At 37.8% G+C, this 144,179-nt stretch overlaps 2 protein-coding genes and 1 pseudogene across 3 annotated transcripts; 2 read left to right on the forward strand and 1 right to left on the reverse strand.

Moving 5' to 3' along the window:
* The first annotated feature begins 6,581 nt into the window (after positions 1-6,581).
* FAP (fibroblast activation protein alpha) lies at positions 6,582-77,705 on the forward strand. Of its 2 annotated transcripts, XM_060152768.1 has the most exons (27): positions 6,582-6,715; positions 7,048-7,132; positions 22,648-22,746; positions 23,709-23,803; positions 24,725-24,799; positions 26,371-26,423; positions 29,745-29,817; positions 30,522-30,642; positions 31,541-31,695; positions 33,719-33,822; positions 35,606-35,741; positions 39,370-39,409; positions 41,750-41,853; positions 45,649-45,753; positions 45,852-45,922; positions 48,285-48,338; positions 49,974-50,098; positions 53,975-54,022; positions 59,374-59,472; positions 59,943-60,012; positions 60,757-60,951; positions 66,431-66,485; positions 73,784-73,883; positions 74,950-75,014; positions 75,516-75,588; positions 75,851-75,924; positions 77,306-77,705. In XM_060152768.1, exons 1-27 carry the CDS (start codon positions 6,710-6,712, stop codon positions 77,405-77,407), a joined length of 2,382 nt encoding a protein of 793 aa, XP_060008751.1. In that variant the 5' UTR covers positions 6,582-6,709; the 3' UTR covers positions 77,408-77,705. The 2 variants fall into 2 exon arrangements, with proteins under 2 accessions (XP_060008751.1, XP_060008752.1); XM_060152769.1 differs by lacking the exon at positions 41,750-41,853 and having other exon boundaries at positions 39,370-39,414.
* A 19,138-nt stretch (positions 77,706-96,843) lies between these two features.
* On the forward strand, positions 96,844-101,836 carry GCG (glucagon). The gene is made up of 4 exons (XM_060151480.1): positions 96,844-96,935; positions 98,383-98,544; positions 100,194-100,331; positions 101,689-101,836. The coding sequence occupies exons 1-4, from the start codon at positions 96,844-96,846 to the stop codon at positions 101,834-101,836; spliced, it is 540 nt and encodes a 179-aa protein (XP_060007463.1).
* A 2,918-nt stretch (positions 101,837-104,754) lies between these two features.
* LOC132521808 (securin-like) lies at positions 104,755-105,356 on the reverse strand (annotated as a pseudogene).
* Positions 105,357-144,179: the final 38,823 nt, after the last annotated feature.

Below are 144,179 nucleotides of genomic sequence, written 5' to 3' on the forward strand. Positions count from 1 at the left end.
TACAAATGACAGGATCCCTTCTTTCTCATGGTTGAATAATATTCCATTGTATATGTATACCAGAATTCCTTATCCACTCACCTGTTTATGGACACTTAGGTTGTTTCCATATTTTGGCTATTGTGAATAATGCTGCAATGAACATGGGAGTGCAGATATCTCTTTGATATCCCGTCTTCATTTCCTTTGGATATGAGCCAGAAGTGGGATTGCTAAATTCAAGCTTTTTTAAAGGTTGTCTTCTGTTCTCATAATTATCTTCCTGGTCATTTTTTTCTATTTTTCTTGAGTGTCTTTTTTTTTTTTCCTACTTGTCCTTCTTAGTGTCTTTACTTTTCTTTCATGTTTTAAGGTTTGGATTCTTCTTTTTTTTAAAAAAATATTATCCTTGTCTACTGATGCTTGGTTTTTGTAGCAGACATAAGAATGAGTGAAGAATGGAGAGACCCTGTTATGCAGGTGGGGCTTGTAAGCTGGTGGGTTTTGTTTAAGGATAAGAGGTCAGGAAGCCCTTGAGCTGGAGGACTGAATTTACTTCGTTGCACTGACTCCCAGCTGGCTCCTCTGGTACTCCACAACAGTAGTTTAATATCTCTTAATATTTAATCTTTTGTTTTTTGCCTGGGGTAAATGCTCAGCTGCAGACTGTTTTGCATCCAGAGATGAAGAGTCTGTATACGGATGTCTAACTAGCCTCCTTTTTTCCGGCACCATTTCTCTCTCTTGCCCTCAGTGGTAAATGCCATTTCAATTCTGGAACTGTTCCATGCAAGTTTCTTTCTAGATGTGTCCCAGGCAGTTGCTATTTCTGCTCTGCTTTATCCACTGGTGATACTCTCTCCATCTCTCCATTGTTACATGCCTTGTCCTTTTCTTCCTTTTGCAATCAGTTTAATGGTGTTTCAGAAGGCAAAGAAATTGATGTACATGTTCATTCTACCAGTTTGATCTGGGAATCTCTCCAAATCTTTTATAAAGAGCTTAGAATGTGAGTCAGTGTATTTCTTCCCCCTCCACAAGTATTGCCATAATTTGAGGTAAATTAAGTTCCCAGATATACATCTCAAATGATCCCTTGCCTCTCACTGTTTTGACAACTATTTATACCTCTAGGTACCTTCCCTTCTTTCCTCTTCCTCAGTCACTACTTCTGGATCCACACCTAGACCTTGTCAGCACTTTGAACTGAAATCTTAAACTGAAACCTGCTCCTTTCTGGTAACAACTTCTTTACTTCCTATTCTATCACTGGCCTCATCAAGATATCCAGCTTATTAGCCCATCTAATATCTTCCTTCTGCTTTACCTCCTCCTAGATCCAGTCTCGATTACACATCCCATCACTATACCTATATATACCCTCTTGGCAGTAACTTAAACATGGGCCAATCAAATCGTGTTATAGAATAAGACTGTTTGGGTTCATGTGTCATTGCTACTGCCCACATTGCTCATGAACACATAGTCATAAGCTATATGACTGTGAGGGAGTTACTTAAATTTTCTGTGCATCCATGTCCTTATGTTTCAGATGAAGATCATAATGGTACTAATGTTCTGAAGATGAAATGAGAGAGTACAGGTACCGTGCTTAGAAAAATGTCAGGATTAATAAAAGTGTTCAGTAAGCATTAGCTATTAGTAGTAATATTCTCTACTCTAAAATACTAGTGAAGTAGCAGTGTCTTTAATAAATTTTATCAAAGTATATAAAACGCTTACACGTTCAATTTAATATGATCAAGTCTATTGATTAACTACTTCTAAGGAAATGTAATATTTGCATTTTTTTAAAATTTATTTATTTTATTTTATTTATTTTTGGCTGTGTTGGGTCTTCATTGCTGCATGCAGACTTTCTCTAGTTGCGGCGAAGGGGGGCTACTCTTCGTTGTGGTGCACAGGCTTCTTATTGTGGTTGCTTCTCTTGTTGTGGAGCACAGGCTCTAGGCACGCAGGCTTCAGTAGTTGCAGCACACGGACTCAGTAGTTGCGGCTTGTGGGCTCTAGAGCGCAGGCTCAGTAGTTGTGGCACACGGGCTTAGTTGTTCCACGGCTTGTGGGATCTTCCTGGACCTGGTCTCGAACCCATGTCCCCTACATTGGCAGGCAGATTCTTAACAAGTGAGCCACCAGGGAAGTCCAATATTTGCATTTTTAAACTACATCAAAACACCCAAAGAAACAGGTTGTTTCCATACTGTTTCTTTTCTAATCCAACTTGACTGTTAACTCTCTGGGCCACTAAGGAGACCTTGCCCTAATTATTAGAGGATAATAAACCACTGGCATCTAATTATAACATCTATTAAGAAAGTAGGTATCAATTACAAACTAGGAGGCATGTTGCTTCATATTCTCCCTCTTGTAACAACTGGGGTTTTAGAAAATAAATCAGATTCAAAAGTAGTTTAAGCTGTATCATTTTTCATTGATGCTGTTATGTCACGTCTTCCAGATCAATAACTATGGGATAGTTACTATGAGCTTTGACAATCTTAGCTCTTCTTTTTATTATTATTAGTTATTTATTTATTTAGGTTGTGCCAGGTCTTAGTTGTGGGTTGTGCGGTCCTCAGTGTGGCATGCGAACTCTTAGTTGCAGCAGGCATGTGGGATCTTGTTCCCTGACCAGGGATCGAACCAGTATCCCCTGCATTGGGAGGCAGATTCTTAACCACTGTGCCACCAGGGAAGTCCCAATCTTAGCTTTTCTTGACTTAGGTCTCAAATATCTTTGATGTTGGGTATTCTGATGAATCCCTTAATTTAAACAAGTCCCTGGAGGAAGACCTTCTAACCCCAGGTACTATATAACTACTGCTCTGATTATCAGACCTCAATTCTAACAAAACTCTAACCAAGTTAACATTTTGGACACAGTCCCTGCAGAGTAAGACCGTGGTCTTTTGAGTCATGTGTAACAATGTCCTCTGAAGATGTGAGGATTATGCATATTTTAGCTGTAATTATTTTACCATCACCCCCTTAAGATGTGTTTCAAAAGAAAATCAATGAGATGTTAATTAAAAATTTTATTTATTTATTTTTAAAAACATATTTATTACTTTGGAATCAGCTTCAGGAATTATCATAAAGAAGCAATATAACATAGTAACATTGGTTCCTGTTGGAATCTTGGGCAAGTTACCTAATTTTTCAGGGCTCCGTTTCCTAATCATTAAAATGAGTTTTGGTATGAGTTAAATGAAATGTATTAAAACACTTTGTATAAAACAGTTGACAGGAAATTTTTACCAAATCTGAGGAACCAAATGGGCAGGCATGGCCTTCTTTGGAGCAAATTTTTATTTTAGAGTATCACTCAACCTTAATTGATCTATTTTAGCTTTTGGTTTATGAATGCATGTCTCTTTATCTCCCTACCCCAATTAAAAACACAACATCCTTATTTATGCTTTCAGCATCATCTTAACCTTCACACTGTAGGAATATATAGCTGAATGTGTTTTCTCGGAAAACATCTAAATCAAAATCATTTTTGGCAGACACACAGTGGCTATTACTAAATAGTTCTAGAAAGCTCTCTTAGCAAGCTAAGGATTTATGTTATAGTTAACTTATCCAGTGGGCTTACTAAAATGCAGTCATATTCTAAATTAAGCCTTATATGGTCCATCTCTGGAAAAAGCTCACTTGAGCCTCTACTATCCTAATTCTTTTTTTTTTTTTTTTTTTTTGCGGTACGCGAGCCTCTCACTGTTGTGGCCTCTCTCGTTGCGGAGCACAGGCTCCAGACGCGCAGGCTCAGCGGCCATGGCTTACGGGCCCAGCCGCTCCAGGGCACGTGGGATCTTCCGGACCAGGGCACGAACCCGTGTCCCCTGCATCGGCAGGCGGACTCTCAACCACTGTGCCACCAGGGAAGCCCACTACTATCCTAATTCTTGCTCTTAATTGTTTACAGGCCAAAGTCATACTTTCTATTTCTGGAGCAATGAATAGATCCAGAGTTGCTTTCTGAGAAAAGTCCCAGTCTTGGCAAAAATAGGACTTGAATTAAGAATCACAAACATGAGCCATGTTTACTTTCTGTCTCTCCTTCTGAGTCCGTGCAGCAGTCAACAAACCCAGAAAAGTAGGTTCTTTTCTACTAAGCACAAACTTAGATTCAGGCTCATTCTCAGCAAGAGCTCCAGAGAGGGAAAAGAAACAAATATGTAAGGACTTACTTGCCAAGCTTGTAGAAGAATGCAAGCTTCCTGAAGATGCACACTGTGGCTTATTCATATTTGCTTTCCCAACAAAAATGTTGACTAGATATTAACTAACTGTCTAAAATAAGAATAGTAGTCAGTTTCCTCAATGTTTAAAAAAATGTTAGTATAAGTATTTTCATTTTGACTCTAAAAGGAGAAAAAGTCAGTGAAGATGTTATAATATTAAAAGAATCTAAATTTTTTGTGGGAGTACTTGTTTGGATGAAAATTAGAGCATTTACACATTATCTCAAAGAGATGGACATTTACAGTTCTGTTATAAGCAATGTATCCCTAACTCATGGAATCAGATGGAAAAAATCTTGACATCTTTATTTCTGCAGTCAGTCTCATTTTTCTTGAAACCATTCAAACCTGTCAGAATTTTCCAGAAGTTGCAGTTTGAATCACCCAACCATCCAAGGAAAAAGCAAACAAAAGAAATGTGTTTTAGCCTATAATTTTCCTTCTCACTAACAGTTTCAATTTAAATTTCTCCCTCTTAAAGCACCCTGATTTCTCCTTAGATCCTGTCAAAATGATTTTCTTGCAGACACCCACACTTGACTGCAGTCCTAAGTGGTACTCAGACCAGTCACACACATCAGTGCATTTTTAATTGCTAAAGCCAAGAGTAACCATTTTAATCATGCCCTAATCATTTATTATAGTCAGTTTCTCTTCAGGATGTAAAGTCATGGGAATAACTCACTAAAAAGTACTTGCGGACTTTGAGGCTTTGGCAGGCTGGGACAGAACTTCTGAGAACACGTTGTATGAATTTTCCAAAGAAGGCAATCAGTCCCAGAGGACCCACATGGGAGCAGTCCATTTGGGACCTGGCTGGTGGATTTTATCTTGCATTTGAGGATCTCACAATCACACGGAGATGCCTACAAGCATATAGCATGACTTGGATGTTTATCTTAATGCTCGCTTCAGTTTGTAAAGAGCTGACCCCATCAACTGGAAAGGAAGGAGGGGCTCCTCTCTAACTCAGGGTGGTTACATCTCTCTGCCAGTAAGTGCTTAATGACTCATTTTCCTCAACAGAATTTTCATAAGGCTGGAATTCAGGGAGAGATGTCTGGAGAATGTCTAAGAGGAAGTTCATAAGCCACTGTCCTGCTCTTTGCTGGAGAAAGCCTCCCATGGTAATCAGAGCAGTTGAATAAAGCAAACAGCAAAAGATTTCAGGAACATTTCCTCGTTACTTTTCATGAAAAATCCATGAAAGCTCACCATGAAGTTTGTTTTAGTCAGGTTGAGACCATTACAAATGTCCGAAGAAGAAAACCATTAGTGGAAGAACTAAAAGACAGTAGGTTAACAACCGTATTTATGTGGAACAACAGAATCTATCCAAAGGAATTGCATTGAACCAGCCGATATACTCCAAGAAGCTGGTGTGTGTGTGTGTGTGTGTGTGTGTGTGTGTGTGTGTGTGTGTGTGTGTGTGTGTGTTTTAATTCAGACTACCATTTTACTGATGTCAAGTTGACCAATTGCCTTGGATTTATGTAAATTTATCCAAAATGAAATTGTACATACAACTTACTTCTCTTCTCAAATGCTTTTTTATTTATTTTAAAGGCTTTATAATTACTAACTGTTCTCCTCTCTCAGAAGCTATTCTGAGAGGGAAGCAAAAATATCACTTTTGCAAAGCCATTTTCATTCTTTCAAAGGTCTGCTGGTAAATTATTCTTACTGATCTTTCCATCTTTCTGGCCTGTGCATACACACCTAACCCATCCTAAATTTCACCAGATGGCATTTTATTTCTTTAAAGTAAAGCAGTCGTGGGTTTAGACAGTTGAATTTTTAAACTTCTGTATTTACTGAAAGTGCATATGGTGCTATATGGACAAAGAAATTGTGCTGAAAGAAAAACATTTCTGTCTGCAGTACCTCATAATCTCCCAGAGGAAGAAAAGAAATTGCAGTAATGTGGTGTCTTTCTCACAAAATCTTATGTGACTTTAATTTTCTCCCTCTGCTAAAAATGAGATATATGTGTACTGTACACACCTGGACTTTATATTATTTTAAATTCTTCTTTTGGTTGCAGATAGAAAGGTTATCCAAAACCCAATGACTTGCCAATGTGATCTGTAAGTGATTTCTAGAAGAAAATGAAACAGAAACCTAAACTTGTAAAAAATAATTAAAAAAAAAACTTCTGTGTGGCAACGTAAGCAGATGTTGGTGTAGAATTTACAAGGATGAGAATGCTATAAAACCTCCCTTGAGCCACTCACAGTTCATTTCAAGGCCAAGAACGCCCCCAAAATCTGTTTCTGATTTTACAGAAATCTTTTGAAATTTGGCACGGTATTCAAAAGTCTGTGGAAAGAAAAAAAAAACCCTTGCCCTAGCTTCGGCTTCCAACTACGAAGACAGACTTACTTCTTTCAACGGTTTTCACAGATCCGGTGACCCACGCTCTGAAGTCAGAATTAGCTAACTTTCAAAAACATCTGGAAAAAATGAAGGTTAGTATATGCAGCCTCAGATACTTGCTAAAGCATGGGGGCTGGCTGAATTGAGCGCAATCAGAGTTTTCTATCGTTTAGAAGGTGAGGATTTGTACATAAGTATGTACTTCCTGGAGTGGGTTGGGATTGGGAAATTTGTTCTAAATATACTGTAGAAACATTTCTCCTTGCAGAGCTGGAAGAATTCCAGCAATTATAGCCAGATCAGTGGAAGACAATCAAAAGCTTTATGGGGAGGGATAAAGAGGATTTAGGTGTAAACAAAAGCTTGCCAATTCTACTATTTAGCAGAAACCATTTATATGTCTAATTTTCTTTATTTTATGTAGACATGGTTAAAAATTGTACTTGGAGTTGCCACTTCTGCTGTGCTTGCCTTATTGGTGATGTGCATTGTCTTACGTCCTTCAAGAGGTAAGAATTTTCTCTAATTTGCTCTGTCTGCCTAGAATACTTCGGAAAATGCACTAGTGCTTGGTCACAAGCGAACATTTCCTAAGTGCTTATTTTCCAAAGTAAATCTGTTATTTCTAAGAAGACTTATAAGCTCCCAGATATGTTGTTGAGCAACCAGAAATACTGAGGAATTTAAGGCATGGGTAGGAAGAGGTTTCCAGCATTATTTCAGCAATAGAAAAACCTGAGTGCTCTTCTATATCACCCCTACATCTCTGCAAAGTATGTGCTAAATTCCAAGCTTTGACAGGCCTTTAGAGACAATATTTTTAACTAACATTGCTTTCGTTATTGGATTGCCTCATGGAAAGTAAAGATGAGTAAGAATGGAAAAGTTAAAACAGAACCTATGGAAATTTTTATTATGAGTCTTTCCAAAAATTTAGGGAGGCAGTCAAGAATAGAGATCTCGAGAATAGCTGCATAGAAAAAGTGAAATTGTTGTTCTAGATGCAGTAGCCAAGAAAATCAAGTTAGAAGACTAAATATTATTAAGCAAGCGTTATGTTTAGTTATAAATTTATCCTTTTTAGAAAAGCTTAGATTAAGATTGATCTCACTTTGCTAAAACTTGGGAGACTGATGTTGGGGGCTAGTTTGGATTTAAATTAAGACCCTGTCTGTAAATATTTCAGTGATATTAGAGAAATAGATTTTTATGAAACTCTGAAAAGAAGCTCAAGTTCTAAACAGGAAAAATGTACAATAATAACAGGTCTTCTGCCTTGGGGTCCAGGGAAAGGAAAAAAGTTTGTATCAGCAAATATTAAAATCTTATGATAGCTAAAGTGGAAAATATCTTTGGTTAAAAGCTAACTGACAGTAAAGGAAGATCAATGACAAGCCTTTAGCTAAAGAAAGTATGAGTCCTGAATGATTTGTTGCTTTAAAAAATGAAATATAGAAAAATATTTTGAAAAATTCAAAATGCTCATGGGATTTTCACAGAATTACAAAATGAAGAGGTTAACCAATAAAACGAAGGCAATGTTCCTGTATCTTCAGTGTTGATTTTCAGTCCTCATTCCTCTCTGCTAGCACAAGATTATTCTGAGGCTGTTGAGCTAGCCTGGGTTCACATTTTTTATATTTTTTCAAGTTAAAATTATTTTCAGACCGGTGTCTTTCCTCGTTTGGGGGCCATATTTTCCTCACACCAGCAATTGTCAGGTAGTAAATTAGTTCCCATTGGCCCTTTGGATGTTAATACATTCAAAATTAGTTCCTGAATTTTAAAGAAAACTCCCCAATCCTTGAAATGGACACTTTGCTCCATCAGAAACAAATGTTCTGAGAACAAAAGTGTGTGGATTTTATGGTAAGCCTGCACCTTGTCTACAGGCAAGGATGGGTTGCATTTGCACTTTGGAATTATAGAGTCATAATTTCTAATAAGAAATATACTACAGTTATAGTATATAACTATACACATTCATAGATATTTGTCTAATTATATATAATCCCAATCCTTACCCTCTCCCCAAGTTTAACATAGATATATGTTATAATCTACATATATTATAAAAGTCCTATGTTCTTTATAAGCTAATTTTCTGTTTCAACCAACAGGAGATTCTCAGAGCAAAGTAATTTTCAGATAGAGTGAAATAATCAGTTTAAGCTTCAGATGAAATTTTATTTATTTATTTATTATAAGTTTTTTGGAAGTAATTTAATATTTTATTTATTTATTTATTTTGGGCTGCATTATTTATTTTCTTCACTGCGCGTGGGCTTTCTCTAGTTTTGGTGAGCGGGGGCTACTCTTCGTTGCGGTGCACAGGCTTCTCATTGCGGTGGTTTCTCTTGTTGCAGAGCACGGGCTCTAGGCGCACAGGCTTCAGTAGTTTTGGCATGTGGGCTCGGTAGTTGTGGCATGCAGGCTCAGTAGTTGTGGTGCATGGGCTTAGTTGCTCCACGGTATGTGGGATCTTTCCGGACCAGGGCTCGAACCCGTGTCCCCTGAATTGGCAGGCGGATTCTTAACCACTGCACCGCCAGGGAAGTCCCAGATGAAATTTTAGTACTCTTTCAGCAACAGAAAATCATAAAAAAACTGAGAACTATTTTTTTCCATAATACCATTCTTTTTCTATTTTAAGTTTGCTGAAGAACTTATCAGAATGTCAGAACTTGTCAGAATGTTAAGTAAATTGTACAGGGGACAGTTCATTTATCTACTTTCCTGAGCAGGACCGGGGTTGAGACTCTTCTTGCCTTGAGTCAGTGGTCCAGGCAGCCCTGATGTGAAGTGTGCCCTGATGACTTCCCTCTTTTCTCCTCACACCCTGCTCCTCAGCCATCCCCAGTGTGGAACTTCAGGTCCAGTTCTCAGTCTCACATCTGCCCAGCGGCTGGTGAGGGAGGATCTGAGGTGGCAAGGCAGGAGAAGGGAAGGAGAAAGGGGAAGGAAGAATGGAAAATTCAGAGCCAAACAAGCTTCTCTTTAGCCTTCTTTTCACACTTCATCAGAAATCCGATTACCTCACATTTGCCTTAAGCGCCCTCGTATTCCTAACCCAGGATTTATGCACCAGCATTAAGAAGAGTCTTCCTTTAAGAAACTTAAGGACCCCATTATGAAACACTCATTCATTTATTTATATAATAACAAATGAAGTCCCACTAGTTAGTCCCGCTCAATGAATTGAGTTCCACCTGCCCATCATTGTGCTAGTTGGGGAAACAAAGATACTGCTATTTAGACTTTCCTCTGAAAGCACGGTAAGCACCCAGTCTGGATGCTCAGTTGTCACCACGAATATGAGATCAGGAGTTCACTTAGACCACTGGCTCACTTAAACCACTGAGTGTAAGTGAAAGAAGAAGAGAGAGGGGCTTTTCCAAGGAGGGAGCAGGTCCCAGGAACACCAATCTCAGGATTAAAAGAGCTTTGGAGGAATCAGGCAGGATTTTAGGAACAAATAGGGCAACGGAATGGTGAAATGAGAAAGATTCGTTTAGCTCACTCACATAATCATAAAAATAACAGACAACTTTTTTGGGGACTGCCAAGTTTTCCTTTTTTTATTTTCACTGAATGGGAAACACATATGAGTTTCCACCCCTTAGACCCAGGCCGTCCTCCTTGGCCTCAGCCTACTCCTTCAACCGATTCCCTTTCTTTTCTCCTGTCTCTATTTTTTCTCTTGAGATTCTTCTTCCCAAGCATCACTCCTCTTCCTGTGTAAAGATGCAACCAAACCAAGAGTGGAAACTAAGCTCCTCGCCTTTTCCTCGTTTTCGCCAACCCCAAGGATAAATACAGAACTTTTTGTTTCAAGAGATATACAGAGGTGACAAGACAAAAACCAAACACACAAAAAGCTAGAATTGGAAAGTAACAGAAGCTACAGAATTTTGCAAGTAAATTCTGTATGGCCTTGCTTCATGATTAATAGTTTCTGAATTCCTGGACCTTTGCGAAAGGAATTGTGGGAGCTATCTGCACTTTTCTTGATTTCTGTCAAGCATAGAGTTCCCTACATGGTGATAAGCAAACACTCAATAAACACTAAGTATTTTTTCTAAGATTTCTAACATTTTGTAGCAGCTTAATAAATGGTAGCTACCATTTTATTGTGTTCTCCATCATAGCACACAAAGATGGCAACTAGACCTTCTGTGTGATTTCAATAATGCTCTTCTTAAGTCTGAGAGTAGGGAGTACTTATCCCTGGGCAGCATCCCTGTTCCTATCCCCCACCTCCTTGGATCAAAAACAAATATTTTTTCAGAAATTTTGTGTGCAAGGCCCTCATAAAGGACATTGGCAGCTCTGAGGCAAAAGCAAGATTGAAAAAAGGAAGAGATATGATAAAGGAAGCTGAGGTGGGTGAGGATGCAGAATAAGACTGAGTGAGAGAGAAAGAAGAGGGAGATTATGTAGTGTGGAGAAATCCAGGTTCTCCTGGGCAGGGAGGACCTCTAGTATCTGCTGTGAAAGGAGAACCATCATTAGCCTAGCCTCAGACCTCCCTGAAGTCCTCCTGTCTACCTTTGCACACTTTTTCTTTTATTGTTGTTGTTGGTGGTGGTGGTGGTTTTGGCCTGCAGTGTTTTATACAAGTTTGTATTAGTTGTCAACTTTTTAAAATCAGAAGATTTCACATAGAAATGTACATTTTTGGCTTCTTTTTAAATATTAGATCTGGCAACATTGGGCCCAAGGTAATAGTTGACTGAGAAGCAGTTGTCTTTAGATTGACAGTGAATTCTCCAGTTTGCTACGTACCCCAATAGAAAATAGAAAATATTTTCTATTTTATTTACACAAGGTACCATATTCACTTACAACATCTGCTTGACTCCTATAAACACTTGGATTTTTAACCTTTGGACTGAAGAAGCTGCAGTATTCTTCCTGAGATTGAAAATAGCAATCTACTGAATAGGAAAAAACAGAGATTAGCATCCATAGTTATCCATTATCCACAATACCCAGTCCACTGTGCTCCTGGATACTTTGGTTATTTGTTCAACGAATTATTTATTGAGCACCTTCTAACTACTAAGCACAGGTGTAAGGCATGAATGACAAGGTCTCTGGCCTTAGGAAAGGACAATCTGATAATAAACAAGTAAATAAGTGAATTAATAGAGTATTTCAAATTCGTAAAAGTGCTACAGAAAGCAACTGGAGTGGAGGCTGTGTTAGACATCTAGGGCTGCCATGACAAAATATCACAGACTGGGTGGCTTAAACAACAGAAATTTATATTCTCACAGTTCTGGAGGCTGGAAGTCCATGATCAAGGTATAGTCAGGTTTAGTTTTTCTGGAGGCTTCTCTCCTTGGCTTGTAGATGGCTGCCTTCTTGTTTTGTCCTCATATGGCTTTTCCTCTGTGCATGTGCACTCCTGGTGTCTCTTCCTCTTCCAATAAGGGCACCACCAGTTCTATCAGATTAGGGCTCCACCATTATGGTCTTACATAATCTTAATTACCTTGTTAAAGGATTTATCTACAAATACAGTTCCATTGAGGGTTAGAGTTTCAATTTATGTATTTTGGGGGGACACAATTCAGTTCATAACAGAAGTGGTCAAGGAAGGCTTCTCTGAGATTATATTTGAGCCAAGACCTTAAGGACGGAAGGACGCAAGCTGGGGTCTAGACCCTCAATGCAGAGGGAAAAGCAGATACAAAGGCTCTGAAGCAGGAAAGTATATTTGGGAAGTTCAAGGAATCAAAAGGAAAGTGATAGCTGTGAGGCCAAAATTATGTAAACAAATGAACACAGGAAAATACATATATACATATGTACTTACGACTGTACACACATATGTAAAATTTATAGTGATTGCTTACTTAGGTAAGTAATACCTTATATAATTTATTTCAGAATATATCTGAAGTCACAGATGATTTAGACAGAATATAAATCAATATTTTATAAGAATAAATATCATTTAGAATGTCTATATTTTGGGCAGAAAACCATTGTTACTATTATCATTATTGTTACTATTACTACTATTATAACCTCAACAACCACTTTTTATAAAATAAGATATTTGTGAGACCAAATTATCATCAAAGGAGATGTGAATATGTTTTTAAGGCTTAAAAATTTCCCAGTATCAACATTCAGAACTGTGAAACAGATTCCCTCAAATATCTTAAGAGTTTTAAGCTTATTTATTCACTGTTCTTTTGGAGGAAATATGGGGAAGTCTAAAGTGCTGAGGAAAAGTTTCAGAAAGTTCATGGACATAACAGAGCTTTTGAGTTGAGTGTAAACACATCAACCTTGCAGATTATATTTCTCTACTTTGCACTTGGATTTTAAAATCACAGAAGACGAATCTTGGAAAATTCTTTGAGTTTTGTCAAATTCTAAATAATTTAGAAAATAATCCAAGTCTTTGGATGACTCCTATTATGCAGAGGAGTTTACCTGTCTCTGATTTCCAAAGCGAATTGTTACAACTTACACAAGAATATCTAGTCACATATAGTCCTTGAGAAAAACATGTTCTAAAGTTCAAATAGGGGAGGTGGAATCAAGGCTAAAGGTTCTTAAGAACCAGAGACAGTCAAACTGAGCCTTAAAATCTAGCAACATGTTAGGCATAAATTAAAATAATATTTCAATGGGATAATCAATACTAATCAGTCTTTTACTTACTTATTGGTTATTATATATAGAGCAAAGAATTTATTTTTCATTTTAGTATCCTTGTGAATTAACCAAAATTATGTAGTAAAAACAGAATCATTTACAATCTTTATTAACCTTTATTCCTGTTAATAATAAAAAAATAGGGTTGCTTAGTATCTAAATTAAATTTTTTCAAACTGATTATGGTTTTTATACTCGGTAGAAAAACTGATATGATAGGACTCCTTAAAGGAACAGGATAGAAAGACTGTCAAAAAGTCAGATAACTTAGAAGAAAAGAACAAATTTCTAGAAAGATACAAACTACCACAATTCACTCAAGAATAAATAGAAAACCTGAATAGAACTATAACAACTGAAGAAGTTGATTTAGTGATTTTTAACTTCCTGCAAAGAAAACCCCAAGCCCAGCTGGCTTCACTGGTAAACTCTACCGAACTTTTTAAGAATTATTACCGATCCTTCACAAACTCTTCCAAAAAATAAAGGAGAACACGTCTCAACTCACGCTGTAAGGCCAGTATTGCTGTGATACAAAAAATATTCAAAAACATTACAAGAAAAGAAGTTACAGACCAATAGTAGTTACAGACCAATATTTATTATGAATATAAATGGAAAAACACTAAACATAATACTAGCAAGTCAAATCCAGCAATGTATAAAAAGGACTATTCACCAAGACCAAGTGAGATTTATCCCAAGAATGCAAGGTTTAATATCCAAAAATCAATTACTATAATAAGCTATATTAATAGAAAAAAGGATAAAAATGACATGGTCATTTCAATAGACACAGCAAAAGTATTTAACAAAACACAGCAGCCTCTCATTGTAAAAACACTCAGCAGACTAGAAATAGGAGGAATTTCCTCTATCTGATAAAGGGCATCCACAAAAACCTCACAGCTAACAGCACACGGGTGAAAGATTCAGTGCTCTTCCCCTAAGATCAAGAGCAAGACAGCATGTCTGCTCTTACTTGTGTTTAATATTTTATTGGTGGTTGTAACCAGGGCAATTAGATAAGGAAAAGAAATAAAAAGTATCCAGACTGGAAAGGAAAAAGTAAAACTATCTCTATTTGCAGATGACATTGTTTATAGAAAATCCTAAGGAATTCACCAAAAAATATTGGGACTAATAAACAAGTTGAGAAAATTTGCAAAACACAAGACCAATATATAAAAAATCATTTGGATTTCTATATATTACCAATAAACAATACAAAAAATATGTAAATAAATGGAAAGAGATCCTATATTTATAGATCAGAAAACAATATGTTTAAGATGGCAATACTCCCCAAATTTATCTGCACATTAAATGCAATCCCTATCCAAATCCCAGATGACTTTTTCTTTTGCAGAAATTGACAAGCTGATTCCAAAATTCATATGGAAATGCAAGCGATCCATAATAGCTATATTGAAAATGAAGAACAAAGTTGGAGGAATCACACTTCCTTATTTCAAAACTTACTACAAAGCTTACATAATCAAGACCATGTGATACTGGCATAAGGATAGACATATAGGGACTTCCCTGGTGGCGCAGTGGTTAAGAATCCACCTGCCAGTGAAGGGAACACAGGTTTGAGCCCTGGTCTGGGAAGATCCCACATGCCATGGAGCAGCTAAGCCCGTGCGCCACAACTACTGAGCCTGAGCTCCAGAGCCCGCGAGCCACAACTACTGAGCTCACGTATCACAACTACTGAAACGCATGCGCCTAGAGCCTGTGCTCTGCAACAAGAGAAGCCCCCACTCACCGCAACTAGAGAAAGTCTGAGCGTAGCAACAAAAACCCAACGCAGCCAAAAATAAATAAATTAAAAAAAAAAGATAGACACATAGATCAATCAAATAGAACTGAGAGCCCAGAAATAAGTGTAAAAGCCTTACATTTATGGTTAATTGATTTTCAATAAGGATGCCATAGCAATTTAATGGAGAAAGTCTTTTCAACAATTGGACAACTGGATATCAACATGTAAAAAATGTTGGACCCACTTCCTCACACACACCATACATAAAAGTTAACTCAAAATGGATCAAAGACGTATATGTAAGAGCTAAAACTATAAAACACTTAAAAACAAAACCTAGGGATAAATCTTCTTGTCCTTGGATTAGGCAGTGGTTTCTTAGATACGACCCAATGCACAAGCAACAAAGGAAAAAGTACATAAATTGGACTTCTTTGAAATTTAACACTTTGGTTGCAAAAGCTATCATCAAGGAAGTGAAAAGACTACCCACAAAATGGGGGGGAAATGTTTGCACATACATACATCTGATATGCAACTTGCATCCAGAATATATTTTTTAAAAACTCTTACAAATCAATAATAAAAGGCAAATAACCAAATTCAAAAAATAGACAAAGGATAGACATTTACCTCCCAAAAGATATAAAAGTGACCAATAAGCTCATGAAAAGAGACTCAACATTATTAGTCATTAGGAAAATGTAAATCAAAACCACAATGAAATACTAGGAATGAAATTACAGGTGTAGCAAATAGGTATCCATTACAGCCTGCCTAGTGAGAAATGGCTTGGCCTTGGAGGTTCAGTAGAAGTGCAGGGAGTTGAGAGAGATTTTGGAGATAGAATTGTCAAACCTGGGTGCTGGACAAAAGCAGTAAAAGAAGAGTGAGCTTAAGAATAACTCCCAAGTATTTGAATTGAGGAACTACATGGACGACAGTTGCATTGACTTGCAGAAATCTGGAGGGACAGCATGGAATTCCTTTTTTCTTAGCTTTAGACATACTGATTTTTTAAAATTAATTTTTATCGGAGTACAGTTGCTTTACAATGTTGTGTTAGTTTTGCTGTTCAGCAAAGTGAATCAGTTATACATATACATCTATCCACTCTTTTTCAGATTTCCTTCCATTTAGGTCACCACAGAGCACTGAGTAGAATTCCCTGTGCTATACAGTAGGTTCTCATTAGTTACCTATTAGACATACTGATTTTGAAGTGCCTGTGAGATATGCAGGTGGAGGTGTTAAAGAGGAAGTTTAATATATCGTCTGGATCTCAGAGAAGGAATCCAGTGAGGGGTGAGGGGTGGCAGTGGGGGTGGGTGTGAGCCAGCTAAGAAGATGTGATAGAAACCCTGGGAGAATTAAATGGTTGAGGAAGGTGACTCTTTCTGAGGTCCCAAGTAAAACGAATATAAGCCACACCACAACTTAAAGCAGAGATTATAGGAAGATGAGCTGGCAAAGCAGACTGAGTGGGCCTTCAGATATAGACGAGGTTTATTTTCATCTTCAGGGTCACCAAAATATTTGGCATTTACCACCATGTTCTTGTGCATTATGTTGACCATACCCTATGACCTTTACTGCTTCAGAGATCACGAAAAAAATAGCCCTAATTAACATAGCACAACAATAACATAACACACAAAATGAACTTAAACCTGACAATAACTTTGAATAACATATGTTGATCAGTGCTACCTGTAGAAAGAACCATGGGAAATTCTTTCAGAAGTGAGAGCTACTACATTCTTCAGTGAGACATTGAAAGCTTATAGCGAACTCTTTGCTTTGACAAAACTCAAATGGTCTCATTTTCTCCTAATGTTCATTTTGAGGTATAATTATTCAACCCCCCTTGTGTGTTCCTTGGTTCTTGACCTTATTTTTGTGTTTGTTTTGTCTTGTTATATCACACGTATGCTTTCACTTTAAATCAAAAGGTAGTGGTAAAGTGTCCAGTCTCTAAAATTAGATGGAGCTGGATTTAAACCCCAGCTCTGTTATGTATTAGGCAAGTTACTTTAACTCTCTAATTTCCATTTCCTAATCTGTAAAATGGTGTTAATAATAATACTTAGAGAGTTGCTGTGAGTGTTTCACAGGACCACGCATGCAGAGTGCTTGGTACTTATTAGAACTTAGTAAATTATAACACTTATTACTGGTCTAAAGCTACCTCACTTCCATGTTTTTCAAAGTTGTCAGTCTTTGCCCAAATATAATATTAGTTTTAAATAGTTTATTTCCCAACCAAATATCTCCAACATTTGCCCCTGTGGTGCTCACTCCAAAAACAAACATGAGTTGATGCAATGGCTGGAGACATTGCCTATCTGAGGACAACATCTTTGCAGAGGCAGCAGAGAGACAGGTGCAGTGTGCCTGGGAGCCCACGTCACTTTCATTGGAGTGGCCTCATAAGCATCAGTTCCAAAACAAGTATGAAAGTGAGAACAAAAAGACCTACCAGCCATTCGTGTGCTAACTTAATAAACCATATTTTCTCATTTAATTTATGATGAATATTAGAGCTGACATCAGATGTCTCTGTTCTGATACTTATTTGTAATTTTTTAGCACTAGAAAATTAAATGGCAGAAATAGAAATAGAACCCTAATAAAGAATAAATACAAAGTTTTAAGAAAGAATTAGGAGAACAGTGAATCATTATTTACTTGGGAATCATTTCTGTGAATTGTCATTTCTTGGATTCATAATTGAAATAATTTCCAGCTGTGCTTTAAAAAGTTGAAAACGCAAATAATTAAACTATAGTAAATTGGAGTGTTTTGCAGTGTATAAATAACTGTGCTAAAGATGGGCCAAATTGACTATAGGGGCTCTATCAAGAATTAAGTGTTAAGTGGTGTCAGTTATGTATAGAAGAGAGATATGCTCTCAGAATTCTTTTCTACTTCTGCTCAGCTACTTAGAGTTTAAAAATTATAGATGCCAAAACTAAACTTCCAAAATAATCAAAAGATCATAATTCAACATTAAAACATTATTTGGAAAAAGGCATGAAAATTCACGTATTCATTCAGTAATTATTAGTGGAATATTTTTCAGGTGACTAGAACTTGTTTAGTGTGATTGATGCCATAGAGATGCATTTTATACTGACTTACACAGAAACACACACACACATACACACATTCAAAACACTAGAAAACAATGACCCCTTCCCCTACCAGTGCTTTCCCTGTTATCTTGTTTAAATCTAATCTGGGGCAGAATCACTCCCTTTGCCCTTTCTCCACTGCTCAAGGATCAGTGGAGGGAATGTACCTAAGGAAGAGTCCATCTGGACAATGAGCAAGAGGACTGAATAGGGACATAAACATTACAGGCGACCGTTAACATTCCTTGAAAGCCATGATTAGCATTAGCTGTGGGGAGTCTGTCCATGAAGTGTGATTTGCTACGCAGGCCAGACCCATCCACCTACCAGGGGTTTATAAGCAAGGAGCAATTCCACCGACAGGCACAGGAGAACATTGAACCAAGTACAATAGATTCAGTGAAATCACTAAATTTGGATTCTTTGCAGAAGAATCACCTGTGGGGCTTGGTAAAAACTGAAAATCAGGGCCTTATCCCCAGAGATTCTGAATCAGTAGATTTGAGATAAGGACTGGGAAACTTGCTTTTCAAACAAGCACTCCAGCTAACTCGAAGGACAAAATTTTGATACATATTTAAAGGATGGCATGTCCAGGTAGAATTATACATGAAATTTACAACATGGACAGGAGGATAAAGAGTAAGGGCAGGTGTATCTTCGGGGGAGAATTACTGAAAACAAACTAAAATAAAATCTGTCCAGTTGATTTATTTTTTCATTCAACAAATATTTATCATGCTTCCACTGTATGCCGAGCACTGTCCTAGCTGGTACAAAGAACCAGAACTTGGATTGGAAATTCTAAGTACATGTCTTATAACTCTTAATATGTGACCTAAAGCATTGTCTTAGAGCAGATACATTACTCTATTGCATTTATGAACATGTGGTCATTTTCAGCAGGAAGAAAAGAATGCCTAATTTAAATTCTCCCCATTTGATTTGGTATCACTCTGAGCCCAGCCTGATGCCAGGATAATCACACCTTCTGAGCCCATGTGAGGTTAGGAGTAATCACCTATCCCAAATCTGTGCCACAAGCCTATTTCCGCATAAACACAGCTGGCTCCTCTGGATGTGTTCTGTATATTCCCTTATCACTTCATTGGCGCTGGTGGGGCTTATTATCATGACAGTAATTAGTAGTACAATTAATATATATTTAAACTGCTTTATAGATATTGAGTTATAATATGACATATGTTAAGTTCTCTATATAGATCATTGGTATTTATAGCTACTATGCACCCATTTGAAATAAATGACTAACTGGGAAGTAATATGAAATATAATCTCATGTAACTTCTGAGGATAATCTAAATTAGAGGTTAAAAAGAGTAAATAACTAACCCTTGAAATCTTTTTGGGAAATCTGATAAGGATCAGCATGATCATTAATGTTGAAAAAGGAAAATGAGTAGGAATTTTTTAAATAATTTGAAACTCTTGTTTTTTTATAAATTTTATTTATTCATATGTGGGATATTAGTACTAACCCTATTTATGATCATAATTGGACTATTTCACTTATTGAACCCTAGGATGACCAAGATGTTCTAAGTATAACTGATGAATTCCATTATATTAGAATAAAAGTTAATCTTAATTACATATACTAATAGCTTAATCTGAAACTGCATTTCCCATACTGTGATTTTAGTAGATATTAAAAAAAAAAATCCCAGTGGTCAAATTAGTTTGAGAAACAATGATCAAAAATATTTGTTCAAAAAAATATATATTTATTTGAAGACTACTGATAAGCTATGACAATAACAAAAGCTAACATTTATTGACTGCCAAGCATAGAGCTAAACGTTTCATTTGAATTAGCTCACTTAATTTAACCTTCTATAAAAATGAAGATTAATTATAGCTAAGAATTTCTCAATTAAACATAATTGCAAGTAAGGAAAATTATATGCAAGGATACTTAAATAGGAAAATCTATTATATAAGTCATTATCCATAATCAAACCATTATTTATGCTAGACAAAAAAAGATATCACCAAGACTATATTCATTTATTGAATTAATATTGAAAAAAGTTTAAAGAAAAAAAATTACCTAGTTTTTTGGTATTCACAATACAGGAATTCTCTAAATTAAAATTTTTTTCATCTATTTTTTCATCAGGGTTGTGAGGACACAAATTAAATATATCTCAAAAGGAAAATAATTTCCATTGTAAATAGTGTTAGAATTTCCCCTTGACTATATTAGAAACAGATTACAATTTGCTCTTAAGAGAGTTAAATAAAATTGAATTAAAATACTTAGCAATTATACTAATGCTGTTGCAGTAAAATGGTAGTATTTTATTCATAGAATGGGAATTATAAAATCAGTGGTATGAATTTTGCACAAGACCATTTAACTAAATAGAAGCACTTTCATTATGAATAATTGTATGGCATGTACAACCTTACTTAGGATGCAAAGAACCTGTACAAAGATGATTATTAGAATAATCTAATGTTATTAAGTATTTAGTGCCTGGTTGCTTAGGGGTTCATCAGCCACTTATGTTCTTATAGCTACAGGATAAGTTTTAGTAAATTGAGAAAATAACTCATGGTCCTAATCAAAAGTATGGAGCATACATACATCAGTGTGAATCAGTTAAAACTGCAGAAGATGCTATTATCCAGTTGGTCAGTTTGACCTTGTCACATGGCAGTACATTTATGTGACTATAAGGTTAACAGAGCATGTTGTGTCTCAAATTTCAAAACCTAATGTGGTAAAATTGGAAGGTATTATCAGCATTTTCTAGTCCAGTCCTTTATATTATAGATGAGCAAGCTGTGATGCCAGAGATTAACTTACTTAAGTCATATAGGAAATTAGTAGTAGAACCATTCTGTAAAGAAGAGGGCACAAATCTCATCCATCCACCCATCAATCCTTCATTTCATGAATTCATTCATTCAACAAGTATTTATTAAATGCCTATTATGTGCTAGAAACTAGGGATGTGGCGGTGAGCAAAACTTAGACATGGTCTCTGGCCTATGGTGACTGTTTTGAGAATACAGTGGGAGGTGAAGAAATATGAATAAAATAATCACTCAAATACATACAAGATTACAAACGAAGACAAATGTTCTAAAATAGGGAACCTGGCCTATGGTAATATATAAGAAGGGAACCAGACCTAAACCAGGGGATCAGGAAGGGCTTTCCAGAGAAAGTGGCACTTACATTAAGCACTAAAGGCTGAAGAGAAGTTATAAGGAGAAGGGAGAGGGTGGGAAGAGGTTCAGTAGCCCTGGATAAAGAAATCAGTATTTGAGAAACAGAAAGCCCAGCATGTTTGGAGTCTACAAAGTAGTGAGAGTGGGACAAGAAGGGGCTGGAGAGGTAGACCATTCCAGACCAGCTAGGGCCTATAGTCCAGACTAACATTTTTGGTCTTTATCTTAAGAGTCATAGAAAGCTGTGGAAGAGTTTAGCAGGAAGATATAAATGTATAGCTCATCTTTGACAGTTTTATTTTTACATGAACAAATACCAGATTCATATATGCTATTCAAGGTATAGGACACTTTTCTAAGTTTTGATTCTGTAAGTGATGGCCTGGAGAAGGGGTAAGGTGGGAGGGATGGAGAACAGGAATATGGATTGAAGAAGGTTTGGAAGTTGGTTGCCACAGTTTCTGGTATATCTGACTGTTTCAGGGCTCTATAATGAATTTGTTCTGATAATGGAAATCACGTTTGAAACATAAATTTGTTTTGGAGGGCTCAAATACAGGAGAAATTGGTTTGTGAGCTACTTTAGGTTAGTTTTTATATGGAAAACCTCTACTCTTGGAATTTCCAAGATCATTTGTATAGATGATGTGGTTTTCTTTTCTTCTGGTCCATTTTCTCTTTATAAAAACCCCTAGCCAGGATAAGAAATTATCTACCTTCATTAATGCCTCTCTTGAGATGTCTGAAGGTAAGGATTCTGGATGATGTCATCTGATCAACTGGGATGCTAAAATATATCACTGATAAATCAGTAAAAATCCAAGGCAAGCATATGTGAGGAACTACAATGAACTGCTTAAAAGGCAAAGTTTTTAGTGAAACCTGCATGGTCTGCAATCCCAGCTTTGTAAGACCTAGAGTTATCGGAACCTCATCTCATCTTTCTTCTTAAAAACCTCTGAAAATTCTTCACTGTCTGAAGAATAATATCCCTGCTTCTCAGTGTGGTCCCCGTCACACTCCTCAAATTTTCCCACCAGTGTTCCTTTCCAGGCAGTCAGACTACTTCTCTAAGCCTCATTAGCTTGTCTATCAAAAAGGAAATACTACTCAGAGCTATTAAGACAAGAGTTAAACAAGGATTTAGCAATGGCAGATCTTTTCATTATATGAGGAATAACAGATGAGAGACATTTGATTTATTCATCTTCTTTTAAGTAATAATATGTTTCCTCCTCCCCCAAAGTTCATAACTCTGAAGGAAGGACAACAAGAGCACTCACACTGAAGGATATTTTAAATGGGACATTTTCTTATAAAACATTTTTTCCAAACTGGATTTCAGGTAAGTGAATTATTTCTTTACCTTTTGTTTTTCTTTAAATGTATGATTTTTGGTTTTTATTTTTATTGTCAACAATTCTCTATGGTAACATAAGCCATCTTAGTTGAAATGGATAAAAACAGCAATTATTTAGATAAGTCAAGTGGCCAACAAAACATTTTTTCACAGAACTATTTAGACAGGGTTTGTCCAATAGTAATGAGGCCAATACAGTAGTAGCTTTAGCAGAACAGTAAAATCTGAGAGTGCACTGTTAGAAAAAACTGATCATATGATAGAGCTTTTCAGAATGGGAAATAAGCACCTATTTAGAAGAGGTCATGAGAATTTTACCAAAAGAAAAATTCCATTGTTAACCTAGATAATCTGAGAAATGAACAAATCCTAACTTGAAGACAAATCCTTTAAGGTCCATAAAATTGATATTTACATATAGTTTTTCAAAATAGTATGTTGTCAAAAGAGTCTAATCAAACAAGCGGTAAGAGCAACTAAATTGTTTATATTATATATAATTTATATCTAAAGTGCCACTAAACACAATAGAATATTTTCATTTTCTCTTTAGAAAATAATAACCATATAAAATAGGTTTTTAACTAAGTCAAACACAGCCTAAATGGAATATATATTTTTTTATTGCAGAAGAAACATACAATTTTAAACTGGTTTATTCTCTTTGTAACACAGAAAAAGTCCAAATTTACTCCTAAGCACCCTGAACTGGTTAGAATAAGGCTCCTACTAGTAAATATGGCATTTTTGTGTAATGTAGAAAAACAACCCTTTCCTCCCTTCCACCATCAACTTACTATCATATTTTAAATTTGACAAGGCAATATGTACCAGACAGAGAGGAAAAAGAAAGTCAGTATGTGAAATAAGAGAGGTTTCTCTTTGTTATAAATGTATTTCCTGTTAAGGGAGATCATTTCAAGTTTTGTTTTCCTTCTTGTTTAAAGGACAAGAATATCTTCATCAATCTACAGATAATAATATAGTATTTTATAATATTGAAACAGGAGAATCATATACTATTTTGAGTAATACCACCATGGTATGTATCCTCCATTATCTTCCTCCTCAAAAACCTCTGTCAGCTCTTCACTGACCAAAGAACAGAGTCCAAACAACTGAGCACCTGATCTGGACCCAACCTGCCTTCTCAGCTCCATCCCCCACCACAGTTATCCTCCCATTCTCTCTTCTAGTCACACTAGATTATTGCCCTTGCCCGCTCAAATCACCTAGCATTTTCCTTCCTCTGTGGAACAGGTATCCTATGAGATAAAATGTACAAACTCAGTTCTTGTAGTCAGGCAAACTGAGGTTCAAATCCTGGCTCTGTCATTTACTAGTTATGGAGCCTTGGGTAAGATTCCACATTATTCCATCCTCATCATGCCTCAGGTTCTTCCTCTGTAAAGTAGGAATAATAATACCTCTTTGGGTTAGTATAAGAATTAAATGAAGTATCATTTGAAAGTGCTTAGGATAGTACCTAATAAAGGCTCAGTGACTGGTCCTATGATACATAGGAACATGTTATTCTGTCCTCCTGGACTCTCAGACCTCCTACTTTCTCTACCTCCAAGAGCCTAGTAATCTTTTAGAGTCAAGCTCAGCTATTTCTCCTCTGTGCAACAAACCATCTTATCATTTGCATTCAATCACTTCCTGTTTAACACTTTTGCAATGTTATATCTCTTTTATAAAATTTTCTAAATTGTAATGTTATTTATTTAGAAGTTTACTACTATAAGCTTCTTGAAATCAGAAAGTATATCTTATTTATCACATCCTCATCCCCTAATGTGTAGTAAATTTCTTTGTATACAGTAGGTACTACTTAAACTTTAAAAAAATTGCTTTGAATGTATATGTTGGAGTATATCGATGATATAATATTCTTTTAGAACTACAAATCTATATGGCTGTTATTTTTTCTGTATTCTAATCAACTTCTTCATAATTTCAGAAAAGTGTGAATGCTTCAAATTATGGTTTATCACCTGATCGGCAATTTGCATATCTAGAAAGTGATTATTCAAAGGTATTGACTATTTAATTTGGGTTTATCTGATTGTATCTCCTACTAGCTCACAGATTGGTTTATAAAAGTAAGAGGAAGCAAGAGTCTATCTTTATCTCTAAATATTCAAGAAATAGATGCAATTCTAGCTGAGCCCCCAAAGCATAACAGAAACATATACAAATCGTTCAGAATTTGGCATTCTTGTCTGGTTATCATCAAGTAGTAGAAACTACTTTCATCTTAAGGGAAAAACTTATTTTGGGGGCACTGATATTCATCAGAAAAAAGTTATTTGGTATCATGAATCATTAGTCAATTCTCACATATTTTAACCTTGTTGATATTTATTATTATTGAAAATGGAAAAATCAAGATATACCTTATTTAATTCACTTGCTTTTTAAGGAACCCCCATACTGTTCTCCATAGTGGCTGTTTCAATTTACATGCCCACCAACAGTGCAAGATGGTTCCCTTTTCTCCACAGTCAGTATATTTATATTTATATATATATATATATATATATATATATATATAAATAAATTAACCCTGGTAGACCAGGGGTTTAAATCTGTGTCTTCGAAAGCCTAGTGTAGGAGAATCCCACATAGCTGGACTATTAGGCCTTACTTAATTTCCCCCTCCTGAATGAAGTTGTGGATGGAAGATAATCACCTTATTTTTTCTGCTTATGCTGGTAAAAGGAAAGAAGAATTTACTATCAAATTCAACTTCTAATAGTTACTCTTAGATCAAGAGCCTTTTGTTTTAACTGCCATTTTTCATATTCTACTTGAGATGCAAAACTCCCTTAATACACAGAATGAAAAGTCAAGCTTGCCCCTCCCCCATTGTTCAGACAGCTGATTATTTTCCAGTGGACCAGGTCTTGGTGACCTGCAATCTTCAGAAAGATATGTTTCAATCCACTGGAGCTTCCTTGCCAAAAGTTTGAAAGCCCTTTAGGAAACAAAATCCAGAATAATACTTGCTTTATTCACTAACCACAGCACAAATAAACTTAATGAGAACCGAGCAGTTTTTTTTTCTGGAGGAATTATACGCTATATATCTCTTATTTATTTTTTCAGTCTCTACTATTTTAAAAAACTATGCTCAAAGAAAAGCAAGCATTTTGCAACAAAACTATATGTTGAATAACTTCTCTTCACCCAATTTTAAAGGGTTATTATCATAATAATTACCCAGGTGCAGGGTAATCTTTATGGGACTTGGAAATTATAGTGGTTTTACTTCAATCAAGGTAAAGCATAAGGGGAACATTTTGTAGGGTAGAGTGTGTCAGAGAAATGCTTTTTATGTTAAGAAATGTCTTTGGATATGCTTTTTATGGAGTGAGGGTTGAATCACTGCTGAGATTAGTTCTGGAATTTGGATGAACAGCACAAAAGTCCACAGTAAAACTCTTTAAATGAGACTCATTTAGAATTGAAACATGTCTTTCCTAGTGCTTTGTGAAAATAGTCCTTTTATAATTCTGAACCTTGAATTGAGTGACCTATGATTATACGTTATTGACCTGAGCTTTTTAAGAATCATGATTTGTCTTTGCCTCTTCTTCCTGACAGCTTTGGAGATACTCTTACACAGCAACGTATCACATCTACCACCTTACAAATGGGTAAAACTTCATGTCTTTTTATTAACACTACTTAAGTCTCATATAGAGACTTTTTCACTCCAGACTCTGATTTGAGGTTAAGACTGAGGTTAAGAGGTTAAGACTCTTGTTTCTGGTCTTAATTTCTTACTTCTTTACAATATATGTATACCTATACAACTTAAGAAATTCAAAGAAATACTCCTTTGGAATAGTCACCTCTTTTTATTTGACTAGTATCTTACATTTTTATACGCTCTATAGTTTTACTTTTCCTACTTTTGAACACCAAATTATAAATATATAATTTATAAAAGTACACATATTTATAAAAGTACCAAAAATGCATGGGAATGATACAAAATGTTGGGGAGAGGGGGCTCCTTCACTGGAAGGAAGCAGAAGGGAGGGAGATGCAGCATTAAATTTAAATTTAATTGATTTTAAACGAATTGTTTTTTAAAATGTAAAATGTTAATATCTTTTAAATTTAGATGTTAAATTGTCATCTATTATATTATTTTTTTATCTTTATGTTTAATTATTTGAAATATTTACAGCTTAAAAGAAAAAAAATTAAATGAATGAATAGGTAGGCAAAGGACTGAGGGAGAGAATTCCTGGCAGAAAGAACAACATGTAAAGGCCCAAAAGGAAATGAAAGCACGGAATGTTGGGGAAACTCAAAAGTAGGTCATTTGAGTAGAAATTGGAGGCATGCTTACTAGTAGGAGGTGGTGTAAGTTTAGGAAGGAGTTGAGGCCAGAAATCATGGACCAAATAATAATGAGGAAACCATTAAGAATAGTTTAGATCTCATTCTGATGACAATAGGGAATCACTGAACGGTTTTAGATGGGAAATGACATGATCAGATTTGCACTTTAGAAAAATCTTTCTAAGTACGGACAATGAATTGGTTAAATTACTCATCTTAATGTGATATCCTATTTGCTGTTATATAAAAGTGAAAATAATTGTATGGCTTGAAGAGGCACTGAAAAATCTTACGGTCTATTTCCCCTTTTGTCTAGTAAGAACACAAAAATTTTTTTGAACTTTATGTTTCTACTTCTTTTAAATGTCCAGAAAAGAATAACTCTGATCTTCTTAAACTGTCAAATCAAGAAATAGGAACTGCAATGTAACGTAGACTCTAAATCCATCTAATGCACTCTGAGTCTTTTTCTCTGTATCCACATTGTTACCAAATTCAAGAAGTGTTTATTGAGCACTTACTATGTGAAAAGCATATGTGGGGAGACACAAATGAGCTTGAGGCACCAACCCTATTCTCAAGAAACCTTTAGACTAGTGAAGTGGAAACCTTACTCTTTCAGTAGAATTTCCTTGTTTTTCTTTTAATCATTTTGAAATTCTCCACGTCCTACCTATGTTGAGGTTCACCAAATTAAACAGCACTCCAAAAGAAGATGACAATACTAATATTTCAATCATGGTTTGTATAAGCTTTATGGCCTAGAATCATTTTAAATATTTAGCTTTTGTGCAGTGAATTTAATCAAACCACTATTTTGTTTGTTTTTTTCTTGCACAACCATCTAATTTGCCAGATTGGTTTTTTGTCAGGTAAATATACCATAATTTAAGGAGTGAAGAATGACAAATTTGTTGAGATTCAAGGCAAGACGGAATATCACTCATTCCAAGTCTTCTATGTGCCTCCAAAAGGTTTATAAAAAATCTACCATAGAGAAAATGAAGATAGTTCTGATTTCAAGCAAGGGAAGGATTACGGAGGAGATGACAGCCTTTGTAAAGCACGCTCCTCCACTTTCTCTCATACTGTAAAACACAGACAATGGCAGCTGTGGTGACCCGCCTGCCATGAAGAAACTATGCACTGAGATTTTCAGCTTGGTGCTGTCTGCATGCTTGCATAGATGATTCCATGGTATATGGAAACCTAAGGCAGTGTTACAATGTCAAAGGTAACATGGACACTGGTTTGAGAGAGAATTGTAAACGAGGGATGAATGTCTTCTCTTCTGGGACGTTCTTTTGCCTGTGCCCTCGTATGTTGATCTGTTCCAGACTTCCCAGGGGCCTGGTGCTCATAAACTGCCCTCCAGCAATCAGGATTCCCACTGCAGCACCAATAGTCTCCTTCCTCCGGGGACATCACTCTTTCTCCAGTCAAAGCTGATCTGTCTAGTGCCATGTTCCCTCATTTGTCGCTAGGCCTCGTACTTCATGACCTAATAAGTTAAATCAAGGTGACGTGTGCTGCACATCTTCACAGGTGTCCAAAATTTAAAAGAATGGGAAAAGTAGAAATATCAAGCATATGTTTAGGTCCAGGTTGGAGAGATTTTTTTTGGAGGGGGCAGACAAGGAGTCTTCCTTCAAGCTCTTCACATTATACTTTGGAGGCAGGTCTTGTTTTGCATCTCCACAAAAGCATTCTTGATGAAACTATTCATACAGTCTTCAAGAAGATAATAGTCAAAACTTAAGCACAGCATCCTACAACTCTTTAACACTTATAAAACTCTGAACACATTCTTGCTGAAGAACTGTAGAAACTCCACAGTGCAAGTCAGTCAATTGAATATTTGCAGGGCGACTCTAAGCATCAAAGTGAGATTTTTGGTCAATAATATATTTGAAATTTTCCCATGGGTGGAGTGGAGGACTTTCAAGCTTAAGGCATACTGCCCAGTATATGATCTGTTTTTTCAGTTTAGCTTGAGATCAGATGTTCCTTTCCTTTTCTGATTTCAAGTCAGATCCCTGGGGAGATTGTCAAATGGCATCTTATTTTCAAAAATTTGAAATGCATATGCATTCACAGAGATGGCGGTTGTGAATGAAAATGTGGAAGAGTACATATTAAACTTCAGCACAATTATAGAATTTCAGAGCTGGAAGGCTTCAGCAACCATCTCAGCCTGGTGTGTACACATTTTACAGTCCTGAGGGTTAAAAGGCTTGAGTTTAATGAGGGGTCTTCCAAGAGCTAGTGATATGATGTTTAAAAAGTCATATCATTTCTCTAACCTCAAGTTTATTTTCTATAAGATGAGGGGGGTTCCATTAGGTAATTTCTGGAGGTATTCCCACTTTCTCAGTCTATAACCCTTTAATCCACTCACCTCAATATAAAAGGTCAGAAGTTAAACGACCTGTAAGTAACTAGTGAAGAATTCCAACTACTACCCCATGTCCTCTGTCCCATGTTGTCACATTTTTTCCATTAGGTTTGAAGAAGCAGAAACGATGATGCTTTATGTTCATTGTTTGTTTATTTTTTTCTTTTTATACCTGTTATTTGCATTGAACAGCAAAGTTTATTTATTTATTTTCTTTCTTTTCTTCTAGAGAGTTTATAAGAAGAAATGAGCTTCCTCGTCCAATTCAATATTTATGCTGGTCGCCTGTTGGGAGTAAATTAGTAAATGTTTAAATTATAGAAGTGTTTAATCATTCAAATAAAAGAGGAGCCATTTGATTTTGGCCTTTGTTAAATTTCCATGCCTGAAAGAAAAAAAAATACATTTATGACTATTTTAAGTGGTTAAAAACGGGAAGAGTTTTGATAAATTGAAACCCATCTGAGAATTCCGTAAAATCTCAAGCTCATGGATAGACTTCTTTAAATATCGCAGTCAAAAACTTTATCCTTATACTCAGCCAGAATGCGCTGTGCCAGAAAGCTCAGGAAAAATATGGTTTTCACAAGTTTCCCAGACTAGCTTCAGACAACATGAAATTTTGTCCAAGCTCTTATTTAAGGACTCTAAATAAAGATTAGATCTGGCTAGCTATTAATATTCAGAGATTTATTTGACTTTCTGTCAATATACACAATTATTTATTTAGGTAATAAAGGCAATGAATATAATAGCAGACTTTATTCTCTATTTAATATATAGACTTTAAAATCATAATTTTTATGTTATGTTAAAAATCATAATGTTAGTATAAGTTGGTTGGGGTTTCTTGACCTATTAAAATGATATCTTAGTTGTGAGCCTTTTTGCATCTGGATTATCACTCTTTTTAAAAGTATTAGGTGAACGATTAACACAAACATGCAGGCTTTATTGTATTTCTTATGAAATTTCTCCTTGTTAACTAACTTACCACCACTTCTAGGCATACGTCTATCAAAACAATATCTATCTGAAACAAAGACCAGAAGACCCACCTTTTCAAATAACATATAATGGAAAAGAAAATAAAATATTTAATGGAATCCCAGACTGGGTTTACGAAGGTACGTGTATTCTTTTTTTACTGCTGCCGTTAGGCTTTTAATTGAAAATAATCGCACACGTTTAGTAACGTTTAGATGAGTGGTATGTTACTGAGATGAATGGTGGCATTTCTGAAAGCTGTTATCAGGTTATGAACAGGACGTGCAAATTCTGAAAGAACAAAATCTTGTTATCTGACTTGCAGAATTTATTTTCATGAGCATTATAAAGTGGTAGCAATAATTTATATTCCAAGAAGTATATGGTCCTTAGATGCTGTATTAGTACATTTTCTCGGGTTTGTTTTTTTCTTGCAAAATAAACCTTTTTTCCAAAACTAGACAACTGTCTGTATTATTTTGCAGGAAAATATTCTCGGCTCTTGGTGCTCTCATGAATTTTGTCCTCTTTCTGGGTCATGTAGTATCTAGGAATTAACTGGACTTTAAAAGGTCTTCTAGTCCTTGCCTTTATTAAAAATGTATATAACTGAATTAACTGGTTTTTAAAAAATATTCCCAGGAGAGAAAGTCAACTTTCAAGTTAATGTCACTCTGTAGTATAAGTACAGTTCTCCTTGTTTTGGCTAATTTAGATTACTGTAAAAATCAGAAGCGGCCCCCAAAGGGAAAATTAATTATTGTTGAAATGTTTACTATTTATTTTAAAAATTACATTTCTGATTAATGTCAGTTCCCCAGAAGACTAATTGATGTTTGATATGGGGTATTAAGTTAAACTATTCCTCTAAACCTAGATCATTTATCTTTTGATAACCAAAGCATGGCATATGTCATATCCACATTAAATATATTATTTCAGTTAATAAATGGCTATATACAATGTACTTTGAAGTATTTATGATGATTTTAACAGTACACTGTCATAGTAATTAATATGGTAGTATTTATTTTTCAGAGGAAATGCTTGCTACAAAATATGCTCTCTGGTGGTCTCCTAATGGAAAATTTTTGGCATATGCAGAATTTAATGATACAGAGATACCAGTTATTGCCTATTCCTATTATGGCGATGAACAATATCCTAGAACAATAAATATTCCATACCCAAAGGTATGTGGAATACTTTTAGCAGATGCTTCCATTTCCCTGGTGTCAAAATGAGCAACCAATACCATGAATAGAGGTGGGATCAACAAGTTTGGAGAGCTTCTTATCCTGGTGCATTGTAAGGCAAACATTGTGCTGTGCTCTATTATTTATGTGGACATCTGTTGCTTTGGACATCTGGTTGGGCTGGATGAAGTAGTCTTTGCAAAAACCATTGCAGAGTCTTTGAAAAACATATGGTCTAGATCATGGAGGAAAAACAAGCTTAACTTAATTTTAATTTTTTTCATATTTCATGCTCCAAATTCGGGTAAAGTTCTGTTTTGCAATTCCCTCTTGAATTCTCATGTAAATTCAAAGTAGAATGGGAAATTAAAATGTTGAATGTGGTGCTCCTGTCAGGTCGAAGTAAGCCTGAGTTATGGTCTTTTCTGGACATACATGGTAGGTTAAGTTTATAAGCCTAGGCTCTTCTTTGAGGGAATTAGACATGGTGTAAGCCCTCAGTTTCTCGTATAAACATTCTAGAATCCTTAGCTTACATACTTCACATGCAGTCCCATGTCTCAAGACAGTCAACCTGTATGCAAAATAAGAATGGCCAGGTCACGGTGGAGAAACGTCGTATCCTAATTTAATTTAGACAAGAAATCTGAAAGGGAATCAAATCATAAATTCTCCTCTTGCACAAGGAGTGGAAGTGATTTTAGGATTTAGCTCTTTGTTCTTAAGTCGTGATTGTTTTCCCTTGCCAAGGGGAACACTGTCATAGATGGAGCCAATGGGTCCCTATATGTGACAAAGACGGGATGGATATGCATACACACAAGTGGATTCCAAAGCAATTCAAAGTGACCATAGCGAGAGAAATAGAAATTCCAGATAGTCTAAAATTTATGTTAAAAGTCTTTTGAGAAAAGGCAATGGGTAGGAGATGAGTGTTTAGGTAAGAGACCCCTCAGGGTTGTATATAAAGTCTGAAAGCTAAGATGTTTGGAAGTGAGAGGCATGATACTTGGAACCCAAAAGATGTAAAAGGACTTGGATCTTTAGAAAGTGGTAGGGTGCAGAAAGAGATGAAGAAATCTAGAACTGAGGAGAAACTCACATGGACAGAGAAGTCAGGACCCAAATTCTCATGTTTCTTTGAAGGCTGAAGTTGCTGAAACATCTGACATTGAACTGAGAAGTGAGACAACTTGAAAGAAGCAGAAAGTCCCACCTAAACCTCAGAGTGAAACAGGAAGGTGTGAGGAGAGCCTGGACAATTTCTTAGATAAAGCCAAATAGCATGGAGCCATTTATGGCTATATATCTAAATTTTGTGGATTTAAATTGTTTGACAATTATAAGATTCTCTTTTCTGTGGTAAAGTAACAGAACTCTAAGAAGATGTCTGGGCATGAACTATACTGTCATGTAAATCTAGGGCATATACTAGCACGTAAAGCACAAAGCAAGAACAGCGTAAATCCCATGACACTTTATTTTGAGGTGGAATTTTCCTAATTTGGGAGTATTGATAGCAGTAATAATGAAACCAGCTAGTAGACTGTCTGATAATTGTCCTAGACCAAATTACAGGGTAAAAGAAAAAGGTATCTTTCATTATCTATTCTTTACCCTCTCTTCCCCAAATCAATCCCCCTCGGCACTCCCCTTGGCACGTGAAGAAATATTATTATGATTAATTATCCTAATAACAATTATAATGGGAAATATCTGTCTTAAAAGTCAGAAAAGAGAATATCACTTATGGAACTGCATTTTTATAGCCCAAATATTTTTCCCTATGAATCAAGTCTCCCTCATTAATCACTTAGAATATGTGTTTTCACTCTGGTTGCACAAGATTTGTAATTGCACTGCAGTGAAATTCGTGGTCGTGTTATAATTAGAATGTTTTCAACAATAATATACCTAACATAGTTAGCTTATAAAAATATGCCTAAATTCCTAAACTGTCTTTAAAAAGTTGGTGATAATTAGAATTTTATGAGCTTATATATCTCCATTTTCTTCACAGGCTGGAGCTAAGAATCCCATTGTTCGGATCTTTATTGTTGATGCCACTTACCCTGAGCATGTAGGTCCCAGAGAAGCGCCAGTTCCAGCAATGATAGCCTCAAGGTATAGTCATCTCTGTTGCTTCCCACTTTTCAAACTGAATTTTAACACTGAAATTTCTTCATCAAGGTTTACATTTCTTTTCTAATGAGTTTATGATGTATATGCTACAGCAAAAATAAATAAATAAATAAAATTAGCATGCCCAGCTAAATATATAGCAAAACCGAAATTCACAAATAATTTTCTTAAATTGATTTGAAAATATTAGCCCTTTTCACACATGTAAAGATGACCATGGTGCTCAGTCTAAGTGCTACTTCTGGATGTGTGAGTGTAAGCTAGAGACAAACAGAGAGATAGTAAAATTCATATATATCCTCATCCTGGCTTCTTCCAAGTCTGACCTACTTTCTCCCAGGGTTTGTAGATCATGCTTATCACATGTGTATGGCAAACAGGAGAAGATACGCCAACTCTCTCCAAATATTAGCGTTTTTCACTAGGATGCAGTCTATTTGAAACGGTCTGGTTGTAGAATTATCTGTTTTGGAATTAACTGCAGGCAGACAGGGACAGAAGCATTCTCACTTCCCCAGCATGGTGCCCTATGTACATCTTGTCTGATTAGTCCTGGTCATTCAGGTTGAAGTGGGTAAAGGGGAGGGGTCCGCAAGCCCTGCCTGGTGGCCCTCCTTACCCCTTCCCACACCCTATCTCACCGGGGCCAGTTGATTGATCACTAATAGGAAAAAAAACCTCATCAGAGACCTCTGCTGGGCTTTGCCAAGATGAATCCCCTCTCTGATAATCAAAAATGGCTTTTTTAAATTATCCATTATTCCCCACCCTAATCTAGTTGATGAAAACTTGACTGAATACATCTGGTTTTTTGTGTCATTCTCCTTAGGAGGCAAGCAGAATGATAGGAAGAGCATCATGTATGGAGTCATGAGGCTTGTTTAAGCATCTGTAAAATACTAACAATACAATAGTAATAGCTAACATTTTTTGAGCACTCACTATGTAGTGAGCATAGTCTGTAAGCACTTTAAGCGTTCTCAGTAGATCTTTACAGAAAGCTTTAAAACTGGTACTATTATTATTCCCATTTTAAATAGAAACAGAGCCTTGGGTATGTTAAGTAATTAGCCTAAGGTAGTATAACTAGTAGGAGATAAAGCCAGAATCTGAGCCAGAGACCCCTTCTAGCTCTGTGATTCCTTTTATATTAATGTCCAACATTCTGTGGTTCATTTATATTGCTGTTCTCTTAACTACAAGTTCACCCTCAGAGCCAAGTAACCATTGCTGCCTTTCATTGACATCCACTTTGTGCCAAGCATTGTTTGAGTTACTTTGCATACATCATCTCCATTTTATTAACCTGAATTTCAACCCCTGACCATGGTCACAGCTAAAACTCGGCTTCCAACACAAGCCTGCCTATCTTTTACCCACTTAGCTCTCTTTCAACTAGTTAAGAAGCTAAAATTTGAGTTTAGCTATGGGAAAATAGCCAGTTTAATGCTTTTTCTCCTCTAGATTGACCAGTAGCTTTGGCCTTCCGTCTTAAATTTTTTCCTGAGATATAAAAATCCCAACTGGGAGAAAACTCAAGTGTAAACTCATTCTATTAGATGAATGAACTCTCTTATAGATATTCTTTAAAAGTCAGCAGGTATATTTAAACTTTCTCTGCAGAGAAAGGAATGTTTTGCCTTCCTTATCTATGGAATAAATATTTCAGATAATAAAATACATCCTTTAGAAAGCACAAATTAAGAAATTATTTGAATGTGATCTTGATTTATGGTTGTGACTGTCTGTTTTGATTTGTTTGCAGTGATTATTATTTCAGTTGGCTTACATGGGTTACTGATGAGCGAATATGTTTGCAGTGGCTGAAAAGAATCCAGAATGTTTCAGTCTTATCTATATGTGATTTCAGGGAAGACTGGAAGACATGGAGCTGTCCAAAGGTAAGTTGTATTAAAACCATAGAGGTGTGTTTCTGAAGATGAAAGTACAAGAGTGGTGACTTATTTATAGCTAACATTTTATATTATAAAGCAGAATTACTGCACTCAACTCCCAATTGCAAAAAAACCTCTCTATTCAAAGTTTCATTATTTTTATTAAATAAATAAGATACCTTTTGCTTTCTTGAAAGACTTAAGCATTGAAACTGAATAGAGAAAAAGACTAAATGAAACAATGTAATACTGGGAAAATCAGTAGGATGGAAATTTCCATTAGGATGGAAATCCATCCTTTTAAGATTATAAGATTGGCAGTCAAAAAAAGCAAAATAATGAAGATGAAAAGATAAGATGGGTCCATTAAGGAAATAGATGTGTTCTATTCAAAAGAATTAGCAAATGGTAACATGCTCTATTCAATGTCAAAACTGAAAAATAAAAACTCCAGAGTAAACAAATATTATCAAAGGAAAGCCAAATACTCCCATTTGAAAATCAAACGTAGATAACTAAGAATGACATGAAACAGATCAAATTATCTTGCTATCCTGTTATCTTAGACGAGTGCTCAATACTGTGCTAATTTTAGGGAGAAAAAACTTAAAAACTAGGCACGGATTTATTGTTGAGTTTTAATTGTTTTTATTGCTCAAAGCCAAACATAATCTGTTGAATTAATGAGTCAGAAAACTACTTCACCATAGAAAAATCTTCAAAATAAGCCTGTTCATAAGTACTCATATTAGAGACTAAGAAACACAAAATGTTTTCTTTAAATAGGAAATTTTATGGGTACATTTCATGAGACATCTAATTATGAAGAAATGTTTCATTAAACCAAATATAGAATAAACCTATTTTATAAAGTAAGAAAAAAAGCACAAAGCAATCAAAGTAAAACACTAAATTCCATCTAGAAATTAGGACATTATGTTTTGCAAGAAAAAAGTCATATGAATCTGTTTGGAAGTATATCAGGACTATAATAGTCAACATTACTCAGGCTAAAAATATTTTTAAATCACTACTGTGTCTATAAGAAGCTTGACTAATTTTGATGGAATATGTTAGAGCTGATTTTTATCTTATTTATAGTTTGATATACAAAGCAGAAAGATTTTTTGGCTTTAATGCAGTATCATAGGCAAAAAAAAAAAAGAATAAACTTGATTGTTCTAGTTAATTAAAAGCCATCAGTCTGATTAGTCAGCTTTGGGTGAATATAACTTTAATGTTTTCATTGAAGCTAGATACTAGGAATTATTGCTTTAATTTTACTAGTTTAAAACTATAAGATTGGTCATTTAGATACAATTTTTAGCTCTTAAAACTAGGCATTTAAAACTGTGATTGCTTTGGAATTTGAAATTCTAATTTATCAAATCTGAGACAACTTAATCCAAACTGACAGAACATATAAGATGCTCATTCAATGAGATGTGGAATTCCCTGGAATATAAGCTTTAGTTTTATGGCCAAAATCAATGATTAAGTTTAGAATACCAGGTTTGAATAACCTTAGAATTTCAAAACAACCTCTGTTTCAAAATAGTCTGGTAAGTTCATGGAACATATTTTCAGATTTAAGAAAAACAGGGTTGAATTTTCCAGTAACCATACTCATGACTGGTGTGTGTGTGTGTGTGTGTGTGTGTGTGTGTGTGTGTGTGTGTGTGTATGTGTGTGTGTGTGTGTGTTTTGTTTTGAAAACAAATAACATTTAAGGTTAAGTGACGGCTACACTTTATTCATGTCGGGAGTCATACCCAAAACAAAGAGGCAAAGGAAACTGACAATAATTGCTTAATATAACTATATTAATAAGATTTATTAAGAAATTTGTAGTTTGGGGGAGAGACATCATAGTATTCTTTCTTCTCTGAAAAGGGAATTAAAATTAATTTTATCTTAATAACTAGAAATAATGAATCAAAAAAGTTTTGCTTTATTAAGTCTTGTCTTAACTTGTTCTCTCTGAGACACTGGCCTATCCTTGTAAGAGAAAATCCAAACTGTGTTTTTAAAATTTATTATTCCCTTGCTTTTTTTGACAGTACTCTCTCGTGGTTCTCTTTCTACTTTACTGACTGTTCTTTTCCTTTCCAGCTCTTCCTCTTCTGACTTCTCTAGAAATCTTATTATTTTCCAAGTTAATGTATTTGCAAGATAGGCTAACTGCTATAACAATTACAACAACAAAACCCCTCCAAAATTTCAGTGGGTTAATACAATAGGAAGTTTTTGCACATTCATGTAACCATCTAATAGTGAGTCCAGGTAAGTGGGGAATGGTGAGGGTATGGGATGGGGTCCCCTGCTTAACAGAGGCATTCAGGAACACAGGTTGATAACATTTCTGCTATCTTCATCTAGTGGCTTCTAAGGATAGTCAAGGTTATTCAAACCTGGTCATCAACATTCACGGGGCGGCGGGGAGGGCGGGTGGAAAAAGAATGGAGGATCATGTGAGAGGGTCTTACAGATTAAGTGCAGAAACAGCACGGGTCACTTCCGCTCACATATCCCGGGTTAGAACTTATCACGTGACCACATCCAACTGGAAGGGGGCCTGGAAAATGTAGCCTACCTGAAGTCCTAGCAAAAACAGGAAATGGTTACTAATTATCCTACAGTCTCTGTCACAACTCTATTATTCTCCTAGGTGATTTTTATCTAATACTAGAGGTTTTCAATTACCACTTGCCCTACAAGTTCATTCTGAGGATTTGAACTTTTATGTATCTCTGGCTACATCTTCTCTGCTCCACCCTCACTACCGCACGTAGATTTGGGTCTTCAGCATCCTTTTTCCAACACTGCAGTAGCCTTCTAATGGCTCTTTGTGCTTCCCTCTATCTTACCCACTTAATCCATTCTCTGTATCATGTTCCCAATTATATTTTTTAAATTGTGATTCTGAAGTCTTTCAAAGGACTTACCTACAGGAGAAATCCAAATTTCCTAGGGTGGAATAAAATTTTCTCTACAATCTTGCTGATCCCTATACATTTTCTCATCTTCTCTTTCCCACAGTCACCCTCCATTCAGCCATACTGAGCCACCTGTGGTTTTCTAAGCTGGCCTTGTCTCTATGCTTTTCATTCTATCTAGAATGTTTATCCTCTAATTGTCTAGAAAAGTCTATTCATTTTTTTAGGCTTATTAAATATTTGTTCAATAAATGATTGATTGTACTATGCTAAAATATATACCAAAATAAGATTCAGTGCAAATTTTAAGATTTCTAGCTGCTTCATAAGATTGAGAAAAGAAAAAATTTAACCTAAACTCCTCTGTGAAATGCCTTTTTACCTACATGACACCAAGGGTTTGGCTTGTGCTAGGCCTCCATAGATATTGTCATAAGTCCAGTCACTGCCTTATGGAAAATTTAACCAGAATTATGAATGGTTTGCAATAAGATACAGCCCTTAGATCATCCTTGTGTACGCAATGGTGGTGTTGTATTAGATTTTGAATATAGTCATCTTAAACTCAAGTGTGAAGTTAGTTGACTAGCAATAATATACTCCGACCAGGCAGCTTAACTTGTTCAAATGTCCAGATTATATTTAGGGAAAACTGTCCTCCTAATACTATGCTTTATTTGATCTTTTTTTTCTTTTAGACCCAGGAACATATAGAAGAAAGCAGAACTGGATGGGCTGGTGGAGTATGATTGCTATCTTTTCCTTATCTTTTAATGAAATTCTCAGCTATCAAAGGACTATTTGAAATGTATCCAAACTGGCACTACTTGCTTTTATAGAAAAATATCAAGGTAGAAAACACAAAGGTAGTGATCCCTTCAGGAATTTTGTGCCGGACAATTTTTTTTTTGTTTTGTTTTTTTGCGGTACGCGGGCCTCTCACTGCTATGGCCTCTCCCATTGCGGAGCACAGGCTCCGGACGCGCAGGCTCAGCGGCCATGGCTCACGGGCCCAGCCGCTCTGCGGCATGTGGGATCTTCCCGGACCGGGGCACGAACCCGTGTCCCCTGCATCGGCAGGCAGACTCTCAACCACTGCGCCACCAGGGAAGCCCCAGACAATTTTTAATGTGTATATATTTAGAATTCTATTAAGAATAAATCATATACCTCATGTTCCAAACTTAACTTTTTCAATCAACTCTCTGATATCCATAATTAATATTACCTCTTTAAAAATACAATAAAGATCAGTTTTCAAAAGAGAATACAATCCCCGATTTGCTTAAAATAATCTGAATAATTATTAGCCATTTGAATCCAAGGAAAATAATTACATTGGGTATCCTTGGTTTAGAGACAACCTACTGCTTATTAAATTTTATATAAATTAAAATGATTAGATGTATTTCATATATATGCATATTCATTCTAGTTTTTAAGTAAAGTGGTATCAAATAGGGAAGTGTGTGTTTTGTTATGGTTTGTGATCACATATATCTGGATTTTTTTGAATAGTTTTATTCAGTGATTTATAAGGATTTTTTGTGTAAAAATAAATCATGTTTTAGGAAAATATCAATTGTATCTTATATCCTATATGGAGAATACAAAATAGGACAGATAATACGTGAATGCTGTGTGGATGGTCTATTTACCACACACATGTGATTGATTTCAGCTAGCATTTGGGTGGGAAAAAAAGGCTGCTTCTTCTGAAATTTGGACACATGCAAAGAAAAAAGAAATTCTTAAGAACTAGTTTAACACATTAAACCAAGACAAGGGACGATAAAGAATTCAGAAATCAATTCTAAGATGATGTCTTGTAAAACTTTAAATTAAGATGGAATGTGAAGTGAAGTAAAAATCTTCAGATATTCAAAATTCTTTTCTGTATACTTTCCTGGATTCAGCAATTTTAGCTTACATATATTTACTTTCTGTCTTCAGTTAAAGATACTTCCGTTTTATTCATTAACTAGAGAATAGTTATTACTTTATTAATTGTATAAGTAAATGTACATTGCATTCTAAAATAACAAGGTAACAAGGATAAGTGTGTAATTCAGAAAAAAAGGAAAATCCTATTTTATTTTATTTTTAGTATTTATTTATTTATTTGGCTGCACTGGGACTTAATTTTGGCACACGAGATCTTTTTCACTGCAGTAGGCGGGCTCTTAGTTGCAGCATGCAACCTGGGCCCCCTGCATTGAGAGCACAGAGTCTTAACCACTGGACCACCAGGGAAGTCCTGAAAATCCTATTTTAATTCACTCTTCAACGCTGTACTAAATAACACAGGAAAAATGAGAAGCAGTCAGTGAAAGAACAGGATTTTATAATTTTTTTGGATTCTTGGTCAATCAGAAGCTCACCTTCCAGAAAGATAATTCCTAGATCAGCATTTGAAAACTTGAGGAAAGGGAAAAAATTAATTTATGAGTTTACTGCCATTATAGAGATTTCCTGTAAAGAATGAGGGAAGAAAGAACACTTGAATATGTCCTTTAGTTGTGTTCTCCACGAAGATAGTATAACTAGAGTTTCTATAAAGTAACATGAATGATGTGATTTTACAAATAGATAACGATACCAACAACCTTATCAAAGACATGATCAAGAATCCATACACATTTATTCTGAAAATAGTGCCAGCATTCAAAACACACTGAACTATTTTAGAATGCATCTTTGGAAATCTCCTATGTATAAGCATCTTGAGGAAAACAATTGTATCTTATCAATTTTTATAGTTTGTATAGCACCAGCCTTGCAATCTCAGCAAACAGTAGCTGGATGAATGGATGAATGAATGAATGAATTGCCTTCTAAAACTTTAGAATATTGTTTTAAATACTCTCAGTGGAAGCACATATGTGTCCTTTGAGGGAAGATGATGTCTCTACATTAAATCAAAAGCCATGCCAACATAAATCTAGTGAATAAGTGAAACGTGTATCTGCAACATATGATTTTGCACTAGATCATTTTAATATCTGTAGCTTTAGAATTCTATTGGGAAAATTATTTTTCTTGTGTACTAATCTCAATCTCTTCAAATGTATCCAATAGTCAGTAAACTTTCTGAATATCAGAAGAGGAACTGTCAAATGTTTTTTGAAATGATAGCTTTCAAGAGTAAGTTCACACTTCCCCAAGGCAACTGCTTTCAAGAGGTCAGTCATTAGATTTTATAAGTTCTGACACATCTTTTGAACTCATGACTTTATTTAGTTATAAGTCATGTGTGGTAATATGCTGCATAGCTTCCTTTGACCTATAATCAAACCAGTGGCTTAATAAAAGTGTCCAGAAATAACCTAGAAATATTTGTCTTTCAGACATTTGTTCAAATAATATTTATGAGAGTTTTGGATAAAGTATACAGGCTAGTCATATTAATATAAATTTAAAGAGCAATTTTAGAGGAGTTGTTCCTTTAGTATTTATCAAAGAGATTTAAATTGAAAAAGACCTTTGGAGATCACCTATGAATTAGAAATGTGAGATTAAATGACTTGCTAAAAGTAGTTAACATGTTAGTTTCAGGCACAGAACTAGCAGTTTCTTAAGAACTTTACTTGTCACTTTCCTTTCCTCCTGCATGAGATATTGTGTCTTAATTTGGGGGAAGTACCATAACTTCTTCTTTGGTATTTGATTGGAAAAATAACAGCAACAAATTCACTTTGAATACGTATATATTTTTTACCCTGTGGAGAACAGGCAAAAAGGAAGATTTAATCAAAGAATCTAATATTTAATTACTAAAATGTGAAGAAGAAACACTGAAAACATAATGCTTAGATTGCAAAGCCACATTTAAATTATTTTAAAGTAATTAAGCAACACACCACACTTCCTTTAGGCGGTTGGCAAAATCCTTTGGCTCAGAAAAATGGATGTTCTACTTGATGCTTGAAAGTCTGTGCTTTTAACTGCATGTGGACTCAGTTTAGGCAATAGCCTTAGATAAGTAGTTCCTCAGGCTATTTACCAACTGTGGCAAGAAATTAACTGGTGGTAAATAACCTTACCTTCCAAGAAAAATATTTTAAGTGGCTTTGCACGTAAAGGTGAGGAATTTACCAGCACATCTAAGCATGATAAAGGGACCTGTGAAGAGGACTTGTTAAAACTGAGGCCCACCTAGTGACATGAGCTTATCTAGGGCTCAGGCGTGACCTGCCTTGAGAGGGACTTAACTCAGGATGCATTATGGACCTCACTCTGGCAAAGTGAAGGCGGAAATATTTCACACTCTCTTTACCTCACCCAAGTTACCTGCTCATCTAAAGCAGCTGTCTTGGATGTCTGCAATAAAAGGGGAGAAGATAACAGTCTTTGCCTAGCAAAATATTCTTCCTGTTTGCCCAATTCTAATATCTTAAAACATAACACTCTGCCCTCTTATTTTTTATTTTCAATGAAAATGAAGTTTTCAGTTTTAATCTAGAACTAAATCTTTTTTTAGAGTTCCCTAACTAACTGCAGATGTAAAGAGAGTATTTTTTTTTACTAGGGCACCTTATAATATTTTGTGACCCCAGTTCCATTGTAGTGGTTAAGACAATGGGGAGCCAGTTTTTGTCTTTCATCTTGGGTGGGGGGGGGAGAGGGAGACACTGTAAAGTGGTTACTAGTAAGTACTCATTTGGCTAAGAGGGTAAAGCCTCATTCTAAGATGAAAGAGTGATTTGTCAGACCTATGCTAGTGAAATTCCATCGGCAAAACTGCAAATCAGAATTTCCTATTCCAGGGCCTCTTGGCTCTCAATCTCACTGAGTCTCAATTCACAAAATCCTACCAGGGCTGGTCTTATTATTAATGAAACTAATAAAGGAATCACGTAAGGAGACAGCAGTTTCTCATTATTCCATTTTACATTTTGTTAAAAACATCAATTCTATGCCAAATAGATAAGACTTAGGACACTATATTAGTTCTCTAGAGTTGCTGTAACAAATTACCACCAATTTGGCTTAAAACAACAAAAATTCATCATTCTGGAGGCTAGAAGTCCAAAGTCAAGGGGTTAGCAGGGCCATACTTTGAAGTCTCCAGGGAAGAATCCTTCCTCACCTCTTTCAGCTTCTGGTGGCCCCTGGCAATCCTTGGACTTCCTTGGCTAGAGCTCCACCAGCTCCAATCCCTGCTTCCATCTTCATATGGCCTTCTTCCCTGGGTCTCTTTGAGTCCACATCTCTTCTTATGAGGTCACCAGCCATTGGATATAGGGCCCAGTCTCATCCACTATGATTGCATCTCAGTTCTTACCTTGATTACATCTGCAAACACCCTATTTTCAGATAGGGGCATTGTCTTAGGCCATTTGAGCAGCCATAACAACATACCATAGACTGAGTGGCTTATAAACAACAGAAAATTATTTCTCACATTTCTGGAGTCTGGAAGTCTGAGATGAGTATGCCAGCATGGTCAGGTTCTGGTGAGAGCTCTCTTCTGGGTTGCAAACCATCAACTTCTTGTTGTATCCTCAATGGCGGAGAGCAGAGCGGAGAGAACCCTCTCTCTGGTGACTCTTGTAAGCGTACTAATCCCATTCGTGAGAGCTCTACCTTATGACTTCATCTAATCCTAATTACCTCCCAAGGGCCCCACCTCCTAATACCAAATACCATCCTTTTGGGGGGTTGGGTTTCAACACATGAATTTTGGGGGCACACATTCAGTCCACAACAGTTATCTTCTGAGATTGGGTTGAAAAGAATTTAGGGGAACACTATTTAGACCCCACCAACACCACGTCAAATAAGTTGCATTTTAATATCATGAAATTCTAATTATGACTTTTATCAAAAAGCATCAAGTATCAAATCACAGGTAGGACCATCATTACAGAGGCCTACAGCTACTTCCTTTGCTTTCTTTTTGCTCAGAAGTGGGTCCCAGCAAGATGGTATCAGCAAAATAGGTATTTGTAGCTAAAAGATACCAGTAGTCTTTTTTGGTTGTTGTTGCTTGGGCAGTTTTAAAGAATCTGAAAGTCTTGGTTTGCTGTCATGTGGAAGCAATCCAGCTAAGAGAGCTGGTTTGGGATAACTTGTAGGAATATCTACTCTGCTCTGCTCTGCGTGATGTGGAATAGCTCTTTCCTCATGGGACACTTTCATCACATTACCATCCTTCCCCAACCCAATGACCGGGAAAAAAAGGAAACCAGCCGATGTAAAATGAGTCTCTTCTTTTAAGGGAGAAATTACTAGCTAAAATTTGGTGTGAGGACATTTGCAGGACTTTGGTTATCTGTACATTTCAGGATGCTGAGGCGTGGCTTGCTCTGTTCAGGTCACACTAGACCTGTGGCAGGGACTCCTTAGGTCATCCGAAATTCCCAGCAGGTGGAGAGCATGGGCCCTGGGAAGAGGTCGGAGATGAGCAATGAGGTCTGCTCTGCTCCCTGAGTTCAAGGAGTAATCCTCCTGTTGGCTTGCTGTGCGTTACATTTTTCTCTCAAGTCCAGAAGTCTCTTCTTACCGTTAAAAACTGTGGCTAGCAGGTCATGATATTTTAATCTTTAAAATGTCTTTATTGTAGCATTAGCATTAGGTGCTTGGCATCAGACAAATCAAGAGTTAAAAGAGCTTCAGAAGAGTCACTTTGACCAAAAGCCACATTTTGAGGATTGACTTGGTTAAACATCAACATTCATTTGTGATTCGTTTAACTCAATTTCAAATCACATAATCTCAGAACATAGAAATTCAATCAAACTAAACAATATAAACCCACGGGTATGTAGTAGCAATTAAGTAGTAGTTGGAATATGTAAGTGCTTGTTAGAAGCACCAGAAAAGCTGTCCATCTGAAAGAATGGAATTTCAGGTGTGAGTGACGGAAGGAGGGGAAGAAAGGCATTCTGGTCCCGATAATTATAACTACACATGGCTTTAAAAGAATCTATAGTTTGGTTTGTCTTCTGAACATAACCTCTGTTCATTTCTTTCAGTTCTTTGTTTCAACACCAGTTTTCAGCTATGATGCCATTTCATACTACAAAATATTTAGCGACAAGAATGGCTACAAACATATTCACTATATCAAAGACACTGTGGTATGTTCCTTCCAAGATTTATCTCCTCAAAGATCATTCACTTGAGGTTGCTCAAATAACGCTCAGCTTCACACAACATAATGTTTGTCTTTTTATAGGAAAATGCTATTCAAATTACAAGTGGCAAGTGGGAGGCCATAAATATATTCAGAGTAACACAGGATTCACTGTAAGTATTGCATGAAGCTTGATGCACCATTCAGGTTTTAATTGGCACTGATGGACATACAAAGGATACAGCACCACTTCTTTCAGTTAAGAGCATTTTTGTTACTTATTCTATAGTTTAGTTCAGACAGCTGTGGTTTCTTTAAGATTGCATATTCTTTAATAACTAGTCAATATGATTTCCTTTTGGAAAGAAGATTTAGTAGGTGGTTATTTCTCTTCTGGCACTTGGTATATAATTACATTAAAAGTATAAAAATTTTAAAATAGTAACTGGTTCTAAAGATAGATTTCCCCCCTAGCACTTGAAGCAATAAGCAAGATTCAGAAGTCCATGATGACAGCCCCTTGATATAGAAATGTTACTGTAGTGATTCACTGTTATATAAGTTTAAGATTATTATCTATAACAGCTATTATTTATTGAGCGATTGTTGTGTACAACGTACTGTAAAGTAGAAATGATGATCCCAGTTTTACAGACGAGAAAACTGATACTTGGAAATTTAATTAACTTGGCCAAGGCTACATAGTGGCAGAACTAGGATTTAAACCTAAAACACATTAAATCTAAGGTTCTTATTATTAACCTCAACATGGGGCTTCTTCCTTCCAGGTCTTTCCTTTTCAGTCCATCCTGCGTACTGTCTAAATAAATCTTCTTAAAATAAGCATTTACGAGCAAACATCTCTAATCAAGAATGTGCAGTTCCTTCCCCTTATTTTTAATAAAGTCCAAATCCAGGGCACTCTCTTGTAACCTGCCTGCCATTAGCTGGAGTTCTAAGAGCAAAAGAGAAGGATCATTAGTCCAACCTCACTGGATAAAAACTCTTTAGAAACCTATTGCTAATCCATGGAATTCTTTGAACTGTCGGCAAAGGAGTTTGGACATTACATGGGGCAGCCATTAAAACCGCGCGTGTAAGAGGAGTGACAAGATAAAAACAAATGGGACAGTTCAGAAATAATATGTTTAGGAGGTAGGGGAAAACTGAAAGCAGGAAGACCCAGGTATGGTCATAATCTAGGCCTGAGGTGACAGAGAACTTAACTAGAAAAGTGGCCATGAAACCTGGACTCCAAGGGAAAACTATGCCTCCTTTTTTTTGCATCTTTGGAACTTGGCATATAGTGCCTGGCACACTACTGTCAAATGAATGAAAGGAAGAGTAGACAGACAGTGAAGAGAGAGGCTGAACAGCGCTGGTGGGTCAATGGCTGTGAGGGAAAAGGAAAAGGAAAAAGAGAAAGTAGACTCTGTTCTAAGTGTTAGAGATAAAGACAACTGTGAAAACTTTGACATGGCAAGAAAACTGCAGGAGGCTGTTTGGAAAAGCTACTGAATAGTTTATTCACAGGTAGTTTGAGGTGATGGTGGGAAAGGCAAGTATAAGTGATGTTTGGAGTCCCGTGAAGTCAGTAAAGGCATTTAGAAGGATGCTGGTTTAAAAGGTAAAATTAATACTAGGAGTAGGGTGTATTCTGTTGCTTTTTCCTTTTACTGGGGATAACAAGGTTTTTATTTCAGTGAGGATATACAAGTACCTGGGTTAATAAAAAGTTCTGAGAATTAAAAATTAGTAATCAAACCTAGGTTATTCCAAACTTTTAACACTCTAATAATAGAGCTCGTCCTAAAAATAAAAATAAAAAATTAAAAGTCAGTTACTTTGTGATATTCAGATGAACTCACAGAGGAGGAAAAATTATGCCACTAAATTGGATTTCCCACTTCGTGGCTATAGTAAAACAGGTTAAAACTGGGACCCAGATACTTAAGTAACAAGTGTGTTCTCTTGTGACTTGTTCTGCTCCTGGGTAAATTCACATGGCCCTTTGTGTGGTATCCCTGGGTGGACGAGTTTCCTGATTTATAGAAAAGTTATCTACTGTCAGTGCTTCTGTAAACTAAGTTCTAAAGATGTTTGGAATCATAGACAAAATTAAATAGTATAGCATAAAAAATCAGTAGGCTCTTAATTGTGGAAATGAAAGGGGTGATATTAATCAAACATCCTAGTTTATTTTGTGTGACTCATAACTAATACCTCAGAGTATAATATACATATAAGAAAAAAGAGTACTCAACATAATTTTTCTCCTATAATTTATAAACATATTTATAAGAATATTTTATGTAGCTATAAATATATTTATATATGAATTATAATTTATAAAGTCAGAGTAAGAACACAAAATTCAGAGGTATGAACAGCAGGGATTTGTGTACATAAGTGCCAATTAATTGTTTCATAAATGAACATTGGACTATATTGTTTACTGTATTAGTACTAGTATTAACAATTCTATCACCATTTAGTCATCAATACTTATTTACTAACTTCTGAATATATTTTCAGGTTTTATTCTAGCAATGAATTTGAAGGCTACCCTGGAAGACGAAATATCTATAGGTAATTTATATCAATTTATTCTAGTATTTTTATATATTGAAATTTAAATAAAAATCTGTCAGAGTCCTCAGAATGTATAGAATATTTTTAAAAGGCTGAAATGTAATAAAATTAATTTGTGAATTAAAATAAAATATTAAGACTGTTGTATACCACATCAGTATAAAAATATACACCCCCAACATATTAGCTGACTCAAAATGTTTGTTTTCAAAAAGGAAAAATCAAGAAATTTTAATGCTGATATAAACATGGGACTAAACATTTCAACTAAATTTAGAGGTAATTGAGGAAATTCATTTTCCTACTGTGTACCAGGCATTGTATTTATTCCCATAATGTGTGCTTTCTTTTAATGTGACTTGCTTTGTCATAAACCTATTATGATTGGAAAGAATTCACCTCTGTTCCTAAATTAGTGTTTAAGTTAGTCCACTGGCCCCCATGGTGGCTGGAATGGTGCCCTTTAAAGCCCCTTCTGGATGTGGAAACAAAAACAATAGCTACCCTGGGCTGGTGGTCTGCTATAGGCACATTTTTATCTGCTTTACATATGTAATTTCATTTAATCCCCACAACAACTCTATGAGGTTGGTGGTATTGTTGGAGCCAAAATTTATACTTGGGCATGCTGACCTTAACTCCTTACGTTAACTGCCTACCTAATGTTTTCCAAGGTCACACCAAAATATGAACATGAATACTACTAACTGTAGCTGAGAAAATAAGAAATTTTTCCCTCTGCTGCATTCCTCTGTTCCCTCCTGGATCATGGCTTCTCATCTGTTAAGACTCCCTCTCTGATGATAGCAATAGCTCTGACCACCTTCTAACATGCCCAAGGCAAGGTCAGGGGCAGCAGCAGAAGAAACACTGCAGTGGCCAGAGGTAACCTTACTAGCCACAGCAGGACTACAACTGTGCTTCCATCCTGGCATAATTCCACCTGGTCATCCCCAAATGAGACTCTGAGCGTTTGGGGTAAAGTCTGGGAGGCTGTTTGTTAAAGCCAGTCACCCAGAGAGTGGGCCCAAACTTGGTAGGTACAGGTTGGCTTGTGTAGGAATGTGTGGAGGGAACATTTCCAGGAAGAGCTTCCATGAGCCCAAATTTCCTGCCAAATAAAATGAAAGCCACAGGAGCTACTTAGAACCGTGTTTCTTATTTGCAATTGGCTTATTACTAATTTCCCCTTCTAGATATATGATAAGGACAGGGACCCCTGTTTTTGGTGATACTGTCAGATCTTCATTGTATCTTTTGCCGTGGGAACACAGGAAGAAAGATGGGACGTGGAAGAACTATGCATTCTCAACCACTTTGTAAAGTGTAAGAAAGTGATGGTTAGGAGAAGTGACTACTTGGCTCCCATTCGAGGTGTTAGCTATTTCTCACACCGCAGGAAAACCACAGAGGGCTTCTCTCTCAAAGTCTGTGCCTATTCAGGCAAAGATGGACTGAAAATCAGACAAATCAAGATCCTGTGATTCCCCCTTTACTTTAAACGATATTGGCAACAGAAAAATAGAGTGAGTTTGATGTCAATATGTAAATTAGTCATTTTACATGGAGTAGTACATTTTGATAAATACAATCTCAAAATTTCAGCTTAGTTTTATTTTCATTTTCCTCTAGAATTAGCATTGGAAGCTATCCTCCAAGCAAGAAGTGCATTACTTGCCATCTAAGGAGAAAAAGGTGCCAATATTACACAGCAAGTTTCAGCGACTATGCCAAGTACTATGCACTCGTCTGCTACGGTAGGTAACGGACCTAACGCATTCTCTACCCTCCTCTGCCACTTTCTTTGTCCTCGTCATCACTATCTGATCAATTCTTAGCTACAGGTTACTGAGCACCTGTTATATGTGAGGAACTGATCTAGGTTATCTTATCTAATGCTTATGGGGAAAAATATAAGGAGGATAGGAAGGGATTATTATCTCCATTTTTTGCAGTTGAGGAAACAGACCTTCTGTTAAAGGTCCACACTGCTGGTAAGCGTGAGAGCCAGATGGGAGCAAGAGTCCTTTGGCTGTAAATCCCAACCTCTTACCACAAAGTGCCACAGCACCATGTTGTTGTATTGCCAAAACAGTATCATAAAAAGAAGTGTCCTCTGATAAAATGGTTGCTGGACTTCAGCCCCATTTACCTGCAGAAATGTCAATCTCCTATAGCCAGGGAAAGAAACCTGAGCTCTTTGCCTTGGAGGCCAGCAATTCTTTGAACTATAGCTTCAATGCAGATGGAAAATGAGCTTTTGTCACCTAGTACGTTCTTTCTAAATTTGGGAAACATGATAAGTAATTCATTCAAGTATAAAATAAACAAGTAATAAAATATACTAGACATTTCCTGGATGTTTAGACTATATGTCCATTTAGCACTTTCTATCCAGATAATTTCATTTTATGTGTAACCTTTCAGCTATATCTTGGACACGTAGTAAAGTTGGGTTAGGCCATCAGTAGATCAATGAGATACATTAGGACCTTGGCAGTCATCATGGGGATTAGGAAAACTGACCTGTAAAATATCTACCCGTCCATTCTCTGTCCTGACACCACCTCCCTACCCCCATTAATCCCTGAGTTTCCATGGGAGTTGAGGGGGGACAGAAAACAAAAGGGGTTATTACCAAACATATGCCACTCTCCTGTTTCTGGTATTAACTCCCCATATTCAGGTGGGCAGCTCAGAGAATAAATAGAATCTTTGACTGATTGAGATCCCTGCTCAGTTGTAGAGGACCCTGAGGTCTTCTTTACTTCCCACATGGAAGACCACCCTGACATGCCACTTCCTCAGTCCAATCACCTGGGCCCAGAACCTCAGCCCCAGCCGTGGAAATGAGTAAGCATTTTAATCCAAACACTCCCTTCAAGATGGCACAAGATGTCAGTTTAATACAACATTTTCACAAAAGGTTTGGTCAGTGGCATCTCTGAAAAGTCAAAAGATTGTTTTTCATGACCATATGTGCTGATTGTGGTTATGGCATTTCAAGGTATACATTAAATGTCCCTCTCAAGTTATGTGCAACATTTTTCATCCCAAGCTATGTGTTTATGCAGCATATATTGAAAGCTTACATGCCAGGCACATAGTATCATTGAACTAACTGTCCTGAGTCATCTGGTCTATTTTCTCTTCTGAAGGCAGAATCTGCTTTCCTTTCATCTTTATATTCATAAGGCCAAAAAGAATGATGAGTGCATAATAGACATTGAAGGTTTGCAGAATGAACATAGGTTCTAGGGAAGATCAAAACATTGCTGCCTTTTGCAGAGTGTACCCAAAACCTCATTTTTATGCTGATATATTTACTGATAACGACATCAGTGACCCTACACATAGAAACATGCATTTATATTTATATGCATTCTGCATTTGTACAGTGCTTTAATGCTTTTTGAAAGCGCTATACCATTTTTTATATCACTTTGTTTTCCTGAGATCTACTTGAGCCTAAGTGCCCCCTGAAGAGTAAGGAATCAAGGACTAAGCTCTCATCAAAAGTTGGTGAAAGACTCCTTTCTAGAACTTGAATCGCCTGACTTTTCCACACTCACTCTTCCTCGGCAGTATGGTAATTTCCCATTTAGCAAAAAATATACTGTGTGGGAAGCATCACATCGTCTGGTGTTTTTGAAGCTCCAGTAAAATGAGTCACTGCACCATCATAGGAAAAACCTTGAAATCTTTCCCTTTAGGACTAAGAGTAAAGCTTCATTATGTAACTTCAAACTCTCCAAAAGGATGGTGAGTAAATCCCAGATAATAGGATTTTGAAATAGGTAAAGTCATACTGATGATGCTGATGGAACAAAAGCAATGCAAAGGATGCTTATGCCACTAGGACAACACCCTCAGACCACTTGTGTCAAGGGCGGTCAGTCATTAGTTTGTCTCATAGTTTGGGCAAAAGAGGTATATATGCCAGTTGTCTCTATTGGAACTGCACACCCATGAAAATTCCATAAGGTCAATGTTGATTGACTAAAGTCTAGAAATTCAGATTCATGTCTCACTGCCTTACATTCTAACAAAAAATATAATGTGTATTTGTCCCTTTTAATAACGTTGAAGGAAAGCTAACCAAAATGAAAATCTCTGAAATTAAATTCTGTAAAATTATGAGACTCCACACAGTAAAGAACTGCTGGTTTTTGAGGAAGTCTTATAAACAATATTGCTTCTCCTTGCTCTCAGGTTAGACTGAAGAGTCAGGAAGGAAACCAATATTATCTTTATTACCTGTAAAGGTTAAATGGAAAATGTGGCTAAGGTGTGAAGCTTCCTAATACTGCACCCCAGAATTACAATTACTCACACAAATATGGGTACAACTAGACAGCCACCGGCTTCGCCCATGGGGCTGGCCACTGTCACACTTACAGCACTGGAACAGATCAAAACAGTCCTGTTCTCTGCAGGCTGAAAGATGCCAGGAACAAGGTAGAAGAAGGAGCTTCTCATACTCCAGTTTTCTCAGAACTTACCACATAGGTCATTCCCCCTCTCCTTGCTTGGGACCAAGGATGCTCTAATGGCACTCCTGCCACAGAGGAGGAAGCATCAGGAGTGCAACTGAACATCTCCCAACCTCCATGTTTGTTGCTTTTAACTCCTTGGCTGCCTGAGCAAATTTACCCTTTAAAAATGTATTTCCAAGTATTATTTATTCTATAGCTCCAGTAAGTGATAGTGTTTAATATTTGTAGATTTTGTTAAAAGGGCCAATTTCTGCACAGAGAACCTGAATTTCATGTTGGAATATATGGTGGACAGTGGTTTGCCACCCAGACGTCCCATCTTCAGGTCTGAATCACGCATTTCTCTAGCTGCTGAGAGGGCTGGTGGCAGACACCTCCCAGCTGGGACCCCCACTTCCACCCCAGAGATTGCTTTCATCCCAGGCCACAGCTGATTACCACTTCATTCTGGGGTATAAAAGCCAGCTCAGTTGGCCCCATTCAAGACAACTCTGCAGGTCATACATCTCCAGAGCTCCCAGTGGGGTTGGCTGAGGTCAACACCACACCCCAGATGAACTTTTGGTGCACAAAATTCCTTCTGGGTCTGTTTCGTGGGGAATGTGACCCATCACAGCATATTGGAACAGGAAATATTTTTTATATAAATTTATTTCTGCATATAGTAATTAAATGAAAGAAAAAAAGATGCTGGGTTCTACCTACCAAAATAAACTGAACATCAAACCAAGAAGCCAGATTGAAAATACATTCTAGGTACTGGAGAAGGTTATTTGATAATAAAAACACAGCTAAAACTGGCCCATACAGCATATCTTCCCAGAAGGCCGTTTATCACTGCAGCTTCTGGGACCCATTTGTGTAATTAGATCTTAACTATTTAGGATCACTCTTGGAAAAGTGCACAGGCAACTCTTCTCTTATGTCTGTCCTTTGATTGGGCTCTGGTCTCATGTGTTCTTCCAATGTAACTTAAAAGGTGATGTTTACTTCTCTATGGGGAGAAAAAAAAATAGTTGCAGAATTAAAAGAGGTAATTGAGCTTGACAGTAATCACAAATACTACCAGAAGTTCTTGTTGAAAACTAAATGTTATTTTAAAACTAACCCATGTTTTTGTTTTCATCCTATGCACAGGCCCAGGCCTCCCAATTTCCACCCTTCATGATGGCCACACTAATCAAGGTACTCTCTCTCTCATGCTGTTATCTTGTCTTAAGAAATCCTGGACTCCTATGACACTAGAGGAAGCAAGACAGTTTCCCCACACCAACAAGGGGAACAGTGATGGATTCTCTTATTGTACAGCTTATGATTATATAGATCAGCCTATTCTTTGAGTCAAACCTGATCATATGAAATTTAATAATTATTTGCAGTAAGAACCTGGCATAATGCAAATATATAAGAGGGATTAATCCTGTCTTCCCCAATCACCCTTATCAAAAACACAGAAGCTTAGAATTGGAAGGAAACTTAAGATTTTTAGTACAATCTCCCTCCCAAATAAGAAGACCTGTTTTTTTGGTAACATCCCAAACTGGAGAAGAGTTCCAGATATAACTCCATTTCGAAGCAGAGGGTGACTATCACGCTAGCTTTTTTGTTTTAACAGCTACATCACACTGTTGCCACGTATGAGAGCCCTGAAATTTGGAGGCTCTTTCCATTTTCAATTTCTATTGAACTCCTCCATCCCGATTTGAGATATTGGTTCAAAATAGTTCACAGCGCAAAGATGACCGTTTTTGCTCTCAACGGAGGTACCGAAGTGTATAACTGCCCTGAGACTCTTCCTGCGGTTCTCTGTTATCTTTTGATTTACTATTAAACATCATAGGGTTGAAGTTGATGGAGTCTAGGGACAGTGAGGGACTTCAGTACTCTGCTTTGGAATTGGTTTGGCTGCCAGCCCAATGGCCTAAGTATAGGTGAAGATAAGAAAATGAGGAAAAACAGAGTAGATTCAGGAGCTCAGGACAGGACAGGCATTGTAATAATGACACTGTGAATTTAGTTTCAGTTTGAAGTTTTGCGTTTTTTTTTAACCTTGTGTCTAATAATGAAATACTTTTAAGAATAATAGATTGTATTTCTCATTGCAACCTGCAGTGAGAGAAATTTTAAAGCAAGAATAGTTTGGAATTTGTAAGTTTTTGTTTTAATGGAAGTCACCATAAATGTATAATTCTCATTTTATCATGACCACAAAATAAAGGTCAGCTTCCTTTGTTTAATGAGTTTCTACTTTCTTACTATCCTTCTCATATTCTTGCCAGATACAAATTTCTGTACTGCTTGCAAAGCCTTGTTACTTCACCCAATACTTACAAAACAGGGACAGTGTTCATGTCAGTCTCATATATGTCATATGTATTTATATGTTTTCTAACTCTCAAAACATAATGCAAAGTCTTTTACAGCGCAGTTCTGCAAACTTGCCTCATGATGAAATTCTCCAGAGAGGTTTATTATAAATACAGATTCTCAGGCTGTCCCCAGAAATTCCAGTTCAGTAGGTCTTATATTGGGCTAGGGAATCTGTATTTTTAATAAATCCCCAAATAAGTTTTGGAGTTGCTTTTTAGAGCAGATGATATTTCTTCTATTTATTTCTTGTTTTCTCAGCCATTTTCCATTGCATTTGGTGCCCCAAATTTTCATTCAATAGATATTTATTAAGCACTATTACATTAAAACAGACACTGTACTAGATACTAGATCCTTAAAATGAACAGATACTGGGTTAGATATGGTCCCTGTCCTCAAGGAGATTATAGATCAGTGGGGAATGCAAACGTGTGAATGGGCAGTTACAACACAGTGGGGTAAGCTATTAAGATAGGGGAAATAGAGATAGCATAAAAACATATAAGCAGGGTACCTCATCTGGGGTAGGGGGCTTAGGAAATGTTTCCTAATGATAGCTACATCGACTTTCAGACTCATAAATATAAAGGAGGGATTGATGCTGTTTGGATGTCTAGCTTGCTCAAGTGGATTGGTATTGATACTCTTTACTGAAAGATGGGATTCACAGTGCAGAGAACATTTTGGAGAGAGGATGAATTTTGTTTTCAATGTTGAGTTTGAGGTACTGATGGCATATAACTAAGAAGAGCTGTCCTAGAGTGACATAGTTTTGGAACTGGATGTTGGAGGATTGTTTGAACTGAAGAGAATGATCATGAAGTCATTCATTTATGGAATACATGGTTACTAAGTCCATGGAAATGGATGATGCAGCAGAGTGGGGAAAATGAGGGTGGGCAGGGGTAGTGGAAAGTGAGCCTAGAGTAAAACTGTGCAGAAAACCAACACAAGAAATGCAAAGCGAAAAATGAACCTGTAAAGGAGACAAAGGGGGAACAAGAAGGAGGACAACCTTGAGAGTATATGGAGTCATGAAAGGCAGGGGAAGAGAGGGTCTCAAGAAAAAGAGAGTGCTTATCTGTGTCAAGTGCTTCAGAGAGTGAAGCAAGACCTGCTCTAAATCAATGAGCTTAGCGAAATAAGGATGAGCATTAGCTTGGTCAGAGCAGTTTCATTGGAGCAGTGGAGGTAGAGGCCAGACTGAAGCAAATTTAGGCCTGCATAGGAGGTAAATAAATAAAAAGAGACTATTTTCAGTAGGTGTGACTGATGAGCAAAGAGGTGGGATAATGACTGGAAGAGACTGATAGAGGTTTAAGTTAGTTTTTGAAAGCTGATAAACATTTGAGCATGGTTGAATGCTGATGGAAGAAATTTGGAGACCAAAAGGGGTTGAAGGCATAAAGGAGGGAGGTCGCTGAGAAGGTGGGCAAAATGGAGTCCAGAGACAGGTGAGGACATTAATCTCCAGCATTGTGATGAGAGAGAATGAGGAAATTACCGATGTAATTATATGAAAGTTTGTAGAAAACAGTGCAGTGGCTTCATTTTCTCTGCGAAGTGGGGTAAAGTCATTGGAAAATAACAGTACTTGAACCAGATGCTATAAAAACCCAGAAGAGTTGACACTTGACATGGAGGGCCCAGTTGAGGCTTAGTTGCTTCGGGCAGAGCAGATCTTCATTAAAATTACCTAACTGATTGAATAACTTTATTTATCAGATTTTCTGCAGATTCTTCACATAATTTAATCAATGAACAATATGTCATAGTTAATATGATTTAAACAAAAATCTCACATATGATTCATCATTCTTACCACTTGATTTCATTGTAATGAAGAGTCTTCAAACATTTGGAGAGCACATACTACATAACATGAACTTGGTACCGAGCATGCTGAGTGCTGAGTATACAATGATGAGTGAAAGAAGGTAAAAGGTACAGTCTGGGCTGTAGCACTCCTTGCCACATTATGCATTGCTAATGCACAGCCACATAGAGAAGTCCAGTTGCCACCCCTCCCTCTCCTCACAGACCTATGAAGTTCCATATTGCCTCCAAGGGGTGGGAAAATTGCACATTTGCTATCCATAAAAATGCAACCCTGGACTGTAGAAGTTTTAATAAGATTTTCCATTCAACTCGTCATTTCAATAAGTCATGAATCAGAAAATTTCAGTAGCTAGGAACAGAGTAGAAAAGGAATCAAGGTCAACCCAACCAGGCAACATCTGCGTGTTGTCTCTGACTTCCTGTATCTGTCTACAGAATGATAAACATGGTCTACATAAATAAATATTGCAGCCATTCTTTGTGCTTACTCCACATAGATTCCCTTTATCCTTGACAGTTCCACACTGAGAACCCACACAAGAAGGAAGAGCTGGCTGCATTGTGGTTATAATTGAGTATACATTTTATTTTCTTTTTTAGTTTTAACTTTTTAAATTGAATTATAGTTAATTTACAATGTTGTGTTAGTTTCAGGTGTACAGCAAAGTGACTCAGTTATACATATATACATGTTCTTTTTCAGATTCTTTTCCATCATAGGTTATTATAATATATTGAATATAGTTCTCTGAGCTATACAGTAGGGTCCTTGTTGTTTATCTATTTTATATATAGTTGTGTGTATATGTTAATCCCAAACTCCTAATTTATCCTTCTCCCCGCCCCCTGCTATCCCTTTTTCTAGTTGTAACTTTTAAGTTGCCACAAGTATCTCTTTCCTGATAGATTGTCCAAAGTTAAAATGAAATGTATTATGTATCTTATACAACTCACACTAAAACATCTATACTTGTTCTAAGATTAAATATAACACTTTGGAGCAAAATGCCATGAGTATATGAAAGCTGAGAGTTACAAGGGAAGTGGTTTGGCAAACTTAGTGTAGTTACAAGTACTCCCCCCAACTCCCCATCTTCAAGGACCACTTTTTTAAAAAGGCACAAAAACAAGGAGACCACGGGACTGGCATATCTCAGAAGTCATCCAGACCCTCTTTTAAAAAATAAAGCCACATGGGCTTTCCTGGTGGCGCAGTGGTTGAGAGTCCACCTGCTGATGCAGGGGACACGAGTTCGTGCCCCGGTCCGGGAAGATCCCACATGCCGCGGAGCGGCTGGGGCCGTGAGCCATGGCTGCTGAGCCTGCGCTTCTGGAGCCTGTGCTCCGCAACGGGAGAGGCCACAGCAGTGAGAGGCCTGCGTATCGCAAAAAATAAAAAAATAAAGCCACAAACTCCACTTATTATACAAAAATCTAACTTCTCTCTAGACGATACCTAATATCTATCCAGGTCAAAACAAAGCTTACAAAAAGTCCTCTACTGCTAGAAACCCATTCGAACGTATCACTGATCTTCAGCATCAGGAGATCAATATATTTGTTCAGTTACAAAAATTAAAGTGTGAAACATAACTAAGCTCAAAGATAAACAACAGTTTTTTTAGGAGATCTTTTAAGGTGAAAGACAGAAATCATAGTGTGTATATACGGTTGTTCTTTTAAGATATATAACTACCTTGAAAGAAAGGATTTGAAGGAATAGGATGCACAGTAATTCAATTACAAAAAGAAAAAAAAGGAAGAATATCACAAAAAGAAAAAAAAGAGGAAGAAGATCCTATATTAAGCAAGTACAGCAGGAAAAGTTTAAGAAAGAAATAGATATAAAAAATCACAGAATTAATATTTGACCTTACACATTAAAGATTTTAAAACAAACTTTGTAACTATAATACATACTTAATTATTTTAAATTTGAGGTTTCAGCAATATAGATTTTGCTTCTACCACTTTTTCAGTAAAAATATATATTTTTAAATGTCACCTACTCAGGTCATGGCTTCATGTTGTAAAAGAAAAGTTAGAAACAGGAAAATGTGGCTGAATAAACATTGTTGCTTCTGTGATTCTGCTCAGAATGTATTTTGATGCCATCAGGGTCTGTTTAAGAGACAATGACTGATGTCCTTCATAAGTTCATCCCTGCTTTAAAGGCTGGATTAAAAATATCCTTGTCAATATGAAACTCCTTAAGCAATCCTTATACAGTTTCAGTTTCATCCGTAGTAAAGCCAAAGACATTTTAAGAAAGAATTTTCCTATGGAATTTCTATTAATTAAAAATGAACATTTTATTTTTTTTTAAGAAATTAAAATCCTGGAAGAAAACAAGGAATTGGAAAAGGCTTTGAAAAATATCCAGCTGCCTAAAGAGGAAATTAAGAAACTTGAAGTGGATGATATTAGTAAGACCTTTTAAAAATTTCTCATGAATAGATATGAAGCTGAACACTTATCAGCTTTTGCTTTTTTAAAACAAAATTGTAGGGTAAATATTATAATCCAATCTCTACAATATTACAGGATCTTAATTTTAAAAATCTTACTGTCACATTAAATTTTTATGGAATGTCTTTCATATGTTTGTGAATAGGTTGATCTTATACTTTTCTATAGCTCCATTTCAACACTGATACTTTTAAAAAGAGTTTATCTCATTTTAAAATGTGTGCTTCTAGAAAAATAGTAGTTCAACATTTCTAGCAATTTGTAAATTGGACAAAAATATGTAATAAAAATCAAGTAAAACATAGTCTTTGTTCTTAACAATTTACTAGTTATAAATTGATTTTATGTTATATATTGTTATTAAAGAAAATAAATAATGCTATGAGTATAGTGGAATGAAGATTTTTCTCTGTTTTTGTTTTTCAAGCTTTATGGTACAAGATGATTCTTCCTCCTCAGTTTGACAGATCAAAGAAGTATCCCTTGCTAATTCAAGTGTATGTAATATTTTCTTTGGTTTAAAAACTATTTACTGAAAATATGTTGGATTAAATACATATTTGTGAGATAGAATGAACCATTCTCCTCTGTAACAGTTCCTATTGATGCTGTTTTTATATATTCCCCAACTAATCAGAGTAAATAAAATATGGCTATTTAAAATAGCCTGAGAAAGTTTTGAGATTTTTAGATGGACTTGCTTGCATTTACTGTTTTGAATTTCCTTTGTATGGCAAATTGCCTAATGTGTCAGAATACCTTTGAGATAGAGAAATTGCAGCCAAAAAATATTGTAAATCATCTTAACATCTTATGTAATTGAGTTAGAAATGAAATAAGGGAATGGAATACATTTTGTGGAATCACACCCAAAATCAGTGCTGACCTACACACAATTTGCTTAAAACACCATGCATTTTTTTTAGTATATCTTATGCCTGCTTTTAGCAAGTGGCAGGTGGCAGAAATGACGAAAAACCCACACATATTCCTTGAAATGCCAACCCTAGATGTATCCGTTTTGGGGAATAGGAGAGGCTGTGTCCCAAAACAACTTCCTTGTAGCAAACCTCTGGGAAAAGCCTGGTCCTCTCTTGATTTTGAGCCAGTTCTAATGCCACTGTTATTGAAATTTTATCATACAAATGTACTGGGAAATACTAAAGGCAATTCTTGGCCATGATGGGAAGTTGAGTTTCACAAAGGAATCAGAGATTCTATCTTTTTCTTTTTTTCTGTAGGTATGGTGGTCCCTGCAGTCAGAGTGTAAGGTCTGTATTCTCTATTAGTTGGATATCTTATCTTGCAAGTAAGGAAGGGATAGTCATTGCCTTGGTGGATGGTCGAGGAACAGCTTTCCAAGGTGACAAACTTCTGTATGCAGTGTATCGAAAGCTGGGTGTTTATGAAGTTGAGGACCAGATCACAGCTGTCAGGTGAGCACCTTCTCATTCAAACAGAAACTGATGTCAGCAAAAGTCATGCAGTCATTCTCGGGTTTCCCCATCCTTAATGTCTTAAATATTTTTTGTCCATTTTCCTAACTTCATCTAAAGCTATCATTAACCTTAAAGTGATATTTTTACCCAATACAAGAAAAAATTATTCACGGAAGAGAGAAGAGAAATGATTTATGGTGAAAGATGATAAATACTCTCTTTCCACGTTTCAGTCATTCTAACAGACTTTCATTACCATGGCTCACAATTAGCAGAAAACTTTGTATAACTCTAGGGATGGTCTGTAGGAAACCAGACATCTGAATTTGCTCAAGCCTTGTGGATTCCACCTCATAAATTTAGAAATGGCTCAAGATTTCATCAGCACTATATACTTATAGATATTAGCATTCTTTTGTAATTAAACTAGCTATTTTAGCAAGAATGTGTTTTCCTATTTTCATTCGACAAAAAATTTCTTTTACATAACAGAAATCTACCAAAACATGTAGGGGAAAGACAGATTTATAATCTGAGTTCTTCTTCCCAACTACATTCTCAACCACAATTTATGGCTCAATCATCTCTTCCTGAAACAAAAAGAATAGAGTCACCAAAATTGTTCCTAATTTGGAAACACTGTGCAGGATTCTTCTGGATATTTCTGTATAGTTGTTGGGTTTCTGTTATTATGATGTGAGTAGGTGAAGTTGGGGAATACTAGTTTGTAAATGTAAAAGCTAACAGAGGCTGACTGTACTCTTAGTCATGGATATATGTGCATGAGTGATGTCTAAAGGTCAAACACTGTTTCATAGCAAAGAGCAATTTAGAAAATTAATTAGTATGTTTCTTTTATCATCTTAATATCATTAGCAGTTATTGATTTCAATGCAGCACACACAACACAGATTATATTTAACAATTAGGAGCCAGGCCCAGACAACACTTTTCTGTATTTTTTTGTCTCTAATCAAAGCAGAAGAATTTTGACTCACAAGTAATTATTTTTTTTAAATAGAAAAGTAATCATAACCCATATGCTTTCAAATTTTTCTTTCATTCTGTGAACAATAATATACACACACTTACACCTAAAACATTCAATTAAAAACAAAGTCGATTTGAGTTAAATCTGAAAAATTGATAAATAAGTTATTAAATAACACTATACAATCTGTAGGCATCATTCACACCTAACTTCTAGGAGGCTCCGTCTTTCTTACTGATCCAGATTTTTGGCCTTTCCACCATTTTAACATTTTTGAGGGAGTCTTCGGCCTGATAGAGAGTCATAGAAAAGATAGTTCAAAGAAAAACTCTGAGATTCAATCGTTCATGTAAAGACTGTGGTACACCTTAAGAATATTTACACAATTGTCAGCATTATAGACTTAATTCTTTACAGTATTGTTTTTGGCATTGTGGGTCGGGTCACATTTATTTGTATTTAAACCATGCAATAAACACCAAGGACATGTAATCCTGGGAAAACATCAAAAGACAGAGATGTAAATTATGGTTTGTAATTCAACTTTCCAAAGTTGGTAGAGCTAAAAAGTGGTTTGTTTTGGCACTGGTTAAAAAACAATCATCATTAACATCATACATCATGATATTTTTGTGCATTTATTTACCACCAAAAATGCAGCATTCAAATATAAGAGGAATACCTTAAGAAACAGAACAGATAGAACTGATAGCTTCTTAATGTTTTTCCTTGGATGAAATGAAAATTTAAACATGAAACCCATGTATAGACCGTAACAAAAATTGTTATTTCTGGTGTCCAACATATAGGACACGAAGTCACAAATTCTATTGATTTTCACAATAATATAAATGTGTTTGGCATTTAGAATTGAAAGGAAGATGGACCAGAGGCGGTAATTGGCTACGTTTACCTTCTCTGAGCCATTTTTAGGACGGAACCTGAAGAATGTCTTCCTACTATAGATCAGGCATATGTTCGCTCATTGACTCAGCCATTCAAGAATAGATGAAATATTAGTGTATGCTATTACAATACTCTGTATAAAATTGTGCAATTTACAATCTCAACATTCAGTGCACTTACAGTTTTTGAAGAGTGAATAAACCACATGCACTCAAGGGAACATGGTTATTAGATGGAACTTTTTGTATTCACCTTAGTGAACAGGGGCAGCTGTATGGCAAAGCACATATACAGCAGTGGAGATGCCAGTTGGGACTGGCCTTGGCTTTGCTTGAAACCATTATCCTGCAAAAGGGAAAGGGAAGCCTTGAAACCCTATGCTCTGAGAAAACAAAAGCTAAAAGAATAGACTTATAGTGATAATTCTAGAAATAATTCAATCACATATCTTCCTGAGAAGTGTTTTAGTAATCAGACACTGAACGTCTGACTTGAGGAATTGGGATTGCAATTCCTCTATGGTAGTCCTCAAATTACCTCCCCTCAAAGAATGAAATTTTTCCCTGGAATCTCTTATGAAATGCAATCTGGCTAAATTTTTTATATACCAAAAAATATCATAAGTACATATTTGGAAACAACGGTAAATACTAGTCAGGGTCAAGAAACAGAGTCAAGCAAAGCAAAGCAGAAAAAAAAGAGAGGCCCTACAACCGCACAAATTTTGACTATACATAAGAGAAAGCCCCAAAGGATATGCTTGTGAGGTCAAAGCTTAAGGAAAACTGAGACCTGCTTTCTTCAGGCTCCTCTGCAAGTGGTTCATATGTGAGACCCTTAAAATTTCAGTAGTTATAGGATCAAATATGCTCATTTGGGGTAGGTTTGGCATTTTTGGCATTCCCACAATTTTGAAATTTTATATAACTTCAGGGTTAGCAGTAAAGAAGGATTATATGAGAAAAAAAATATATCATACTGTTATACATGGTATCAATAAGAACATTTCCAAAATAGAATAATAGTAATTGATTACTAAGTTTTCGAACCGACCTTAGATTTAGGGTATTTTTATGAGAAAATAGTTGTAAAGTCCAGTCCAGCCTCCAAAATTAGAAAAAATGTTTTTTCACTTGCTATTAACATTTTGTTGATTTAACCACATTGTCAACAGTATCTCTGATAACCCTCCTGGAAGCTCTTCAGAATTTGGAGGTAAATTTTATAGAGGCTTGTTGGTCTCAGATTATCTAGCTAACCTTTAACCTAGTCCTTCCACAGTAAGTGTTAATGTTTCATTTCCATGTTAACTATTGCACTATCATTTCCTGTAAATGTCATCCTTTCGGAATAAACCTAGGAAGGGAGTTGTTAAGAATTTCCTGTTCCCATGTATCACCTGTTATTTGCTTTTACCCCAAATGCAAGGCAATATGATTGCTAGCTTCTGGGAGATCATAAAATCACGATTGATTTTATGGCTCAGAACTGGCTTCAAGCACTAGCAGCAAGATCATTTTTTTGACAAAGAAAGTGAACCTTCTTTTCTTTCACTTGGCTTTTGAAGTTTGTGGGAGAATTGTCGAAATGCCGCAATTTGCTGCCCGTTGTCTCTACTTTACCGTGACCAAGCGTCAACACAGGTAGCAACTTTCCGTTTGCTACTGCGTTTCTCCCCTGTAGACCCCTCAGTGTCCCTCAGAATCAGTGTCGAGTAAGCTGTGACTGACGGGGCTTCTTCCCATCTGTTTGTGCCGGGCATCTGCCCAACTCCTCTATGCATCAGAAACATGCATTTTCAATCCATGCAACGAGCAAAATGGTTGCTGTGAAATCCCTTTAAGAAATTCCATTATTTAACTAATGTAAATCGCTCGGTCCTAGTTCCAGAGAAGAATGAGAAAGGGCATTAACGTCACTTAAGGCAACCAAAAAAATAGTATTTTTCTGGGGTCATGAGTGTCACTTTTGGCTCTTCCCCTCTTTTCCTTCACTGTCCCATCCAGGCCTCTATAATGGCTCATCCACTTTGCTTTTTTCTTCCACTGCTTTTGCTTCTCTAAGAGTTTCTTGAGTTCTTATTAAAACGCTCCCCAAATAAATCACAATTGCTCTAGAACACCAGCCATCAGGGAAGCATGGAATAAATTAGCCTAAAACACTCTCTTTTTGTACCAATGATGTAGTTAGATTTCTGAGGGCTTCCCAGGACTTTTTTGAAGGTTGTCTTTCAGCATGGTCCCTTGCTCCTAAGGATAGATTTATTTTCAAACTCATTTTTAAATGGATTTCCCTCAATTTCTCTGAGGGAAATTGAATGAATAATGTTCATATCCTGAAAGATGCATACAATTGTCCAAACCATGATGAACTGAGGGTACCTAAGTGTGAAATGGGAGAGGGATGGATGTGTTTCCATGGATGGATGTGACCAAAAATGAGACAGTGATTATAATGCATGTCAACCTAAATAAAGGGTTAAAACAAGGCAAGCTCAAAATTGTCAAAAAAATGAGTTTATTCAGGAATAGCAGAGGAATTGAAATTCTGGACTCATAAACTGTAGCAAGCTATGGGCCCATCCATTGAGGGTTTGGGGAAGGCTGTATTTATGGGGAGGGAATGAAAGAGGGGAGAGTTCAGTGAGAGTCTATTAAAATTGAAACAAACAGAGACCAGCTTTGACTACTCCCTGGGCAGACAAAACCAATCCCATCCTACAAACAAAGCTCAATTCAGCATATTTTGAGAAACCAACCCAACTTGGGTCATTTCTTGTTCACACCTCTGGAAACCATAAGCAAAACTTCCCAAGGTTGATATGAGGCAACCCTTGAATAACTCTCTATCGTTTAAGAAAATTTCAATATGACCAATTTTATGGAAATCAGGCATATATGGAAATCAGTCTCTCACTCCTGAGGGCACACGTGTGCAATTTTTCATTTATATTCTTCAGTCCCATTTTAGGTTGAAATTTTTTTACATTAACATCTAAGCAAACAAAATCATAAGAATTAATAAATTTTAAAACAGCAATAATGAAACCCTTTTTTCCAAAAGCTGGAGATTTGGAAATTTGGTCCTAGTCATGGTGCTATTACTTCTGGTGTTACTATGAGCCAGTCTCTCTTTTTTTTTCTTTAAAATATCTTAAGTGCATTTAATAGTAAATTCAAAAACATGTGGCTATAGTGTTAGAACCTGAGTTAACCATTTGTTTGTTCACTGCATTAAAAAACATTTTCCCCTTTCAGTCTATTCTCATTTGCTGAGTATGAGCCTGTCTCTTAACCTGAGTCCCAAGTAACTCACCAGCACAGTTAGGGTAGGAGGCCTTACAGCCCTGAAAGTATTACTCAATAGATGTACCATAGAGTCTAAAGGATCCTTTTACCCCTTGCAGTAAGCATGATAATGTTCTTTTAACTATTTGTAAATGCAGCCTGATTATGCAAGTGTTTAAACAAAGAAAATGTAGCGTTTCTATTAAATCTTTGGATTAAATATGCTTGTGTAATGAAGTAAATGTCATGTGTACACACTTAAAATTCTAAAAATTTGTTTCTTTTCCTTTAGAAAATTCATAGAAATGGGTTTCATTGATGAAAAAAGAATAGCCATATGGGGCTGGGTGAGTTGTTTTGTATGTTTTATGCCTGTTATTTGGTTCATCATTTTCTAAAGTGTTCGCTTATAAGGTTTCTCATGAAATGTTAATGTTGCAACATAATTTAATCTGTCAATGGAAACAGTCAATTTGGATAATCTGGGCTTCAAAGTGGTGGCTTTAAGTGTTTGTTCCTTTTTTTCAATCATTTAGTTTCTTCCCTGTATAGCAAATTAACTCGTAATTGACACATTTTCACTTAATTTCTGGTATTAGAGTATACTGAACTGAACCATATTCATCAGAACTTTAATTTCCTTTGTTATTTTAGGGTTAATATATTCCTTTTCTTTTATATGTCATCATTTCATTTTCATGAAAAGCTAAGATAAAGTTTGAAATTATACATCTTGGCTGTTTTGATTCTTTTTTTTTCTTGCAATCAAATTCTTTTACCAGACCTAACGTTAATTTGTGCTAACTGGAGAGACATAATTATTTATTACTAGTTATAGATCATGGAGATAATTTCCCACGTTTGAAGAGCTACACAGGTTTTTTAAACACACATTAAAAGGAAGTGGCGACATTTATCAGTCATGGGCAATGAAGTCACTGGAAAGTTTAGAGAAATATGGGAAAGAGTTTAGATTTGCCCATTATAAATTATGATAATTACCCTTCAAAGAAGATTTCCTGTTTCACTTTTTGGTCTGAGTTTGTACATTTGCAAGTCAATTTGCAGCCATTTGTGCTTGGGTTGTTTTTCTTGGCTGTTTTCTCGGAGCGCGGCCTGCACAAGATGGAGGGAATGAAACCCAATATTGAAGGGAATCTGCAGGATTCCACTCATCTCTCAGCTCAGTGACCAGATGAAGAGCTGCTATGAATTTGTGGAAAGTTGTTACTTCAAGCCATTTGGTCCTTCTTAAAACTATCAAATGTTAAGTATCTAAACAGAATGGAATTCAAATGGGTGGAAATAAATGAAATATTTTTATAGTGAAATATTTCAGATAAGACCTTTCTTACCATCCATTTTTATGAAATTTCCTAAAGTAAATCCTTGAAAGATTCACCTTTCGAACTGAACACTTACATATAATATTAACATTTCTCTTAGAGTTTCACTTTGCTTTTACTTCAGTCTTTGAAATAACTGAAAGCCACCTTTTAACTTCACTTCTAGAACATTCTAGGTATAAGTGGTTTGGTAGAGAACCATGTGTGTGGGATGATTTAAGAAACCCACTCATCACATGAAGGATAGTGAGCTTTATCCATGGCTCTGTAACATGTTTCTCTTCTTATTTTTCTATGCTTCTGTGATCATTACACTCCATTCCTTAAATGTCAGTGTTTTTCTGGGTCTGGTCTTCATTCTTGTTGTTCTTCACTTCCTTGGGGAAACCCATGTGGTTTCAAAGATGATGATGACTGCCAGATGCCTGCCACCAGCCCCCTCCTCTCTCTTCTGAGCTCCACATTTCAAATGGCTACCGATCATATTTCCCAAATGTCTTACAGAGGCCTCAAGCTTAACTTGCCCAAGTTAAACGTATTACAGTCTACTTTAAAACAAGTCTTCATCTTTAATAAGGACCTCACCATACACCTAGTCATCCAAATTAGTAAGTTCAGAGCTATTTTCAGCTTCCCCTGCTCCCTGACTCCAATACTCTGTTGATTAGTAAATTCTATCAATTCTGCCTTCAAACATTTGAGTCTATTCTCATCATCCCCACTGACATTGCTTTAGTTAAAGTTTCTTTATATGTAATCTGAATCAGAGCTCCTCAAACTTTAGCTTGCATAAGCATCACCTGGAGAACGTGTTAAAACAGTTTCCAGGCAACCCCCCCCCCCCCGACAAGTACTCCAGTGTGGAGTCTGAGGGTCCACTTACATGGACCATAGATTGGGTGGTCAGGTTTAACTATTCCAGTTACTTCTTAACTAGCCTCCTTGCTTTGGTCTCACAAACTCCAATGTTGCTAATGAAGTTATTGTTCCAAAACACAATTCTTGCCTTGTTGCCTTTTTGCTTACCTATTTTCTAGGGCTACATGTTGACCTCAGCCTAGTGCCCAAACACATTTCCTTGCATGCAAGGCCCTTGGCAATCTGGTTGCATCCTACTTTTCCAGTCTCTCTCCCTCCACTTCTCCCCACTCTTTTTTATTTTTATTTTTATTTTTTTTGTGGTACATGGGCCCCTCACTGTTGTGGCCTCTCCCGTTGCGGAGCACAGGCTCCGGATGCACAGGCTCAGCAGCCATGGCTCACGGGCCCAGCCGCTCTGCGGCACGTGGGATCTTCCCGGACCGGGGCACGAACCCGTGTCCCCTGCAGCGGCAGGCGGACTCTCAACCACTGTGCCACCAGGGAAGCCCTCCCCACTCTTTATGAATAATTTGTTTTATGTCTGTGCTTCCTTTTTCCCATGTGTTGATCAGTCCTGTTCCCTACACCTGCAATGCCCATCCTCTTCTCCCATTCCCCATGTCTTCCTCTCTCCAAAACACAAAATTCCTACTTGTTCTTTAAGACCCAACTCAGATATGAATTTTTGTGCTCCAATAGCTCTTTATACTACTTTTATAGGAACTGCCATGCTTTATCTTGTTTGTGCATTGCTTGCTCTCACAAGAATCAAGGAATGGACTTTGTCTTTCTTCAACTTTGTTTCTCAAATATTTAGCGCAATATTGTCCATCTCACATATCTATGATGCTGTTTAAAATGAATTTAATCCTGTAAGTCAATGTTCCCCCAAAGGTGTCATGTTAGTATCAGGAAATTTGGGGGAAATGTTCTCTGGTCTAATAGTTTGGTAAACTATGAAGTCTATATAATAGTGTATATAGCCCCTATAGTAAAGAATCCTGTTAAATTTTGTTTAATACAGTATTACCCAAAAGTATTTGATTCCATGGGTGCCTCTTTTAGTAGTGGTCTTGAAGTCAGTAGGAAGTGGAATTGGAGCCTTAGAAAGATACTCTTGGCTGCAGAATGAAGAGCAGCCTGATGTTGGGGGAGAGAGTGGTCCAAAGGGCTAAGAGAGCAGTAATACGGGCAACAAATACCAAGGGCCTGAATTTAGGCAGTGAAGAAGGGGACAGGAATAGGTCATAGCTCTGAGTGCTCTTTTATAGTATAACAAGCAGACACCTATGGGAAATTGGAGAAGGGAAAGAGAAAGACGTTGAGAATGACCATGTGGGTTTGTTTAGCTATCACTGTGTTCCATAAGTACCTGTTTCTACGAAGTATTAGCTACCTTAGTGGTCTGAGAAATACTCTAAAGCTAGCCACGCAATTTTTTTCTTTGGTCAATTGGTCAATAAGTGGCAAATCTTACATTTCCCTCCATTATCCAGATTAAGAAGGGGAGAGAAGGCATTTTTATCTTTTTATCTTACACTTTCATTTTTCTGGCACCAAATTAAAGTCCAGTAGCCTGTTTTTTAGCTTCCTCTTAGACATCCACTATGCACACAGCATTATGCCTAGGAAGTGTCTGTTATGACAGCCGTTCTGACCTGGGCAATTTTGTCCCTTAGGGGACATTTGGCAATGTCTGGAGACGTCGTTGGTTGTCAGAACTAGGGGAGTGCTACTAGCATCTAGTGGGTAGAGGCCAGAGATGCTGTTAAATATCCCACAATGCACAGGACAGCACCCAACAAAAAAGAATTATCCAACCCAAAAAGTCAATAGTTCTGAGGTTGAACAACCCTAATTTATATGAAGAAAAATTGAAGCAATTATTCTGACAATTGAAGAGCAGCAGGGGTTTTGCCTAAATTATTAGAATAACAACCTCATTTATGGGCTTTGCTTTGTTAATATAGACCTAGCCAGGTGGTGTTGAATAAGCATTAGTTCGTGATTTAATCTTAGCTCCCTTCTCTTCCAGTGACTAATTATAAGCAATTTGAATTGCTATGTGTGATCAACGATGTAAAAGTAGGACAAATGCACCTCTAATGAAACTATGTTAGACTCTGAACTTAAAACTTCCCAAAGAGGTTGCCCTAATGTAGGGATATAGAGGAAGTGGCTTGTCGTCAGGCATCCTGCTGTTGAGTCTCAACTCCACCGCTTACTCTAAATTTATTCTGAGCCTCAGTTTCCTCATCACGAAATGCAACAATAATTTCCTCATCAAGTCAGTGTGAGAGTTAGATGAGTTAATAGGAAAGTCATATATTAAACAAATATTTATTCTATTCCCACTGTGTTTCAGATTGTATTGTCAGTGCTAGGGAGACATTCATTAACCAGACAGACAAAAATCTCTACCTTTATCGAGTTGGGAATGGTTGGGGAGAAAGGCAATAAGCAAGATAAATAAGTAACATATACAGGATGTTAAACAATGATCAGTGCGATGGAGAAAAGCAAAACCAAGCAAGAAAGGAGCAAGGAGCATCATACAGGATTGGTGCAATTTTAGATTATAAGGATAGGTGAGACTTTTTTTTTTTTTTTTGAGTTAAGACTTCAAATGGGAGGGAGTGAACCATGCCAATTTCTGGGGATAGAGAATTCCAGGCAGAGGGTGGCAGCACTTGCAGAAGTCCTGGGGCTAGATCACGCTTGGAGAGTTCAAAGAACAAGAGGGCTTCCCTGGTGGCGCAGTGGTTGAGAGTCCGCCTGCCGATGCAGGGGACACGGGTTCGTGCCCCAGTCCGGGAAGATCCCACGTGCCGCGGAGCGGCTGGGCCCGTGAGCCATGGCCGCTGAGCCTGCGCGTCCGGAGCCTGTGCTCCGCAACAGGAGAGGCCACAACAGTGAGAGGCCCGCGTACCGCAAAAAAAAAAAAAAGAACATCAAGAGAGCCAGTGAGCAAGAGGAGGTGGGAGGGGGGAGAGAAAGGACACAGAGCCTGTGGGACCACAAAGACTGTTGCAATGACCTTGTCCATACAAACATTAGCTAGTTATTATTATTGTCTGTAGGTGAAATGTTCCAATCTGCATTATAGCTCCCATCAGAGTACTATTCCATAAATCCCTCAAAATTCTGTGCCCTTCTAAGAATGTTTTTAAAGATATCCTTCATTTAAACAAAATGGCAAGGCATCTAAGTGCAAAGGACAAAATTCTAGAATTCTCATGGCCAATCTGCTCCGTGGGTTCTTTTCTTTCTGCAGCCACCCACTCTGCCTTGGAGCCCCACCCATGGGAGAGCAGAAAAAAGTCAGCTCGGGTGGTTTTTTTTCTCTTTTTTTCTACAATAGAAACAGCTTTTCTAAGCTGCCTGAGAATTTCAAGTACACCTTCTTTTATTGTGCTGCTGCTACACTCGTTTGCTTTTACAAATTCCTAGAGGCAATTTGTATTCATGTTGAAAGCATGACAATTTTATTTACATACTGCCCTATTATCTAATCACTGAATAGATACAAGTTAATATTTTTATAATTCCTAAGATTTTGGACAGAAATGTTCAAAACCCTTTTTACTATATGCAAATGCTTTAATTTCAAATGTCACTCCATGCTATTTTCTGTTCTGGGGCATAGGAGGGGAGAAGCAGAACCCAGTATTATAATTTGCAGTGATCACACTTTTCCAATAAAACCATAAACAGTAATCATATTTCTAAAGGACTCAGGCTTACTCTACTTTCATTTAAACCAAAAATTAAGAAGGAAGAAGAAATCTTTTGTTTCAGTAATAGTTGTTGCTAACCTGCTGATCAAAACAGATTATTCTTATGTTTTAAGTGAAAGTTTGATCCTGATAGAGAATTTTCACTTATCAAAATGATTTTTAAACCCACATGTTCCTTCTATTTTAAAATATATTTTTCCTCTATTAAAACACATTTTAGTTCTCCTCCAAGTATAATGAAAGGAGGCCACGGTATAATTGGAGCTGCCACTTTTAGTCTGTGTTTTGTAGCCAAGGGTCCTCAATAAGATTCCCCAGAGTTGGAAACATAAGACTGTAAACTAGTTAGTTAGCATTCTTTCTCTAACAATTGAATTCAGCAAGATGGTTTAGTTTATTCCCTCAGGCCATGTATTTCACGGATTAAGACTAGACCCAGGCCACTGACCTGCTGCCTGATTTCACCACGTCTGTCTCCTGTCTCTCCCTTGCTCTGTAGGGCTCTCACTCCCACTCTCTCTTTCACCCTCTCTCAAGACTGACTTTTCTGTAGCAAAGGATGATAGGATCTCTCCAGACCGGAGGGCAAATGATTCCCAGAAGTTTGTGGCAATAAAGTCCTAAAAGCAAGGCACACCCTTAGTTAGAGAGTCACACTGTCCTCTTTTGATTTGTAAGGATGTTCCTGTGTTGGGGCAAGAATAAGCCCTGAGAGTCACTTCCTAATCTAGCACACACATTTGGGGTGGCGGGGAGAGGGGAGGGGGGAGGAGGGTCTATGTCCCAGAACATAGACCATGCTCCTAGAGGAAGCATCTCTCTCCCAGCAGGTTAATACAGACAAAATTTGCCTTCCAGGGAGAGATGAGCTTTACTGTGACACTCTGTTCATTTCTTCATTTTTAGGAAAAGGTTCAAATTTTCAAGTGACACAGGCATGCATCTCCTTCTGTTATGAGGGTCACATTTCTGAATTACCTACCAATTCCCTGGGGAAGAAAATTGATGAGTGCTAAACCTACTCCAGACTCTGCAATTTGTATCCCCTTTTGTATTACTTCATTTTTCCATTAAGTTGGGGAGGGGGGCATGTAAGATTTTTTAAGACACCAGTGGCTTTTCCTCCTTTGCACTGCTATGCCAGAAATCCTCAAAACAGAATACGTAACACTACCTTATACACAGACTCTGGCCGTGTCTTAAACTACTCAAAAGGTTCTTGAGTCCTCTCCTTGCTGTTCTGTTATGAAAATAAATGAGTAAATATACAGATATAAGTGCTGCCTCACAGGAGTTTTTTGCACGTTGTGGGAAGTATCTTGCTTTTACTTTTGGGGAATGATCTTCTTTTTTGTGTATTTTTTTAAAGTAAAAATCCTGTTTTTGCCATAGCAAGGTCCTGGTTGGAAAAACATAAAGGGGGGAAAAAAAGAATTTTGCAGAAAAATTGCAATTATAGTATCTCTTAAACTGCCCACACCATGTTTGGATCAGCACACCAAGTATTTGTAATTGACTAAGCTGAAATTGTTGTCATGTCTGGTGGAGTTTTCTACCAAGAGTTCAAGATAGACATTTAATCTACCCTATCCATATTCCCCAGCTCCCATCAGCACTTATTGTGAGTAGAATTGCTATACAAATACCTTAGAGAGTTTATGAGAGTCAATCTGGGACTGACTTGTACCAATGTCTCTATAGTCCTACGGAGGGTATGTTTCATCGCTGGCCCTTGCTTCAGGAAGTGGTCTTTTCAAATGTGGAATAGCAGTGGCTCCGGTCTCCAGCTGGGAATATTACGGTATGGAAACATTGCATAAATGTTGCTGCGAAAACATTTAACACATAATTACTCTATATTTAAGGTTGCTAGGAAAACAAATTATGCAGTAAAATTCACCCCAGCATCACTGGGAAAAATATAATCTATAAATGAGGTTGTTTATATGATTCATTATAATCATGTTGCAATAATCGCAGCAATTTTAAGACGAGGAAGGACTCTTCCAAAACCCAACGTAAGTTATTCTCTTCCAGAAACCGTGTGCCCCCTGATGAACCAAATCTTTAAAATCAGAGTTAACCCTGTTTTCACAGACACACACAGGTGCAGCTGAACTAGCTTTTAAGCACATCTTAGGGAAAGTCTGGACGTGACCAAGCAAATCACCGCCATGCCACCATTTGCAGCTGCCTGTTACATTGCTCTAGAAATCAAAGAAACAAAAATTTGTTCAAGAAGTACACCTTCCGTGTGTGCCTATTTTTATGATGAACATCAAGGCAGAACGATTATTTGGAAATAACTCTAATAAATGCACGAAAATTAGCTTTCATCAGATCCTCTTCCCTGTGTTGTGGTGGAAATGGGACAATTGTGACTTGTAGGGAATCTCCATTCAGAGAAAAACGTGTGTGTGTGTGTGTGTGTGTGTGTGTGTTTTGGGGGAGGACTTGGGGGACAAAGTTCCATCCCAAATTAATTAAGACACCAATAAAGGTACTAGAGGTGGCTGCATTTGTGATTTCTTTTAAAATATAATGAGGTCATTCCTAGCTCAACATTCCCCCCACTGAAGAACTTTGGGTAGAAGTGAAAAAGTTTGAGAGCAGCCCTTTCTATCGTTAGCTGCTCCTGTTTCCACAGTCTTCTCCTGCATTGCTTCTCCAGCCCTACTGAGGCAACTTGCAGAGCAAATGACTTGGGTGGAGCGTTACAGTAAAGGGCAGCAAGGACCTTCCTCGGCAGCTCCACCTGGGAGATTGATGAGCAGTTATCAAACTCGGGGGTGGGGGGTTCTGGTTGGTTAATGAAATGACACATATCACATGCAAACAACACACTCATATACTCATATGTTTTACAGCATCTATCTACACAGAGCGATTCATGGGCCTCCCAACAAAGGATGATAATCTCGAGCATTATAAAGTAAGCATTTTCGGTTTGATTTAGGTCATTAATTTATTTCAAATGTGCTAAGTAATTGTAAAGCAGTCATTCAGAGTTTACAGTTTTGCTGGGTCCCCAAAGCAAGTATGATGATCTTTTGTCAGCTGCAAAATACCTCATTAAAAAGGAATTGACTCCTTTTGGATTCTATTTTTTCTTTCCCTATCCTCCTTCCCTAACTTCCCTTTTCTTCATCCCCCTCCCCAGCCCCTACTCCTACACAGCTTGAGCGGGCATCATTTATGCCTAAGGTCTCACTCATATGTAACATATGACACATAAACTTTCAGTTTTTCAAACTAAGAATCAGATGGAAGTAATGCAAATGATGATGAAAATGTGTTGCTCTGACTCTTAAATATTTATCAACCAAAGCAATACATAATTTCAGTATTGGTGCTAAGTCCATTGCACAATGATTTAGCTAGTTTTCTATTAGAACTTGCAGCAACTAAAATGTTAATTTTTCCCCTTTTCCAGAATTCAACTGTGATGGCAAGAGCAGAATATTTCAGAAATGTAGACTATCTTCTCATCCACGGAACAGCAGATGGTGAGGTTTAAGCAAGACTCTTACACATAAAAATACTGAGCCAGCATCACTTTGTTTAAGAAACATTAAGCATCCTCCTATGCCTGTGCTCAGGGTCAATACCTAAGAGTCAGGGACATTTCCATAAGCGAGTGTGATTACTCACTGCTGACAATGTCAACTGCATGACTAGATAATTGTTGGTGTTCATTTCCAGGCGGTACATTGTCACTCTGTGCTTTCTGGTATTTAACGGCACTTTAACTCTCTCTCTTTGTTGCAGATAATGTGCACTTTCAAAACTCAGCACAGATTGCTAAAGCTCTGGTTAATGCACAAGTGGATTTCCAGGCAATGGTACATAATTTTGTTTCACTCATGTTCATGGCCTTAGACCCCTAAGCTAAAAGGAGGACTCTTCTTTTTTTTTTTTTTTAACACTAAAACCTGACAAGGAGGCTGTTAAGGTAGAGTAGACAGAACATTAGCAAATGACTCTTGGATTTTTCATGAACTCCCTGAAGGACACTAGTCAAACCATGTCACCTCTGTTGATCCCAGTTGAGTCATATATAAAATAAAGGCATCCACAAGCTTAGAGGAGCTTCTAGCTCAAACATCCAATAGTTCTGTGGTCCTACGTATTAAGTGTAGCTATGTGCTTAGAGTCCCTGTAAAATCTGAGAGGCTCAAAGAAGCTAGAAGATTCTGTTTATTCAGTAAGAAGCAATCGCAGAATGTTATGAGACCTCAGAGGCTCCCTGAAATCAGGTGGTTCCACAGAGTTAGAGCATCCTTCCAGCTCTGTGTTCTCAGTGCCTGGCGTGTGGTCGGCCCTTCACAGAAGGTCATACTTTTACTGAGTAAATGAATAAATGAGCTAGCTGTGAAATCCGGTTGCATGAAGAATGGGAAATGGAAACAGAGAGGAAAATAAGGCAAAAGCCAAAGCAAGGGACACAATCCCTGGTGGCTATTGTTCCCCTTCTTCAGAGAACATAAATTCTCCCTCACTTGCTTATGTTGCCCAAGCACCTAGAAAAGGAAACCCCCATCTTTTGGAAATTTGGTTTCTTAAAATAATTTAAAGAGGGTGAGGTGAGATTTTTCTGATTTTTTTTTTACCCCATTCACCCATTTTTGAAATTGTGATTCCCAAAGTAAATTCAACTCATAAGTACATAGCATTACATCAATAACCACTAGCCACCTTTATTCAGTGAAAGCAATAATCTTACTGGCAACTCTCCAGCAATAAAGTTTCAATTTGTAATACCATCTCCTATGGAGGGTGTTTACAGTTACACGTATTGTGAATTTTCTGCAACAGATAGGAATTAGATTCATGGAATTTTTGAGCTAGAAAGAGCCTTAGAGAAAATCAAATCCAACCCCCTCATTTTTCAAATGAGGAAACCAAGCTCCAGAGCAGCAAAGTAACGGACCTAACGCCCCAGCTCTGGAACCCAGGATGCTGGCCGCCGTGGAAGTTCAGCCACCGAGATCTCAAAATAGAAGTTTGAAAAATATGAAACAGTAGTGAAGGTTAATAAAAAGGCTTTAAATCTTCCTGTTCTAAATGTTTACCTGTAACCTATTTTATTTATGCAAGTGTTCTTAGGTAGAATTCCAGCCATAATATTAGAAAAATTATCAGGTCCTGAGGGGACAAAAAGCCAAAGCTGGATGCATTGTGTGTCTGCAGGAATAAAACAGGTTTCTTCCCTTTGTGTTTCAGTGGTACTCAGACCAGAACCATGGCATATCCGGCCTGTCCACGAAGCACTTATACACCCACATGACCCACTTCCTAAAGCAATGTTTTTCTTTGTCAGAGTAAAAACGATGCAGATACAAGACTGTATCACAATCTGAACACTTCCTATAAATGCCTCAGACTGTTTGCTTGTTTTACTCTTTATGCTGTTAAATGTTGGTGTAAACAAACAAACGAATGTTGTTCTGAAGGCTGACAGAGAATTCAGAGGACTCAGAAGTTCAACCTAAATATTGTTTACATTTTCTGGCACTCTGTGAAAGAAGAGAAAAGGAGGCCATACCTTTTGCTTTGGACACAGACAGTGTTTTATCACCTGTTCGTTTGAGGGGAAAAAGAATAAAGTCAGAAGTTAAAATGCTATGATTTTCTCAGTGTGCATTAATTTCAGGTTCCCGTTTCTATCAGAGAAAGAAATGTTTATGTTAGGCAAGTGCTTGAATAATATTAGGGTGGTCACGAAGGAGAAGAATCTAGAAGCAGTTTTGGATTTTTGTAATTAGAACTCCAAATGCTGGAACACACAGCTCAGAGTGTGCAAAAGCATTGTTCAGAAATCAGGTTGGCAATGCATTTTGTAGAGGCACCCTGACGTTTGCACTCTGTGCTGTCCCTCCAAGAAATGTTTATTAAATTTCTCCCAGAAGATTTCTTCAACATTGCCAAAAGCATTTGATAAAGATAAAGTCAGAATTTTGGATCCAGGCTCCTTTTAAGAAATGCTTCAAATTTGGAAATGTTCCTATTTTGGATCCCTTTTTAGAATGAGTAATGGTTAACTGTTTTCTGATTGCTAAGCCACACCAAACTAAATAAAACAAAAAATCAGATAAAATGGACTTCAACAGCTGGAGAAGGAAAATGTTACATCTGGAGCTTATTCTGGGGTTTTAGTTCTATGTTACAGGGTTTATTTTGGAAAAGAAAAAAAAAAAGAGCCATAATGCCAGCAATCCCAAAGGCAATGCTCTGTCAACAACTGTCCCCATCAATTAGAAACATAGGCAGTACGCCATCTCTGTGATGGCCACGGAATTAAAAAGATCCACAACATGTCACCAGAAGATGTCTTAAATGAATGCTGAAAGTATCATGAAGCCGCTGCCGAGAGGACTTTCCATTGACATGGTTCCCAGCATTCAATTGCCCTGGATGATTTTTCCCCATCCTTGGTTTGATTCTTCCCAGTGTCAGGTAGAAGACCCTCACACCTTCCGTCATGCTGTATAACTAGAAGAGCCAGTCCAGGCATGGAAACTTACAGCAGGCAGGGACCTCAAAGGTCATACACCACAGACTCTTCTAGAGTTTTCAGACCTTTCTCAGTCCAGCACTCTTTCTCCTATGACTTTCTGAAATCATGCTCCCATTCAGGCCACAGAGTCCCACCCACCTCACCTGTCAGGAAGGGTACTTGGTGGAGGTCAGGGAGCCCGGGCAATACCCTCACAGATTCAGGACTGGCCACAGCCCCTCCTCTGCACATCCATACAATGGGTGATGCCCTCAGGGTCAGAGGGAAGCTACTACTCTCCTTTTCTGTGCCACATGGAGCAGCCTGTGAAGCAAGCCCAAGAGATTTCTGCATGGTTTTCTCCCCATTCGCTCTCTCCAGCTAGGAAGGGGAGACGAGCCAACAGCCCTTTTCTAACACTCTGTTAAGGGAGACAGCAGGGCAATTTTGTAATTATTATTTGTATAATAAGGAAGTCTTGTTACCCCAGCTTATCTTCCGCCTTTGTGGAATATGCAAACCTGGTGTTTAATATCAATGTGCAAGAAGTGGTTTCCAGCCTCAGGCCTTGGCTCCCACTGCCACAGAGGCAACTTCTACAAGACAGATCTAACTGCGTCATTTTCTCAAGTAGAAACCTCCAGGGATTCTCCATGGTCTGTAAAATAACATTGTAGATATTCTATGTAGAACATTTTCATCATCACAGAAAGTGCTATTCGATGGTGCTATCCTAGAGGAATCTTCACAGACCATATCTTGGAACATAGCATAGGGTAGAAGCTCGCCAACCAGTGAATGATTGAACGACTCTGTCTACATGGAAGACTCAGGTTTTCTACATCACCGTTGAGGCAGCCTCCCCTGACCCCTCAGGCGCGCCTCAGGACTATCAGTGTGTGTTTATATACTTATTCATCCATTCAACAACCATTTATTGAGGCTGTCTGTATACCTGACAAGGCTTTGAGGACATAGTGCAGAGTAAGGCAGCAACTAGAGTGGCAGGGTTGTTTTTTAATTTTTTTTTTAACATTCACATTTTGTACAGCTTTACTAGATTTTTCTTTTGGCTTGGAAAATAAGAGGTACATAAAGTACAAAGATTTTAGTAGAAAATACGAAATTAAAAGGGATGATTAAACGTCTTACCTTTTCCATTTGTAGGAAGTGAATTATAATAATAACTATCATTTGCCACATTTTATTCTTTCATATGTAATTTGAGGAGGAGGTTGTTCCAACATCCTAATTCATGCTGCAGGGTAGAATCATCCTTCACATATCGCAAACTAGGGATTTTCACGCATTCATTCAACAAATGCAATTGCAAGCCACTGACTCAGGTACTATAGGTGACCCTCCCCCGCAGATGACATGTATGTTAAACAGTATGCATATCTGTGGGCAGAGCTTAAGGTTTGTAAAGATGAGATATGAATGTGAGTAACTACAATGCAAGTTCAAATGACATCAGTACTCTGGGGGTGAGATTCTAGTAGGTGTAAGAGGAAAACCATAAGAAATGATGCCATTTCAAAATAACCTCAAATGTCAACCCTGCAATGCTGGCCTTAGAGCTATTTTTAAAGGTTTCAAAATTCTAAATGATCATCAAATATTTGTCAGAGTGAATGAGAAAAAACAGCAAAAAAATGGGTATCTTGTTAAATTTAATACAAATGAGGGAATTTTGATTGAGGTTTAAATTTTTAAAAAATCTTCTCCAAAGTATAAAATGTATGATTTATTTCCTTCAAGAAACATTTTTTGAGAACCTATACTGTGCATGGAAGTATTCTGGGTACTGCAGGGGTTACAAAGATGAATGTATGTGACAGGTTCTCCATTTCTAGACTGTTTCAGTAAAGGCAACTTAACGAATCTGATTTTCCCAACATTTAAGCATTTTTCAGAAACTGACAGATCTTTATGCAAATGTTGTTGCCAAGCTGTTTGTAATGGTGAAATTATACTTTGACAGTAACTCTTTAAAATATATTAAACCCAGCTAAGGTTTTTTTTTGAAATGTTGCCAATTAAGTGACTTTAATGAGCTTCTTGATGGTAATGTAATTAAAATTCAGATGTTCTAATTGTAAAAAAAAATACAGTTCTGGGAAACAACAGTAAAATAAGCAAATGTGAAATGAAGTAGGGCTAATTTAAACGGTGATTTTGTGGTCTTCTGAGAAGATTCCACCAAAACAACATTTTCAATTATCCTGTTTGTAAAGAAGAAAGAAGGCACCTAACAGATATTTTAGATGTATCCAGTAAAGTAGATATTTTGAGTTTATCTAATAAAACAGATTTTAAAATTCTGAACACAGTAAGTCATTCTCTGCTTGTGAAAGAACTGCTAAAAACACTTCCTTGGCTTTATGAACAGGTACCCTAGCAATCTGAAGTGAAATAATTTCTAATTCAGGGAGAAATGAGTGCCTGGACCTTACCAAACTATTCATGGGGAAAAAGATCTGGCTCCTGGCAAAAGTCTCTACTGACCACCTGCTCAGATTATTGGCATGCAATACTAGCGTGCTGGTCACAGACACTTCTTTTTGACACACAGGTATGTCGTTGGCAAGCTAGAGCAGTATGATTTCATTCTATTGGCCTCTAGTTAATACCCCATTACTTACTGTACTCACTTTAAAAATGGCTTTGACAATACATGATTTAACACATATTCGTTGGTGCAGTGGTACAGCCTTTGCTCTGTGGTTATACAGAGTCCATATCACATTCATAAGAGGGAGGGGTAATCAAGCCATGGGGGTAATCATGCTGCCATGGTTTGACAACTCATGTTCCTACTTTCATAATTACTGGTCATTGACAAGCAAAGGCAGGAGCATCTTTGCTAGCCATGATTTATTGGGGGTAGGAATTTTTCTCATTGTTACAGAAAGTGAATTTTTGAAATAAATGTCTTAACAAATCATTTAAAAGGATATAAATGTTATTTATTTGCTAAAAAGCTACTATTCATTCACTCATGATTCCATTTGTTATTGAAACATCCTTTCAGATATTCATGGACATAATAGAAAATTCTAGGTAGGTCATAAAATTTGTTTGTAACACACTGACTCTTGGCTAAATTTCCAGCTGTAAGAGATGATGCTTTACTATATGCAAGTACTTTTATATACTGACAGGAGACAACGCTGCTCTCTCATTTTCTTTAGAAGATTAAAGCAATACTTTGCAATATTGCAAATGCCTCCCTTTCAAATGAAATACAAGATAGCTCACGTGCCAATTCTTTTAAATATAATATGTTCATTATAACTTATTTTAAAGGCTGTGGACTGTAACAGGTAAGGGCACAGATGCTAAAGTTAGACTACGTGGTTTCAACCCCAGCTCAGCAACGTACTAGCTGTGTAACTTTGGTGAGTGTTCATACATTCTTTCTGCTTCCGTTTTCTTATATGTGAAATGGGGAATAATAATAGTTCCTATCCCATAGCATGATTTGGAGGTTGAAATTAGCTGTTATTCATAGAACTCATAGTGTCTGGCATATAGTAAGTATTTTGCAGGGGTCTGCCTAGATACATAAACTAAACCAACTTTTTAATTGGCATTTTCAGTAAATTAATTCTCAAGAAATTAATAGTTTAATCTGAAGCCAATCATTTCTTTCCCATATGAGTGAGTTTAGTAGAAGTATGAGAATCATCCGTCACTTAAAAATGAATCTCTGTCTTTTTCTGAAACAATGTGGCCTTTTAAGAAGAACCAGTACGATGAGGAAACTCATCGACCCTGAATGAATCATTTGACAATAGTAATATTGTCAATATTTGACAGTAGTGGTGGAAACACCCTGGGGGAAGACAGACCACCAAGGAAATGTGTGCTTGAAGGATACGGACAGTTCCCTCACCCAGCTTCACAAAACAACCTACAAAGCACCACACGGGTCCTTCTGCCCTGGCTCTGTCTCCACCCACTGCCCTCCAAACTCCAGCCCCACTGGTCTCCTTCCTGGTTTTTTGTGCAGACCAAGCTTATTTCTGCTTCAGGACCTCAAATGTGGATTTCTCACGTTTTCATTTGGCTGTGTCCTTGCCCATCGAGGTCTCAGCCCAGGTGTCAGCACTTTAGAGAGAACTTCTCTAGCTTTAATGGTCACTGGATTTACTGTTGCTTCTTCCACAGGCAGAGACTTCCAACCACAATATCTAATTTTGTTTGCTTAACAGCACTTATAACCAACTTATAACTTGATAGCACTATAAAGCATGTTTATTTAGATATGTGCTTGGTACTTAGTTCTCCCACTCAAATATAAGCTCTCTATAAGGAGTGACCCTATCTGTCATTTCACCTCTCTGCACCCAGGGCCTTGATAGACTTTGGAATAAGGTAGAAGAAGCTTGATAAACATTTGCTGAATGTATTCCCACATTTTGCCAATAGGAAGGCCTATGAAACTAGAATCCTCATGTGTGATTTCACAGTGGAAACAGATCTCACCCTTTCTGGAAATGAGTATGTAATAGAAACTTGCCTTTTCCCCTTCAAAGCGAAGAGAAAGAAGAAAATCCCTGAGGAGCAGGTGATCCACAGTCAGGAGAATGGGGTTAGGGAGGACATGAATCTTAGCCAGAGGTCTAAGAAGTTGGTCTTTGGGACTTCTCTGGTGGCGCAGTGGTTAAGAATCCACCTGCCAATGTAGGGGATACGGGTTCAAGCCCTGGTCTGGGAAGATCCCACATGCCGCGGAGCACCTAAGCCTGTGCGCCACAACTACTGAGCCTGCACTCTAGAGCCTGCGAACCACAACTGCTGAAGCCCATGTGCCTAGAACCCGTGCTCTGCAACAACAGAAGACACCGCAATGAGAAGCCCACGCACCACAACAAAGAGTAGCCTCCGCTGCCTGCAACTAGAGAAAGCCCACACACAGCAATGAAGACAACGCAGCCAAAAATAAATAAATAAATTTATTTTTTAAAAAAAGTTGTAAAAAAAGAAGTAATCTCTGAGAATGTACCTTAAAAAAAAAAAGAAGTTGGTCTTTGGAACAAAAAATAATTTGGGTTAGGAAATAGAAACCAGCCTACTGCACGGACCTACCCCTGATTCTCACTGCCCCTAGATGACTTCGTGGACTGGGTAAGTTTAGCACAAAATGTTGAGACTGAAAACAGTCAGATAAGTCTCTGGAATGCTATTGATTATTTTAGCATCTTTCATTTTTTTTTAAAGTATTTTTAAAAATATATTTCACTTAATTAATATATTTCAAGTACTAGAGGTTTCTTTCACATTGTAAAACAAGGATACTCATGCTTTACACTATTTCTATCTCCTGATCAGATAGATCATAAGTTCAAACCCTGAACGTTTGATTGGTTGGTTCTTTTAAATTCAGATTGTAAACTTGGAGTTATCAAAAATAAGCCAGTGAAATATATCTTCCAAAAGTTGTACAGTTAGGATCATATTTTTCTAGGTGACCATTCAAAATGGGTGAATTGAACTTTCCAGGATCCAACTGATACAGCTAAGTGTGGCCTTGTGTATCTTACAATTCAACAACACAATTAAAAAATGGGCAAAGAACATGAATAAACATTTTTCCAAAGAAGTTATACAAATGACCAACAAGCACATGAAAAGATGTTCAACATCCTTAGTCATCAGAAAAAGTGTAGATCAAAACCACAATGAAGTACCACTTTACACCTACAAAGATGGTTATTGAAAAGAAAAGAAAAGAAAAAAGGAAAAGAAAAGGAAAGAAAAGAAAAGTATTGACAAAGATATGGATAAATTGGAGGCCTCATATACTGCTGGCAGGAATGTAAAATGGTTCAGCTGCTGTGGAAAACAGTTTAGTAGCTCTTCTAAAAGTTAAACATAGAATTACTATACAACCCAGCAATTCACTTCTAGTTGTAACCTGAAAGAACTGAAAACAGGTTCTCAAACAAATACATGTATAGGCATATATGTTCATAGCAGCACTGATTCACAATAGTCAAAAGGGTGGAAACAGCACAAACGTCCATCAGTGGGTGAATGGATGAACAAATTGTGGTATATACACATAAAGAATATTATTCAGCCATAAAAAGAAGTACTGATAGATGCTACAATGTTACAGATGCTCGAAAACAAGCTAAGTGAAAGAAGCCCAGACACAAAAGGCTACTGTATGATTCCATTTATTTGAAATATCCAGAATAAGTCCACAAGACAGAATACAGATTGGTAGTTTCCTGAGGATGAGAAGAAACTGCTTAATGGAGAAGGCATATTTTCTTTTGCCATGATTGAAATGTTTTGGTACTAGATGGAGTTGGTGGTTACACAACATTGTGAATGTACTAAATACCACTGAGTTGTTCACTTTAAACAGTTTGGTTTTGTTATGTGAATTTAATCTTAATAATTTTTTTAAAAATCTAGTTTTAAAAACTCTATTTGTAAGTATTTTTAGCATAAGTAATCTATGATAATTACGGCACCCTTCTAGAATCAGTAGACTCAAGTTTTTAATCTAAAAGAAAGGTATATTTGAGGAAATTAGGCTCTTGGGTGCTTTATAAATATTTATTTTGATCCATCCTCATTGCCAATAAAAGGAATATTTTTATTCTCAATTAAAGAAAAAATTAAAATTTGTTATACTTATTTAACCAGTTGTCATTCACACCATCACACCTCTGGATGTGGACGAGAGAAAACCCATAGAATTCACCCCCTGAGTCATACCTGACACCTCATGAGCATTCATAACAGACTTTTCAAATACCAGATATTCGCTTGTCTGCCTCTTAAATCCTGTTCTTCCAACTTCCTGCTCAACCGCACTCAGTATAGCAGTTCTTCCAAAATGACTCTTTCCAATACCCAACCTCAGGCTGCCTCCTTCTTTGCTCCTTGCATTCTGTTTTCACATCAATCTAGAGAAAACTATAAGAACAAACTCTCTGCCAAGACCTGTCTCATTCCCTTACTCTGCTCCCAATCCTATGTTCTTTCAATGTTCCAGCTTCTTCATCAGAAAGTGAAATCTGTAGCTGTTGGAAAGGGTGAAAAGTCAATTGGGTGACATCTCCAAAACTCATGGATCTGATTCTTCAAAAATGGAATCTCCACAGTCACTTTAGAAAGCACTCTGGTAGTCTCTTGATAAGTTAAACATAACCCATCAATTCTACTTCTAGAATTCTTCTTTAGAATTCTTCTAGAATTCTACTTTACCTAAGGGAATTTAAAGCATAGTCCAGACAATTATTTAGAGCAGCATTATTCACAGTAGCTCAAAAGTGGAAACAAACCAAGTGTTCATCAATTGATGAATAGTTAAACAAAAATGTTATGTATACATATAATGGAATATTATGCAATCATAAAACGCAATGATGTACTGATTCATGCTACAACATTGATGAACTTTGAAAATATTATGCTAAGTAAAAGAAGTTACATGCATGTATTGAGCAATTCCATTTATATGGTATGTGTGCAGAATAGGCAAATATACAGAGAGAAAGTACTTCAGTGGTTGTCAAGAGCTGTGAAAGGGGCAGTGGGGAATAACTGCTAATGGTACAGGGTTTCTTTTGAGAGTAATGAAAAGGTTCTGGAAGTAGACAGTGGTGATGGTTATACAACATTGTAAATAAACCAAAAATCATACACTTTTAAAAGCTAAACTATAAAATACCTGGAATTGCCAATTGTTTATTTTTTAGTCCTCTTGCTATCTTAGCCATCTGGTGGCTGTGCATGGATTCAGACAGAAGTCAAGGCAGATTCTGAGGAGGTTAGGAGATTCTGCCGGGATTCCCACCACTGCTTTGTAGAGCCTTCCTCTAGAAAGGCAGTAGGATCTGGATTCAGATCCAGATGTGGCTTTAAGCAACTTGGTTACCTGCTCTAAGCCTTTGCTTCGTTATTTGTAAAATGGAGGAAAAAATATTTAACTCACTGTATATTATGAGAATGAAACAATCATATATTCAGAGAGTTTTGCTTTTAGTAGGCAATGATAAATGGTAACTATCTCAATTATCTTAGAGCACTTGCTCCTCAAATATTTTCTACATTGGTTGCCTATAACTAAGCCAATATATGAATCACAGGTGGAAATGTAAAAAAGCAATCACCTAATCAGGTGGTTGGTATAACGTGCTACCCACTGAAATGAATGGCTTTACGCTTTCATCCATGTGCTAAGTCAAACGTTGCCCTGAAATTATAATTTATACTCGATTGTTTTCATTAATGTCAACTGTCCTAAATGATACATTTACGTAGGACAACTGTCCAGAAAAACATTAGATGCAAATTGCTGCTTAATAAATCAAAGGCAAATTTAAGATATTCAGTGAGTTGCCTTTTTTGCTATGCATTATGCCTAGTGTTGAGAGGAAGCGGTGGAGAAAAAGCTCTAATATCCAGACTTTGACTTCTAGAGTTCACTGATCAGTGTTTATGGAGGAGGATGTTGCTGACCATGCACTAGATTTATGAGAAAGAAAGGGAGAATCTGCCTTTCTTCAGCATTAGACAGGGCTCACAGTTAATACTCTGGTGTGCTCTATGAGGATAAAAAGATTTTTATTAAAATGGAAGTGAAAAATCAGTCTTTACTTCCTCTGACAGCATTCCAACAAAGAAACAATTTACTTTTCGGTCAGAAGGAGTCAGGATTAGAACTCACTACTGAGGCCATAGAACTGTTTCTGAGTTCAGAGATAAATTATCTGGGGTAATGTATGACAAAATGAAATTGTAGAAATTAATTCTCTATGTTTGAAGAATAAAATAGTCAACCAATGGATTGTTTTAAATTAGATAAAATTCTACTTAAAAATATGATAGACTTCAGTCTATGAAAGTCTATGATAGACTTCATAGACTTCAGTCTATGATTATATCATTTCAATATCACCAAAAAACTGGGCATATCTTTGCAATACCTCTGATAAAATATGATGTGGCAGCACCAGCTCTGAGCAAGCTTCAGGCAGAGGGCAAGCCTGATTATAAGACATCATGAATAAAAAAAAGTGTTCATAACTCCATTTTGCATTTTCAACATTTTTTAGGATACAGATTTCAAATTTTAAATATTCTAATGGCTGAGGTTACTTCTTTTTACAGAAGCTTTTGAGAAATGCAATGTTTTAATTGTTCACATTAAAGACTCTTAGAAGCTTGAGGGAAAAAAAGTCTTTCCAGATGAGCAAGAGGTTGGATAAATGTAATGACATATGGTTTGTTTTTTATAGTCACAATATGCGAAAAATAGAAGCATAACACATGTATTCAATGATATATATGTATTTATACATATAAATATATATTCTGATTATAAATTATGAGATACGATTATTTTGTATCAATGTGATTTTGTTTTCTTTCTCTTTCTTGTTCCCTTTATGAATAAAAATAACAACTGAAACTTAGAACAATTTTAAACATCTCATTATACCAGGGATCTAGCAAGAGATAAAATCAACATATGCAAAGCCATGATGCCGCACGGTCCCCTCCTCAGACTTGTGAGCTGCGCTGTCTACAGGGTCTCAGAGCCTCAGGGTGGGAAAACTGTCCGCTGATCTTATTACGGAATTTCCCCTCACCCAGCAGGCTTCTTTGGAATCATTCCAGATGAAAGGGTCATGACCTGTTTCTTAAATATCTCTCAGTAAAAATCTATCTCACATCCTCTGGCAAACTCAGAACTCGCCTTGGAAGTTCTTTTATTGCCTCTGGACCCCTGCGTTCATCAAGACACTCAGGAGATGTGAAAGGCATCTGATCATTACGTTTTATGTACTTGAGTTTTACAGTTTCAAAGGGTTTCGTTAAATCACTCGCTACTTTTTTTCTTCCAAGTTAAAAAAAAAAAACAAACCTGAGTTAATGTAAACTTTTCTCTCACATGCTATAGACAATTTTTTGGGGTGGGGAGGGGTGATCTTTTGCAGGCTCGTGGGTTATTTTCAGAAGACCCTTGTTATGGAGAAGAGGAATAGCATGCATATTGAGAGGATTACCTCCAAGAAACCAAAATGGACCTCAAACTTATCGGGAAAGTGTTAGTGGTCACTATTAAATCTTACATGAGGGCGGAGGCGTACCCTAGGGACAGGCCTTGAAAATGATGGAGAAGGAGCTGTGATCACTATTCCACTACCTCTGAATGGTGGTTCTCACACCCTGCCTTCTTGAAGTTGTTTTTCCATTACCCAGGCCTGGCCCTGTGCTACCAATTTACCTCCAAGCTTTGTTGCCCCCATGTGTCTCTGAACTTCATTTACCTTACCTAGCTCATCCTTGGTAACTGAAGGGTCAAACTCTTTAGCTTCCAGAGTAACTGATTAATTGGTGCTAATGGCCCACCCACACATTAATTTTATTATAGCTTTAATTTAACTTTTTAGTTTGGAAAATTTCAAACTTGTCTAAAGTAAGTAGAATCACATAATAAAACCTCCTTGTAATAACTCATCAGTCAATTTCAACGATTATCAGTATTCTGCCATGCTTCTCCATACCACTTTTAATTTTACTATTTTTTTCTTTTAGTTAAAATTTACATAAATTGAAATCACAAATCTTAGCTGCACTATTTTGACAACTGGACACGCCTTGGTAAAACACACCCCTTTCACGATATGGAATATTTCCATCTCCCCAGAAAGTTACCCCCAGACTTTACTCCTCTTCCAAGAGACAACCACAGTTCTGCGTTTTATTTAACCTTAGTTTTGCTTCTGCAACTTCTATGAATGGATTCATACTGTATGCAGTTTTTTGTTTTTTGTTTGTTTGTTTTGCGGTACATGGGGCCTCTCACCGCTGTGGCCTCTCCCGTTGCGGAGCACAGGCTCCGGACGCGCAGGATCAGCGGCCATGGCTCACGGGCCCAGCCGCTTCGCGGCATGTGGGATCCTCCCGGACCAGGGCACGAACCCGTGTCCCCTGCATCGGCAGGTGGACTCTCAACCACTGCGCCACCAGGGAAGCCCCTGTATGCAGTTTTTTGTGTCCACCTTCTTTCACTCAGCATCATATCTGTGAAATTCATCCATATTGCTGCCAGTATCTGTTATTGTTTTTTTTTTTTTTTTTTTTTTTTTTTTTTTTTTTTGCGGTACGCGGGCCTCTCACTGTTGTGGCCTCTCCCGTTGCGGAGCACAGGCTCCGGACGCGCAGGCTCAGCGGCCATGGCTCACGGGCCCAGCCACTCCGCGGCATGTGGGATCCTCCCGGACCGGGGCACGAACCCGTGTCCCCTGCATCGGCAGGCGGACTCTCAACCACTGTGCCACCAGGGAAGCCCCCAGTATCTGTTATTGTTCAGTAGGATTCCATTATATGAATTCCATACCGCAATTTGTCTATTTTTTCTTTTGTTGATGGATAGTTTGATTCTTCCCAGTTTTTAACTGTTGTGAATATTTTTATACATGTCTTTTCATGGATATACGTTTTCATTTCTTTTGGGTAAAACACCTAGAAGTGGAATTACTAGGTCAAAGTGTAGCTGTACAGTTAGCTTTAAAGCTTAAACTTTCATCCCTTTTTAAATTGCATTTTTAAGCATTTTGAATAAATAATTAAATAAAATGGTAAAAAATTCCAGACGGCATAACAAATATATATTAAGAAGCATTCTTTGTACTCTGTTCCTGTCTAGCCCACTGCTCCACACTGCCTCCTACGTAAGCACTTTTATTAATTTCTTGTGCATTCTTCCAATTTTTTTAAACACAGTGATGAGTAAATAAACATACATTTGTCCCCTTCCCTCTTCTAACACAAAAGGTAACCTACTATATAGCCATAATACACCTTCTTATTTTCACCTAACAACATATTTTAGAGACTTTCCATATTGGTGAATAAATAGGTTCCTCATTCTTTTTATAAAAACTGCTCTATCCATGGCCCCTTGGATTGGTTCCAACCTGTTACTACTATACATAGGCTGCAATGAAGAAACTTTTACCTACCTCATTACATATATATGTAGGAATATAGATGGGATAAATGTCCAGAATGGTGCTTTAGCCTTACTAGGCCAAGGGTGATAGGTATTTGTAATTTTGTTAATGTTGCCAAATTGTGCCCCAAACGTGTTGTGACATGCTGTAATCCCATCAGCAATGCATGAGCGTTCCCCTCAACCATAGTCTTGCTACCAGAGTGCACTGTGAACCTGGATCTTTGCCATTCTCAAGCATTTCAACTCAAGTTTCCTGAACAGCTGAGGAAAATAAACGTGCAAAACCCCGGCACCCTATGATTTTGTGTGGTGAGGTCCTTAGCAGAATCTGCTACTTAATTTGTGCGGCCAAGTAAAAAACAAAAATGTGGAGTCCCTGTTCAAAAATTATTAAGAATTTCAAGATGGTGAGAGTAGAACATTAAGGCAAGCATGCGGCCCTGTAAAGAAAGTAAGAGAGCTTGGAGGAGGAACTTATTTTACCTTAAAATGTGATGTACGTTTTTGCACTCCACTCCATATAATAGTCATGTTTTAAATTACCCTTACCAAGTCAAACTGACCTTTCAGGAAGGCATATCATAGCTATCACGTGGCCATACCTCAGGTGCCACTACACAGCCTGATGGGAGAACTCTAGATGACTTCTCCCAGAACTTCCCTGCTCCCAGACAAGCTTTTATTTTTTTTTTTACATCTTTATTGGAGTATAATTGCTTTACAATGGTGTGTTATCTTCTGCTTTATAACAAAGTGAATCAGTTATACATATACATATGTTCCCATATCTCTTCCCTAGTTATATAAATGCAGGGCCACCACTTTCCCTGCCTCACGTCTAAATAACTGAATAACTGTGATGATGGGAACTGAAGGCCAAGTGGATGTTGACGTTGGGACAGTCATTGCAAGAAGATTCACTAGTCCAAGTTGTACTTGTTGTTTGTCTTGATTTCTGACGATACAATGTCTGTTAGGGAGCCTGATTTCCCCTTCCAAGGGAGGAGAGCAGTGCCTTATTCAGTGGCACTCTTAGTGTTTCTGCACTCTCAGAACGCTTATCATTAATGGTATTGGGGACCCCCAAGAATCAGTGTTGTTGGGCTGGAGATGATGCTAGAGGAAATTTCCTGAAAAATCTCGAGATAGTCACTTCTGAAATAATAGAAAGCAAGTGGAGTGGAGGGAAAAAAAGAAGTTTTTTCGTGATATATTGGGAGAGGGCATTTACTGAGATGCCAGGTGCCATGTTAATGCCCTTATATACGTCATTGCAGAGCCCCCTTCTTCAGGCTGCTCCCACAAACAAGTAGCATCTGCAAAGGAAAGAGAGACAGACAGACTGACAGAGCCAGAGAAAGAGAGGAAGAAACATCTACTCAAATAGGCAAAGGGAAAAAAATAGAACTGAATGCCAAACAATTTAATAAAAATATATCCAATATACTCATGAGGATTGAGTATTGAGCATTGAGGATATGATTTGATCATATAGTAAACTTATCCACACTCTCAAATCATTACAGCATGTGTTAAGTGTTAATCCAGACAGCCCTGAGGTGTGCCACAGTTCTCTGCTCTTTCACCCCCTCTGCTGGTGAAAGCCATCCTCAGGTCGAAACACGAGCAAGCACCGGGAGAAGGTGAGGAAAATGAGATATGTATTTTACACAGTTGTGCTTCTCAAACTTTAATATGCATATGAATTGCCTGGGAATCGTGGTAAAATGCAAATTACTTACTAAGTCTGGGCTTGGGCCTGAGAGTCTGCATTTCTGGCAAACTCCCAAGTGGTGTTGGTCCTTGGACCACACTTTGATTAGCAAGGCTAACATTAATGATATACCATCAGTAATCACCAGCACAAACACTTCTTCCTGAGGTCCCCCAGCTTCACAGAGAACTGATCTCTATGGCCCTTAAATAGCTCTACATCCAACAGTGGGTCCAATCCACAAAGTGAACAATTTAAATTCATTGGGAATGTTTCTACAGTTATCTCAATGATTTACTTCTGTACCAGTTTCACCATGCAGTCGATTATATTAGAATATTGGAATCTAGTTAACACATGTTGCAATGATTTGGTCAAATGAAAACAAATTTTTATTTTAGAAGAGTCATTTAACCAACACTCTCATTTCCAAACAGGAAGCTGAGGCGTAAAGAGAGTATGTGACTTGACGGAGGCCACACAGCTTGTTTATAGCAGCCAAACTAAAATCTAATTACACCAACACTGTCCTCATGCTGTCTGTCCAGATCATTTCCCTGTTTTCTCTTTCTCTCAGGTGACCAGACTCATATCTGCTAAATCCCATAGGTCACTGAAGTCCTAAGTGGCAGGTCACAAAGCTCAGTAAATATGACAGTATACATAGTAACTCATTCTTTTGTAAATTAGTGTCCAACTCTCTTATCAGCAGAGTTAGCCTTTAAATATCCATTAGAAGGAAAAAGAAATACTAGACCTTGTCTTATTAGCATCACCTATCTTGGGTGTTTAATCCTCACTTTGCTTTACCCTTTCTTCCTGAATCCCATTTTTAACAACAGGACACATTAGGTCTTAACTGATATTCTTTGAACTTCCCCACCCAAATAATACAGTAAGAAATACGGTAATTAATACAAATTAATTTCGTATAGTGCAGATGAGAAGATTCTTAATAAGTATGTTTTGAGTGAGTGATTTATTATTTGGGTAGATGAAAGGATGAATAGATTATTATACTAAGATAAATTAATCGTAACTAAATAGCAAAGAGGGGCTTATCAGACCCTCGAATAAGGCTATGCTCAAAGTGAGTTGGCCGCGGACTATGTAATTTCACGTTCTTTTGTCTGCAGCATAAAAATTCACTTTAGAGTACTTAAGTGATTTTCATGCCTGACCAAGAGTGAAAGGTGAATCTCCAAGCTGCCCTTTCCATCATTTTCAGCAAAAAAAAAAAGGCAAGAGTAAATAGAAAGTTTCCTGGTCTCTGACTTCCCACCCAATATAAACGTAGAATGCAGACGAGCAAAGTGAGTGAGCGAGTGAAATTGTTTGTAACAAAAACCCATTATTCACAGATGAAAAATTTATATTGTCAGCGTAATATCTGTGAGGCTAAACAACACTGGAGAGGATATAAAAGCAGCGCGCTTTGGTGCAGAACTACAGAGCTCAGGACACTGCACACCAGAGTCCCAAAAAGAGGGCTCTCTTTCTCTCTACCTGCTCTGTTCCACCTCCTGGTGTCAGAAGGTAAGATTAATACTGACAGATCGTAAGACTGAAAATCCTGTTTGGGGTACAGTTTTCATAAGGGGGCAAAGTATTATGAATTATAGTGCTGTTTTTTCATCTTATACTTTATTACTATAATACACAGGGCAGAGTTGAGATGAAAAAGTGATATAAGATGCATTTACATAAACTTCAACATACTGTAGCCGCAAAGTGAGTTGAAGAAATAATTCAATGCAAAGATACAAAATGAAAGAAAAACAAAGTGCAAAGATACAAAATAGAAAGAAAAGCAAAGATTCAAATCAATGCACTTACTACAAGATTTAACTGTTATGAGAACTGCATTTTAAAAATAAGTGGTAACATTTTGAAAAACAAATATTTTTCTTTGGATTTGATAAATGTGTATACTATTGTGAACAGAAGGAGCCTTTTAAATTCAGCAGAAATGTGTCCATTAGAGAGGTTATAACAGCAATGGCTCCTTACCAATGAAAACGTATGGTTTTCCAAAAGCGCAGAATCAACATCATCATTCAAATATTCAAATAAGGCTGATAAGGCTATCAAAAAATCAAAGTCCATGAAATCAGCTCTTTGTAAATAAGACATAGCATATTTTGTGCAGAGAACAAATATCATCGATTACTGGGAATTCTGTGGATGGAGCTGAGTAAATGCATAGATTAATAATTACTTACTATGTATTGAGGACCAATAGTAATAAATAAAATATCTAAAATGTTTACATGTCAAAATGAAATTATAGTAAATACCATTAGAAAAAAAAATCAGATGTCCTAAAGTACCTACTTAAGCTCTTAAGGATAAAGAACACTTTTATGAAGATCCTCAATGGGTAAATGATTACGTGGTTTGGTTTCTTTTCCACACATACTAATTAACACCTGTGAGAGGAAATGATCTAGCCAGTTTTAAAAGCATTTGGCCTAAAGCACCAATATATTTAGGGATATACTGTATGTCACCTTGTCTAGGTCAAAGATTAATCTTTCTAAAAGACTTTCTATTCAGGAAATACTATTGGTACCATATCTCCTTTTAAATTTGAGTGGAAATGTAAGGTTCTTGTAAAACTGCAGATTCTTTCTGTAGGCTGACTAAAGCAGGGGTGGGAAGTAATTGGAAAGTCTTCTCTTATTGAATAAGATTTTGATACCAAAATAACGCAAATATTTGCTTTCTCAAGTCGTGGTATTCAAACAACCTTATTCTTAAATTTTTCACAGTTCTGTTGACTTTTACACAATGAATAAATACAATTTTAAAAATCAGTTACTTCTTTCAGTAGAGCTCATTCTGCTGCCTGGAGAGGACTTTGAACATTCTCCTCTGTATGGTTGTTTCTTCTACCAGCTTTCTCAGGGGCAGAAAACCACCTGCTCCGTATCTGCCTCCAGAGGACGTCATAGAAGATACTGTAAAACCATTAGGGACATTGTGTGGAAGGAATTACAGTTCTCAATTGACTTTCCAACAATGACTCTTTAGTAATCCTAAAGAGAGATGCTTGCTTTAATTTTTAAATTTCTGAAAGCATAAATTTATCATTAAAAATTATAATCAGAAGACCCTGCCTATATATTTGGCAAGGTTTCCAAAGTTTGCCAACCAGATAAACTGAAGCACAGCAAAATGCCATATTAGTAATTGAATGTTGATGAATGAAGAAGGATGAATATGTAATGCCTATTGTGTGGCTTTGTCTAACTGACCTCTTAATCTAAAAAGAGTTAATATTTCAAAGGAAAGAAAATATCACGCAGGTATTACAGTCTCCATGTTTTAGTGCCAAAGACCGATAGTAAGTGTGGCTAAGATGTTAAAGAAAAGACTGATAGTTTAAAATGATAATATTTATAAAATACTTATTTCAAACCAAATGCCATTTGCTAAAAATACTCATTCAAATATTTTATGGATAAGCATGATCAAACTTGGATTGAAATCCCCACTTCTCAAAGTAAACACGATCGGTTGAAAGTAGCAGAGGGAAGTTCATGACAAACACTGGACTTGAGGTTTTCATTCAGAAAATAGGGGTGCTTGTCCTGTGGGGACATTCTGGCCACATTCATGTTGGTCCCACCCCGCCCATCCACACTGCATCATGATGTCCTTGGCATCCCATGGCTTCATGAGGCATCTGCTTGTGATGCGAGGTATTCTACAACCTGGTCTAGGGTGTCACTAGCAGTGAATGACACGTCCTGGACTCAGTCCAATTATAAAACAACCAGGGGACTTCCAAGACTTCAGAAGCAAGCATTAATTTTCTTTATGACAGTGATCTCTTAGTTTCTTAGTTGTGATTGTTCAAGTTGCCAGAAGCATTACTTCTTGTTGCAAATTGCTTGTCTTTAAAACGATTTTTTTTCCTTTAATTTAGAACAGGTCAAAGCACCCTAAAATACCTCAAATCTGTTGGCCGCTTTATAATTACAAAGTCTAGACCAAGTTACACTATTTAAAATATAAATGAATAATACATCTGAACCGACAGCTGGTATGCCAAGTTGTAGCCTGAGGCTGCTTTAAGATGGTTGAAATGCAGTATAATGTAAATGCTTGGAAGTGAAGGACTATTAATTGAAAGCCAGACTGATAGTGAAGAGGGTGGCATTACGGATAAGGCGCCATTCAGGCTAACCATATGTAGCATATCATCTACAGTGGGTATTTTCAATGTTTATCGTGGACATTTTTAATTTCAATTCTGGAAATGAGCCTTCTAATCATTAACAGAAGTGTCCTACACTAATGAAAAAGCTTCAGAGTGCTACACATCTTTTGTATTCTTTTTAGCCACCCAAAAAAAATAAAAAAGAACTGCAGGAAAAATATAATCTAATATTTGAAATTACTCAAAATACAATCAGAATAAAATTGATGACTAGCTTTTTGTTCTATTTATAATATTTACTTAGTCAAAATTGAACTAATTTAGTCTGACCGGTTTAAATATGGTTGAGGGTCTCTATCTTTCCCTTGACTCTGTGTTCCAACAGGCAGCAAAAATGAAAAGCATTTACTTTGTGGCTGGATTGCTTGTAATGCTGGTCCAAGGCAGCTGGCAACGTTCCCTTCAGGACACAGAGGAGAAATCCAGGTATTAAATCGTTAGACTTGAACTAATATAGCACTATGGTTAGAATACAGCCTGAGATAACTGTGATTAGTAAATAGGTCTCAGTAATCTGGAGTAAATACTCTGCACAATTTTCAAATGTGTAAAGTATTATTGTGATAAAGGCTTTTCTAGAGTACAGATCAGAGTATGTCGTTTCATAACCGAAGGGGTGGGCAATGTTGAAAAATATGTTACATGGGAAATTATAGCTCTTTGAAATCTTCAGCTAATACTCCCCGTTCACTCATTACTCACACTGCAGAGTAGGTCATTTTAATTATTCACAACAACTTTTCCTCTTTTCTAAAAAACAACACTGTTTCTTACTAATTGTAAAAGTCATACGTGCTCTTTATAAAAATATGCATGTACTGTATATAAATATATCCTGATCAGTTACAGCTTTGTATTATGTTCTGTCTCTTAGCATTGTATTGTTAGCCTATTTTTATTATATCTTACAAATATCTATTAAGTGTATGGTATTTAATGGCTACATACTATTCCACCTCATAAACATACAATATTTATTTAGCTACTCCTGCTCTATTGAATACGTAAGTGTTCTTCAAATTTTCCCACAAAGAATGCCGCAAATAGCATTTCTCCCTACATTTCTTACTATTTTTCTGAGGATTTATTTCTAGTAAAATAATCATGTCAAAGGATCTGAATGAGTTTAAATGTTTTATCTTACCAACTTGCTTTCCAGAAAAGTCATACACATGCACACTCCCATCAGCATTATAGAAATACTCCTCTCGTAATATCCTCCTCGGTATTTAATCCTTGCTAATTTGATAGGTAAAAATAGTATCTCATTTCTATTTTTGAGTTTTAATCATATTGAATATTTCCCCACATAGCCGTGCCAACCAACTGTTGATTACTGGCATGTGGATTATCCACTACACAGTTTCAAATTAGCAAGTGGGCTTTTTCTTGCCTTTCTTCGAATTTTTAATTGTCTTTCCTTCACCATTAGCTACCACATAGCCAGGTAACGGAGCTACTTTTTTATGTTAATATATGCGAAACAGAATTCGGAACATAAATCTGCTGCCCCCCGAAAAACGGTTTGGTATTCTTCACTCTTTTAAAATATTCAAGGCGTTGCTCTCTTCTGGCATTATTAACATAATTACGAGTAGATGAAATTGTTAAAAAAAGATTTATTTAATCCTATTTCAGAAAAAAGAAGCCAGTTGAAAAATCAATTGCTAGAATTCCAAATCAGAGTGTATTCAACTCTGGTAAGACCATGGGATTCCCATGGCACATTAAGGTTTTTCTGAACTGCCAACTGAAATACTCAAGGAACCTGCCTTCCAAATTCATGTGGTTCTGTATTTTGTAGAGAAGCTGCTTCTCAAGTGAATCTACTCTTGAGGAGAGATTTAATCGCACCAGTCACTCTTCTTCACAGATCATTCCCAGCTCCCCAGACCGACCCGCTCAATGACCCAGATCAGATGAGTGAAGACAAGCGCCACTCGCAGGGCACGTTCACCAGTGACTACAGCAAGTATCTGGACTCCAGGCGCGCCCAGGATTTTGTGCAGTGGTTGATGAACACCAAGAGGAATAAGTAAGAGTCTGAACCTGATCAGAAATTTGCACACAAATGTATTACTTAAATATGTCTAAAATTCCTCCTGACTTTCTTAAGTTATCGTGCCTATCAAATAGTGCCCATAAGCTCTTGCAATTTTGATGATTTTCAAGGTTGGTGATGCTATCCTTCATAATGTGCCTCTGAATGTCCCACCCCTCATCCCTCCAAAACTCTTACCCACCCTCCAATGGGACATAGAATTTAAATTTTCCCAACTGTGGTCTTAGCAATATTCACTTCATGCATATTTTCCTTTAAAATTGAAAGCTGACTTTTGTGGACCTGCAAGATTAGAAATCTAATCCTGACCAAAAGATAAGAGCAAATTCAACATTCCCTTGTAGGATTCAAACTCATGACTATGATCACAAAGTATCCTCTAGCCAAGTTAGTCACGGTAAGGAATGGAAACAGATGCAGTCTTTTTCTTGTAGAATACAATCTAAGATACACATTTAAAATTACAGTCTAGCTGCACAGCATAAAGAGAGAAGAAGGTATATAAGAACACAAGCCTATCACAAGGCATACATTTTAATGCTGGATTTCCTTTGACAGTTTCGGGGGTTTTTTTTGTTTATTTTTTGCTGCATCCAGCCTACTGGATGAAATCAGCTGCAAGAGTTTCACAGGGATGGTGGAATTTCACAATTACTGTGGAGGGTGACCCACAAGGGGAAGGGAGTTATACACACAAAGTAGCTGAAGGAATCTAAAAATCAGGAAAAGGGAATAAATTTGTCTGGATAGAATGGAGAAGGGGGACAGAGTGAGACGAGCCAGCAGGAAGAATAAAAAAGAGCTGTTGACCAAAAATCCTTAAACTGGAGAGTACAGGAAAGATGGTAGTCATGGTCAGAGAAGACACTGCGAGAAGTCCTCGTTAAGGATTACAAATGAAGCCATTGGTGAAATGGGAGAAATCACATATTTGAAAAAATGCAAACAACTATGTTCATTTCTAGAAAGAGAATGCCATGACTTGGTAAACTAATGTAAAACAATCCTAGCTCCCAGGCAGTTTCTGTTGTGTTTAAGATGAAACCTTCCAGGGCTAATATATGATGGAGCAACTGACCGTCTATCTGGTCAACCACCTCCACAGAGCACTCTGTACACATTTGAGGGTGATACGGGGTCATCTTCTTAGCTTTCCTCACTGCTAGCCCATCACACATTTCCTTTAATCCAATATCATGTGGTCTTTTGATGACATTTTGAGATGCTCCTTTGCTTTCCCTTGATTCAGTTAACTAACTCTGACCCCATATGTACTAATGACAAGCTGCTGCTTTGTTCGCAGGTAGCATAGCACAGTGGATAGCCCCCATACATTGAGATGGAAAAAATGCTGCTTTAATAGTCAATGGCACAGATAAGCAGGGCAGGTGAAAATGGGTCACTAGGTGGAGTGAGGGAGCTTAGCTCCCCATAATTTTTATTAGCCCCCCTTCAACCTTCACTCCAGCTAATTAATGTAGCTTCCAGACAAGTCCTCTACCCACCCTCATCTCTCAAAACCACACAGAATCCCGAACCCAAAGCTGCCACTGCTTGCTTATAGGTGAGAATCATATTTCTAAAGAGACAGATCTTCAACTTAACTTTCACATTTCTTTCAGGAATAACATTGCCAAACGTCACGATGAATTTGAGAGACATGCTGAAGGGACCTTTACCAGTGATGTAAGTTCTTATCTGGAAGGCCAAGCCGCCAAGGAATTCATTGCTTGGCTGGTGAAAGGCCGAGGAAGGCGAGAGTAAGTCTGTACATTCTTATTCAACTTTTCTTTTTTTTTTTTTTTTTTGCTTGATGTGAAAAACTTAGAATACGGTTATCTATATATGGATCTGCATTACAGAAGCCATTAGTATAGTCTGACAGAGTAAAGAAATAACTCCTGTTGGTGGGAGACAAGTTACAAAAGTCTCATCTGTTTTATCTCTGTTAGCAAGTATTAATAGAGTCAAACAGGTTACTTTTTATCCCCCATTATAGTTGTATTATAATTAGGGTATTAATTTGCCAATCCAGGACACTTTTGAGAATAAACAGAGTGCTTTTGATAACTACACCAGGAAAATAAGCTTAAACTAGGACTGTCCAGGAAAACTAGGGATAAAGGAAAAGAAGAAATAATGCAGAAAACTTAGTTTCACTTTAAATATTTACATAATTTATGTGTTAGTAAGTAATGTGTTAGTAAGTATTGAGGTAACAATGTGATAAAGACTGAAAGGAATTAAACTTAAGACGTTTAATGAAATGACATTCAAAATACAGATATGTGGCAACACCCATATATTTAACGATGTGCCCATTTTTTAGGGACTGTCATAAAGATAACCATTAAATTATCACAGCTGAAAATACGCCCAAGAACTTTAGGTACTTTCTTGGATCTTACCACAACCAATCAGACCCCTGAACCATCCTGTTTTCTTGTGACCATTTTGATTGACATTTGAATTATGAGAAGCAGGAAATTCATGTTCCACTCTATTTTTATTTTTAGTGAGACTTTAAAGAGCTCTCGAGGCAAAAGGGAACTAGTATTGTTGCTGATTTTTAAAACATTAATAATCAAATTTACAAAATCAATGGGAAAATAGTCACACAATCAAATTTACCAAATCAGTGGGAAAATAGTCACTTACACTTGACGCTATTTTATAGTGTTTTAAAGGCATACCAAAAATTCTGCTAAATAAATCAATCGAAGAGAAAATCTGATATAGACTAAGGTTTAATCCCTTAATACTGCACTTGGCAAGGCTGTTTTGATAATCACTAGTTTTATAGGCTAGAATATATTTTTATGATTTATAAACAAATTAATAGTCTCAATAATAACTTCTGTGTTGGCAATACACTAAAATCTTTGAAGCAGCTGGAATATGGAAAAGGCCTTAGTTTCAGGTCCCAGCTCTGCGCTATTCTACCTAATTCCCTTTCTGATATGCAAGTTTCTATGAGGCTTTTCGTGATAGGCCCTCTGTAAATAGAAACATATGGTTTTCTCAGCGATGCTTACACATGTTACCAGTGATAGGCAACCAATAAGCATTTATTTGAAACGTTTAACCAAGTACTGATTTTACCTCTCTTTTTCTCAGTTTCCCAGAAGAAGTCACCATTGTTGAAGAACTCCGCCGCAGACACGCCGATGGCTCTTTCTCTGATGAGATGAACACAGTTCTCGATAATCTTGCCACTCGAGACTTTATAAACTGGTTGCTTCAGACAAAAATTACTGACAGGTGATTTATTTTAGTTTATTCTGAAAACCATCAACCTTTCATAAATATTATCATACTGCTACAGGTTGTTCCTATGTGGGGAGAGAGTCTTTACTCTCTTGATATATAATCAAAATTATAATCATTCAAGAGTACATTATTATATTTGTTTTCTGTCATTACAATTTTATCCATTCACTCATTTATTCCAAACACATTTCCTGAGTGTCAATAAGGGACAAGGCATTCGGAACACATTGCAAATTGCTGTGTATGTTGAAATTTTAGCACAAAGTAAAATGCCAGTATATATGGTATTAAATACTTAATGTAATAAGCATAGCAGTAAAAATTTAAATGCCAAAAGTAACCACTTATCTTGGTAGGTTGTAATTGCCTTTTTTATAATTATTCATACATTTTATATATCTTGATAGGGACACTTTAGGGTAAGCCATCTTCAAATGTAAATATTTGAAAACTCCAAAAGACAAAGGGATATATAAGATGAAAAGACATAAATAACTTTGATCAAAATAAATCATTGAAATATTTCCTGGATAAGTTAACAATATCATCTGTCTATTATACTATGTTAAGTCATTTTCTCTTTTTTTTAAATCTCCAGGAAGTAAGTGTGTCATTACTCAAGTTCATCTTCACAATATCACCTGCCAGCCATATGGGATGTTTGAAATTTTAAGTTCTGTAAATTTAAGAGGTGTATTCTAAAGCCATATTGCTTTGCATGCCAATAAATAAATGTCCTTTTAATATTGTGTAACCAAAAGATCATGAGTAAATAAACCATTGTCAAAATAGTGCTAAAATGTCAGCTTTAAAATAAAAAAAATGCAGAATTCTCTTATTTTTTTCTTATTTTGGATGAAGTACCCTAACCTGCTTACACTTAGCAATGAAATTGTTGTTCTATGATATAGTTTGTATATATAAATTACTCCAATCACAACATATCTGCGTTATAATAATAGGATAAGGGAAGGACTGGTAGCCACAGTTGTGAAACTGAACTTTCTTCTTAAAACTTTTGTCATAAAAATGCTCAGCTTTCAATATATAAAAGATAGACTGAATAAAAATTTCAAGCTTCTTCACCATGGTCTGTTTTCTCTCTTCTTTGTGCTCCTACTCCTTCCAAATACCCCTGCTTCCTAAGCTGGTAGCCCATAAGCCAATTCGATGCCCAGCCGTGGTTTCACGTTTTAAGTTGTTACACAGTGCTTTAACGTTTTTGGCCAACATTGAAAAATCAAGGTATTTTACATTAAAGTGTTGATTTCTTGAAAAATTAGGTCCTCAGGAAATATTAGACCCACAAAACAAATCTCTTCTGAAACTGAGAGCCAGCTGCCTTCTTCTGAATGGTCACATGCTTTTCAGCTCACTATTGTGCCCCCTACACACACACACACACACACACACACACACACACACACACACACCTGTGCATGTTATACATTCACAACCAGATAATGTACACAGGTAGCCACTTTCCCCAGTCCACTTTATTTATACATCTTACTTGTCTGGCACCTGCAGACATTTAAATTTGTCTATCATATCCTGTACTCTTATCTCCCTGTCCTGCAGTGTCCAGTATCTTGGGCCAGTCTGATGCTCATTGCTGTGCCAGAGACATTTCTTTGCTGTATACAGACGGCATTGCCAACTCTCTTTCTCTCTTTTATTATTGAGATATGATAAAGACATAACATTGTGTTTGTTTATGGTGAACATGTCAATTTACATTTATATATTGCCATATGATTACCACCAGAGCTTTAGCTAACTCCTCTGTCAGGTCACACAATTATTTCTTTTCTGTAGTGAGAACATTTAAGATCTAGTCTCCTAGCAATTTTGAAGTATGTAATACTGTATTATTGACTATAATCACTATACTGCCCATTAGATCTCCAGAACTCATTCATCTTCTAGTTGCAAAGGTGTAACCTTTAATAACAACTTCCCCATCTGCTAGGTCCTGATAACCATTGTTTGTTCAAGAGTGTGTTGTTTAGTTTCCACATGCTCATAAACATTCCAGCTTTCCTCTTGTTGTTGATTTCTAGTTTCATATCATTGTTATCAGAAAAGATAGTTGGTATGATTTCAATCTTCTTAAATCTACTAAGACTTATTCTGTTACCTGTCATATGACCTATCCTTGAGAAGGTTCTATGTGCACTTGAGAAGAATGTGTATTTTGCTGCTGTTGGATGGAATGTTCTATAAATATCTGTTAGATCCTTTTAGTCTAATATATAGTTCAAGTCTAACATTTCCTTCTTGATTTTCTGTCTAGATGATCTATCCATTGCTGAAAGTAGGATATTGAAGTCCCCTGCTATCATGATATTGTTGTCTATTTCTCCCTTCAGATATGTTAGTATTTGCTTAATATAGTCAGCTGCTCCATTGTTAAGTATCTATATTTTTATGATTGTTATATCTTTTTGATAAATTGACCCCTTAATTATTATATAATGACCTTCTTTTTCTCTTGTTACTGTATTGGCTTAAAGTCTATTATAAGTATAGCCACCCCACTTTATTTTGGTTTCCAATTGCAAGGATTATCTTTTTCCATCCTTTCATTTTGAGCCTATGTATATCCTTAAAGCTGAAGTGAGCCTCCTATAGGCAGCATATGGTTAGGTCTTGTTTTTTTATCCCTTTATACACTCTGTGACTTTTGGTTGGTGAATTTATTCCATTTACATTTAGAGTAATTATTGATATGTTAGGCCTTATTAATGTCATTTATCAGTTGCTTTTTAGGTGTTTTGTAGTTCCATTGTTTCTTTTTTCCTCTGTATCTGCTTACCATTTTAAATTAGTGATTTTCCATTTTCTTCTTGTTAAACAAAAAAAATGCTTATTAATACAAAAGCACACACAAAGTATAAAGTGATAAGAAATTTAAATATCTAAGTCAGAGCAAACAGGTGGCAATTCAACATCCAGAGTTGACAAATTGCTTGAAAGAAACTGCAACAGATTAAATTCCCCCTGATGAAGAGGGAATCTTCAAAGGTGAAGAGGGGCCAAGGTATAACAACTTTTCAAGTTTCCTCTCCTCACTGAGAATCATGAGAGACACTCCTTTCAAGGGGAGGTGTCCAATTTGGTGCTTTTAAGGCAGGTCAAAACCCTCAAAATCTAGAGGATTGAAGGGAAAATGTGTCTCTATTTCTGGATAGGTATCATTTGAGGCAGGAACAGAGCTTTTTCTTTAACGGTACTTTTGCTCATCTTTTTGGCAGAGAAGTTTGTCTCTGAGGCATCTATTAGTCTTTACTGACTTTTTTTGTAGCTCTGTTGACAGTTCCTAAAGACTTTCTGGTGGCTTTAGGTAAGGCTGTTGGAAAATCAAACATTTTGCAAACATGTGATGTTGAAACCCAAGATCTCCCATCTAAGACTTTGACTGAAGTCCTAGACCCCAGCTTCAGTCTCTCCTTAGAAGCCACATGGATGCCTGGTTCTCCATTTTCCTTAATAGCAAAGATCAGAGTAGTCATTCTGGATTAAGCAAGACTCAGTCTCTTTTTCTGTTCTGACTGCTCTTCTTGATTTTCCGCTCTGATTCCCTTTTCTTTATCTTTTGTAAATCTACTCTAGGTTTTAGTTTTCTGGTTGCCAGGAAGCTTACATAAAACGTCTTATGGAAAAAGTTCATTTTAATATGATAGCCACTTAACTTCAATCACATATGAAAACTCTACACTTCTACTCCCCGACTTTTATATTTTTTATATCACAAGCTATGTCTTTTTATATTATGTGTTTGTTAACAAATTATGGTAGCTACTCGGCTATAGATGCTTTCTATTGCATTTTCCATTTCATTCATTAGATTCTTCAGCTCCAGAATTTCTGTTTGGTTCTTTTTTATGATTTCTATCTTTGTTAAATTTCTCATTTTGTTCATGTATTGTTTTCCTGATTTTGTTAAATTGTCTTACTGTGTTTTCTTGTAGCTCATTGAGCTATTTTGAATTCTTTATCGAGTAAATTGCAAAATTCCATGTCTTTGAGTTTGGTAATTGGAGATTATTGTTTTATTTTGATGATGACAAATTTCCTTGATTCTTCATGTTTTTGGAGTTCTGCATTGATGATTTCACATTTGAAGTAGCAGAATCACCCACAAATCTTTACTAGTTCCCGTCAGGTTAGATACATCGATCCTTTGTCCTATTATATCTGGGGTTTCTCTGACCTTCTATGGATACACCAACTCCACACTTCTTGCCCCCCTTTGTGACAGAATTCTTAAGCTTTTATGCCTTCTCTGGTTCTTACTACTCGCCAGCTGAGCTGCTGGAAACCTATCTCTTTTTTCCAAAAAGTAGCGCCACAGCTCAAGTTTGTGATTTCTTCCTTGCCCACAGACTTCGGTCTGATTTTCTGAGCACACTCCATTTGCCACACTTGGGAGCCCACACAAGGAGCCAGCAGAAGAGTGGGGCGAGGTGTGCGTTTACTAATTGGGGCATTGAGGATGCCTGCAGTTCTGATGGGGGGGGATTCTCGCAGGTGGGCTTCCTGTGGAGTCCTGAAAGCAGTCAGCAGGATTCTCTAATGCCCTTTGATATTCTTATCTGCCTCTCTCCTCATCTCCTCTCATCCTCCAGTCATGGATGTCCTCGCTTCAGTACTGTGGGTATAGCTGGAGAGAAATGGGTTTCTCCAGTAGCTTCCCATACAGCTGGGGTAGCCTGGCACTCGTTCACCACTCACCTTTTCTCCCCCAAGAAAGGTTGCCACCAGTTAGTTCAGCCCTGCGCTGTGTCACCTTGGGGGAGGGACAGAGCTGGGTGGTTCCTCTCACCCTCTCCAAAGCATCCAAATTTGGTTTTGTTTTTGTTTTTGCTCCAATGCAGTGTTGGAATAGCCCCTCAGGAAGGCTAGACCTCTACGAAGTCTCTCTTATCTTGGATGGCTGCCCAAGTCAGCACTCTCCAGGTTTTCCTCAACTGCCGCCAAGGGGTGTTGGGGCAGGTTCACCAGCTCCTGCTGGTTCGCAGACTGCACAAAGGTCTGTCTTCCTTTTGCCAGACGCACAGTTGGGAGAGACTCCTTCCAGGTCCCTTGACATATGGTGCTTGATCCCACAACTCTATAGACATACTTTTGTTCATAAATGGATGCTGGTTTTTGGTTGTTAAAAAGGGGACAGAAAGGAGGAATGTATTATGCCAAAATGATGCCGACATCAATTTGAGTTGGATCCTCTTTCTCTATCTCTAAAGTGCCTGTAAGACAGAATTTCCCAATTACCCACCAATAAGTTTCCAAAGTTTATAAATTACTTATATACTTTGACCAAAAGGAATAATATCTGTAATAATCATCTCACCCATTTACATAATGACAAGCTTTTCCTGATCTGGATAGAAAATTTAAGATTAGCATTATCTAAGTAGGTTTAGTGCCAGCTGTGGGAGCCTGAGCAGGTAATTTAAGCTGCCTGGGCCTAAATTCCTTGTGAGAAAAAATTAGATTAAAAGTGCCTAATCACCACCATATCTTCCAGAAGTCTTTGTTTATAACTCTGTATTTGTCTTACAATGAGTTCTCAGTAATAATAGGATCCTGAAGTATACATCTTAAGATCATTATTATGGAGCTACTCAGGGCAGAAGTTACCTTTGTATGTATCAAGATTATGTCACTCAGCTTCTCCAGAACCAAAGCTAACATGTTTTCCTCCAAAGCATCTGAAAGGGGAAGGCTCATAGGTTGCACAAGTTCTTTCTGAGTAGGGTTGTTGTTCGTATATTTGCTTGATGTTTTAGGTAGGGGATGGCTTTGTGGATTGTTAAGGCATTCAACTGATAAGATCAATGTACTGTATTTTTCGCAGTTCTGAGCTAACAAGCTCAAGGCTATTCTATGGGACTTCCCTGCTGACACAGTGGTTAAGAATCTGCCTGCCAGTGCAGGGGACACAGGTTGGATCCCTGATCCAGGAAGATCCCACATGCCGCGGAGCAACTAAACCCGTGCACCACAACTACTGAGCCTGTGCTCTAGAGCCCATGAGCCACAACTACTGAGCCCACATGCTGCAACTACTGAAGCTCGCATGCCTAGAGCCCGTGCTCCACAACAAGAGAAGCCACCGCAATGAGAAGCCCGCTCACCGCAATGAAGAGTAGCCCCCGCTTACCACAACTAGAGAAAGCCTGCATGCCGCAACAAATACACAATGCAGCCAAAAATAAATAAGTAAATAAATTTATTTTTTTAAAAAAAAGGTTGTTCTACGATGTCCACCATGGTTTCTTTTATGCAAATTGTTGCCTTTATTCTGATACCAATGTATCACAGGTGACATAACAGGCTCCATTTGGAACTGACGTTTGGTTTAGAAACTAAACAGATATGTGTTCTTGTGACACCAAGTCAAAAGCTTGAGAACACCTCCATGCCCACTCCAGTTAAGCAGCAGCCTTCAGAACCAGGGATACAAAGGAGAGGAGGTAGGCAGCTAAGGAGACTGACACCTAGCTGGAGTGAATGGAAAAGGGAAGCATAAAACAGCAAATGTGAGTCAAGTCCAAAATAATGCCAAAGGTCAAAATCAGAGATTAATCTTCCCTTAGGTTTAAAAAGCAAACTAAGGGACGACAGTGGGAAATAAAGCTAAGGATGGGGACTGCAAGCCTAGAAATGAAGTTGAATATATTAGTTACATATTATGTTTACCTGTGTGTAATACAAACCCAATCACAGAGACTGAACCAAATAGGAGGATATATATTTTTTACAAAACAAGAAGTCCAGAAGCAGGAAGTCCAAAAGTAAGCATATCAGCAATAACACCTGCTCTTTATTCTTCTGCTTTGCCATCATTAGCAAATGGCTTTCCTCTCACAGTCACCTCAAATTTGAAAAAGGACTGATCCATCTCCCAGTTTCCTGTCCATTTTTTAGGGAAGATACAGAGGAAAAAAGGATGGGTAGGAGGATAAAGAGGAAGAAGAAGAGGAGGAAAATGAGAATAAGTATCTAAAAGGAGAACTGACAATCAGGAAGGGAATGCACAAATTATTATTTTTTTCTTTTTTGGCGGTACGCGGGCCTCTCACTGCTGTGGCCTCTCCCGTCGCGGAGCACAGGCTCCGGACGCGCAGGCTCAGCGGCCATGGCTCACGGGCCCAGCCACTCCGCGGCATGTGGGATCTTCCCAGACTGGAGCACGAACCCGCGTCCCCTGCATTGGCAGGCGGACTCTCAGCCACTGCGCCACCAGGGAAGCCCGGAATGCACAAATTTTGAAAAAGCAAAACATTCCCAGGAATCTCCAGAAGAATTTTGATTTTTTTTTTTTTTTTTGGCCAGAAATGTGTCACATGACCTTATCCTGGCTACAAGGAAGGCTAGGGAATTTTGTCTTTCAGATGAATATGTTGCAGCCCATACAAAACAGGATTATATTAGTAAGGAAAGGTAAGAGAATGAATATATGTATGAAATTAGAATCAAGTGGTGCTTTGCCACAGTCAGGGTTGAGATGCCCAAGCCACATTTTACTGAGTGCCACCTTTGTAGTTTGAAGTTTCATCGGCCTAAGTCCAAGCAGGTTTGCCAAACCCTGGACTCCTTCTGAATTCAATGTGATAAAAGTAAAACATCCAACAAAGATTACTGTAGAACATTTAGATAAGACGCATACAAGCATTTTATATCTTTAATTATAGAACTAAGATTAAATAATGAGGATAAGACTATAAAGCAGTCATGTTGAATGAACCAGGCAGATATAAATATAAAAGAAAGCAGGGGTTGAACTATTGGCACCAAAAGCTAAAACTCCAGCAAAAAAATATTAAGGAAAAGAAGGACACTTTAAAATGCTGAGTGTTCTGAATCTTAATGAAGATCTATAACAGCTGTTAATATTTATGCACCCAATAACACATCAACCACTTTCATAAAGCAGAAACTACATGAGATTCAAGAAGCAATAGTCAGAAATACACTGGTAAAAAGAAATCTCAACTCTCCTCTCTTAACTCAAGATAGAGTCAGGGAAGAAAAATATTAGGATACAGATACCTAAACAGCATAATCAATAAGGTAGATCTTATAGATCTAAATTGAACTATGAATTCTGATGAAAGAGGATACGTATTCTTCAAAATGGAATGGAAAAGTCACAAAAATTGACCACATTGTTGGCCACAAACAAAACCTTAATTATACAAATAATTGTACAAATTTTGAAGATTGGAATCATTCAGACCATAGTGGAATCAAGTTAAAAATCAAAAACAAAAGATAGCTTAAAAATTCACAACTGCTTGAAACTAGGCAATCACTTCTAAATAACCCATCAGTCAAAGACATCATAAAGGAAATCAAAAAATACTTTAGAACTGTACTATAATGAAAATAAGATAAATACAATGAAAGATACAACTAAAGCTGTATTTAAGAATAAAACATAGCTTTAAATGTATTTGTTAGGAAAGAAGAAAGTTTGGAAACCAATAGCCTAAGCTTTTACCTCTAAAAGCTGGGGGGAAAAGGACAGCAAATTTCAGAAAGTAAAAGAAAGGAAATTTTAAAAAACTAGAAGAAAATAATGAAATAGTTAAAAATTGGTACTAAAAATTAACAAAGGCAAAAGTTAGTGCTTTGGGTAGATTAATAAAATTAATAAATCCCTAGCAAGACTAGGCAAGGACAAAAAGAGGAAAAATGACCAATACCTATAATAAAAGGGGACATCTCTAAAGATCTTACAGACAATATCATGATAATAAGTATATAGTACATAAAATTCTATGCCTGGTAAATTTGACAATTAGTTAAAGTGGACAAATTCTTTTTTAAAATGTTACTTAAATAGACACAAATAATAGGAAAATCTTAATAGTCCTCTGTCTATTATGGAAATTGGATCTGTTATTTTAAAAACTTTTCCAGAAAAGAGCTCCAGGCCCAGATGGCTTAACAGGTGAATTCTTCTAAACATCTAAGGAAAAAGAAACAACAATATTACATAAATTCTTCAAAATAAGGAGCAAATATAAAACATTTCCCACCTCATTTTATGAGACCAGGATAACCTTGATACAAAAATCTGACAAAGATTTTACAGAAAAGGAACACAACAGATCAATCTGACTGAACATAGGTAAAAAAATCCTATATAAGACATTGATGAATCAAATTTAGCAATATATAAAAGAAATATTACAGAACAAAGAATAAGAAGAAACAACAATATATAAAATAAAATGAATTTGAAAACAACCACTGAAGCGAATGAAATTAAAACAAATATGAGACTATTGAAAATGTCTATGATTTATTAGAATAAAATGTATTTGAAAACCTAGAAGAGAGAGATGAAATTTGAAAGAAAATGTAATTTTAAAAGTTGACATTAGTAGAGATTTAAAAAGCTTAAATAAATCAATTTCCATAGAAGAAATGGACAAAAATATCAAAGAATCATCTCATAAAAAGTCACCAGGTCTAGGGGCTTCCCTGGTGGTGCAATGGTTAAGAACCCACCTGCCAATGCAGGGGATACGGGTTCAATCCCTGGTCTGGGAAGATCCCACATGACACGGAGCAACTAAGCTCATACACCACAACTACTGAGCCTGCACTCTAGAGCCCATGAGCTACAACTACTGAGCCCACGTGCTGCAACTCCTGAAGCCATGTGCCTAGAGCCCATGCTTCTCAACAAGAGAAGCCACCACAGTGAGAAGCCTGCACACTGCAATGAAAAGTAGCCCCCAATTGCTGCAACTAGAGAAGGCCCACACGCAGCAACAGACCCAACACAGCCAAAAATAATAAATAAATAAAATAAATAAATTTGTTTTTTTAAAAAGTCACTGGGTCCAGATGGTTTTGCATGGATCTTCTATCAAACTTTCAAAGAAGTTGGTAATTACGATACTTCATAACTTATTTCAGAGGCTAAGGGGAGAAAAGGAGAAGACCAATGTTCTAATTCTTTTTATAAAGTGAGTGTAACATTGATACTTAAGTTTGATAAAGATAGAAGAAAAAACCCCAGAAAATTTTGAGCTAATTTCATTTATGAAGTTGATTTTAAAATCCTAAAAATCGGGCTTCCCTGGTGATTGAGAGTCCTCCTGCCCATGCAGGGGACACGGGTTCGTGTCCTGGTCTGGGAAGATCCCACATGCCACGGAGCGGCTGGGCCCGTGAGCCAGGGCCGCTGATCCTGCGCGTCCGGAGCCTGTGCTCCGCAACGGGAGAGGCCATGGCAGTGAGACGCCTGCATACCACACACACACACACAAAAATCCTAAAAATCCCAGCAAATAGAATCCAACAGCATATTAAAAATATTAATACACTATGATTAAATGTAATTTATTCCAAAATTATCAAGGGGGTTCCATATTAGAAAATCTGTCAATATAATGTACCATATTAAGAGATCTAAAAAGAAAAAAAATTATCATTATCTCCACACATGCTGCATATAAAATGGAATTAATGCATTACACATTTCTATCAAATTTGTAAAAGCCAACAGCCAAAATGGTGGCAAAGATATGGCACTGGAAGTCTCATATATTCTGGATGATAGTATAAAATGAGATGAGCACACAGGAAAGCTGTTTGGCAATTTGTTATAAAGTTAAACACATATGTACCCTATATACATTACCAAAAGAAACATTATTATAAACAACTTAAATACTCATACATCTATCCATAGGATACTGGTTGAAGGAATCAAGTTACTTCGACAAAATGGACAAACTGCATAGCCATTAAAAAAATGTGTATTTGTATGTATATGATTTGAACAAAGATGTTCTAGTAACTTTCCTAATAGCCGAAATATTGGAAACCCAAATGTCCGTCAACAGAAGAATGGACAGAAAAACTGGTATATTCATACAATGAAATATTACACAGCAATAAAAAGGACAAATTATTATGATGATACACGCAACAAGACAATTAATCTCACAAATAATATGTTACACAAAAGTAGCCAAAGACAAAATAGAACATACTACTTGATTCTATTATAAGAAGCTTAAGAGCAGCACAGACTAAGCAATGGTGGTAGAATAGCTTAATGGCTGCCTCTGGGGAGGGAGGTGTGGAGTTCTGAGTAGAATGGACACCAGAGAGCTTCCTAGAAAATGAAAATGACGGAAATGTTCTATTTCTTGATTAAGATGTGGGTTACATGGAAATGCACATTTATCAGACCTTGGCAAAATGTGCGCTTAAGATCTATGCAGTTCACTGTGTATAAATTGTGCCTTAATTAATAAATTTAAATATGCAAAATCTATATGAATAAAACTATATTAAGATATTAGTTCTAACTCAAAAGCTTGGCAATACACTCTGTTGACAAGGATGTGGGTACACAGAACCTTTCAAACGCTGCAGATAAGCATACAAAATGTCATTACCCCTTCTGGAGGAGTATTTGACAATATACCAGAACTACTTAGACGTTTGCCCTTTTCCTCAACAGCCCCAGTTCTAGAAATTTACCCTAAAGATACACACTAAAAAATAAAAATCTAGGGCTTCCCTGGTGACACAGTCGTTAAGAATCTGCCTGCCAATGCAAGGGACACAGGTTCATGCCCTGGCTGGGGAAGATCCCACATGCCATGGAGCAACTAAGCCCATGTGCCACAACTACTGAGCCTGCGCTCTAGAGCCCACAAGCTACAACTACTGAGCCCACTTGCCACAACTACTGAAACCTGCGCGGGTAGAGCTCGTGCTCCGCAATAAGAGAATCCACAACAATGAGAAGCCCGCGCACCGCAACGAAGAGTAGCCCCCGCTCATGGCAGCTAGAGAAAGCCCATGCACAGCAACAAAGACCCAACACAGCCAAAAATAAATAAATAAAGTTATTTTAAAAATAAATAAATAAAATTAAAAAAAATAAAAATCTACTTACGTACAAAGTTACTGTTTGTGGGTATTGATTATTCATTGTAAAAAATTAGAAATAACCTGAATACCCGTATGATACTAGTTGAATGAATCAAGATACATCCACGAAATAGGGAACTGTATACCCATTAAAAAAGAAGAAGAATGAGTTTCAGTTCATAAAGATAGGTTTGTTTCCAGTAGTATTAGCGTAACTGTTGGGGAAGAAAAAAATTTTCCTTTGCTCTTCTAGTTTCTTCTGGCTGGTCTAAAATTAAATTAACATTAGATTAACAGGAGAAAATCAAATTTCATTTCATACATGAAGGAACCCCATATACATGAGAGATTCTTGGTAATAACTGTTTTACTGGGGAAAATCTCCAATCTAAATTCTTCTAGGTAGTTAAGGGAGGGACAGTAGTTTTTCTTGAGCCTATAGGGTCTCCACTGCCTTTAGCTCAAAATAATCCACATGCCAAAGTAGCACATCTTGGGGAGGCCTGTCACAGCCTGGCCTGGACACTGGCAAAAGGGTAATTTTATGATTCAAGGAAAGCCTCTCGGGGATGCCTCCATCTGGAGATAGGCAGCTCACACATGTCGATTGTGGTCACTTATGTATCTCTGCACATGCACACGCACACACACACACACACACACACACACACACATAAACAAACACTAAAAGCACATTATAATAGCATTGCAGACTCTTTATCCAACTTACACATCTGTTCCAAGGCCCCACATGAGCCGCACCCCAGAGTACCAGACATAGCCCCGGAAACAACTATTCCTCCAGAGATGCCATACCCACTAGCCGAATGGGACCACATCACATCAGGACATCAGGTAGTGACTGACTGGGAAAAGAGGCACAGCATCTTCTTCACCCAGGCTCTAGACAAAATGGTGGCAGATAATTGCCCCCTTTGCTCCCAAACAAAACTCTGGGAGGCTCCCAGGTGGGGGCGTGTTCCCTGGGGCAATAGACCCTACTGCTATGGCAAATGATTTTTTTTTTTTTTTTTTTTGCGGTACGCAGGCCTCTCACTGTTGTGGCCTCTCCCGTTGCAGAGCACAGGCTCCAGACGCGCAGGCTCAGCAGCCATGGCTCACGGGCCCAGCCACTCCGCGGTATGTGGGATCTTCCCGGACCGGGGCACGAACCCGTGTCCCCTGCATCGGCAGGCGGACTCTCAACCACTGCGCCACCAGGGAAGCCCGGCAAATGATTTTTATTTGACGGCCACCGCCCTCTCCTGGAGCTAGTAGGTATGAAACCACCATTGTGGATACAGTAAGTCCCCTACATACGAATGAGTTCTGTTCCGAGAGTGTGTTCGTAACTCCAATTTGTTCGTAGTCCAACAAAACTAGCCTAGTACCCAACTAACACAATCGACTATATAGTACTGTACTGTAATAGGTTTATAATGCTTTTCACCCAAATAATACATAAAAAATAAACAAACAAAAAATAAAGAAAACCTATTAAATCTTACAGTACAGTACAGCAGCTGGCATAGAGGGGCTGGCATCGAGTGAACAGGCAAGAAGAGTTACTGACTGGAGGAGGGAAAGGAGGTGGGAGATGGTGGAGCTGAAGGATCGTCAGCAATAGGAGACGGAGGGCAAGCTGCAATTTCACTCAGGCCTGAATGTTGATGGCACAGGTTCTGGTTCCTTGCTGGATTCAATCCTATCTGCCCTCCTGAAAATATGATCCAGTGATGTCTGGGTTGTAGCTCTTTTTTTCTCATCATAGATGACACGGTAGCACTGGATTGCATTCTGAACGACTACTGCAACCTTCATGTACTGTTCTACATTTGGGTCCTGTGCCTCAAGAACTAACAGTGCCTCATCAAATAAACAAAATCCCTTCGCCATTTCCTGCATCGTGAATCTCTTCAGTTCTTCAATTACTTCTTCTTCCTCTTTTCTCTCTTCGTCCTTTCTCTGGGCCTCCAATTCCATCAGGTCTTCATTAGTAAGCTCCTCATCTTGCACAGTAAGGATTTCAGTGAAGTCGTCCTCTTGCAGATCTAGCTCCAGCTTCTTGCTGAGGGTCACTAAGTTGCTGAAGACCTCTTTGGACTCGTCATCCACCTTCCTATATCCAAGAAAATCATGAACAAGCTGCAGGCAAAGGTTCTTCCAAACCCCATTCATGGTGACTGCCGTAACCTCACTCCAAGCAAAGTCAAGGTTTTTTATGGCCTTGTAGATGTTATAGTCCTTCCAAAATTGTCACAAGGTTGTTCTTGATTCATCACTCGCCTTTACTGCCTGAGGAAAGTGTGACATAAATAATATTTCTCGAAAGTCGCTGTAACTCCCTGGTCCATATGTTGGACAAGCAACATAGTATTAGGGGACACTATTAGGGGACAGACTCCTAATGGCTGTTTCCTCCTGAAATGCTGCTTCCCATTGTGTAACCTCCTTCTTAAGCAGGTACTCATTCACTTTGGCCCACCAGACATTGTAGAGTCAGATCAAGGTACCATTTCACTTTCCCAAGCTGTTCCATCATGCCCTACATCTAGCTAAGATCCATCCAGAACATGGAATCTTATGGAATTTCCACCTAGCTTACTGACCCCAAGTGACCAGACTTATAGAGAAGGACAATGGCCTACTCAAAGACATGTTCCTCAAGTTTTTAAACAATAAATGACCACCCAAATAGACAAAATTTTTACCCCAAGCTCTCATACTCCTTAACTCCTGGACTCCAAGTCTCCAAACCCCTCACATCACCGACAGTCTTCTCCAAAGACTTCCCTACTGGTACTTACAGGGAACTCTCACTCCCTCCATAGCGGAGAGGAGGGCATTCAAGTCCGCTTACAGACAAATGCTTCCCTTGTCATTTTGACTTTTCAATAATCTCGCCATCTTCCACATACTGGCAACCCAACTGAGGGTGGATTGTGCAATATGACCCTCTTATAACAGAGAAACCAAGGGAACAAAATTGTTTAGAAATCATGATTATACAGATATCATTGGCCCAGATGATGGCCCAGTACCAGATATGAAGTTCAGGCCACTGGCTCTGCCTCACTATTCAGGTAATAAAAGTTGGTTAATTAAACCAAATTCATCAAAAAGTTTACAAGAGATGGAAATTATAGCTCCAGAAGTCACTAGTGAATAACTGTGTGGGTCTCAGAGAGAAGAACACAGGCCCTCTGCCTAATGGATGCCAGTCACATTAGGAAGTGAAATCCATAAAGGAACCCTGGAATCCAGGTCACTACAGCACCTTGGGGGAGGAGGAAACAACCTACTGATCCAAAGCAACTCTACCTTTGATCAGTATCCAGATTACTTGCTCTGAAGGAGGCCCCAGCAAGCTAGTCCAATGCAAATACTCTCCTTTATTGTGGTTATTGCTCTTAATTGTGTACAGCCTGGATGATAGAGTTGCTAGTGGACCCCGCAGGCCTAATCCTGTCTCAGGAGATGTGTGGGAATACCAGCCAGGTGAACAACTGCACAGGAGGATGACTGAGTGACAGGCCCTGTTGGAAGGGCTTCGGCCAGCGTGCCACCAGGAGTGGATTCTGACTCAGAGCTCACTTCCTTCTATATTAAATGTCTCCAATGGAAGCCATACTTACATGAGCTGCTCCCACCTTATACCATGCTTCAAATTATATCCCAGGCAGAATGGCCTCCCAGTGTAATCAAATCAGACCCATCTGGCTGGCAGGTTTGTGCCCTAATGGTTCTACTATATAGTCTTAACAGGGCGATCTCTGGATTTTAAAGCTGCCATCCACAAAACGTTCCTACAATTAGCCCATCAATATGCCCAGAAGCTACGTGCGTCATGGATGGAGTCCGCACAAAGCTCCGTTATAGACATCACACACTCCTTTGCAAGGAGCCCCTGAGGATCCTACAGAGCTCACTGAGATCTGCTCAACTAGCAGTCGATCCTGTACTTGTAATTTCATCCTGAGATAGGCCTCTAGCATTTATACTTAGAACTTGACAGCAGCCAGCCACTCCTTCATGTGTCCCACCCAGAAAAGTCACCTTCCCCCAAGTTGGCCTTCACCACCCCCAAGACACCAGCGCTTCAGAGGATGTCACCCCAGCCCAAGAGGTCACCATTGGAGATGACAGCACCTCAGTCAACACACCTCGATCTCACTAGACATTAGGATTCCAGTTGGTCAGCTTAGAGGACCCTGTAGAATACTATTTTTCTGAAATAACTAACTGCTTGCCCCGAGAACCATGCGTCTATCAAAACACTTGCAAAACCGTAAGTCTCCTGCCAACTGCCTGGCAGTACTAAACATCATTCACCTCAATGTCAAGCCAAACACTGTATTCAAAACCATACTAGCCATAATAAGGTGCTTCCTCAAAACACCCCTAGCTTGGCCTGCTTAGATCCCAAGGTCAGGGACTTCTGGCTGCTGTGTTCCCTGCTCAGTGTCCTAGATTACAGCCTTTCTTCCCTCCTGATGCATCCATGAGAGACCCTGTTCCCCTGTTATTCCTTCCACCCTCACTGGCATCTCCTTCACACCCAAAATTGCCACCTCTGAGATGAACAGTAACATGTTGGTAAATGTTTAATGGCCCATTCTTAGGGGGTGGGAGGGGAATGAGGAGGAAACACTTGATTTGTAGTTATTGCCAGTGTTCATGGTGTGAGTACCCCCACTATGGCCAATCTCACACTGAACATGGATTTGGGAAGAAATGTGCACTATTGTTACTCCCCAGTGTACGAGCCCACAGCATCATTCCACAAGATGAGAAAAAGTGATGAATGAAGGATTACTCCTCAATTTTTATCTTCAGCGATTGGGTGGTGTGGCTGAGATGCTACATCAGGTGAGTGAGAGCCATTGTAATCTGGGGATTAAAAGTGAATACATGTGGGAATGAAAGAATACTAATTTTAGAAGAGTGGGTTACCTCTGGTTAAGAGTCAAGGGAAAGAAGCAGAGATTGAGCATAGTACTTCAATTTTTATGGAATTTGGAAGTTTATATTTTAGGGTTGGTGGTGAGTATATTGGTGTTCATTAGCCTTCATATTTTCTTAAATGTCTTAAAAGTGTCACAATAAATTATAGAGGAAATGATGATAAGGAAAGAGAATGAGAAGGAAAGGCTATTGTGTTCTAACTTCTCAATAAAATACCCATAAAGACAAAATAATGATAAAAATAAATAACAATAATTTTGTAGCCATGGCTGGTGATTCTGATTACACTTCTATAAACTGAGCTCCTCTCATCACCTTAACAACTCTCACTGCATAATATATGCAAACATAGACTATATTTCATCTACTCATGCCCAGTTAGACATAATATTCCAGGACACAGGCGTGTTTAAGAGCACACTAGCTCACATGTATTTTAGAGCAGTCACTGTGACCCTCACATTTTAGCCCACATCTTCTGTCTAATTTCAATTTCTTCCCTTATTTTCTTCCTTTGGCCATCTTATTGCTCTGGATGTCTTTGGCTTTTGACACAGATATCTATGTTTCCTACACATTAGCAATACCCTCTGTTTTCTTCTTTTATCAGGAATGAACTGGAATCTCATAAAACAACTTTAGAGATTAGAGGGAAGCAGCAGGTTGAAGAGAATTTCAGTAATTCAGTTGAAAAATGATGAAGACTTGAATTGAAGAACTGATAGTGAATAGAAAGGAAGATGTAGGCAAAATCTTAAGGAGGTGGCATGAATATAAGAAGACAGAATAGAGTCGCATTCTAGATTTCTGGTTTGGCATCTAGGTAGTGCCCTTCACTAAAGAGTACATACTGGCTGAGCAGCAGGTTTTAGAAACTGGAGAGAAAACAGTGGGTTTAGTTGGAACATATAAAAGATATCCAGCTGAATTCTACACCCACTCCTACCCCGTGAGAACCCACTGAAACTTGTCCCACCAAAGAGTAATGGAGCAACAGAATTATAGTGGATTAAGAAGAGACAAGAAAATGAGGGGTGCAGCCAAGTATAAACAACTGTGGTCTTTCAAGTTTTGCCCGAAAGGAAAAGGGTAAGAACAGCTGTAATGTTTATACCTAAGAAGGACATAGGAACAGTATGGTTGGAAGACGGGTGGGATTTGATGCTATCTTTGCATAATGTTTTATATAGAATGGAGAAAACTTACCAGTTGTTCAGATGGAAAAAGGAGGAGAGAGAGAGATGGTTAGTAGAACTAAGGAGTGGTTGTTTGTTGATTGAATATTTGTTGGTTGGTTTGTTAAGATGAGATGACTTGAGAAGAAATTTGTATCTCCTCCCTCCCAGCCTGGGCAGACCACATGGAAAGCAGAATTGGGGAAGGTTGCTATTCAAATGAAATTGCACTCTCTTCTCTTTCAAACAGAGAGAAGTAAGAGAAGGAACAGCGCACAGAGACAAAATACCACCCTTCATTGCCTAACATGTCAAATTATGTAGGTAACCAAAAACAACGACTGAAGGACAACACGAGTTCAGAGACTTTCATAGGGCAGAATATGAGTTTAAACAATAACTTTGCTTGAAACTAGTTCTGAAGTTTTTCTCTTTACAAATGCTATTTCCCCAGGGAAATCACATGTCCCTGCCAAGACAGAGAGAGTTCTTGCCTTCCCCCCTAATGTTTTTGAGGGATCCCTCCCATTTTTCCAATAATTATCATTTCATTTGATGTTTGAAATCATTTCTATCTGACGTCTGGAACAAACGCATGGCATTTCTAGGGAACTAGCTTTCTCTTTTTTTTTTCTTTCAAGAAAGTTACATTTAGAGTAACACATCTTCCTTGAAACTTCATGGTGCTTCACATTCTTAACAATTTTATACCCCAGCTAGAGAAATGGAGCAGAAGGCAGTGGCGGGTCAACTTGGTGGAGTTGAGAGAAGATGGGCTTTAAAATGAGGCATACTGAGGCTTGAATGTCAGTTCTATCGGTGAATGAAACGAGGATATAATCCCTACCTCATTAAGTGAGACAGCACATTCCAAGCTCACACTGTAGTCCCTGGCAAATAGAACCCTTTCAATAAATGGAATCTTCTATTACATAAATTATTTTAAAACAGTTGATAAGAAGTTAAGGTTATCAATAGTCTAGTAAATACCCACTAGTTTTGTTGTGGCTTTGGGTGTTGGGAACATAATACTAAATAACCATTTTGAATCCAAAAGTGGTCTGTTAAGTAAAACCATGAAGTTCAAGACAAGCACAGATATTTTCATGAATAAAGCTGTATTAGTTTCTTATTGCTGCTGTAACAAACTACCTCAAGCTTAGTTGCTCATTGCAACATGAATTTATTATCTTACCCTTCTGCAGTTCAGAAGCCCAAAATGGGTTTCAATAGGCTGAAATCAAGGTATTGGCAGGGCCACACTCCTTCCAGGGGCTCTAGGGAAAACTCTGTTCCCTCGCTTCTTCCAACTTCTTAAAGGCTGCCTGCATTCCTCTGCATTCCTGACTCTTCCTCTGTCTTCAAAGTATCTCTCTCCAATCTGTGCTCCTGTCATATCTTTTTAGTCGCCTTATCCTCCTATCTCCCTTTTATAAGCACGCTTGTGATTATATTGGTCCACCTGGATGATCCAGGATAACCTCTGCCTTTCAAGATCTTTAATTTAATAGCATCTGCAAAGTCCCCTTTTCCACGTAAGGTAACATAATTACAGGTTCTGGGGATCAGTATTCGGACATCTTTGCGGGGACATTCGTTAGCCTACCACAAAACCCAAGGCAAATTATACAGATACGACATATAAAAAACAGCAGTTTGACAGTAAAAGGCTTGAGATTTATCGTGGACCATAATCTATGCCAGAAACAAAAAGGAAATGCTGTAATTTAAACAGCAAATATGATGCTGGGGTAAGATAAGAAGAAAACTTTGCTGTTTATCTACAGCTGATTTGGATTTGAGAAGAAATGCCATTACCAGTTTTATATAGTGAGGTATAGAATAGGCTCTAAGGAGAAAAATCTTAATTACAAAAATCATTGTAGAGGGAAAAAAGTAAGTCTTCTGAAAACTAAACGAATTGCAACTGTGTAGCTTGGGGGGGTAGCATAAATCTTAATAATTAATTGTGGGTGTATGGAGTGTGAGCCCGAGATACTTAGCAGGAAAGGTTGATCTTGTACTCTCCATATTCACAGAGAGCTGAGAAAAAGAGGAAATGGGCCAAACCGCAGTGAGAAGCTGGGCTTTTAAAAAAGGAAGTTCTTGACCATGAAGATCAGACTACCAAGGGAAGCTGTGTAATCTCCATCCTTAAAGAGCTTTAAAAATAGTATAAACAGCCATCTGCACAAGATGATTTATGCATTGACCTTCAGGAGGCGGGCCCAGATCATCTCATGAAGTCCCTTCCAAGTGTGGGATTCTATGATTTAATCAGTATGTGATTTTTCTCAGCTCCACATTTTGTGAGATAACCAGCAGATGGAAGCCACAAATTCCCCAACATCATACCAAAATCATGGTTCCTCATACTGGTAGGGCCCGGTCAAGCTTGCCAAATTGGCATTGTGTGTAAAAATCATTGAAGGACCCACCTCAAACATTTATTTATCTCCTCGTGGGTGTCTGGACCACCCATGTCCACAAAATTACAGATAATCCTTACATTGATTCACGTGCATTCAGCTTTCATTTAACATAAGAGGAAGTTGCATATGTTAGAAGTATTTGTCTGGTTTTGAAATCTGAAGTGGTAGCTCTTTAAAATGTTATGAAAAATGTACAGAACCTCATCAGAGCAGAAATTAGACCAATTGGACACCATGCTCTGAAAAGATTCATGGCTCACTTGGGCCTCAGTGTTTCGCACTTAAGTAACAGATACAGGTCTCTATGTATGTTCATTTGTTCATCGAACAAATATTTGAGTGCTGACTGTATTCCAGGTTATGTCCAAGGCATTAGGATGCAACGGTGAGGCCGACTCTGTCCTTCCCTCATGGAACTTAGAGTCACCTGGGGGAGACAAATAAATAGGCCATTTTGCTGTAAAGGGATAAAAGCTATAATGGGGTTAGGGACATGATGCAAACTTAGGAGGAGTAACCAACCCAGTTTGAGGGGACCTACGAGGGTTTCAGGAGGGAATGATGCCTAAGCTGGGATCTGAAGGATAAATGGGAGCTGCTGGGGGAGAGGGTGGTGGAGAGTATTTCATGGAGAGGGAAGAGCCTGGCCAAGAGGCGGATAGAATGCCGTGGTATGGGAGACGAGAGTCTTAGCGTATGGCTGGAGCTTGGAGGGCAGCAGAGGAGGGTGAACGGTGGATGGGAAGAAGGAGAGAACAAGAGAAAGTCAGTGATGAGGCTTGAGGGATCATGAGAGGCCTCATAACCATGCTAAAGGATTTGGACTTTTATGCAATGGTAATGAGCCACCCTTGAAAGATATAGATCAGGTGTGTCCTTTCGAAAGCATTATTATGGTACAGTTTTTGTTCTTGCTGTGTTTTTTTTTTTTTTTTTGGTTGTGCTGGGTCTTAGTTGCGGCACACCTGTGGGATCTAGTTCCCCGAGCAGGGAGCGAACCCGGGCCCCCTGCATTGGGAGCACGGGGTCTTACCCACAGGAACCACTAGGGATGTCCCATATGGTACGGTTTTAAATCCAAGGGACAGAAAAACATACTGACATTTGTTTTAGTAAAAGGAAGTGTTTCTCTGAAGGATATTAGGAATATAAGGAGTCCAAGTAGGAACTGAACGTCCAAGCTGAGCAAAGGGTAGAGATGTTTGTTGGGAGCTACGGAGCCAGGAGTGGGAGCAAAGTGTCACTTCATTTATCTCCTATTGTTGCTTCTTTGAGCTTCATCCCTTCCACTTGCTTTTTCTGTTCCTCCAGTTTCATTAATGGTCTCCAAAAGCTCCTGAATTTTAAGCTTTCAGACTGGTCCAGTGCTTCCATGTCTAAATCCTAAATGCCAATGGAGGGGACTTCCAGGCTCATCTTTAATCTAGGAGCTCACCTCTTGACCAAAGAGCCGTGCCAGGGAGCAGAGGTACATCACAACAGGGCAGCTGTGCTGCAGCCACTTGGATGGGGAAGGAGGGCTTGTTCCCAGAACCGCAGGGGCTGCTTTGCAGATTTTCCCCGAGTTTCCTTACTACAACTTAGATGGACTGATTGCAAACCTGGAGGCAGAGCCAGTATGGACATTGTTGCATATGTGGAGCTTGTATCTGGGGTCAATGAGAGGAAATGAAGCCTCCGTTAATTCCAGGAACTATGCAGCCACATGAGGCACAAGCTCAGAGCAAGCTCTGGACCTCCATCAAGCACCACAATCCAGAGAACAGGTTCTGGGAATGTGTTCTTATTCAAAACTATAATTACTGGCAGGTTCAACTCTCATATGTGAATTTCCGAACAGTACACTTTTACTCAAATTGTTCTTTTGTTTCATCGTGTTACTAAAAAAATGTATGACAGGTTGGCATGCTTGTTTATGTGAATGTCTGCCACTGTAATTTCTTACATGTTAACTTAGGATCACTATATAGGTTATCATTTACAATATTCTCCGAAACAGTAAAATCATCTTATCAGTTTTGAGAAAACTTTCTTTAAATTTGTGAAGTATGAGGTATAAGCCTTTTTATTAATGAATAATTTACCTCCCTCAAGTCTGCATTTGTTTTAAATTTCTGCCAATAGATGCTATGTTAAGCAATATGTATGCAGTTACCTATTTCACCACTAGATGGCATTCTACATCTTTCCTTCTAATTTGATCTCAAAGTAGCTTTTTAGAAATGGGATTTCCTTTTTGTTTTTGTCTATTGTTTTTCAAAGAGTTAATAGTTTTTTGGTACCATTTATTGAATGTTCATTGTGTCATTACTTATTTGTAATACTATTTTTAATCATATACTAAATTTCTATATGTGCTACACATGTGTCCAGGCAATTTTATTATTTTACCTGTCAATTCTTATTACAACACCATGCTGTTTTAACTACTTTAGTTTTACAATACATTTTAATATCTTTTATCACCACCATTACTCCTCAACTGTGTCTTCAATTTCAAAATCTTTTTTTTTTTTTTTTTTTTTGCGGTACGCAGGCCTCTCACTGTTGTGGCTTCTCCCGTTGCAGAGCACAGGCTCCGGATGCACAGGCTCAGCAGCCATGGCTCACGGGCCCAGCCACTCCGCAGCATGTGGTAGCCTCCCAGACCAGGGCACAAACCCATGTCTCCTGCGTCGGCAGGTGGACTCTCAAGCACTGCGCCACCAGGGAAGCCCTCCAAATCTTTTTAATCCTTTAATTTATCCACATGAAATTTGGAATCATTTCATTGTCTTTAAAAAATTACTGGCACTTTTATTGGAGTTAACAATAATTTTGATAGTAAATTTAGAAGTTAATTTTGGAGGAGGTTACATCTTTGCAATATTTATTCCATTAAGTATAACGAATGCTTTTGAACCAGTGATGTAGATAAGAACATATGCAGAGTTCTTGGCCTATGCAAGTGTGTGTGTGTGTGTGTGTGTGTGTGTGTGTACAGAATAAATGATTACATAGAGAGGGACACATTCAAATATTATTTATAAAAGGAGAAAAATAACTCCTCATGTACAACTTTAGCAGATGGGCTAAATAAATTATTGTATTATCTCAATGGAATATTTTGCTCCACTACATATAGTGATTTCAAATGATTGTCAAATGAGAAAATGCTCATAATAGAAGGTTAAGTAAATATAGTAGACATGAAATTATACATATAACAATTTAAAAATAGAGACAGAAGTAAATAGAATATATGCTAACTCATTCTAAGAGGTAGAATTGCAACTAATTCATATTTTATTAACACTTTTCAGAATTTTCTGTATTTTCTACAGTGAATGTGTATTGCTTTCATAATCAGAAAAAAATCTTCTAAATCTTTAAAACAAATAGATTTCATGGAGATTGCAAAGATATATCATTTTCTTTATATCTATACATACAGATTTATTTATTAACCAATTTTTCATAGAAATATTCTTGCAGTATTCAAAGAAGCCTCCTACAGCTCAAAAAGTTACTTTGTGATACTTTTTCTCCATATGTTCCCTGCTATTCCTGTGGAGACATTGTCTCAAGTTGTAGGTCACAGTCTCCAGAAAGCTTCTCCATCTCGACTTCTTTTGCACAGGTCCAACCTTTCAACCTTTCCCTGGGAGCAGGTCTTCATCTTCTAGTAAGTGTTAAAAATTAGTGGGTCTCAAAATTTCCGGTGTCAAGGCCCCTTTACTCTTTTAAAAATGGTTGACTATGCTAAAGAGATTTTGTTTATTTAGGTTATATCTTTTAATATTCAACATATTCAAAATTAAAACAGAAATTTCTACATATTTATTTTAATTCATTTAAAATAAAAGAATAAGGAAGAGGTCGACCAAGATGATGACATAGGAGGCTCCTGAACTGCCCTCCTCCCATGGACATGCAGAAAGTATAGCTACACGCAGAGAAATTACCTCTGAAAGAACTCCAGAAACCCTACACATCAGGTGAATGACATGTACCAACGTTGAATTGGGTAGGAAAGCCTGAGGCACACTCTCGCCATAAACCTTACCCCTGGTACAGTGTATACAATCCTGAGGGCACTCCCAACTCCCAGATTCTCCCTAAGGAGTGAATGATTTAGACCCCACATCTAGTGCTCCAGTTTTTAAGACTCCCACCCAAGAGATGGATCCCCAAACACCTAGCTCTGAAAGCCAATGAGGTTTGCATCCTTGAGACGCTCAAGACTACAGCAAACAAAGAAACAGTTCTTAAGGGACAGGCCAGCACTCACTGCAGCTATCTCCCCAGGGCTCAGCACAGAGGGAGCAAGGAAAAATGCCCATTTCCAAGTCTTTCTGTAAAAGGGCTCCACCTGCAGACTTTGAAAGCAGCTGCCTGAGGGTCAGCCTTCTAATTTAATATACATCTAGGAAATGTTTGTGATCATCCCTGGAGGATGCACACTCTCACTACTTTTATTCAACATCATATTGGAAGTCCTAGCCAGAGCAATTATGCAAGAAAAAGAAATAAAAGTCATTCAAATTGGAAAGAAAGAAGTAAAATTGTCTCTATTTGCAGAAGACATAATATTATATATAGAAAATCCTAAAGACTCAACCAAAAAACTCTTAGAACTAATAAACAAATTTAGTAAAATTGCAGTATATGAAAATAAATATACAAAATCAGTTGCATTTCTATACACTAACAACAAGCCATAGAAAAAGGAATTAAGAAAACAATCCCACTTACTATAGCATGAAAAAGAATAAAATACTTAAGAATAAATTTAACAAATGAGGTTAAAGATCTATGCACTGAAACTTTAAGTTATTGATGAAAGAAATTGAAGAAAACACAGATAAACTGAAAGATATTCTGTGCTCATAGATTAGAAGAATTAATACTGTTAAAATTTCTGTGCTTCTCAAAGTGATCTACAGATGCAATGCAATCCCTATAAAAATGACAATAGCATTTTTCACAGAAATAGAAAAAGCAATCCTAAAATTTGTTTGGAGCCACAAAAGACCTCAAATAGTTAATGCAATCTTGAGAAAGAGGAATAAAACTGGAGGCATCACACGACCTGATTTTAAACTATATTACAAAGCTATAGTAATCAAAACAGTATGGTATTGGCATAAAAACAGACACATAGATCAATAGAACAGACTAGAGAGCCCAGAAATAAACCCATGCATATATGGTCAATTAATTTTTGACAAAGGAACCAAATACATACAATGGAGAAAGGGCAGTCTCTGCAATAAATGGTGTTGAAGAAACTGCATTGTCACATGCAAAAGAGTGAAACTGGACCCCTGTCTTGCACCATACAAAAAAATCAACTCAAAATAGATTGAAGACTTGAATGTAAGACCTGAAACAGTAAAACACTTGGAAAAAAATATAGATGGTAAGCTTCTTGACATTGGTCTTGACCATGATTTTGGGGGTTTGACACTAAAAGCCAAAATAAACAAGTGGAGCTACATCAAACTTAAAAGCTTCTGCTCAGCGAGGGGAACCATCAGCAAAATAAAAATATTTTAAAACTACATATCCAATAAGAGGTTAATATCCAAAATATATTGGAACTCATACAACTTAATAGCAACAAATCAAATAACCCAATTTAACAAGGGGCAATAGACCTGGACAGACAGTTTTCCAAAGAAGACACACAAATGGCCAACAGGGTACATGTAGAGATGCTCAACATCCCTAATCATCAGGGAAATGCAAATGAAGATCACAGTGATCTATCACCTTAAATATGTTAGGATGGCTTTTATTAAAAAGAAAAGAAATCACAAATGTTGTCAAGGACACAAAGAAAAGAGAACACTTTTACACTGTTGGTGGGAATACAAACTACTATGGAAAACACTATGAAGTTTCCTCAAAAAATTAAAAATAGAACTACCATATGATACAAAAATTGAACTTCTGGTTATACATCCAAAGTAAACAAAATCATATCTCAAAGAGATATGTGTACTCCCAAGTTCACTGAAGCATTAGTCACAATAGCCAAGATATGGCTACAACCTAAGTGTCTGTCAAGGGATGAATCAATAAAGAAAAAAAAAATAGGACTTCCCTGGTGGCACAGTGGTTAAGAATCCGCCTGCCAATGCAGGGGACATGGGTTCAAGCCCTGGTCCAGGAAGTTCCCACATGTCATGGGGCAACTAGCCCATGCACCACAACAACTGAGCCTGCGCTCTAGAGCCCGTGAGCCACAACTACTAAGCCCATGTGCTTAGAGCCTGAGCTCCGCAACAGGAGAAGCCACTGCGGTGAGAAGCTCCCACACCGCAGCAAAGAGTAGCCCCTGGTCTCTGCAACTAGAGAAAGCCCACACACAGCAACAAAGACCCAAGGCAGCCAAAAATAAATAAATAAATAAATTTATAAAAATATATATATATGTGTGTATACGTATATGTATATTATTCAGCCTTAATACAGAAGGAATTCCTGTCATTTGTGACATGTATGAACCTGGAGGATGTTATATGAAATAAACGAAGACACAGAAAGACAAATACTGCATGTTATCACTTATATGTGGAATTAAAAAAAAAAGGACAAAGTCATAGAAACAGAGAGTAGAGAAATCATTGTCATGGGCTGGAGTGTGAGCAGAATAAGGAGAAGTTGGTAAAATGGTACAAAGTTTCAGTTATAAGATGAATACGATCTGACAATCTAATGTATAACTTGGTGACTCTAGTTGTTGACACTGTAATTGTATAATTGAAATTTGATAAGAGAGTAGAACTTAAATATTCTCAGCAAAAAAAGATAAATATGTGAGGTTATGGATGTGCTAATTAATTTGATGAGGGAATCCTTTTACAATGTTTACATATATCAAATATTCACATTGTAGACTTACAATTTTATTTGTCAATTATACCTCAAGAAAGCTGAAAAACAAAAAAACAAAAGATTCTGTCTGAGACTTCAGCCTCATCTGAGGTTCTGCTGGGGAAGGATATGCTTCCGAACTCACTCAGGTTGTTGGCAGAACACAGTTTCTTGCTGGCTGTGGGTTGAGGGCCACCCTCAGCTCCTTGAGGCACCTGTAGTTTCTCGCCACATGGGGTTCCCCAACATGGCCACTTGCTTCCTCAAAGTCAGCAAAGGAGACAGCAAGCACCTCCAGAAAAATGAGCACTGCAGTCTTATGTAAGAGAATCACACAATCATCTATATCCCACACGTTTGGCATATTCTATTGGTTAGTGTCTTCAGATATGTTTATGGAGGGGGCTGGCTGTAGGATACTTCAAATAATTTATCTGATAAAATGGGGAAAATTCTTCCTGAGGAGGGGATATTTTCTCTGAGACCTCAAATGATAAAGAATCAGCTATGAGAAGATGGAGGTGAGGAGCATTCTGGCAAGCAGAAACAAAAAGTGGGAAATGTAGTTATACACATAGAGTTATCATAGTATTATAATTTTGAGCTTTATTTGTTTCTGTGTCTGTTTTCTCTATCAGCCAATGAGCTGTACAAATTATCTCAGGATGTTCAACATGTATTATACAGTAGATAATCAGTAAATCTGTTTAATAAATTGGTGAATTTTTAAATAAATAAAATGAAAAAAAAAAAGCCCGGTTACAGGTTAACATAAATAACAATTTTTATGGAGAAAAAATCCTAAATTTTCCAAAACAAAAAAAAAATAGTCCCCAAAATGGTGTTGTCTTACATTTTTTGAAATTTCTTTAATTTCTAGCTTAATAGAAGACAATTGGATTCTCATGTCTGCTTCTGAACTCAATCTATTGTGCTCTCATACATCACATAGCCTCTGGAAAACTCCACTGTACATTCATGAGACAAAAAGGGAAAACGGTAAGTGACATCTTAGTATCATTAAGCGAAAAGTTATGACTTGAAAAAGTTCTTGAGGAATTCCAGCCCACACTTGGAAATTCATTAATTAGCTGTATTAAAGCAACAGAATTATCATTACTCCAAATTCTTTCCTCTCTCTGTTATAATACTCATGTACTCAGCTGAAACGGAAAAATGATGATGAGAGTAAGAATACTAGCATAAAACATGGTCCCTCATTGTCCACTTGACTACATGGAACAACTAGGAGAACATTTTAAGCTAGACCTGTGTGTCATTCTAGAGTTGACTGGGTTCTTTGAAGTCATCTACCCAAGTCCTACCCCACCACTGCCCCACACCATTACTTGGTTACCCCTTGTTATTCTTTGAAGATAGTTTAAGATTCACTCTTTCTAATTTTACTCCTCTCATACTTCTCAATGAGTTCAATATCCAATAGGTGATGCTTTCCATGTCTGTCCTCTCAATTCCTTGCCCTCCCTTCTTTCAATGATCTTGTCCTCCCCTTCACCCTGGCCACTCATTCCCAGGGATGTAGCCTTGAACTTATATCAATAACTGCAAACCCTCCACAATCTCAGTTCTAAACAGCTTACTTTCTGGCCAATAACTACCCTTTTTTCGTCCAGTTCACTTCCTATACCCCAATTCCAACAATCTCTCAACTCCACAAACACCTCCAATCCATTGATCCTACAACTTTTACTGGTTCTCCTTGTATCCTCACTCACTTTCCCTTCCATGGTCACTTATTATAATCACCCTGTAAATCTGTCCCCAACATCTTTGCCTTGCTGTTGCTTCATCACACTCTCTAGGATAAAGCACCATCCTGGTTAAATTCAACATTCTGACTCCTCTGTGCCTACACACACACACACACACAGATGAACAGGCCTAGAGAAAAATCCACTGATGACATCAATCTAGATTCATGATCACCAATATTATGTGGGTGATTAAACTATCCAGCAATTATATTGCATTTCCCTGGATCACTTACTCTTCTACTCTCCTAAGTGACTATGTTTACCTTCTCTCTCCTCAAACTCCAATACCTCCTCCACCCTCATTCTCAGATGGTGACTTTGCCTCCTATGTAAATAAGAAAACTATAGCAAGCAGAAGAGCCCCTTCACATCTACCCACACAACTGAATGGGTGTTTGTGCTTCACTTTGTTTCTTGCAGTACAGTTGAACCTTCCATGTTCCTAAAGACCAACCCCTCCAATGATGTGCTAGACCCATCCCCTCTAACCTACTTACTCAAGCCATTGCTCCAGCAATTCTTCCTCTCTCTCCTGTCTCATCCATTTCTTCCTCTCTACTGGAATCATCCTACAAACTTTTATTTCTATATTCACTGATTAAAAACTCTCTTCATCCTATTTCTCTCTCTAGCTATTTCCCATTCTCCTCCTTCCCTTAACAACAACAACAACAAAACTTGAAAGAGCTGTCTATACTTGCTGCCTCCAATTGAGCTCCTTCTGTTCTCTGTTGAACCTACTCTAATTGAGATTTTGTAAACATTACTCCCCCAAATTTGTTCTTATCAAGCTCACCAGTAACTTACATGTTACTAAATCCAATGATTCATTCTCAGTCTTCATCTTCCTTGATTATCTGCATTTGATAGGATTGTTCACTCTTTCCTTCCTACAGATTTTTTCACCTGGCTTCTAGAATACTTTGTTCTCCTGGTTTTTCCTCTGTAGAACTGCTGTAAGTGCAGAAGGGAGAAGAGTTCTGGTTGAAATGGAATTGCACTGGTATCTGTAGTCATTAAGAGATTGGGTTAGGGAGAACAGTCAAACAGAGAATTGACAAATTATTTCTTTGACATTCAATTTGTCATGTAATTTCAAGTGTAACAGATATTGAACAAACATGATCCATGATGAAATCACAGCACCTCTGTTTTTATGATCCATTCCCACTACACATGTGTTGAGTGGAGTTGACCTTCCCTTGTCCCTGAAAGGGAAGTGCCTGTCATACTCAGGCACATCCCAGGACTTTCCTAGACATTCTCAGGCATCTATATCAGGACAAGAACATCCTGCAGTCACTTCAGTAACAAACAGAGTTAAATTCAGTAATGTGAATATCTTACATAATCAGAAACTAGAACTGATTTAGCACTAAACCTTTTCCTGCTCCCTTGCTTGGGCTGCTTCTCTGTGGGTGGCTTATTCTCCATGTCTCCACCTTGTGCTTTCTTTCCTCCCTCCTGGTGCTCTCCCCACAGCTTGCCAGCCAGTTTCTGCTTTACAGCAACAGCCAGAAGAGAGAGAAATGATAAAGGACTAGGAAATGTCCTTCATGAACTGGCTTTGTTTAAATATTTAAAATGTTTATAAGTGAGTCTTTCTTTCATGGACACCTTCATAGGTCTCCTGTAGGGTCTCTCCTTGGATGCCTCCCCTGGGATTCCTTTGTCTCGGTTGAGCAGATACATCTTATTATGGGTTGTCAAGGGTAGGGTGACCAACCATTCCAGTTTGCTAGGTAGTGTCCTTGTTTCAACATTGAAAGGCCCATGTCTTGGGAAACCCCTCAGTTCTGGAAAAAAACAAGGATGGTGGATCACCCTAGTCGTGGGTGCTCTGTAGCCCTTCATTAATCTGGCATCAACTCCAACACCTGGCTTCTGGTCCTTCACTCCTTTAGGACCTTATTAGACAGAGCCAGTGATAAACTCACATTGACTCTCTGGTCCACAGAAAATATTTGGCTCCTTTGAAATGTTGAGACATAAGCCCTCCATCCTGCCTGAATCCAAATATTTGCAGTGGTCATCTCCAAAAGCAGCTCTCTTCACCTCCCCTCCCTTTCCCTGGAAAGAATCAAGTGTGTCCTGGTCCCGTTGGAACAAATTCCTTCCCATGGTCTCTGAGAGGGTTTGGTGATGGCCAAGGGGCTTCAAGTGGTGTCCAGTTTGCACTTCTCGAGAAGATACATGTTCCTCACACATGTGGTTGAGTCTGCACGTAAACCTTATGAAGTGTAGGGTGAGCCCATAAATAATCCTGCCTGAGGGACACCTACTTGTTTACTCCGTGGTGGAATAAAAAAAAAGAAAACCTGATCGAGAAGATGCAAGAAATGTTTAACAAAGACCGAGAAGAATTAAAGAACAAACAGAGGTAAACAATACAATAACTGAAATGAAAAATACACTAGAAGGAATCAGTAGCAGAATAACTGAAGCAGAAGAATGGATAAGTGACCTGGAAGACAGAATGGTGGAATTCTCTGCTGCAGAACAGAATAAAGAAAAAAGAATGAAAAGAAATGAAGACAGCCTAAGAGACCTCTGGGACAACCTTAAACACAACAACATTCGCATTATATGGGTCCCAGAAGGAGAAGAGGGAGAGAAAACAACCCAGAAAATATTGAAGAGATTATAGTCGAAAACTCCCTTAACATGGGAAAGGAAATAGCCACCTAAGTCCAGGAAGCGCAGAGAGTCTCATATAGGATAAACCCAGGGAGAAACATGCCGAGACACATAATAATCAAATTGGCAAAAATTAAAGACAAAGAAAAAGTATTGAAAGCAGCAAGGGAAAAACGACAAATAACATACAAGGGAAGTCCCAAAAGGTTCACAGCTGATTTCTCAGCAGAAACTCTACAAGCCAGAAGGGAGTGGCATGACATATTTAAAATGATGAAAGGGAAGAACCTACAACCAAGATTACTCTACCCAGCAAGGATCTCAATCAGATTTGATGGAGAAGACATACAGATGGCCAAGAAGCGCATGAAAAGCTGCTCAACATCACTAATCATTAGAGAAATGCAAATCAAAACTACAATGAGGTGTCACCTCACACCAGTTAGAATGGGCATCATCAGAAAATCTACAAACAATAAATGCTGGAGAGGGTGTGGAGAAAAGGGAACCCTCTTGCACTGTTGGTGGGAATGTAAATTGCTACAGCCACTCTGGAGAACAGTATGGAGGTTCCTTTAAAAACTAAAAATAGAATTACCATATGACCCAGCAATCCCACTACTGGGCATATATCCAGAGAAAACCATAATTCAAAAAGACACATGCACTTATGTTCATTGAAGCACTATTCACAATAGCCAGTTCATGGAAGCAACCTAAATGCCCAACGACAGATGAATGGATATTGAAGATGTGGTACATATATACAATAGAATATTACTCAGCCATAAAAAGGAGCGAAATTGGGTCATTTGTAGAGATGTGGATGGAGCTAGAGACCTTCATACAGTGTGAAGTAAGTCAGAAAGAGAAAAACAAATATCGTATATTAACACATATATGTGGAATCTAGAAAAATGGTAGAGGTGAACCAGTTTGCAGGGTAGAAATTGAGACACAGATGCAGACAAGAAATGTATGGACACCAAGGGGGGAAAGTGGTGGTGGGGAGGTGATGGTGTGATGAATTGGGAGATTGGGATTGACATGTATACACTAATATGTATAAAATAGATAACTAATAAGAGCCTGCTGTATGAAAAAATAAATAAAATTCAAAACAAAAAAATAATAATAGTAATTATAGTAAAATAATAAAATAAAACTTATTTTAAGCAAAATAATAGCTTGGGCTTTCTCTCCACCTGGTGGCCCAGGCTACACGGAGGAGTCACTTGTAGCTCTTCCAGCTGACAGCCCTAGAAAGAGCCTCAGCCAATAACCAAGTCAACCACCAGACATGTGAGTGAAGGAGCATTCGGATGATTCTGGCCCCCAGCCTTCCAGCCTTCTGGATGAGACCCCAGACCTCACAGAAACAAGCTGCCCTCACTGTGCCTTGTCCAAAGAATCCATTAACATTACTAAAGTTTTTTTTAATGCCACTACCACTATGCTTGGAGGTTGTTACACAGCCATGGTAACTACAACATCATGATTTATACACACGATTTATAAAAGACACGCAGCCCAGTCACACCTGCCCTCTCTATGCTCTTGAAGCATCTGCCCATGAGCTGTCTCTTCAGACACCAGAGTCCTCCCATGTGTTGCTGAAAAAGCTTCAACCACCACCACAGTGTGGCGATACACCCCAAGCCTCCCCTTTTTCCTGAAACCGTCCCTGTCTTTGGGACCTTTGCCAGCATCAAAGCTTAATTATCCTCCACATTAAGGTCTGTAGCTCCCTTCGCAGGGCTTCAGCCTCAGGACAGGGGGACCAATGACACCACCCAGCACTGATTCCACAGGCAGCCCTTCAGGTACACTCACCAATGAGACAAACTCCCCAACTGCAGATTTGGGGTTACCCTTCCAGCAACCATGTATATTAAACTGGCCCAATGGAGTGGCTTCAGAACTTATACCAGGGGCTTTTATTTATATTTATATCAGAGTTTCTATGAAAATGAGGGTCTGAGACCTAAACCTCAAAGTTTTTTGTTTTTAATTTTTTGGCTGCGTTGGGTCTTCATTGCTGCTCGCGGGCTTTCTCTAGTTGCGGGAAGCGGGGGCTTCTCTTGTTGCAGAGCATGGGCTCTAGGCGTGCAGGCTTCAGTAGTTGCAGCACAGAGGCTCAGTAGTTGTGGCATGTGGGCTCTAGAACTCAGGCTCAGTAGTTGTTGTGCATGGGCTTAGTTGCTCTGCGGCATGTGGGATCTTCCCGGACCAGGGTTCAAATCTGTGTCCCTTGCATTGGCAGGCAGATTCTTAACCACTGTGCCACCAGGGAAGTCCCAACCTCAAAGTTTTTGAAACCCAACTTTTTCGTTAGTTAAAAACCACAATCCAGTCTGTAATCACATACAATCCATTATTTGACTTAAATAGCTGTCGGAGGACTATGTCTCTGTCATTCTGCCTGTTTATCTGAGTGCCTTTGGGAGCCATATCTCTTGGAATTTAAAACACTCAACCCAAAGCAATTTAATGTTATTGCACTCTAGAAAAGAACTACAAAAACAAAGATTCCAACTGGAAGGTTAAATATTTTTTAGATTTTACAAATTATGGAACCATGACCACAGAAAAAAAACTCATCCATTGTACAAAATGGTGTCATGACTTATTTTGAAAAATATAAGAATGTTCTCAAAGTAGATGGGGTTTTTACTATAGTAAGTTTATTCCATGCAACAACTTAGTGAATTATCTATCTGCTCTACTCTTGATAATTCCCAAATTTAGCCATTCCTTAGTGAAGATGCCTTTTATCCCCTGACTTTTCCTGTCAGTCATATATTAGTGCATGTACCATTTCAAAGCCATGTAAACATCAACTTACATAAAACATACTTTAAAAAAATCTAAATAGTCTCCAATCTTGAAAAGATTTCTTACATTTCTCTTTGGTATACAGTTGCCAAGCAAACATAAATTCAGATTTTTATCAAACTTGTTTTCCACACCCAAAGTACACTCTGATTATTTGGAACACACCAAGCATAATAAAAATAAGAATTAAAATTAAATGGCATTGTATCCTTAAGGGATTATATTTCACTATTAAAAAACAAATCTGTGAAGCTTTTTTTTTTCTGTTTTCTTTTTCCTGGACCATGTCCAAATTAAACCAAGCAGGATCATAAAGTTGTGTATCAAAACGCTTACAGTTCAGATTCCCTAAGGGACCATCCATATCGCTATAGCACTACAAAGTAGAAGTAGCAGTAAACTATGAGGAAATGTGAAGTCCTTGCTGGAAAATCCAAAAACAGGATTTTTGAGAACAGTGAAAACATGCCCTGCCTAGTGGTGTCTGTACAGTTAGAGCCAGTGGCCAACCAAATTCTGTTATGATATAAATGGAAACAATATCATTTTCTTAAGGACTTGGAATGTTTTTCCAGTGTTTAGCTCCAAGTGGAACTCAGTTATAAGCTTGTTAAATAAAATCATATTGCTTATCTCATTTTTTGTGTCCTCTACAACCATGCGAGATGGATGATACTATCACTGTTACTGGAGGAAAGTCCTGTGTTCTACAGCTACTCGTTGTGTACAACACTATTCTAACATGACAGCCATTGGACACGGCACTCATCCATCCATTTACTCATTCATTAACTCCTCAAAGCCAGACTTGTGGTTAATACATTTGAAGAGCACATAGTCCCGCGGGGAGCAGACAGGGAACTTGAATAATGCATTCCAGAGTGAGTGGTACAATAGAGGCAAACGGTTGTGGAGTCAGGCAGGGCTCCCTGGAGGAGGTGATACATGTCTGAATCCTGAAGTAGAGATAATCCAGTGAAACCGTTTCAATCCACATTGTCTAATTCAGCACTTCTCAAGCTATGCTTGAAGGAACACTAATATTTGGCTTAATATCAATAAATATCCTGTGGATGATGGAATATCCCAATTAGTAGCAGCTGCCCTGTGGTTTGACCTAGCACTTCATTCATTGTAAATAATTTGTTTAAGTTGGTTCACTGTTTCAGCCATGAGCCTGCTGAGTTTGATCTTTCAGAATTAGCCGGACATGATCTGGCTCATTTATGCAATAAGACTCCACAGGTTGCCTCAGAGCTGACTATTCTGACCTTGTGGGACTAAGGTACAAGACCCTTGAACAGGTGTGGTATCATTGCATCTGACCACAATTCTCAGCCTTCCTGGAGCTAATACTCTGGGTAGCTTTTCTAATTTGCTTAAGGAGAAATTGGACATTCTTTGGATGAATTTAGTGGGTGTGATAAAAAAATATATTTATTTAAAAACAAACTAGAAGTGATAATAAGCTGGATGGTTCACTATTTAAGTAAGAAACTGAAATCACCTTATCAAAGAAGCTTTTTGGAGGTGCAGAAGGCAAAATCGTCTCAGCTCCCAGGTGAGACCAAGCAGCACATACCACAGAAAGCCACTCAGCACCCACATTTCCCTGGAGAAGAGAGAAGAGAGTTGTCTGTTTAAAATAGATAATCTGAGCAGAGTCGATAATCTGATCAAAGCAAACGTCAGAATGAGGTTAGTTAGAAAACATTTAAAGTGAGAAGAAACCTCTCGAGGTATCTCCAATTGTACACAGCAAGCAGCCAGGCCTCCACGAGAATCTTGAGAAAAGCACGTCCCTTTGTGAATTAGAAACTTGGCAGCAACCTCAGTAGGTTCACTTTTTCAGTGTGTTTCATGTCGAAACACATACAGAAGTCTCAAGGGGGTGCTGGTAATTTCCACTAAGATTTTCCTTCAGATAAAATTTGCAGTCCTGGGAATACGTTGTAGGAGTTCTAAGGTTGGTTTATTCTTGGCACGTTTTTAAGTGTTTGGAGCGAGATAGCACAAGTTCAAGGTGGAAGGGGTGTCCTCTACAACATGACAGGGCCCATTCAAACATCCAGAGGGCCATTGATATCCGATAGCACAGGATGCTCCTTATTTTCAATACTTCATACTTGCAGATCACCTCCTCGGACATTGTGGGGTTTGACTACTTGCATGCCAAGGCTCTTGGGTGCCACACTCTGAATGCTAACAAGAGGGAAAAAAGATTTGTTGAGTATTTGCTCTGTGCTTGCCTCTTCACATTTCAGAAATACCAAAACCCTGATTGCCACACCTGCAAATTTGTCCCCATGACACCTGGCTCAGGACACAGCAGAAACACACTCCTGTCCCTCATCCAGAGTCCTGGTTCTTTTCTACAACTCGTGGGAAGGCTAATGTCCTGCCTTACTCTGCCAATCCTCACGAGGAGTGGCTCCTGTACTTTGGTGATGGGGGAGGGGTGGAGTGCGAGAAAAGAGGAACCAGTGCTTGGCTTGTCGTGTGATGCCTGCAATGGTTTCTTCCTTGGAGCAACTACAAGCTGCAAGAGAGCGTCCTGTTCTCATCTCTCTACATCTCTCCTCCTCCACCCTTATTTTCTTGGCTCTTTTTCTAAAACCCATCTTTGGCCACAGGAGGGTAAAGAGTAGGGTTGGGCAAAGAATATTTAAAAACAATTCTAGTTCTGTCCTTCTTCCTTCAAGTCCCAGAAACCACCAAAAACCACACCTTTTCCCGTGTTCAATGTCCCTGTCTAAGCACCTGCCATAGCTGCACAGGCTTCATGAGACCTCTGCTGTCCCACCTCACCCGTCCTCCCTGAGCTGTGATAGAAACACGAGCAAAGACATGACACCGTCTCCACACCATGTGGATGCTCAATTCTTTTTAATTTTGGAGTTTCAGAGCAAAGCCAAATTGTACTTGTTAAAAACCAAGTTTCCCAAACTACATAAACAAGTGATTCTGAAAGGAAATTTTCAATCAGCCATTTATGACATTTGCCTTTACTCTGTTTTACAAATAGCAAATCAATCTTCACTGAGCCAGTCCAGTGAGAAATGGGGCTGAAAAAATAAAATAAAAAGGGACTCATTTTTTTAGCATTCTAATTATAAGGAAATCTCGCAATTATGCACACACAAACGTGTGTGTGTGAATTTGTGTGCAAGTAATCTTGTAAGTTTATTTACTTACTTAGCAAGTATTTTCCAATTATCTAGAGTATACCAAGTATGCCAGCTCATGCTAGGGGCTGAAGATATAGTAGCTAATATAACAGCGTTTTGATTATCTATTGCTGTATAACAAACCACCCCCAAACTTAACACCTTAATACTATAATTCATTACGATGTCTCATAGTTCAGTGGGTTGACTGGGCTCAGCTGGGCAGTTGTCAGGCAGGTCTTTCACGTAGTTCCAATCAGATGGTGGTTGGAGCTGAAGTCACATGAAGGCTTGACTGGTCTGGACATACCAGACCAGTACAAGGTATTTGTTCGCTCGCACCTCAGATGGTTGGAACAGCTGGAACTGGCCAAGTCTGTCTGTCTGTCTACCTGTATGTCTGTCTGTCTGTTTCTCTCTCAAAATCTCTGTCTTTCTCACCATGTGGCCTATGCATGTAGCCAAGTTGGGCTTCCTTACAGCCAGGCAGCCCCATGTAGTCAGACATAAATTTCCTCCAGAGCACAAAAAGACCAAGGTAGACACTGCAAGGCTTCTTGTGACCTAGCCTCAGAAGTTATACAGAGTCACTTTCACTGAATTTTATTGGCTACACAGGACAAGCTTGGATTCACTACCAAGATGCTGAATGCAGGAAGGTATGGTTTGTTGGGGGCGCTCTTTAGAGACCAGCTAAGGTAAACAAGCATGGTCCCTAACCTCCAGAAGCTTATAGTCATTAAATACACTCTGAGGACTTCTCTGGTGGCACAGTGGTTAAGAATCCACCTGCCAATGCAGGGGACACAAGTTCGAGCCCTGGTCCAGGAAGATCCCACATGCCTCAGAACAACTAAGCCCGTGCGCCACAACTACTGAGTCCACGTACCACAACTACTGAAGCCTGTGTGCCTAGAGCCTGTGCTCCACAACAAGAGAAGCCACTGCAATGAGAGGCCCGTGCACCACAATGAAGAGTAGCCCCTGCTCTCCGCAACTAGAGAAAGCCTGCGTACAGCAACGAAGACCTGACACAGTCAAAAATAAATTAAAAATAAATAAATAAATAAACTTCAAAAAATATTAAAAATAAATAAATACACTCTGAAATAAGAGTTGTAGTTCTGACTACTAATTTTGGCTTTGCCATGTTAGTGTCAAAGCCATTTCACCTTTAAAAACTAAACAACAAAAAACTCCACTGAAATCCCTACTGAAGTGAATTTTTCATGGTATATACAACTAAGTTCTATGCAGTGGTTAAAAACCATACCTTCAAAGAATATTTATGGATGGAAAGTGCTCGAGTTCACTGGAAAACAGAACACATAAGCAATGTAAGTTTGTAGAATATTTTCAATTTTGCTTAAAACACACATGTACACACACACACACACACACGTGTACACATATAAACTCATAGAAACAGGAAGAGTCCAGTGAACATGGTTAAGGTGGTTAGATTATGAGTGGGTTTTTTTTCCCTTCTTTATACTTTTACAAATTTTCTACAATGAGCCTGTATTGTTTTAATAATAAAAATTATAATACGTTTATAACTGACACGCTGAGAGAAAAGGAAAGTGAACAGTTAATCTGTATACTGATTTCTGGGACTTGGGCTTTCCAAAACCACCATAGAGGATGGCAAATTAGCATAAAATCCCAATGCAGTACTTGGCAAAAAATGAAAATGAAGACTACAAGGTGGCCAGGGGTGTAGTTCCCAGGACTTCAGTGTTCACAGTCTTATGTAAGAGCAGTAAAGCCACAGGATATTTCCCAAATTCTCTTAGAGGCAGAAACCACATCTTGACAAAGGAAAGAGTCCAAAGGTCCCTGGCTTTGTCCTGGAACTCTGAAGTCCTTAGGAGAGAAATGCTTTGACCATGATACTTGTGTGATACCGTTTGAACTAGTTCCAAGAGAGTTTGTCCCAAGTTTGCAAAAAGGAGTGTAAGAATAAAAGAAAGTGAAAGAGTAAATATGATATATACATATGACTCCACAGTGTATAAGAACAAGAGAGCAAGACCGTCCATTGGGGATTCCAATAAATTGGAATAATGATGGTGTAAAAGTCCTTTCCTGTCTCAGATGGTTATATAGATGGGAACAAGAAGGCATTTCAGTGGGAGGAGCCCATTCATGGTAACCGGAATCACAAACTTAGTGGTGACTATAGTGGCCAAGTGAGTACTGAGCCATAGCTCATGCGGTTCAACCTCAAATCTAGGTCGCAGACAATGACATACAGTACAGAAACTAAGACTTTATTTCAAAATAACTCATATTCTTCACTTCATATCTCAAGGACTGTTAAAAATATTGAAATACACAATCCACAACACCACCTTAAAATTCTCTTTCCTTTCTCTACGGGATGTCTGCTACTCTTCCCTTCCACTATGCATTTTCCTTTTCTTCATTAGAAGTGGAACTCCTGATTGGGCTGGACACCTAGAATAAAATCAAATGTTTCCCAGGTGTGGCCATGTGACTAAGTACAAATGTTGGGTATAACTCCTGGGAAATTTTCTTGAACAATGTCGGCAGGCCTTTTGTGTTCCCTCCTCCTTTATGCGGGCAATCATACAGATGATTTGGCTGGAAATGAAACACCTATTTTAGACCATGGGAGAGCACACTAAGGCTGATGGCACAGGAAAAGGATCCCAAGTCCTTGAACTTCCATGAAGGTGAAGAACTACCTACATTTGGACTTTTTAAAGTGATCGAGGAACAATCTTCTATTTTATGTAAGCTACTGTTATTCAGAGTTTTTTCTTTGCTTGCAGCCAAACATAATCTTAAGTAATTCCGATCCCTTACGTTCCACATCTCTGTATTTTCCTTTCCTAAAATCCCCAGGAAAAACTCCTTCCTACATGCAGTCTCCAGAATCCCAGCCCCCAGAGGCTTTTCTTTCCTTTCCTAAGAGAAAAACATCTTACCTTTCTGATGACAAGGAAGGTTCTCATCATTCCACCCTCTCCTTTCCTCCTGACCCTGAGGCTCTACCTGCCTGTCCTCATTTGAGAAATTGTCTCAAATTCTGCAACCCACATTCCACATGCCTGGTGGGCAACAGGAAGAGAAGAAAACAAGCAATCACAGCTGAACCTCTTCTATAGGAGGAAGGGAATAGGGGGAAAAAGATGTAGGAAGACTCATACATTAATTGCTAAATCACACAACTGTTTTGAAAGTAAAACAAGGAAAAATGTCAATATTGACAAGACATCTTTTTACATGTGCAGATAACTTTTTTGAAAAATGTATATTTTTACGATTATTTTCTGTAGTGAATAAAAAATTAAAGAGGGAAAAATTGCACAGCTTTTTGAGATGATACTATCTGAGAAAGAGCAATCTTGGGGTAGCAATTAAATCCTTTTTGCTCTCACACTTATATGGCATTTGAATGCATTACTTCATTTTACCTTCTAAAAAAACCCTGAAGGGTAAATGCTATTGTCATCCCCTATACATGAGACAAAGCTGAGGCTCAGAGAGGTAAAATGCCTTGCTCAAGTTCATGTAATATATCAAGCTGTATTATTGTTCTCCAGTATTGGCTGCCCCACACCATGGTAGGATTAGATCTTGTCACATCTTGGACATCAGCCTTGATGCTGTGACCTGCTTGGGCCAATGAAATGTGAGTAGAGGGCCAGGTGCCAATTCTTTTTTTTTTTTTTTTTAAGATGTTGGGGGTAGGAGTTTATTAATTAATTAATTTATTTTTGGCTGTGTTGGGTCTTCGTTTCTGTGCGAGGGCTTTCGCTAGTTGTGGCGAGCGGGGGCCACTCTTCATCGCGGTGCGCGGGCCTCTCACTATCACGGCCTCTCTTGTTGCGGAGCACAGGCTCCAGACACGCAGGCTCAGTAGTTGTGGTTCACGGGCCTAGTTGCTCCGCGGCATGTGGGATCCTCCCAGACCAGGGCTTGAATTCGTGTCCCCTGCATTAGCAGACAGATTCTCAACAACTGCACCACCAGGGAAGCCCCCGAGGTGCCAATTCTTAATGCAAACTTTAAAGCAATTCTTCTACCCTCTTTTCACTGCCATAGACCTGCATGTCCCAGGTAGCTGCTGAATCATTGATCAAATGTGTGGAGTTGAGCCACAGCCAAAGCACAATGAACATGTAACCTGAGCAAGAAATAACACCATGTTTATTTGTGGGTCGTTTCTTGCTGTCACATAATTTAGACTAAGGTGACTGATGCACAAAGTAAGTGAGTGAAAATCCCGGGGCTGAAAGATCACCCATCCCATTTAAGGCAGCATTTGTTTAGCACCTCTGGACATTCCAGCAGGCCCCAAAAAGCGAAGGAGCTGTAGGCAGCTCTCCACTCCCAATCTCATCCTCCCTCTCCCATAGTTGGAAGTTCCCCAGTCTACAGGCAGACCTTGGAGATACTGCTTGTTTTGTTCCAGACCATGGCGGTCAAGTGAATATCACAATAAAGTGAGACACGTGCATTTTTTGGATTCCCAGCGCATATAAGTTATGCTTACCCTATACTGTAGTCTATTAAATGTGCAATAGCATTATGTATAAAAAAACA

This window comes from Lagenorhynchus albirostris, chromosome 6 (genome assembly GCF_949774975.1).
Source record: "Lagenorhynchus albirostris chromosome 6, mLagAlb1.1, whole genome shotgun sequence".
Classification (NCBI taxonomy): domain Eukaryota; kingdom Metazoa; phylum Chordata; class Mammalia; order Artiodactyla; family Delphinidae; genus Lagenorhynchus; species Lagenorhynchus albirostris.

Bases quoted from the DNA above. Each gene is read 5' to 3' on its own strand.
- FAP (XM_060152768.1), top strand. The intron at 24,800-26,370 runs GTATTGACTATT...TCTTCCTGACAG, and splicing joins TAGAAAGTGATTATTCAAAG to CTTTGGAGATACTCTTACAC. The intron at 30,643-31,540 runs GTACGTGTATTC...TTTATTTTTCAG, and splicing joins CCCAGACTGGGTTTACGAAG to AGGAAATGCTTGCTACAAAA.
- GCG (XM_060151480.1), top strand. From the start codon at position 96,844: ATGAAAAGCATTTACTTTGTGGCTGGATTGCTTGTAATGCTGGTCCAA. The intron at 96,936-98,382 runs GTATTAAATCGT...TCTTCTTCACAG, and splicing joins GACACAGAGGAGAAATCCAG to ATCATTCCCAGCTCCCCAGA. The intron at 98,545-100,193 runs GTAAGAGTCTGA...CATTTCTTTCAG, and splicing joins ATGAACACCAAGAGGAATAA to GAATAACATTGCCAAACGTC.